Source organism: Hyla sarda, chromosome 4 (genome assembly GCF_029499605.1).
Source record: "Hyla sarda isolate aHylSar1 chromosome 4, aHylSar1.hap1, whole genome shotgun sequence".
Taxonomy (NCBI): Eukaryota; Metazoa; Chordata; class Amphibia; order Anura; family Hylidae; genus Hyla; species Hyla sarda.
The window spans coordinates 123887334-124005193 of record NC_079192.1 but is presented as its reverse complement, the minus strand read 5'-3'; the positions used below and the strand labels follow the sequence as shown (position 1 = coordinate 124005193).

General features: G+C 43.3%; 3 protein-coding genes across 8 annotated transcripts; all 3 read right to left on the bottom strand.

Moving 5' to 3' along the window:
* Positions 1-12636: 12636 nt before the first annotated feature.
* Positions 12637-30611, bottom strand: HDDC3 (HD domain containing 3). 2 transcript variants are annotated; one of them, XR_008892449.1, is made up of 5 exons: positions 30411-30611; positions 22898-22953; positions 15692-15932; positions 14016-14107; positions 13133-13266 (listed from the first exon to the last, which is right to left on the bottom strand). XR_008892449.1 is itself a non-coding variant. In XM_056572024.1 (4 exons), exons 1-4 carry the CDS (start codon positions 30517-30519, stop codon positions 13136-13138), a joined length of 537 nt encoding a protein of 178 aa, XP_056427999.1. In that variant the 5' UTR covers positions 30520-30608; the 3' UTR covers positions 12637-13135. The 2 variants fall into 2 exon arrangements, 1 of the variants encoding a protein (XP_056427999.1); XM_056572024.1 differs by lacking the exon at positions 14016-14107 and having other exon boundaries at positions 12637-13266; positions 30411-30608.
* A 12274-nt stretch (positions 30612-42885) lies between these two features.
* NGRN (neugrin, neurite outgrowth associated) lies at positions 42886-48625 on the bottom strand. 2 transcript variants are annotated; one of them, XM_056572022.1, is made up of 3 exons: positions 48331-48625; positions 47284-47394; positions 42886-45254 (listed from the first exon to the last, which is right to left on the bottom strand). In XM_056572022.1, exons 1-3 carry the CDS (start codon positions 48501-48503, stop codon positions 44636-44638), a joined length of 903 nt encoding a protein of 300 aa, XP_056427997.1. In that variant the 5' UTR covers positions 48504-48625; the 3' UTR covers positions 42886-44635. The 2 variants fall into 2 exon arrangements, with proteins under 2 accessions (XP_056427997.1, XP_056427998.1); XM_056572023.1 differs by having other exon boundaries at positions 47284-47382.
* An 8957-nt stretch (positions 48626-57582) lies between these two features.
* TTLL13 (tubulin tyrosine ligase like 13) lies at positions 57583-109837 on the bottom strand. Of its 4 annotated transcripts, none has more exons than XM_056572017.1 (16): positions 109678-109836; positions 106831-107115; positions 106302-106342; positions 102096-102214; positions 101880-102010; positions 98460-98616; positions 97833-97976; positions 97500-97585; positions 90171-90396; positions 88541-88722; positions 81824-82012; positions 77394-77577; positions 72790-72999; positions 68516-68870; positions 61553-61769; positions 57583-57929 (listed from the first exon to the last, which is right to left on the bottom strand). In XM_056572017.1, exons 1-16 carry the CDS (start codon positions 109719-109721, stop codon positions 57923-57925), a joined length of 2577 nt encoding a protein of 858 aa, XP_056427992.1. In that variant the 5' UTR covers positions 109722-109836; the 3' UTR covers positions 57583-57922. The 4 variants fall into 4 exon arrangements, with proteins under 4 accessions (XP_056427992.1, XP_056427995.1, XP_056427996.1 ...); XM_056572020.1 differs by having other exon boundaries at positions 109614-109792; XM_056572021.1 differs by lacking the exon at positions 109678-109836 and adding an exon at positions 109447-109470.
* Between the last annotated feature and the right edge of the window lie 8023 nt (positions 109838-117860).

The following is a 117860-nucleotide window of genomic DNA, read 5'->3' as shown; positions in this document are numbered from 1 at the left end:
GAGCTGGAAAATACTGAAAGTTTTAGTCATACTGTATAGTAGAAAGTGATAGTTTTCTATTTTTGAACTATTATTTACATAGACATAGAACTGCCCTTTAACCCCTTAAGGACCCAGCCCAAATATACCTTAAGGACCCGGCCATTTTTTGCACATCTGACCACTGTCACTTCAAGCATTAATAACACTGGGATGCTTTTACCTTTCATTCTGATTCCGAGATTGTTTTTTCGTGACATATTCTACTTTATGTTAGTGGTAAAATTTTGTCGATACTTGCATCATTTCTTGGTGAAAAATTCCAAAATTTGATGAAAAAATTTAAAATTTTGCATTTTTTTTAACTTTGAAGCTCTCTGCTTGTAAGGAAAATGGATATTCCAAATAAATTATATATTGATTCACATATACAATATGTCTACTTTATATTTGCATCATAAAGTTGACAAGTTTTTACTTTTGGAAGACATCAGAGGTCTTCAAAGTTCAGCAGCAATTTTCCAATTTTTCACATTTTCAAAATCGGAATTTTTCAGGGACCATTTCAGTTTTGAAGTGGATTTGAAGGGCCTTCATATTAGAAATATCCCATAAATTACCCCATTATAAAAACTGCACCCCTCAAAGTATTCAAAATGACGTTCAGTATGTGTGTTAACCCTTTAGGTGTTTCACAGGAATAGCAGCAAAGTGAAGGAGAAAATTCAAAATCTTCATTTTTTACACTCGCATGTTCTTGTAGACCCAGTTTTTGAATTTTTACAAGGGGTAATAGATGAAAAATCCCCCCAAAATTTGTAACCCAATTTCTCTCGAGTAAGGAAATACCTCATATGTGTATGTCAAGTGTTCGGCGGGCGCAGTAGAGGGGTCAGAAGGGAAGGAGCAACAATGGGATTTTGGAGAGGGAATTTTGCTGAAATGGTTTTTGGGGGGCATTGTCACATTTAGGAAGCCCCTATGGTGCCAGAAAAGCAGAAAACCCCAACATGGCATACCATTTTGGAAACTAGACCCCTCAAGGCACGTAACAAGGGGTCCAGTGAGCCTTAACACCCCACAGGTGTTTGACGACTTTTCGTTAAAGTCGGATGTGTAAATGAAAAAAAAAATTTTTCACTAAAGTGCAGTTTTTCCCCCAAATTTACCATTTTTACAAAGGGTAATGGGAGAAAATGCCCCACCAAATTTGTAACCCCATCTCTTCTGAGTATGGAAATACCCCATGTTAGGACGTAAAATGCTTTGCGGGCAAACTACAATGCTCAGAAGAGAAGGAGTCACATTTGGCTTTTTGAAAGCAACTTTTGCTGAAATGGTTTTTTGGGGGCATGTCGCATTTAGGAAGCCCCTGTGGTGCCAGAACAGCAAAAAATACCCACATGGCATACTATTTTGGAAACTACACCCCTCAAGGAACGTAGCAAGGGGTCCGCTGAGCCTTAACACCCCACAGGTGTTTGACGACTTTTCGTTAAAGTTGGATGTGTAAATGAAAAAAAAATTTTTTTTTTACTAAAATGCAGTTTTCCCCCAAAATTTTACATTTTTACAAGGGGTAATAGGAGAAAATGACCCCCAAAATGTGTAACCCCATTTCTTCTGAGTATGGAAATACCCCATGTTAGGACGTAAAATGCTCTGCTGGCGAACTACAATGCTCAGAAGAGGAGGAGCGCCATTGAGCTTTTGGAAAGAGAATTAGTTTGGAATGATAGTCAGGGGCCATGTGCGTTTACAAAGCCCCCCATGGTGCCAGAACAGTGGAACCCCCCACATGTGACCCCATTTTGGAAACTACACCCCTCACAGAATTTAATAAGGGGTGCAGTGAGTATTTACACCCCACAGATCTTTGGAACAGTGGGCTGTGCAAATGAAAAATTTTATTTTTCATTTTTACGGACCACTGTTCCAAAAATCTGTCAGACACCTGTGGAGCGTAAATTCTCAATGTACCCCTTATTACATTACGTGAGGGGTGTAGTTTCCAAAATGGGGTCACATGTGTCGGGGGTCCATTGTTCTGGCACTATGGGGGCTTTGTAAACACATGTGGCCTTCAATTCCGGACAAATTTTCTCTACAAAATCCCAATGGCGCTCCTTCTCTTCTGAGCATTGTAGTTCGCCCGCAGAGCACTTTAAATTCACATATGGGGTATGTTCTTACTCAGAAGAGATGGATTTACAAATTTGGGGGGGCTTTTTTCCTATTTCCCGATGTGAAAATGAAAAATTTAGGGTAACACCAGCATTTTAGTGAAAAAATATAATTTTTTTCATTTTCCCATCCAACTTTAATGAAAATTCGTCAAACACCTGTGGGGTGTTCAGGCTCACTATACCCCTTGTCACGTTCGGTGAGGGGTGTAGTTTCCAAAATGGGGTCACATGTGGGTATTTATTTTTGCGTTTGTCAGAACCGCTGTAAAATCAGCCACCCCTGTGCAAATCACCAATTTAGGCCTCAAATGTAGATGGTGCGCTCTCACTCCTGAGCCTTGTTGTGTGCCCGTAGAGCATTTTACGCCCACATCTGGGGTATTTCTGTACTTAGGAGAAATTGCGTTACAAATTTTGGGGGTCTTTTTTTCCTTTTACCGCTTGTGGAAATAAAAAGTATGGGGCAACACCAGCATGTTAGTGTAAAAAAATAAAAAAATTTACACTAACAGGCTGGTGTAGCCCCCAACTTTTCCTTTTCACAAGCGGTAAAAGGAAAAAAAAACCCCCCAAAATTTGTAGTGTAATTTCTCCCGAGTACGGAGATACCCCATATGTGGCCCTAAACTGTTTCCTTGAAATACGACAGGGCTCCGAAGTAAGAGAGCACCATGCGCATTTGAGGACTAAATTAGGGATTGCATAGGGGTGGACATAGGGGTATTCTACGCCAGTGATTCCCAAACAGGGTGCCTCCAGCTGTTGCTAAACTCCCAGCATGCCTGGACAGTCAGTGGCTGTCCAGAAATGCTGGGAGTTGTTGTTTTGCAACAGCTGGAGGCTCCGTTTTGGAAACCCTGCCGTACAAGACGTTTTAAATTGTTTATTGGGGGGGGGGGGGGGCAGTGTAAGGGGTGTATATGTAGGGTTTTACCCTTTATTAGGTGTTAGTGTAGTGTTTTTAGGGCACATTCGCACTGGCGGGTTACGGTGAATTTCCCGCTAGGAGTTTGCACTGCGGCAAAAAATTTGCCGCAGCCCAAACTTGAAGCAGGAAATTTACTGTAAACCCGCCTATGTGAATGTACCCTGTACGTTCACATGGGGGGGCAAACCTCCAGCTGTTTCAAAACTACAACTCCCAGCATGTACTGACAGACCGTGCATGCTGGGAGTTGTAGTTTTGCAACAGCTGGAGGCACACTGGTTGGAAAACCTTCAGTTAGGTTCTGTTACCTAACTCAATATTTTCCAACCAGTGTGCCTCCAGCTGTTGCAAAACTACAACTCCCAGCATGTACTAATCACCGAAGGGCATGCTGGGAGATGTAGTTATGCAATAGCTGGAGGTACCCAACTACAACTCCCAGCATGCCGAGACAGCTGTTTGCTTTCTGGGCATGCTGGGAATTGCAGTTTTGCAACATCTGGAGAGCTACAGTTTTTAGACCACTGCACAGTGATCTCCAAACTGTGGACCTCCAGATGTTGCAAAACTACAACTCCCAGCATGTCCAGACAACAAACAGCTATGTGGGCATGCTAGGAGTTGTAGTTTTGCAACATCTGGAGGGATATAGTTTAGAGACCACTGTATAGTGGCCTCAAACTGCAGCCCTCCAGCTGTTGCAAAACTACATATTCCAGCATGCCCAAACAGCTGTCTGGGCATGCTGGGAGTTGTAGTTTTGCAACATCTGGAGGGCTACAGTTAGAGACCACTGTCTCAGACTGTAGCCCTCCAGATCTACTTACCAGCTTCCGTAGGATCCCGGCAGCCGTCCTCTTCAGACGCAGGTCATGCCGCCCGCCGATCAACGTCGCCGCAGCCTCCGGACGGGTAAGTGGACATCGGCGCCCGGTCCCCTTCGGTTCCCCGTTCTGCCCCGCCTATTGTGGGTGGGCAGGACGGGGAAAACGAAAGTTAACCCCCCCCGCTCCCAGTCTGCTATTGGTCGTCGCCTCTGACGATCAATAGCAGACCAATAGCAGGGATAGGAGGGGTGGCAACCCTGCCACCTCACTCCTATGCCTACAGGGGGATCGTGGGTGTCTTAGACAACCGCGATCCCCCTTCTATTCCTGGTCACCGGGTCACAATAGACCCGTATGACCCGGAATCGGCGCAAATCGCAAGTGTGAATTCACTTGCGATTTGCGCCGATCGCCGACTGGGGGGGGGGGGGGGGGGTCTGATGACCCCCTTGGGCATTTGCACGGGGTGCCTGCTGATTGATATCAGCAGTCACCCCGGCCCGGTCCCCGCCCGGCGCGGACCGAAATTCCCACGGGCGTATGGATACGCCCTGGGTCCTAAAGTACCAGGACGTCAAGGCGTATCCATACGCCCTAGGTCCTTAAGTGGTTAAAGGGGTACTCCGGTGAAAACCTTTTTTCTTTTAAATCAACTGGTGCCAGAAAGTTAAACATATTTGTAAATTACTTCTATTAAAAAATCTTAATCCTTCCAGTACTTATTAGCTGCTGAATGTTACAGAGGAAATTCCTTTCTTTTTGGAACACTGATGACATCACGAGCACAGGACTCTCTGCTGAAATCTCTGTCCATTTTAACAACCGTGCATAGCAGATGTATGCTAAGGGCAGCATGGTGGCTTAGTGGTAAGCACTGCTGCCCTGCAGTGCTGGGGCCTTGGGTTCAAATCCCACCAAGGACAACAATAAATAAATAAAGACTTATTATTATTATTATTATAATAACATCAGCAGAGAGAACTGTGCTCGTGATGTCATCAGAGAGCATTCCAAAAAGAAAAGAATTTCCTCTGTAGTATTCAGTAGCTAATAAGTACAGGAAGGATTAAGATTTTTAATAGAAGTAATGTAAAAATCTGTTTAACTTTCCGGAGCCAGTTGATTGAAAAGAAAAAAGGTTTTCACCGGAGTACCCCTTTAAGCTAGACATAGAAATGTGTTGGCAGATTCCTGCAAAACTCTATACAATCTTGTCTTAGGTAGATGTGTAAAGGATCTCTCTCAAAATTGCTGGGGTTAGTGGCACATTACTTAAATGGGCACTGTCATTAAAACTTATTTTTGCTATTGCTTTGTTTAAAAAATAAATAAAAAATAAATAAGTTTTCTATGTTTTATTTGTATTTAAAAAAAAAAATCTGCCACTGGAGGTCTCCCTACTTATCCAGAGCACATTTCCCCCTATTGCAAAAACTTTGGACTCCTGCTGGCCTGGCAGAAGTCCAAAATCAGGAAATTCAGTCTGGAGTACTGAGGGGGGGGGGGGTGTGCAGCCTTAGCCAATCATAACTCATCTCACACACTGAACTGCCATGGGCTGTGTGTAGCAGAGTGAGGCTGGGTTCACATCACGTTTTGTCCCATACGGGACCGCATACGGCAGGGGCAGCTGAAAACTTGGGCTCCCGTATGCCTTCGTATGCGGTCCCGTATGTAATTAATTTCAATGAGCTGACCGGAGTGAAACGCTGACTCCGGTCGGCTCATTTTTGCCCCGTATGCGGTTTTCCCACCGCACCTAAAATCGTGGTCGACTACGATTTTAGGTCCAGTGGAAAACCACATACGGGGCGAAAATGAGCCGACCGGAGTCAGCGTTTCACTCCGGTCAGCTCATTGAAATTAATTACATACGGGACCGCATATGTGCGCGCAAGTTTTCAGCTCCCCCCGCCGTATGCGGTCCAGTATGGGACAAAACGTGATGTGAACCTAGCCTAAGGGTATGTTCACACTGAGGGTTTGGAGAGGAATTTCAGCGAGTAATTCTGCTCGCTTATTCCTCTCCAATTCATTCAGCGGTGCCATACCCCATAGTATGTAGTTAACTTTCCTCTCCTTAGTTCACACTGTCACAGAATTCCGTTCCGCATGAAGAATGAACATGTTCTTTCTTCATGCGGAATTCGGCTCGTAACTCCATAGAAGTAAATGTAAAAATTTTTGGCAGTCTGCCACGCTTCCGCACGGAATTCGCTCATTTTATTGTGTGTCCTATCCCCTTTCATTTCCGCGCGGAAAAAAACCCCGTCATTTTGAGCAGATTTAATCATCGAGAATTCCACAAACATCTTAACCAGTGTGAACATACCCTACCTGTATGGCTTCAGATGATGTCACACCTGTTGGGTAATGCCCCTTTCCAGTCTGTGAACCTGACTGAGCAGAAAATACAGAGCAAGATTAAGGTAGAAAACTAAAAAAATTATAGAAATAAAGGCAGGGGGTGGTTTATCATGATGGGGGCAGTGAACTGAGAGGATTATGACAGGTACTCTTTGTGGTTTCCTGTGTGTTTTTTTCCGGGGAGTGTTTTTTATGGAATAGGGGATAATTTTTTTTCCTTTTTCTGGTGACTTTTGTGTAATTCTGTGTGATTTTTGATTAATAAAGTAGTTTTTTTTTTTTTTTTTAAATTAGTGCATATTATCTATGGTGACATATGTATGTGTAATAGATGTGTAAAGGATTACATGTGTGGACTGATTAGACACTGGGTCTAACAAAAGCCCTCAGAGGCTACTTTTGGGTAGTGTAACTCATTGTGAGAGATTGTTTATCGGGATACATGCTTCTATGATGATTTCAATGACATCTTGTGCAGATGACAGACAGACAGACCACTGGTAGAGAGGATTGTTAGATCTGCTGACAAGCATGAGCAGCTCTCACAGTTATCTAGTCCACCATCTAGACACAGGTGGCACCTTCACTACACATACAGTCTCTGCCTGGACCATTTCTAGGTGCTTAGCAGAAGGAAATTTGGTGTCACAGAGGGAGATTTATCAAAACCCGTCCAGAGGAAAAGTTGCTGTGTTGCCCATAGCAACCAATCAGATCTCTTCTTTCATTTTTAACAAGGCCTATGAAAAATGAAAGAAACGATCTGATTGGTTGCTATGGGCAACTAGGCAACTTTTCCTCTGGACAGGTTTTGATAAATCTCCCCCACTGTGCCTATTACATGTCTTGGCATTGAGAGCCTGCCACTGTCATCTTTATTTGTAGTGGTGTTGTGAAGAAAAACCCGGACTGCTATGGACTGGAACTCTTTGCTCTTTAGCAACGAATACAGGTTATAATTGGGATCCGACAACTTGTTCGGCAGAGGTATAACTTGTAGCTTCTGGGCCCCATGTGCCAATTATAATACTGCTCTTTTATTGGGGAAGATGTGCTTTGGGGTCCCCTTAGGCAGTAGGCCCCGGTGTGACTGCTCCCTCTTCACCCCCTATAGCAGTGGTCTCCAACCTGCTGACCTCCAGATGTTGCAAAACTACAACTCCCAGCATGCCCGGACAGCCGTTGGCTGTCCGGGCATGCTGGGAGTTGTAGTTTTGCAACATCTGGAGGTCCGCAGGTTGGAGACCACTGCCCTATAGCTATGCCCCTAATGTTCGGCTATGGAGGCCTTGTGAGAGCTTCAATCCTGCCTTTTCTGTGGAGCGACACATGGCCCCAACTGATCTGGGAAGCCATTGCATATGATAGTCGGTTGCCCCCAGTAGTGATACGAGAGACATTAACAGAGATATGTACAGGACATCCTGCAGCCACGTGTTGTTTCCAATCTCTTTTAACTGGTATTTTTTCTAGCAGTGTAATGCTCACCCATACATCAAGGGTTTCCCAGGAATGTCTGTGCCAGATTGTTACACTTCCTTGGCCTGCCGGGTTGCCAAATTTATTGCTTACAGAGCATTTATGCCAAGCCAGCTTTGGCATCCTACAAGTGTGCAGAATATAAAGGCCCAGCTACAATATCAGTGTGTTGCAGGATGCCATACAGAACCTCTGTGCCTCCATGCCCAACCATATCTCATCTTGGATCATGGCTAAAGGTGGCCCATCTGCCTACTATAGCCTCCATCCAGTTGTACAGTTTTAAAGGGGTATTCCGGCTTTATATTTCTTTCACCCTATCCAAAGGATAGGGGATAAGATGTATGATCGCAGGGGTCCCACCGCTGGGGACACCCGCGATCTTGGTACAGCCCCCGGCATTCTGTGTCGGATGCTGCCTCAGAGACGGGGACATGACGGCCACGCCCCTAGTGACTTCACACCACGCCCCTCCATTCACGTCTATGCTGGGAGTATTAGTGATATGGGTGGTGATGTCATGTAGCAGGTTGGTCTTGCTAACCTGACATTCCCCTGTGAGCCCAAAAACACTTGTCAAATGTGTTGTTCCCATAGTGTGAAGTGCAGGAATAAGAAATCCAGAAACTTGTATAACATATAAACATCTTGGACCTTTACTGAACTTTCTGTGTAAATCCAAATAAAACAAAACAGTCTCTTTGATAGATACAGAGCATCTGTCACATACAATGACCACATACAATGACCCCCCATAGCCTAGCAGAGGTAAGTGTCCCCACGCCAAACATACCTTTTCCAATCTTTTGTCTCTATATTTTAAAATGTACCTGTCATTAGCAAAAACATTATATAATGTAGAACATAACATTATATGTATATTTTGTAATACACATTGGTTAAAAAATGTGTATATTTTTGACCCTGCAGCTATTGTCTGTGTGTCTCTGTAAAGAGACCAAATATAGGAAGTGTGGGTGGACAAGCAGGTCTCTGTGCAGTGAGGACAAGCAGGGCTCTGTGCAGTGAGGACAAGCAGGTCTCTGTGCAGTGAGGACAAGCAGGGCTCTGTGCACTGAGGACAAGCAGGGCTCTGTGCACTGAGGACAAGCAGGGCTCTGTACACTGAGGACAAGCAGGGCTCTGTGCACTGAGGACAAGCAGGGCTCTGTGCACTGAGGACAAGCAGGGCTCTGTGCACTGAGGACAAGCAGGGCTCTGTGCACTGAGGACAAGCAGGGCTCTGTGCACTGAGGACAAGCAGGGCTCTGTGCACTGAGGACAAGCAGGGCTCTGTGCACTGAGGACAAGCAGGGCTCTGTGCACTGAGGACAAGCAGGGCTCTGTGCACTGAGGACAAGCAGGGCTCTGTACACTGAGGACAAGCAGGGCTCTGTACACTGAGGACAAGCAGGGCTCTGTACACTGAGGACAAGCAGGGCTCTGTACACTGAGGACAAGCAGGGCTCTGTACACTGAGGACAAGCAGGGCTCTGTACACTGAGGACAAGCAGGGCTCTGTACACTGAGGACAAGCAGGGCTCTGTACACTGAGGACAAGCAGGGCTCTGTACACTGAGGACAAGCAGGGCTCTGTGCACTGAGGACATGCAGGGCTCTATGCAGTGAGGACAAGCAGGGCTCTGTATACTGAGGACAAGCAGGGATCTGTACACTGAGGACAAGCAGGGCTCTGTACAAAAATGTTTACTCTATGTCCCACTGAGTCAGAGAGGTATGGCTAGGGGTCCGCTGTGCCCCAGGGTTGCAACACTTCTCTCCACTACGTCGCGCTGCTTTGATTGACACAGGGCTCTCCTGCCAATAGCATGCAGTGTGTGTAAGTGCATGTATTTCTGCAGGTGGCAATTTACTAAATAAATTGATATATTAATATTTTGTAGCCATTTTTTCATTATTTGCATATCATTACCATGTCTAGGGATTTCCATAATTCCACAACTTCTTCTGCGTGCTGCTGCTGACGCTGAGGATGTATTATATACAAGATGCATGAGAGAGACATACATACAGGCATACTTTGTACTTTAGTGGTTTATACAATTGAGACATACGCTTGAGAAAGACCGCAGTTGGCGGTTTAAATGTTGTAATGAAACTTGGGTGAATATACTTCACAGTTTCTCCATTACCTTTGGAGTGCTGTTGGAATCCTGTTTGTGTACAATAGATATATAGATAGAATGCTATGGTGAGAACCGCACAATCAATGAAATAAAGATCACATACCAATTCAGTTTTTTATAAAAAAAACATATGCATTTACCAAATCATCTTTTAAATATTTTCTTTCCAATAAATCATCTATGAAATCCACTGGCTTATAAAAAAAAAAATTAAAAGGCATATTCCTTTTATTATAATGCAAATAAAATAATGACAGGTTATCACAAGCATTTCTCTAAGTGAAAGGTCCAAAAGGCCCTTTTTACTTCACACATAGCAGCATAAAAAAAATGTCAGTGTAATTCAGACAACATTAAAAGGGTACTCCGCTGCTCAGCATTTGGAACAAACTGTTCCAAACGCTGGAGCCGGGAGCTCTTGACGTCATAGCCCCGCCCCTCAATGCAAGTCTATGGGAGGGGGCGTGATGGCTGTGACGTCATGAGGGGCGGGGCTATGACATCACGAGCTCCCGGCTCCAGCGTTCGGAACCGTTTGTTCCAAACGCTGAGCAGCGGAGTACCCCTTTAAGGGTATGTTCACACGGTGGAATTTCACAGAAGAATTCTGCCATAATTTACTGCCTATGAATTTGAATAGGATTCCGTAGTCCCATTTAGACAGCAGAATTTTCACAACGGCATTCCGCAGCAGAAATTCTGCTTTACACAAAACTATAATACCAGTCTAATATTTTGCGGAATTCCACTGCGGAATCACATTAAACTATGGGGCTTGAATTACGGTGGAATTCTGAGAACACAGAAATTCTGCTGGAATTCCGCAATTCTGTTCAACAACCTTTGCTGAATGGAATTTCTGCAAAATTGTAAAATTTCTGCCATGTGACCATAGCCTAAGGATGCAATACATGCAGTTTAAATGCAGCTTAATCAAAACTAAATATAAAAAACTTGAAATGAATGTGTGATTTCTGCCTATTTTGTCACTAATCAGTTGCAGATTTTACCCGATTTCATTGTACTGGATGCACTTTGTAAATTTTTTGTGCAATAACATTAAATAAAACAATTAAATCAATCAAAATGATCTTTCTGCTCACAATTTTATGGTTTATTTATTATTTTATTTATTATGTATAAATGAATGTAATAAATATACTTTACTGATCAAGAGAAAGTTGTGTACTATATTCTTTGTACATTCCTGAGATATAGGGATTTGACTGTCTGCACCTTTCTATATGAATAGTCAGGTAGGTGCCAATTTTTTTTTTTTAAAAAGGCATGGGGATGCAAGGCTCATTCACACGATGGAATTCGGTGGAAATATTTGCTTGGAAATATCTGGTGCCGAAATTAAAATTCCAGACTCCGCTGAAAGTATGAACATGTCAGTTATTTCTGCGAAATCCACTCAAAAAAAAACAATTTCCATCTATGGAGATGGTGCATTTCCAAGCGCGGGCTTTTGCCATGTGAAAGGGCCCTTAGTCTACCATTTACACACCTTTTTTGAATAAAGTTCCCACCCATCTGACTATTTAGGGAAAAGTGCAGATATGGCAAAGGGCGTATCAACAAAATAAAAACAGCATTGGAATTAGAGCACATAAGGCAACATATACTGTACATAATGCTTTAAATACATAGTGGTTTATAGTTATTCAAAATCCATCCCATGTTTATGATCTTGAGCATCTTTAGGCTCATCCAGTATGGGTAAGAAAGTGTTACGGGGGAATATTTAAAAGGGATACTCCGCTGCTCAGCATTTGGAACAAACTGTTCCAAACGCTGGAGCCGGGAGCTTGTGATGCCATAGCCCACCCCCTCATGATGTCACACCCCCTCAATGCAAAACTGTGGGAGGGGGCGTGACGGCTGTCACGCCCCCCCCTCCCATAGACTTGCATTGAGGGGGCGGTGCATGACATCATGAGGGGGTGGCTCTATGACATCATGAGCTCCCGGTACCGTCTCCAGCGTTCGGAACAGTTTGTGCCAAATGCTGAGCAGCGGAGTACCCCTTTAAAGGAGTAAATGTGACTATAACCTAGTCACATAATTTATGCTAGAATGTTAACATGGTCTAACACGCAGCGGTAGTGTGCCATGTAGCATTTTACCGTAAATTGCCAGGGATTTGCAATTCAGTTATTCACCACACGGTTTTTAGAGGGGGAATATGTTAAAAAAAATAAAAAATTATTTTATCGGTAAGAGCCCAATGCCCAATAACGTCAATGTTGCAAAACACCATATAACTCAGGGTGCACTTGCATTTCACAGTTAAAGTGCTTTTTGTGCACTTTTCACAAAATGCGGATTACATATTTAAAGGGGTTATCCTGGGGGTTTAGAACAATGCACATTATACAGTATTAAAGGGGTATTCCAGACAAAAACTTTTTTTTATATATGAACTGGCTCCGGAAAGTAAAACAGATTTGTAAATTACTTCTATTAAAAAAATCTTAATCCTTCCAATAGTTATGAGCTTCTGAAGTTGAGTTGTTGTTTTCTGTCTAACTACTCTCTGATGACTCACGTCCCAGGAGCTGTGTAGCTCCTATGGGGATATTTTCCCATCATGGACAGCTCCCGGGACGTGACATCATCATTGAGCAGTTAGACAGAAAACTTCAGAAGCTAAGAACTATTGGAAGGATTAAGATTTTTTAATAGAAGTAATTTACAATTCTGTTTAACTTTTTGGAGCCAGCTGATATATAAAAAAAAGTTTTTGCCTGGAATACCCCTTTAAACAACATACTAAATAAACCTCTACTTACATCCAGAGCTCCTGCAGTGCCTCCAGTGTTTTGCTCCAGTCCCCAGCTGCAATCCACTTCCTGAGCTGCAGCATGACGTTTGGCCGGATAGATGTTAGGGCCCAGTGTATCATACTGCCTGAGGCAGGACATAGCTGCACCAGTGACTGGCTGAGCCGAAATATGATATACTGGGCCACTTCCAGCCCAAGCGCCATGCTACAGCTCAGGAAGAGGATTACATCTGGGGACAGGAGGACGACACCGAAGGCAGCGGGGAGTGCTGGATGTGAGTAGAGGGTTTTTTATATATACGGTAGAATGGCCATTGTTCTGCCCCCCCCCCCAAACACTTTAAACCGAAAGTGCTTAGAATATTTTTGCTGATGACTTTTGAAAAGTACTTTTTGCAACATCCCATGATGTACCCCTTTCTATTATGTCACATTCATGCTGAAACGCCTCTCTCTTTGAATAGCTGGTTAAGCTGTTCTTCCATCACCACATTTGTGCCTTGTAGACCATTCACAACCTTGAATGCCCAATGGAAATATTCTTGTACTCGTTCTTCTGACCAGCCTACAAAACAAAGTTTAGGTTTAAAGGTTTATACACTGAAAAAACGTAAGTGCATAATAAGAAAAAAAAAAGTTGTAAAAAAACAAACAAAAAACTTTTGCAACAGAAGTAAGGTCTAGGGTAACCAACCAAGTCGAGAAAGTAGGGTACGGAGGAAAGTTACAATATAATATAAAATCCAAGCACTGACTGGCGTCACAGCCTCTCAACTTATCCCAAACAACAAATACAGGACACTATAAATGAGGCTTGTATTGTGTTGATGGGACCTGCAGGGCAGTGAATAGGGAAACTAATTTCAAGAAACAGGTGAATTGCATTATATGTTCATTATGACATATAAAGACTGTACTTAGTAGAAAACAGGTTGGTTGGTACAAAGTGGCATGTGTTTTGTTTTTTGTATTATTGTACTATTTTCTGTTACAACCTGTCGTTAAAAGTGCCTGTTAGGGTTTTTGTTTACACGGCTGAATTTCCATGTGGAATTATATTTTCAATGGGATTGTGCTGTCCCATACAGACAGGGGAATTTCTGCATCGGGCATTCCGCCGTGGAAGTTCCACTAAACGCACAAACATAAAATCTGTTTTATAGTTTGTTACGTGTTTCTTCTTGCTCGTTCTAACGATCAGAGGGGGTCTAAAAACTATGGGAGGATTTAAATCAAGACTGGCATCTCACACACCAGTCTAAACCAATCCCCTGTCAGCGCAGGACTTTGCAGGATTTATGAAGGGGCGCTCACCTCTTAATAAATCCAGTGCATGTAAGGCTGTCCTGTGCAGCAGCCTCAGAAATCTACTCAAGCTGGGCGGAGATTTCAATTGCAATTTACACCTAGAAGAAATAAATTGTGATAAATTTGGGGTGGAGGTACAACTAAACCCCCTGTGTGGAAAGCCACAACCACTCTGAGTGCAGGGTATACTGCCCAAAAGTTGCACAACTTTTACACAAAGTGGCTGCTTGGACACAAATTATGCAACTTTTGAGCAATTTACACTAGGCGATCCAAACTGATCATAGCTTTTGAAATGTTTCTAATAACAGGGACACATTAACCCCTCAATGACACAGGACGTAAATGTACGTCCTGGTGACGTGGTACTTAACGCACCAGGACATACATTTACGTCCTGAGCATAACCGCGGCCATCGGAGCGATGCCGGTATCATGCGCGGCAGGTCCCTGCTGTGGATCGCAGCCAGGGAGCCGCCGGTAATGGCGGACTCCCGCGATCCCCCGGATGTCTGCCATTAACCCCTCAGATGCCGTGATCAATACCGATCACGGCATCTGCAGCATCGCGGTCACTTAACAGGATGATCGGAGCTGCCGAGGGCGATCAGATCATCCTGCACGGAAGACGGAGGTCCCCTCACCTGGCTCCGCTGCCTTCCGGGAGCCTTCTGCTCTGATCTGCCTTCCCGCAGACCAGAGCAGAAGATCACCGATAACCCTGATCAGTGCTGTGTCCTATACATAGTACTGAACAGGATTAGCAATCGAGTGATTGCTTTAAATAGTCCCCTATGGAGACTATTAAAGTGTAAAAATAAAAGTAAAAGTAAAAAAAAATTGAAAAACCCCCTCCCCCAATAAAAACGTAAATTGTCCCATTTTCCTTATTTTACCACCAAAAAGTGTAACAAAAATTATTTTATATACATATTTGGTATCACCGCGAGCGTAAATATCCGAACTATTAAAATAAAATGTAAATGATCCCGTACGGTGAACGGCGTGAACGTAAAAAAAATAAATTTCAAAATAGCTGCTTTTTTATAACATTTTATTCCCAAAAAAATTCATAAAAATTTTTATAAAAGTTTTGTATAAGCAAATACAGTATTAATAAAAGTACAGATCACGCCGCAAAAAATGAGCCCTCATACCACAGCTTATATGGAAAAATGAAAAAGTTATAGGTCTTCAAAATAGGGGGATTTTAAACGTACTAATTTGGTTAAAAAGTTTGCGATTTTTTTTTAAGCGCAACAGTAATAGAAAAAAGTGTATAATCATGGGTATCATTTTAATCGTATTGACCCAGAGAATAAAAAAACACATGTCATTTTTACCATAAATTGTACGGCGTGAAAACAAAACCTTCCAAAATTTGCGGTTTTCTTTTTAATTTACCCACACAAATAGTATTTTTTTGGTTGCGCCATACATTTTATGATAAAGTGAGTGATGGCATTACAACGGACAACTGGTCATCCAAAAAACAAGCCCTCATACTAGTCTGTGGATGAAAATATAAAAGAGTTATGATTTTTTGAAGGGGAGGAGGAAAAAACGAAAACGTAAAAATAAAATTGTCTGAGTCCTTAAAGTCCAAATGGGCTGAGTCCTTAAGGGGTTAAAATGCATTGTGTACTCCATGTATAGGGCAGGAAAGTGCAGTATGTTAGTACCTTGTGGAGTGCTACGGTTCAGGTCCCGCAGATTGTACAACTTGTCGGCTAACTTGACCAACTTAGCTCTGTGGCTGCAGTGCGGGGCGTGCTCTATCTGCAACTGTTTTCTTCTCATCCTTGGCAAGGACTTATCGTCAGTGACCTCTTCTACTACTTTTTTTACCTCAAGCCCAAACTTTTCCTCGATTTCCAAGAATGTTGTGTTTGTATCTTCAACAGTATCATGTAGAAGAGCTGCCTGTGAAACAAATACATGAGGTGAGTATTGTGTTAGTTTGGTAATAAAGGACATAGGGGAGAGACTTCTCAAAACCTGTGCAGACAAAAAGCTTACCAGTTGCCCTTAGCAACCAATAAGATTGCTTCTTTCATTTTTAAAAAGCCCTCTAAAAAATGTAAAAGAAAGGATTAGATTGGTTGCTATGGGCAACTGGTCAGTTTTTCATAAATTTCCCCCATGGTGCTGCAGTGCATCAAAAAAACTATACAATAATCCAAGCAAGGCAAACACCACATAGTGTCTAGATCTGTTTTTGATCATTTTACCTCAGGGAACACAATACTACCATACAAATCATAATATGGCCATACCAAGTCGTATGTGATAAAGTGATGATCACTGTACAGAGCTGAGAAATGTCAGTGCTATATAAAATAAATGATGGGAAAACCTTTTGTGGGTCCTGGCGGAATTAATTCAAACTTCCTATAAACAGTATCTGAAGGGCATCTGCTGGAGATTAAACCATTGCCTTATCCCTTTCCGGCACGGCTAATTTAGATTTTTCGCGTTTCTCCTCCACCTTTTTAGGCCCATAACGAGTTGTGAGGACTTATTTTATTGGCATCAAGTTACCATATAATGTATTTAAAAACGGCTCTGATGCTGGTTATTGACAGTGGGTGTCAGCTGCAGATGGCAGCCACCACCTGCCATGTATGGATAGGGCACGGCTCCTGTGCCCACTTAATATTTTACCACATGACCAACAAGTACCTCATTTGTAAGGAATGGGAGAATGGGGCCGCTTAAAATAGCCGAGAGCTGTGTTCATCTATCTCTAGCAATCCCAAAGACAGGGAAAAGGGCAATAAAGCGTATGTGTGACCTCCACTCCATTAAAATGGGAAAGTTAGGACCCCTATTCTTAAGATCACAATGGGATCCCAGTGGTCATGTCTCAGATATCATCTTTATTTTTTTTTTTTTAAAGAGTTATTATTATTATTATTTATTATTATCTTATTAAGTGATAGGAGCATTATCACTAAAAAAGTTTTCCCTGCACAGTGGCTCTCCCAGCAGTATACCCCTCTTTACTTCAAGAGAACTGTACCCTAGTTCCCTGCACAGCGGCTCTCCCAGCAGTATACCCCTCTTTACTTCAAGAGAACTGTACCCTAGTTCCCTGCACAGCGGCTCTCCCAGCAGTATACCCCTCTTTACTTCAAGAGAACTGTACCCTAGTTCCCTGCACAATGGCTCTCCCAGCAGTATACCCCTCTTTACTTCAAGAGAACTGTACCCTAGTTCCCTGCACAGCGGCTCTCCCAGCAGTATACCCCTCTTTACTTCAAGAGAACTGTACCCTAGTTCCCTGCACAGCGGCTCTCCCAGCAGTATACCCCTCTTTATTTCAAGAGAACTGTACCCTAGTTCCCTGCACAGCGGCTCTCCCAGCAGTATACCCCTCTTTACTTCAAGAGAACTGTACCCTAGTTCCCTGCACAGCGGCTCTCCCAGCAGTATACCCCTCTTTACTTCAAGAGAACTGTACCCTAGTTCCCTGCACAGCGGCTCTCCCAGCAGTATACCCCTCTTTACTTCAAGAGAACTGTACCCTAGTTCCGTGCACAGCGGCTCTCCCAGAAGTATACCCCTCTTTACTTCAAGAGAACTGTACCCTAGTTCCGTGCACAGCGGCTCTCCCAGCAGTATACCCCTCTTTACTTCAAGAGAACTGTACCCTAGCTCCCTGCACAGAGGCTCTCCCAGCAGTATACCCCTCTTTACTTCAAGAGAACTGTACCCTAGTTCCCTGCACAGCGGCTCTCCCAGCAGTATACCCCTCTTTACTTCAAGAGAACTGTACCCTAGCTCCCTGCACAATGGCTCTCCCAGCAGTATACCCCTCTTTACTTCAAGAGAACTGTACCCTAGTTCCGTGCACAGCGGCTCTCCCAGCAGTATACCCCTCTTTACTTCAAGAGAACTGTACCCTAGTTCCCTGCACAGCGGCTCTCCCAGCAGTATACCCCTCTTTACTTCAAGAGAACTGTACCCTAGTTCCCTGCACAGCGGCTCTCCCAGCAGTATACCCCTCTTTACTTCAAGAGAACTGTACCCTAGTTCCCTGCACAGCGGCTCTCCCAGCAGTATACCCCTCTTTACTTCAAGAGAACTGTACCCTAGTTCCCTGCACAGCGGCTCTCCCAGCAGTATACCCCTCTTTACTTCAAGAGAACTGTACCCTAGTTCCCTGCACAGCGGCTCTCCCAGCAGTATACCCCTCTTTACTTCAAGAGAACTGTACCCTAGTTCCCTGCACAGCGGCTCTCCCAGCAGTATACCCCTCTTTACTTCAAGAGAACTGTACCCTAGTTCCCTGCACAGCGGCTCTCCCAGCAGTATACCCCTCTTTACTTCAAGAGAACTGTACCCTAGTTCCCTGCACAGCGGCTCTCCCAGCAGTATACCCCTCTTTACTTCAAGAGAACTGTACCCTAGTTCCCTGCACAGCGGCTCTCCCAGCAGTATACCCCTCTTTACTTCAAGAGAACTGTACCCTAGTTCCGTGCACAGCGGCTCTCCCAGCAGTATACCCCTCTTTACTTCAAGAGAACTGTACCCTAGTTCCGTGCACAGCGGCTCTCCCAGCAGTATACCCCTCTTTACTTCAAGAGAACTGTACCCTAGCTCCCTGCACAGAGGCTCTCCCAGCAGTATACCCCTCTTTACTTCAAGAGAACTGTACCCTAGTTCCCTGCACAGCGGCTCTCCCAGCAGTATACCCCTCTTTACTTCAAGAGAACTGTACCCTAGCTCCCTGCACAATGGCTCTCCCAGCAGTATACCCCTCTTTACTTCAAGAGAACTGTACCCTAGTTCCGTGCACAGCGGCTCTCCCAGCAGTATACCCCTCTTTACTTCAAGAGAACTGTACCCTAGTTCCCTGCACAGCGGCTCTCCCAGCAGTATACCCCTCTTTACTTCAAGAGAACTGTACCCTAGTTCCCTGCACAGCGGCTCTCCCAGCAGTATACCCCTCTTTACTTCAAGAGAACTGTACCCTAGTTCCCTGCACAATGGCTCTCCCAGCAGTATACCCCTCTTTACTTCAAGAGAACTGTACCCTAGTTCCCTGCACAGCGGCTCTCCCAGCAGTATACCCCTCTTTACTTCAAGAGAACTGTACCCTAGTTCCCTGCACAGCGGCTCTCCCAGCAGTATACCCCTCTTTACTTCAAGAGAACTGTACCCTAGTTCCCTGCACAGCGGCTCTCCCAGCAGTATACCCCTCTTTATTTCAAGAGAACTGTACCCTAGTTCCCTGCACAGCGGCTCTCCCAGCAGTATACCCCTCTTTACTTCAAGAGAACTGTACCCTAGTTCCCTGCACAGCGGCTCTCCCAGCAGTATACCCCTCTTTACTTCAAGAGAACTGTACCCTAGTTCCCTGCACAGCGGCTCTCCCAGCAGTATACCCCTCTTTACTTCAAGAGAACTGTACCCTAGTTCCCTGCACAGCGGCTCTCCCAGCAGTATACCCCTCTTTACTTCAAGAGAACTGTACCCTAGTTCCCTGCACAGCGGCTCTCCCAGCAGTATACCCCTCTTTACTTCAAGAGAACTGTACCCTAGCTCCCTGCACAATGGCTCTCCCAGCAGTATACCCCTCTTTACTTCAAGAGAACTGTACCCTAGTTCCCTGCACAGCGGCTCTCCCAGCAGTATACCCCTCTTTACTTCAAGAGAACTGTACCCTAGTTCCCTGCACAGCGGCTCTCCCAGCAGTATACCCCTCTTTACTTCAAGAGAACTGTACCCTAGTTCCCTGCACAGCGGCTCTCCCAGCAGTATACCCCTCTTTACTTCAAGAGAACTGTACCCTAGTTCCCTGCACAGCGGCTCTCCCAGCAGTATACCCCTCTTTACTTCAAGAGAACTGTACCCTAGCTCCCTGCACAGCGGCTCTCCCAGCAGTATACCCCTCTTTACTTCAAGAGAACTGTACCCTAGTTCCCTGCACAGCGGCTCTCCCAGCAGTATACCCCTCTTTACTTCAAGAGAACTGTACCCTAGTTCCCTGCACAGCGGCTCTCCCAGCAGTATACCCCTCTTTACTTCAAGAGAACTGTACCCTAGCTCCCTGCACAATGGCTCTCCCAGCAGTATACCCCTCTTTACTTCAAGAGAACTGTACCCTAGTTCCCTGCACAGCGGCTCTCCCAGCAGTATACCCCTCTTTACTTCAAGAGAACTGTACCCTAGTTCCGTGCACAGCGGCTCTCCCAGCAGTATACCCCTCTTTACTTCAAGAGAACTGTACCCTAGTTCCGTGCACAGCGGCTCTCCCAGCAGTATACCCCTCTTTACTTCAAGAAAACTGTACCCTAGTTCCCTGCACAATGGCTCTCCCAGCAGTATACCCCTCTTTACTTCAAGAGAACTGTACCCTAGTTCCCTGCACAGCGGCTCTCCCAGCAGTATACCCCTCTTTACTTCAAGAGAACTGTACCCTAGCTCCCTGCACAGCGGCTCTCCCAGCAGTATACCCCTCTTTACTTCAAGAGAACTGTACCCTAGTTCCCTGCACAGCGGCTCTCCCAGCAGTATACCCCTCTTTACTTCAAGAGAACTGTACCCTAGTTCCCTGCACAGCGGCTCTCCCAGCAGTATACCCCTCTTTACTTCAAGAGAACTGTACCCTAGTTCCGTGCACAGCGGCTCTCCCAGCAGTACACCCCTCTTTAATTCAAGAGAACTGTACCCTAGTTCCCTGCACAGCGGCTCTCCCAGCAGTATACCCCTCTTTACTTCAAGAGAACTGTACCCTAGTTCCCTGCACAGCGGCTCTCCCAGCAGTATACCCCTCTTTACTTCAAGAGAACTGTACCCTAGTTCCGTGCACAGCGGCTCTCCCAGCAGTATACCCCTCTTTACTTCAAGAGAACTGTACCCTAGTTCCCTGCACAGTGGCTCTCCCAGCAGTATACCCCTCTTTACTTCAAGAGAACTGTACCCTAGCTCCCTGCACAGCGGTTGGCCATAAGTGCTGCATTAAGGGAAAAAAGCAATGAAGATGTAGTGATAAAGCAGCACTGCAGGCACTACCTTCTGTGGATAAGTGGGGGTTCCACAGGTTAACCCACCGACAATCATAAAATTATGGCATAGCCTGGTAATATGCCAACATTGTATAATATAGAAATAGCCCTTTAACCCCTTGCCGCAAACGGATGTTGATTAAAGGGTACCTCTCATCAAATAAACTTTTGATATATTTTAGATTAATGAATGTTGAATAACTTTCCAATAGCATGATAATGAAAAATATGCTTCTTTCTATTGTATTTTTCCCGATCAGTCCTGTCAGCAAGCATTTCTGACTCATGCTGGAGTCCTAAACACTCAGAGCTGCCAGCCTGCTTTGTTCACAGCCAAACAGGCTGTGAACAGAGCAGGCTGGCAGCTCTGAGTGTTCTCCTTTGTGAACAAAGCAGACTGGCAGCTCGTAGTGTTTAGGACTCCAGAATGAGTCTGATATGCTTGCTGCCAGGACTGGTAGGGAGACCCCTAGTGGTCATTTCTTCAAAGTGGAAAATTAAATAGAAAGAAGCATATATTTTTTAATAACATGCAATTGTAAAGTTATTCTGGATACATTAATCTATAATATATCAAAAGTTTTTTTGATGAGAGGTACCCTTTAACATCCATCTGCGGCTCCCGAGGTATGAGGCGCGCTCAGCAGGTGTGTGCACATCATATCGGTGGATCCCGGTTGCTAAAAGCAAACAGGACCCACGGCTAATGCCGGTCATCGCGATCGAGCTGATGTCTGGCATTAACCCTTTAGACGCAGCGATAAAACTTGATTGTCACGTCTAAAACTAAAGTAAACATTGCTGGTTAGCTCAGTGGTTCTGTTTGGGACCGCCGCAGTGAAATCACGGCGTCCCAAACAGCTTGCAGGACATCGCCGAATGACTGCTCCATGCCCGAGATCCAGACAGGAGCAGTCAAGCGGCGATAACACTGATCAATGCCTTGCTATTGCATGCCAGTGATCGGTGTAGAAAATCAGTGTGTGCAATGTTGTGATTTAACCCCTTCCCTAATAAAAGTTTGAATCACCCCCCTTTTCCCATTTAAAAAAAACTGTGTAAACAAAAATAAACATGTGGTATCGCAGCGTGCGTAAATGTCCGAATTATAAAAATATATTGTTAATTAAACTGCACAGTCAATGGTGTACACGTTATAAAAAGTGACCAAAAATACGATATTTTGGACTTTGGAATTTTTTTACCATAAAAAAAATGAATAAAAAGTGATCAAAAAGTCCAATCAAAACAGAAATGGTACAGATAAAAACTTCAGATCATGGCTCAAAAAACGAGTCATCATACCGCCCCTGATACGGAAAAATAAAAAAAAATTATAGGGGTCGGAAGAGGAAATTTTTCAACGTATTAATTTTGGTGCATGTAGTTATAATTTATTTTTTGTAGTAAAAGAAAATTAAACCTATATAAATTGGGTATCCTTGCGACTGTATGGACCTAAAGAATAAATATAAGGTGCAATTTTTACCGAAAACTGCACTGCGTAGAAACGGAAGACTCAAAAAATTACAAAATGGCTTTTTTTTTTCTATTTTGCCCCACAAATAATTTTTTTCTGGTTTGTGCCGTAGATTTTGTAGTCAAATTATTAATGGTATTACAAAGTAAAACTGTTGGCGCAAAGAACAAGCCCTCATGTGGATTTTTTGGTGGAAAACTGAAAGTGTTATGATTTTTAGAAGGGGAGGAGGAAAAAACAAAAGTGCAAAAATGAAAAATCGCCAAAAGGGAAGGGGTTAATATGCATGTTGGAGTAAAAACAAAGAAGACATGTGCAATGTTTTTAAAAAAGTAATTGTTTACAAAGACAGAATATTGAAATATGAAATGCGCAAAATTTACACAAATCTTTACCTGCAGCACCACAAGATCACTGATCCCAGCCTCGTGAGAGAGTATCCTGGCAACACCTACATGTAAATCACAAAAAGTGACAAGTTATTACTAAATAAGAATATAGGAGAAACATTACCCACTGACAACATACAGGAAGCAGGGGCACAACATAAATGTACAAGTGTACAACTGTTTAACCCTGCAAGCTCATATGCCGAATAACCTATAATATATTCACATGCAGCATAACCTATACTATACTCACATAAGGCATAACCTATACTATACTCACATACGGCATAACCTATACTATACTCACATACAGCATAACCTATACTATACTCACATAAGGCATAACCTATACTATACTCACATACGGCATAACCTATACTATACTCACATACAGCATAACCTATACTATACTCACATACGGCATAACCTATACTATACTCACATAAGGCATAACCTATACTATACTCACATAAGGCATAACCTATACTATACTCACATACGGCATAACCTATACTATACTCACATACGGCATAACCTATACTATACTCACATGCAGCATAACCTATACTATACTCACATGCGGCATAACCTATACTATACTCACATACGGCATAACCTATACTATACTCACATACGGCATAACCTATACTATACTCACATACGGCATAACCTATACTATACTCACATACGGCATAACCTATACTATACTCACATACAGCATAACCTATACTATACTCACATACGGCATAACCTATACTATACTCACATAAGGCATAACCTATACTATACTCACATAAGGCATAACCTATACTATACTCACATACGGCATAACCTATACTATACTCACATACGGCATAACCTATACTATACTCACATGCAGCATAACCTATACTATACTCACATGCGGCATAACCTATACTATACTCACATACGGCATAACCTATACTATACTCACATACGGCATAACCTATACTATACTCACATACGGCATAACCTATACTATACTCACATACGGCATAACCTATACTATACTCACATACGGCATAACCTATACTATACTCACATACGGCATAACCTATACTATACTCACATACGGCATAACCTATACTATACTCACATACGGCATAACCTATACTATACTCACATACAGCATAACCTATACTATACTCACATACAGCATAACCTATACTATACTCACATACAGCATAACCTACACTATACTCACATACGGCATAACCTACACTATACTCACATACGGCATAACCTACACTATACTCACATACGGCATAACCTATACTATACTCACATACGGCATAACCTATACTATACTCACATACAGCATAACCTATACTATACTCACATACAGCATAACCTATACTATACTCACATACGGCATAACCTATACTATACTCACATACGGCATAACCTATACTATACTCACATACGGCATAACCTATACTATACTCACATACGGCATAACCTAGACTATACTCACATACGGCATAACCTATACTATACTCACATACGGCATAACCTATACTATACTCACATGCGGCATAACCTATACTATACTCACATGCGGCATAACCTATACTATACTCACATACGGCATAACCTATACTATACTCACATACGGCATAACCTATACTATACTCACATACGGCATAACCTATACTATACTCACATACGGCATAACCTATACTATACTCACATACGGCATAACCTATACTATACTCACATACAGCATAACCTATACTATACTCACATACGGCATAACCTATACTATACTCACATACGGCATAACCTATACTATACTCACATACGGCATAACCTATACTATACTCACATACGGCATAACCTATACTATACTCACATACGGCATAACCTAGACTATACTCACATACGGCATAACCTATACTATACTCACATACGGCATAACCTATACTATACTCACATGCAGCATAACCTATACTATACTCACATGCGGCATAACCTATACTATACTCACATACGGCATAACCTATACTATACTCACATACGGCATAACCTATACTATACTCACATACGGCATAACCTATACTATACTCACATACGGCATAACCTATACTATACTCACATACGGCATAACCTATACTATACTCACATGCGGCATAACCTATACTATACTCACATGCGGCATAACCTATACTATACTCACATACGGCATAACCTATACTATACTCACATACGGCATAACCTATACTATACTCACATACGGCATAACCTATACTATACTCACATACGGCATAACCTATACTATACTCACATACGGCATAACCTATACTATACTCACATACGGCATAACCTATACTATACTCACATGCAGCATAACCTATACTATACTCACATGCAGCATAACCTATACTATACTCACATAAGGCATAACCTATACTATACTCACATGCAGCATAACCTATACTATACTCACATACGGCATAACCTATACTATACTCACATGCAGCATAACCTATACTATACTCACATACGGCATAACCTATACTATACTCACATGCGGCATAACCTATACTATACTCACATGCAGCATAACCTATACTATACTCACATACGGCATAACCTATACTATACTCACATACGGCATAACCTATACTATACTCACATACGGCACAACCTATACTATACTCACATACGGCATAACCTATACTATACTCACATACGGCATAACCTATACTATACTCACATGCAGCATAACCTATACTATACTCACATACGGCATAACCTATACTATACTCACATACAGCATAACCTATACTATACTTATAGTCCATGTGTGAATCTTCCTTTTGGGGAAGACTCTAGTATGGCTTATATAAGCATTTTTTGTTACTTTCTGTGCGAGAGCTCATTTCAATACTTTTTTTTTCCCTTGGAGCATTGTCTGAAAGTAAGAGTTAATACACCACTGGATCTCTTCAATGAGGATCTGTACTCCCTGAGCTCCAAAATACATTTGAATATAAAGCACTGTTTTAAAAAAAAAAAAACATTCTATTTATGCAGTGACTCTAGGGTACAGTCCAACATTGCAGCTATTACATGATGACAAAATCAAAACTACATATGCTGCAATTACCGGCAACGTGGGATCAGTACACTTAAAGAGGCACTGTCATTATGAAAAAAACTTTTTATATTTTTTAGTACTACTGATAAAATGACTTTAAAAAAAAAAATATATACATATAAAAAAATTTAATTTTACAAAAATAAATAATAAATCATGAATGAAAATAGCCGCCACTAGGGGTCATCGGTCTTTATGTACACAGACTACTCTGTATTTTGCAATATACTGAATACCGGCTGTAACGTGTGTTGGTATCCAGTATAGGAGATCACCATTGCACCACTACAGCCTTCAGTTGTTCCTAAACTACAACTGATTATGGGAGTTGTACTTTTGCAACAACTGGGGATACAATCTTTGTAAAACTCTGTTTTAGAGCTGTGTATCCTCCAGCTGTGTGCCTCCAGCTCTTGTAAAACTACAAAAGGATGTGTGGGCATGCTGGGAGTTGTAGTTTTGCGACAGCTAAAGGCAACACTGCTCTTACACAATGCTTTATAAACACTGCAGCTCAAGCTGTTGCAAAACTACAACTCCCAGCATGCTTGTACTGCCAAAGCTTTCTCTGACTCCTGAATGAAAATAAAGCTTATCAGGCATTCAGGAGTATATGAAAGCAGAATGAGACACATAGTGACAGCTATGTTGATTAGCATCCAGCTTTACTAGGAACAGATACAAAATGTATGCATGAAAACTACTGTGCAGTGATTTGCAGACTGCCAGGTGCTCCCAGACTCAGAGCAGATGAGTCATCACAGTGAGGGAGAGAGACGGACACGCCTCCTCCATAAGGCAAGATCACAAAGCAAGTGAGCAAGATATAAATGCTTTTTGTTAGGGATATCTAGGTCCTAGACACACAAAAATTATATGTACATGATCAGGATTAGTAACATATCACTTTTTTTTTTGCACTCTGACAGGTACACTTTAAAGTGTACCTAACATCTGACATCTCAGGCTATGTTCACACGGCTGAATATTTGCTTGCCTGGAAAACACGGCTAGATATGGTGGCGCTAGGACCTTTATAGACGGCAATGCATTTCTGAGTGGATTCTGCAAAATTATTCTTTCAAACTTAGGCATGTATGCGGTGCAGCAGAATTTTATTGAACGCAATGGGACTCTGCTGCAACTGAGCAGAATTTGTCAACCGGATTACACTTGGAAATTCTGTCATGTGACTATGGTCTCATAGAGACCAGAAGTTTGGAGGGCTGTGTGCTAAAGCGAAGGGGCAGATGCACTCAGCTGAGCGCTGTGCCCCTTCCATTCTGTCTGGCTCTCCTTAGAGTGTATGGATCCTTATAAAGTCTACAGGACTTTCCAAGCAGAAACAAATGGGCACAGCACTCTTCCCTTTAATTTAGTAATCGTGAAGGTCTCAACACCTGGATTCCTATTGGTCAAAATGTCTTACGTGTCCCTCTTGTTAGGTTCACATATGTGTTCTTCTGCTCACTCATTGAAGGAAGGAAAAAAAATAGGGTTAGCAAGTCCATTGCATGCCAGACACCAACAGTACCCAATGTGCCCCACTGACTAATTGGGTCTGTAGTTTCAGATGACAAAAAAAGCTCAGCATGCGCTGCTATTCTGTCCAGAACCCAACAGAGCCTCCAATACAACCTAGCCTTTGAGATTAAGAAGTTTTTCTAAATACTGTAGATACTCTTTAAGGGCTCGTCCTCACGGGCAGATTTGATTGAACGGGGGCAGGCTCACATGGCAGATTTTTTACAGCGGAATTTCCTCTGCAGAAAATCTGCTGCAGACCCTATTGACTTCAGATTCCGGAAATTCCGCTACCAAAAATTTGCAGTGTACAGCCCGTGCCTATTAAAACTCGCAATGGGAAATACACTGCAAGTTCACAATCAAATCCGCCCGTGTGAACGAGCCCAAAATTGTTACTCCAATTTCCAAAAGGTAGCCTCTATCCACAGGTGGGATCCCCATGGATTATGAAAATGGAGAAAAACTGTACTCCCAAATGAATAGAGTGCCCCAGGCATGCGGACAGCACTCCGTTCATTCTCTAGGGCAGTGGTCTCCAACCTGTGGACCTCCAGATGTTGCAAAACTACAACTCCCAGCATGCCCGGACAGCCAACGGCTGTCCGGGCATGCTGGGAGTTGTAGTTTTGCAACATTTGGATGTCCGCAGATTGGAGACCACTGCTCTAGGGAGTGAACACTGCTGAGGTCAGTACAGAGTGAATGAACAGAGTGCTGGCCGTGCATGCAAAGTGTGCGGCATTCATTTGAGGGTACAATTTTCCTCTGTTCTTGTGAGCAGAGGGGGTCCCATTGGTTGAACAGCTTGTTATCCTCTATCCCAGTGGTGTCAAACTGTGGTCCTCCAGATGTTGCAAAACTTCAACTCCGAGCATGCTGGGAGTTGAAGTTTAGCAACATCTGGAGGCCCACAGTTTGACACCACTACTCTATCCTGTCCATAAGGAATAACTTTTGGAGATGGGAATACACCTTTAATAATTCTAATATGACAATCCAAACCATTGCTCTAAGAACATAACAGATGTGAATAAAAGTACATGAATTTCCAATACATTATTCCAGCTGGCCACTCCAATCTCCACAACTTAGGATACTATCACACACATTGGAAATGCTGCAGATTTTAAACCACAGTATCTGCAGAAAATCTGCAGCATTTTCTCGGCATAGACCGGTTTTAGGCTTATCATGATTGGGGCATACAGCAGCCACATCTGGCGTTAGAGTTTGAAAATTGGCTGCAGTATCCCCATTGATGTCAATGAGCCGGACGAAGTTGGATAGTGACGGCAGTCGGGTCATTTTTGGACAGTATCCACTTGGGTTCCCGGACTGAAAACCGTGGTCTGCTGCTGTTTCAGTCCGGCAACTAAAATAGATATGGTATGAAAATAAACTCCGTCGGACTCATTTAAAGGATTGGTGGACGGCGCGGGTGCGGCAGAGATATGGCAGCAGCGGATTTTAAATTCTGCTCTCTGTCCCAATGTTAATGCGTTAAGTAATACGGCTACATCATTGTGTGCTATGCATTTGTATTACTGCTATGAGTCTCAGCCTGACCGCTGTCAGTTTGGGTAAGGCTGCGTTCACATCTCGTTTTTGCAATACGGTTGCCGTATCCGGTTTCAGCAAAAAAAAACAAAAAAAAAACGTATTGAACCGTATTTCAAATCCTACGCATAGACATTATGTTGACAACCGTATGACAACCGTAGCATCTGGTTGCGTACGTTTTGCTTCATTTACGGTTGAATGCGTTTTTTTTCCGCACACAAAATCATAGTCTACTACGGTTTGAAGTCCGATTGAAAAACCGTATCCAACCTGTATACCGTTATTTTAAAATACAGTTCTATGGTAACCGTATGTGCGTACGGTTACATCCGGTTTGCCCAATACTGTTTTTCTTTTTTTTTGGAAATTCAATAAAAAAAAAAACTTTATTTAAAATATTGACAAACATAAAACCGTATCTATTTCTTTTCAAGGAAAATGTATTAAAACTTATGCAAACGGACATCCGTTTTCAAACCGTATACCGTTTAAAAACGTATACGGTTGCATACGTTTTGGTCCAGTTTGGAGACATACGCTTTTTGTACAGAAACGGGATACGGGACCCGTATTGCAAAAGCGAGATGTGAATGCAGCCTAAGTTAACGTGGTTGGGCACGCACAGTAATTTGGATGCAAAAAGGTGGCCGTTTTACAGCCACATGAAACCTGCCATAATGTGACATGCTGCAAACGTAAAATCTGCACTACCGATTCTGTGCTTCAGATTTAGAGGGGTATTCTGGCCAAATACATCGTATCCCCTATCCAAACCACAGGGGATAAGAGGTCTTATCGCCGGCCGAAACGCCCCCTCCCATAGACATGAATGATGGTGGCGTGATTTCTCGAGGGGGGGTGGTGTAACATCATGACTCCAGTCCCGGAAAAACACGCATAGAATGTGGGCGCTGCACAGAGATTGCGGGGTTCCCCTAGCAGGACCCCCCTCCCACGATCAGACGTCTTATGAATAGGGGATAAGATGTATTTGGCCGGAATACCCCTTTAAACGTCCTATATGTCATTTACCTAGGCTGATGATGGAACATAGTAAGGGGGAAGATTCATCAAATCCTGTGCGATCTGATTGGTTGCTATGGGCAATTCTTCCTCTGCACAAGTTTTGAAGAACCTTCCCCTATAATTTGTGTTCAATAGACAGTGAATACAGTCACATGACCTGCATTGTTGCTATGAGGTCACATGATGTCCTACAGAAAACATGAAGAAGCCCCTCGAATAGTATGGAAGCCGCACAGGGTCACACGCGGGGTGACGTCATCCCCGGCACTGACCGCCGCTCTTTACCTATGGGGTGATTTATATAAGGCGTCTGCTCTGCGTCTTTCCTCCTTTGCGCTTTATGCTTTTCAGCAGCAAAGTTCACCGTCTCTAGAATAAGAGCAACGTCCGACATATTCCTGACTGCGAGCTCGACCGGTATCTACGTAGTTACTATCAATGCACAGTATTTCACCCCAGTGTGAACACGCCCCTATCACGTGCGATGCACAGTATGTCACCCCAGTGTGAACACGCCCCTATCACGTGCGATGCACAGTATGTCACCTCAGTGTGAACACGCCCCTATCACGTGCGACCTCTCCCCGGGCCCGGAAATGGCGCTCAGCAGTCAAACCGGTCACAACGGTGGGAGGAGCTTGTGTTCGGATGTCATAGGGGCGCGTGCACACTGCTGGGAAAATACAATGCGTTATAGACTGAGAGACGAAGGCTCAGTGTGCCTCCAGCTGTTTCAAAACTACAACTCCCAGCATGCCCGCACAGCCAAAGGCTGTGCGGGCATGCTGGGAGTTGTAGTTTTGAAACAGCTGGAGGCACACCTTGGGAAACACTGCTGGAGACAATCATAGAAAAACGTGAGGGCAAATGAATAGGAGTGCCCCCCATGTATAATGGTGCAGGGCTGAGACCCCAGTATTGGAGGAATGAGTACTCAAAGTACTCTTGTCCATGACAAAGAAAAGTTCCTTGCTGGAATTCTTTTTCTGCTCCATGCTGAAATGCAGATTTTGTTGCAGATACTGGCAGATTTGGGAAAAAAAATACAAAATCCCAATTAAGGGTGCATTCACACCACGTTTTTGAAATATAGTTCTCATATACATTTTTCAATGTGAAAACCGTACGGAACAGTATTGAAAACTGTATGCATTGACTCTCCATTGCCAAAAGATGCATCCAGTTGCATTCGTTTTGCGTCTTTTTGTACATTATTTGTACATTATTTTCCGTACCCAAAACCGTAGCCTACCACGATTTTTGGTCCAGGTGAAAAACCGTATTGAAACCGTATACGTTTTTTGTTTTTTTTTAAACATGGGAGTCAATGGGAACTGTAGAGAACCGTATGTGCGTACGGATCCTTCCAGTTTGCACTAGGGGAAAATGTGCGATTGCGATTTTGGGCCTAAATATTGCGATTTCAATATGCGATGCAGTATAATAAAAAAAAAATTGTGAAATCCCCCCATTTCATGTCCAATCGCCCCCATTTCACATCTACCCACCCATTTTATGCCCACCGCCTATTCCACATCCCCCCCTGTCACATTCTCCCCCCCTTGTCACATCCCCCCCCCTTGTCACATTCCCTCTTGTCACATTCTCCTCCCCCTTGTGACACCCCCTGTCACATTCCCCCTTGTCACATTCTCCTCCCCCTATTCACACCCCCTGTCACATTCTCCTCCCCCTTGTCACATTCCCCCCCCTTGTCACATTCTCCTCCGCTGTCACATCCCCCCTTGTCACATTCTCCTCCCCTGTCACATTCTCCCCCCCCCCCCATGTCACATTCTCCTCCCGTCACATTCTTCCCCCTTGTCACATTCTCCTCCCCTGTCACATTCTCCCCCCCCCCATGTCACATTCTCCTCCCGTCACATTCTTCCCCCTTGTCACATTCTCCTCCCCTGTCACATTCTCCCCCCCCCCCCATGTCACATTCTCCTCCCGTCACATTCTTCCCCCTTGTCACATTCTCCTCCCCTGTCACATTCCCCCCCCCATGTCACATTCTCCTCCCGTCACATTCTTCCCCCTTGTCACATTCTCCTCCCCTGTCACATTCTCCCCCCCCCATGTCACATTCTCCTCCCCTGTCACATTCTCCCCCCCCCATGTCACATTCTCCTCCCGTCATATTCTTCCCCCTTGTCACATTCTCCTCCCCTGTCACATTCTCCCCCCCCCATGTCACATTCTCCTCCCGTCATATTCTTCCCCCTTGTCACATTCTCCTCCCCTGTCACATTCTCCCCCCCCCATGTCACATTCTCCTCCTGTCACATTCTTCCCCCTTGTCACATTCTCCTCCCCTGTCACATTCTCCCCCCCCCATGTCACATTCGCCTCCCGTCACATTCTTCCCCCTTGTCACATTCTTCTCCCCCCCATGTCACATTCGCCTCCCGTCACATTCTTCCCCCTTGTCACATTCTTCTCCCCCTTGTCACATTCTTCTCCCCCTTGTCACATCCCCCCCCCTCCCACCTTGTCACATCCCCCACCACCACCACCACCTTGTCACATTAAATGGAATGATAGGTTAAAAACGTATACGGTTATTTTCTTAAAAAACGGATGCAACCGGACATCATTTTTCAAACCGTATACGGGTTAAAATTTGTACACACGTTTTGATACAGTTTAGTCCAGTTTTGAGGAATCCGTTTTTCATCAAAAACCTGATGCGGGAACTGGATTGCAAAAACGTGGTGTGAATGCAGCCTAACTTCAATGGCATGTTTCCTCATGGATTCTGCCTAAAGAATGGACATGTCAATTCTGGTGGAATTCAGATGAATTCTGGGGCGTTGCTATCACTGGGAAACTTTGGGGAGATTTATCAAAACCTGTACGGAGGAAGAGTGGTGCAGTTGCCCATAGCAACCAATCACCTCACTTCCTTCAAGGGATCTGATTGGTTGCAATGGGCAACTGCACCGCTCTTCCTCTACATGTCAGGAACTGTCCAAAGTAGGAGCAAATCCCCATAGCAAACCTCTTCTGCTCTGCACAGTTCCTGACATGGACAGAGGTGTCAGCAGAGAGCACTGTGGTCAGACAGAAAAGAAAATCTAAAAGATAAGAACTTCCTGTGGAGCATACAGCAGATGATAAGTACTGGAAGGGTTAAGATTTTTAAATAGAGGTAATTTACAAATTTGTTTAACTTTTTGGCACCAGTTGAGATAAAAAAATAAATAAATAAATAAATTAAAAAAAACAGGAATAATACAGCAATACAGAAATAGTGCTGTGTATTATACCAGCAATCTAAGGATCACATCCTAAAGTCCTTCATTAGGACAAAAAGTATAAACAGGATTACAAAATATAAAGAAATAATAAAACATCTATTTTACCCTAGCAAGTCTTTTATGATTGAAAAAAGAAAAACAAAACCTATACACAATTGGTATCAGCACTTCGGTATTGATGTAAATTCATCAGATATAAAATTATCAGATCTACTTTTACTGCATGGGGAAAAGGTGTTTTTGGTCACCTCCTAAGTGTTTATATATGTGAAAATATATATATTTGGGATTCCCACGATCACATTGACCCACAGAATAAAGTTATCATGTCACGTGAGTATAATGCACCATTTCCCCTGTGTTCTCCACTACAGCACCATTGAGAACAGACAAAATGATTTAGGAGAGGGACTAAGGCTGAGATAACTGCAGTGACTGCCAAATCCTCCCAAGATGATAAATTGAATTTATGTTTTGAAAACGTATGAAGATTCTTCCATGTAACTGCTAATTTATCGTGATATGGACATTTTGGCCCCTTTTATACCCTTGTTGGGACCTGCAAACTGAATAAATAGATTTCTATCTTTTACTCCAAGGACTACAAACATGTAAGTAATGTAGGACACTCTCGTACCATCTAGATTATGAAACCCCCCCGTTCTTAGTTATTTTTTTTTAGATCAGAGACAAAAGATAGGATAACTATTTATTGAGACCTATGAAATGATGATACCATCTGAGCAGATGTCATAGCTACTAGAAATATGGTTATTTGGGTTACACATTTTAATGAGATGTATCAATGGGTTTGAAGGTTTCAGATGATAACCCTGTAAGGCAGGGGCGTACCTAGAGCATTCGGCACCCGGGGTGGACCCTGTGTTTGCCCCCATCCCCCCCAACCCAAGAAAGTAAGAAAACACGAACAAACTTTTTGACACCTTTACAACTTAATTACATCCCCTCCATTCACATAGAATTATTTACTTACATTTTGATGATGCCTCTGTCCGACCACTGGTGCTCCTCCCCCTGCTGCTCTGACTCCACAGATGCAGGCGCCGGCAGAAAAGCGTCGCGGTGCAGCAGTGGATGGGGGGGGGGGGGTGACTCTATCATGGCCAGGGGCGGACTGACAACACTCGGGGCCCCCAGACCAAAAAAAAGCAAGGGCCCCCTGCACAGTAACGCCACGCCCCCTCCCTTTGAGAGGAATTCAGACTAGTGAGCTAAATTAAAATGTAATAAAAAAAATAAATCAAGGTGCTAGACACATACAATTAGATGTACATGGTCAGGATTAGGTACTGAGTGATATATTAAAAAATATATATTTTTATTGGCTCTGACGGGTACGCTTTATCGTAGTAAATCTATACCACCACACAATTACTGGATAATACCACCATACTGTACTGAATAACAGCAGTTAATGCCCCCCCCTTTCCTCATGGGTATAGGCAGCAGTTAACCCCCCCCCCCCTCCGCTTTCCCATAGATATAGGCAGCAGTTAACCCCCTCCGTTTTCCCATAGGTATAGGCAGCAGTTAATCTCCCCACCCTTTCCCCATAGGTATAGGCAGCAGTTAACCCCCCTTTCCCTATAAGTATAGTAGGCAGCAGTTAACCCCCCCCCCCCCTTCCCCATAGGTATGGGCAGCAGTTAATCCCCCCCCTCCCCTTTCCCCATAGGTATAGGCAGCAGTTAATCCCCCCCATAGGTATAGGCAGCAGTTAATCCCCCCCATAGGTATAGGCAGCAGTTAATCCCCCCTTTACCCATAGGTATAGTAGGCAGCAGTTAAGCCCCCAACCCTTGAATGGTTAAAAAAAAAAAAATTATGCTCACCTGACGCAGCGATCTCCTCAGCAGAAGGGGCCTGCATCTTCTCTCCTCCACAGTGCAGGCGCCGATGAGTGACGTAATCGGCGCCTGTACTGCGTGTTCACGGAGGTCACGTCTCCTCTGTGTAAAGCTGCAGATGCGGCTCAGACAGAGGAGACGCGTTCTGCTGTATGTGTTGTCTGACGGTCAAGTTCCTAGAAAAATCTAACTCATGTCTGCTAGAGAGTCTGAACTTCTATCATCTCTCAATATTTGTCATACCTTTAGGGTACGCTCACACACTCATAACTAGCAGCAGGTTTCCCACTGTGGGAAATCCAGTGCGAGTAATTACCATTCATCCGTATGGGTCCATGGATGCCGAATGGTCCACAATACTGTCAGATTTGCAGCAGACCTGCCAGCGAACCTGTTAAAATAAATGATAGCGTATCTCGTAGTACTCGTACTCTATTTCCTGCTGCTAGTTACGAGCGTGTGAACGTACCCTTAAAGAAGTTATCCAGCAGCACACCGGCCCTCAGGTTGTGTGTGGTATTACAATTTTTTTTTTAAAGGTTTTATTTTAGAACTTTTATGTTAACAACAACACAATACAGAAGTAAAATAAAATACAGCTGGAATAAGGAGTAAATGACCGGCAGCACATAACCATTACAGCAGGCAGACGGAGATCCAGCCCCAGCTGACATAAAACAAAAAACAAGACACAGACAACACACACACACTCTCACACTCACACTTCCCAGAGGATCCCCACCTTCCCTGCAAGATAGGGACAATCATCCTACCCAGGAGAACTTATACGCTCTGCAGGGACAACTGACTCCCCTATAAGGAGCCAGGGCATCCAAATTTCGTCAAACTTCTTAGGGCATTTATGGCTAATGTACAACAACCTGTACATCGGAACATACATCGGTTAACTAGGTTGGACCATCGTGTAATGGGGGGGGGGGAGTATTAGTATCCTTCCAGGCCATAATCAGAACTTTCCGAGCACAAAACAATAGAAATCTAATAAGAAGGCACCCATGAAAGCCTGAGGCAAGGTCATCAATAACCCCCAACAGACAGACAACAGGGGAAAACACATAGCGGAATTCCAAGTGATCCAATAGGAACTGTATTACCTCCCTCTAGAAGGGTTCCACACAGGGGCAGCTTCGCATAGCATGCAGCAGAGTGCCCACATCCACATGACATCGAAAACATACATCTGAAGTGGAGACACCCATACGAGATAGTCTAACCGGAGTATAATATAGCTGAAGGATAAGTCTAACCTGAATAAGTAAATCTCGAGTACTGACCACCGTAGGATAGTAGGACTTAACTAATTCTTTCCGTTGCTCCCCCCCGTTAAACCCAGTATACAGGGCCGGATCATCATTGGCGTTATGGAGCGCCTGCTCCGGGCCCCGTGGCCGCAGGGGGCCCCCCGTCACACTCGGGACATCCCTGTGTCCCAAAAAATCTTTACAGGACACAAGAATGTCCCGGCGGTTACCTCTCTGCGGTGGCCCCCGCGTCACTGACGTCCCGTGCGTGCGCCCATAGGAGAAAAGCGGAGCGGAGCATCGAGGAGGACGCGCGCGCATGGTAAGTAACCAGCAGCACATCATCTTCATCATCTTCAGTGTTCCGACCTGCGCTCCTCCGGTCCCGGGACCTACTGCTATGGCCCATAGGCCATAGCAGTAGATCGTGACCCTGGTCCCCAGGGTCTCCGAACCGGAAGGGCGGTGGTCAGAACACTGAAGTGGGGCAGTACACAGACATACAGCCTCCAGCCGTACACTGTATATGGCTGGAGGCTGTATTTCTGTGGGGGAACTGTACTGCACCTAATGTGGGGGAACTATACTGCACCTAATGTGGGGGAACTATACTGCACCTAATGTGGGGGAACTATACTGCCAACCTAATGTGGGGAACTATACTGCACCTAATGTGGGGAACTATACTGCACCTAATGTGGGGGAATTATACTGCACCTAATGCAGTATAGTTCCACCACATTAGGTTGGCACTATACTGCCACCACATTAGGTTGGCACTATACTGCACCTAATGTGGGGCAACTATACTGCACCTAATGTGGGGGAACTATACTGCATCTAATGTTGGGGAATTATACTGCACCTAATGTGGGGGAACTATACTGCACCTAATGTTGGAAACTATACTGCACCTAATGTGGGAAACTATACTGCACCTAATGTGGGGGAACTATACTGCACCTAATGTGGGGGAACTGTCGGGGGGTCCAACATAATGCAGTGCTCCATCTTCTAGGCAGCCTTAATCTGGCCCTGCCAGCAGATCCACTGCCCACTTCTCAAAGGCCAACTCAAATGGAGCAGGACCCACTGATTGCAGCAATGCATAAGCTTGGGTCAAAGGTTTAGTAAGGTCGGTGGTTCCCAGCAGCAACTCCACTTCAGAAAAAGCAGGGGTCACATCAAGCGAGCCTAATTGCGCCTCCACTGCATGTCTCAACTAAACTGGGCACTCCGAGGGAGACTGAAGCGGTCACACATTGCTTGAAATGAAGGGAAAGAGGAAAAGTCCCCAAACAAGTGCGTGGCAAACCTGACTCCATGAGCACTCCAGAACCTGGCAGTCTCCAACTCCTGCAGGTGCTCAAGATGAGGATTCCCCCACAGGGGTGCTCTGGGAGACAGTACCGGTAATGGAAAGCATCTAGAAACCACCGACCACACCTCAGCCACAGTCTTAATAGGGGGCAACAACTTAGAAGAAGGGGTATATCTATAAAGGGTATTAGTCAGTGTTTCATACAAACCCATGAGAGCTCCCGCTAGAGCAGTGGAAGCGTTTGCCAGATCCAAGTCGATCCACCAGGAAGCGTACACCAGTTGAGAAGCTAGAAAATAATTGTGCATGTTAGGAGCAGCTAAGCCACCCCTCAGTTTAGGCGCCTGGAGCAGCGCCTGACCAAGACACAGATGTTTGTTCTGCCAATAGAAGGATCTCAAAATGCCACCCAGCCTCATAAAAAATCTCTTAGGGGGAATCACAGGGGAGAGATGAAAGAGATAGAGAAACTTAGGCAGATATATCATTTTAAATATATTAATCCTGCCCACCAGAGACAAGGGTAGAGGGGACCAGGCCTGTAATTTAGTAGTAACATAACACGGGGTCCAAATTCAACCTTACATAATCCTTCACATTAGCAGAAACTTCTACTCCCAGATATTTAAAGTGGGTGACCACCTGCAAACCATGAGGAAGTGAAGGGACCTGACCGGCCGACACAGACAGCGGCATCAAGGAAGACTTAGCCCAATTGACCCTAAGACCGGAGAAAGAACCACAATCATCAAGGAGAGTAAATAAGGCCCCAAGGGAACCACGGACATCCACTAAGTAAACCCAAGTATCATCCACATACAAGGACACTTTTTCTTCTAAGGAACCTCTACTGACCCCACGAATACGGGAGGACGCCCGGATAGCCGCAGCCAGGAGCTCAACTGCCAGGGCAAACAAAAAAGGGGATAGGGGGCACCCCTGCCTCGTTCCCCGTCCTAGCTGAAAGGAGTCAGAAACCTCCAAGTTATTATGCACCCTAGCTCTAGGACAATCATAAAGTAACCGTACCCACGCGCGGAACCGAGGACCAAACCCAAGGGCCCCCCAACACCCCTCGCAAGTACAGCCATTCCACCGAATCAAAGGCTTTACAGACATCTAGGCTAACAACATAACCCCCAGAAGCAACCCCCTCTGCAGCAGCTATGTTAAGATGTAATCTCTGAACATTAATGTCCGTAGCTCTCCCTGGCATAAAACCTGTCTGGTCAGGATGGATGACAGCGGCTATAACCCTACACAGCCGATTGGCCAACACTTTAGCCAGAAGTTTGATATCTACATTAAGGAGAGAAATGGGCCTGTAAGAATCCAGCAGAGTCAGATGCTTGCCCGGTTTGGGAAGAACTACAATAAGGGCTTCTCTCATAGAGTCAGGGAGTCTCCCAGCCTCTAGGGCCACACTAAAAAGATTCTGCAGAATAGGGATCAGCCGCTCCTCATTTGCCCTGTACCAATCCCCAATCATCACATCCAGCACTGGGGTCTTTCCTGGTTGCAAGGAGGCAATAGCCCTCGAAATTTCGGCCCTACAATAACAGACAAGCATACAGTGGGGATCAAAAGTTTGGGCACCCCAGGTAAAAATTTGTATTAATGTGTATAAAGAAGCCAAGGAAAGATGGAAAAATCTCCAAAAGGCATCAAATTACAGATTAGACATTCTTATAGGTTAGATTTTCTTAGATTAGATTAGATTCTTAAAAGTTAGATTTTATTTCCATCATTTACACTTTCAAAATAACAGAAAACAAAAAAAGGCATCTGCAAAAGTTTTGGCACCCTGCAGAGTTAATATCTTGTACTGCCCCCTTTGGCAAGTATCACAGCTTGTAAACGCTTTTTGTAGCCAGCCAATAGTCTTTCAATTCTTGTTTGAGGCATCTTTGCCCATTCTTCCTTACAAAAGTCTTCCAGTTCTTTGAGATTTCTGGGCTGTCTGTCACGCACTGCTCTTTTAAGGTCTATCCATAGATTTTCAATTATGTTTAGGTCAGGAGATTGTGAAGGCCATGGGAAAACCTTCAGTTTACGCCTCTTGATGTAATCCTGCGGATTTCAAAGTGTGTTTAGGATCATTATCCATATGTAGAAGCCATCCTCTCTTTAACTTCAGCTTTTTCACAGATGGCATCAAGTTAGCATCGAAATTGATCCACCTCCATGCTTAACAGTTGGACAGAGGTTCTTTTCATTAAATTCTGTTCCCCTTCTTCTCCAAATGTACCTTTGCTCATTCCGGCCAAAAAGTTCAATTTTAACCGCATCGGTCCACAGAACTTGTTTCCAAAATGCATCAGGCTTGTCTATGTGTTCATTTGCAAAGTTCAAACGCTGATTTTTGTGGTGAGGACATAGAAGAGGTTTTCTTCTGATGACTCTTCCATGAAGACCATATTTGTACAAGTATCTCTTTATAGTGGAATAGTGTACCACAACTCCAGTGTCTGCCAGATCTTTCTGGAGGGATTGTCTTTTGAATTATTTTTCTCACAATCCTGCGAGCTGTTCTGTCTGATATTTTTCCTAGTCTTCCAGATCTTGCTTTAACTTCCACTGTTCCTGATGACTGCCATTTCTAAATTACATTCCGAACAGAGGAATGTTTTGCTATCTTCTTATAGCCTTCTCCAGCTTTGTGAGCGTCAACTATTTTCAGTTTCAGATTTGTAGACAACTGCTTAGAAGAACCCATGGTGCTGATTGTTGGGGCAAGGTCAGATGAGTCTGGGCATTTAAAGCCTTTGAGATTGACATCACCTGGTCTTCCCAGATGATGATTGAGAACAATCCATGACACTGGCAGGTCTCAGCTTTGCAAAGGGGGCAATGCATGCTATAAATTCTGCAGGGTGCCCAAACTTTTGAAGATTTTTTTGTTTTCTGTTATTTTGAAAGTGTAAACATATTATAAGAATGTCTAATCTGTAATTTGATGCCTTTTGGAGATTTTTCCATCTTTCCTTGGCTTCTTTATGCACATTAATACAATTTTTTACCTGGGGTGCCCACACTTTTGATCCCCACTGTACGTTCACACTACCTTACATACAGGGCTAGAGTCCTGCAGGAACGGCGTTCTTTGCTTTTTTCAGAGGAGGAACGCCATCCCCGTTACATTAGTCCTGCAGGACCGACCTCTGTTCTTACCCTCCCTCCGTCTTCTCCCCTGGCACAGACTGCTAGATGCTGGAGGTGTAGGACCTGTTATGATGTCCTCATCACATGTTGGGGGCAGAGCTTAGCTGTGGAGGAAAAGGAGAGATCGGGGCTGAAGGACCTGTGTGATGCTGTGGAGGAGGCGGGGCTTAGTTGGAGGAGAGGTCACGTCACTCCAGTAATGTAATAACATGTAAGCAGGTTTGTTACAGTGTGTCACCACAGTAGTAAGGAGATTACATGAGGAGGAGGTTTGTTACAGTGTGTCACTCCAGTAGTAAGGAGATTACATGAGGATGAGGTTTGTTACAGTGTGTCACTCCAGTAGTAAGGAGATTACATGAGGAGGAGGTTTGTTACAGTGTGTCACTCCAGTAGTAAGGAGATTACATGAGGATGAGGTTTGTTACAGTGTGTCACTCCAGTAGTAAGGAGATTACATGAGGAGGAGGTTTGTTACAGTGTGTCACTCCAGTAGTAAGGAGATTACATGAGGAGGAGGTTTGTTACAGTGTGTCACTCCAGTAGTAAGGAGATTACATGAGGAGGTTTGTTACAGTGTGTCACTCCAGTAGTAAGGAGATTACATGAGGTTTGTTACAGTGTGTCACCCCAGTGGTAAGAAGATTACATGAGGAGGTTTGTTACAGTGTGTCACCCCAGTAGTAAGAAGATTATATGAGGAGGGGTTTTGTTACAGTGTGTCACCCCAGTAGTAAGGAGATTACATGAGGAGGAGGTTTGTTACAGTGTGTCACCCCAGTAGTAAGAAGATTATATAAGGAGGTTTGCTACAGTGTGTTATGATGATAGGGACATAAGGAGGTTTTTGTTAGTGTATCATCATAATGATAACCCCTTAAGAACATTGGGGAATATATAAAGACCTGTGCAGAGGAAAAGTGGAGCAGTGTCCCATAGCAACCAATCAGATCACTTCTTTCATGTTTCAGAGGCCTTTTTAAAAAATAAAGAAAATCTGATTGGTTGCTATGGGCAACTGGTCCACTTATCCTCTGCACAGGTTTTAATAACTCTCCCCCATTGGAGGTAAATGTACATCTTGGTGCCCTGGTACTTAATGCACCAGGAAGTACACTTACATCCTGAGAAGCAGACCAACTATCAAGTGAGTGCAGGAGCTGTCAGCAGACGTGCACTTACAGTCAATGACAGAGAACGGTGTTCTTGCTGTTCTCCCTCATTAACCCCTTAAATGCCGCAATCACTGTCCCCCTAAACCAATTGGCTACCCCGCAACATGTATGCGGGGGTCCAACCAGTTTGCTCACCTGTCGGGGGTCCTCTCACCTGCTCCGTGTGGGTCCCGGCTCCAACCTGCTGATAGTGGCTGCTGAGCCAGGCTCTACTAGCAGATCACCAATAACACTGAGTTATTAACTATGTAACCGCAAAGCATTATTCAGTGTAAGCAATTTGAAGATTGCATGTAAAAGTTCCCTATGGGGGACCTAAAAAAGTGAAAGTAAACTAATAAATGTTTTTTTTGCAAAACACAAATAAGCCCCTCCCCTAATAAATATTTAAATCATTCCCTTTTTCCATTTTTTTAATAAAAAGAAATACAAAACCCTGCATATTTGGTATTACTGCATGTGAAAATATCCGAACTATTAAAATATAATTTTATGATCCCATATGGGAACAGCGTAAATGCAAAATAATGCCAATGTCCACATCACAACCCAGAATAAATAGAATATAAAAGTGATCAAAAAGTATTTAATGTGCAAAAGTGGTGCTGATGAATACTACAGATCATGGCGCAAAAAATGAGCCCTTATTTAGCCCCATATAGGGAAAATGTAAAATGTTGTAGTGGTCAGAATACAATTTAAAAAAAAAAAATGCTTGACTTTTTTTTTTTTTTTTTTAAAGCAGTGTACAATAATAGAAAAGCACTTTACCAATCTGAAGAAGGGGTTGCTACACCCCGAAACATGTTATTGTTTTATTTATTTAAAAAACAAGCTACTTTTATTTCACATCTCTGACTTGGTTGTGGGATTTCCTTGGACACCTGAACGCCTATTCCAAAAGTCATTTTCTGAGCTCCACTACAGGATTTCCATTGGATACTTCCTGGGACCTCTGGGCTTGCACGGGATCCAATTCCATTGTACCTCTGCATAATATGGTAATGTTTTAATATGCGTATTTTACATACGCTCAAGGTGAGCGGCCATTTTATAGCATCTCCGACTCTCCTCACTTAACAGTGAGGTCCATCTCCTTCTCCCCCTTTTTAGGGTAACACACTAGGCGCCTCTTCTGGCCTTTTTTCTACTTCTACACAGGTTAAACATAGTCAAGGGTTAGTGTCTATGTTTGAGAGGTGGTGGGTGAATATACTATGAAATGGCTATGTATTTATTTTTTTACTTTGCTACATGAGATATCTTCTTTTACCCCTTAAGGACCGGGGGTTTTGGCACTTTAGTTGTTTCCTCCTTACCTTTAAAAAATCATAATTCTATCCATTTTGCACCAATCCATATGATGGCTTTTTTTTGTGCCACCAATTCTACTTTGTAATGGCATCAGTCATTTTACCCAAAACTCTACGGCGAAACGGAAAATAAAATCATTGTGCGACAAAATTGAAGAAAAAATGCCATTTTGTAAATTTTGGGGGCTTCCGTTTCTACGCAGTACATTTTTCGGTAAAAATGACACCTTATCTTTATTCTGTAGGTCCATACGCTTAAAAGGATACCCTACTTATATAGGTTTTATATAGGGTGATTCAAACTTTTATTAGGGGAGGCATTAAATGATGTTTATTAACTTTCCCCCCCCCCTTTTTTTTTTTTGCAGTGTTATAGTCCCCATAGGGGGCTAAAACACTGCACACACTGATCTTTTACATTGATCATTGATTCTGCTGCTTGACTGCTCATGCCTGGATCTCAGGCACTGAGCTGTCATTCGGCGATCGGAAACACAGGAGGCAGATAGGGGCCCTCCTTGTGGGTTCCAGCTGTTTGGGATGCTGCGATTTCTCCACGGCGGTCCCAAACAGCCCACTGAGCTAGCCAGGGGTAGTTTACTTTCACTTTAGAAGCGGCGATTAACTATGAACGGCGCGTCTAAAGTGTTAATAGCGCTATTAGCCACCTGTCCCATCCGTTGTTAGAAGCCGGGCCTGACCTGCTATGTCACGGGGCCACGCATTATAGAAAGGGAGCGGACTGAGGGCGTACAGGTATGCCCTGGGTCCTTAAGAGGTTAAGGTCTGTGTCCTTACTTCAGGTGTCAAAATGTGTGTGCAAACAAAATGACAGTACAGATTCTGATGCTATGTTGTATAATCTGTTTCTATTTTAAGTATATAAACAAAGAAATTCACAAATGTGTTTTCTATAAATTAGCCAGTGCAGAGTCAATGTGATTGTCCAATAATAAAAGGGAACCTGTCATCACTTTCATGTAACCTTAACTGGGAGTCAATGGGGCAGTCCCTGTCGACTTCTCCCCACCCAACCAGCCTTGATCGGTAGATCTCTCACTATGCCGAAACAGGGGGAGGTCTATATCAATCCGGCATGACTCACGGTTCAGGAATCATGAAAGAGATGCCATGTTCACTTTAGAATCAAATTCTGTACAGAAAGATACCATCACTATCATAAAACTCTCTTCCTTGCTGTACAACCTTCATGTTATTCGGGACACCAATGTTTGCCAACTCTTCCAGTTCCGTGTCACTTAATACTTCTCCATCCCATTTCTCATCATGTCTCCCCTCATCCCTGTTCATGGTCTGGTCAGGTTCTTCCTGTATACTTGTCGTCAGATCCTGACTGGACACAGCAGGAGAAACACCTTGCAGTGAACCTTGAGGCACTTGTGGTCTGTCATGGGATTTAGTCAGGGATGCAGTCCTTAAAACTAACTGTGAGGAATCTGATGCTTTTGGTGGAGGAAGAAGTTGGTTTGACTGGCTGATGGCCAATTGCCTTTTGTCCCCCTGAAGTGGTAGGAACGGCTGTGCTGCAGCTTTAGGAGAAGCCCCGATCTGTAGCTGGCCATTGGTGGAACCTGGAGAACTTTGTCCAAGAACCCTGAAAGCAGCGGCATCTTGCTTCGTTCTCCTTGCATCGCTTGGTATAAATCTTGACTTTAACACTTTCTTTATGGCATCGCTGCTCACATTAAATCCTGCAGCCAGTCTGGACAGTGGCCACTCTTCAGGGAATTCCTGTCTCAAGTACCTGTGAAAAATAAAAGTGGTAAATTCCATAGTAAAATAGACAGCTTCTAAACTAGATCAAGAACATCAGTGCATCAGTGTTTTCCAACCAAAGTGCTTCTAGCTGTTGCAAAACTACAACTCCCAGCATGCCCGGACAGCCTTTGGCTGTCAGCCTATCACCAGCCGCAGAGATGTCCCGCCTTGGCCGGTGATAGGCTGAGCGCACTGTCATGTAAGAGGCGGGACATCGCTGCGGCTGGTGATAGACTGACGGCTCTGTGACGTTTCCATCCCCAGGAAGCAGCAAGAGGATTGCAGGGGAGGACCGTGAGGCCAGTGTGAGGTGGAATTTTGTAACGTGGGAATGTAGGAAGGTTGGTTAAAGTTTGTTTTCTAATATTTGCAGCCCGGGCACAGGAATACAGAGTACAGTACAGCACAGCGGCTGATAATTCATTGGGGGAGGGAGAGAAGGAGCACTTGCGGCTCACATATGATTTGGGGGGGGGGGGGGGGGGTAGAGAAGGAGCGCTCGCGGGTTACATATGATTGGGGGGGGGGGGGATACCGTTAAATACCATGGAACTGCCATAACTTACAAAAATACTGAGATACACATTTTTGGTCATACCGACCAGCACTACTCATAAGACAGTAGTAACCAAGGGCAACAGGGCACAACAAAGCAGAAACCTTGAGGATTAGTAATTACATATATGTCTCAAACAGTACATTTCCAGAAATGCTTGTACATTGGATGGATTTCTTCTACAAACAGCGCTACCCTTGTCCTCAGTTGTTGTGTAGTATTGCAGCTCAGTTTTATTGAAGTAAATGGACCAGAGCTGTAGTACCCCACACATCCAGATGTGGTGCTATTTTTGCAAGAAATTATGTTTTTCTAATGCTGGGTAAACCCTTTTAACCCTTTAAGGACCAGGCCCATTTTGGCCTTAAGGACCAGGGCAATTTTATTTTTGCATTTTTGTTTTTTTCCTCCTCGCCTCCTAAAAATCATAACTCTTTTATATTTCTATCCACAGACCCATATGAGGGCTTGTTTTTTTGCATGACCAATTGTACTTTGTAATGACATCACTTATTTTACCATAAAATGTACGGCGCAACCAAAAAAAAATATAATGTGTGGGGAAATTGAAAAGAAAACCGCAATTTAGCAAATGTTGGAAGATTTTGTTTTCACGCTGTTCACTTTACGGTAAAATTGACATGTTTTCTTTATTCTGTGGGTCAATATGATTAAAATGATATGCATGTTATATGCTTTTCTATAACTGTACTGCTTTAAAAAAAAAAAAAATCTAACTTTTTAAACAAAATTAGTATGTTTAAAATTGCCCAATTTTGACCACGTATAACGTTCTCATCTTTCCGTATAAGGGGCGGTATGAGGGCTCATTTTTTGCACCGTGATCTGTAGTTTTTATTGGTACCACGGTTGCTTATATTTAACTTTTTAATCACTGTTTATTAATTTTTTTGGAATAAAATGTGACAAAAAAGCAGCTGTTCACCTTACGGGATAATTACCTTTCACACTTTTAATGTCCTCATAGGGGACTATTTATTTATTGCAATATTAAAATTCTGCTCTGGTCACCTCAATCTCAGACCCGAGCAGAAGACTCCTGGAGCAGACCGGAGGCAGGTAAAGGGACCTCCGGCCGTGATGTTGGACGATCGGATCCCTGCGGCAGCGCCGTGGACAATCCAATCATCCATTTAAACGCCCACATTACCACTGATGCTGTGATCTGTATTGATCATGGCATCTGAGGGGTTAATGGCGGACGTCAGCACGACCGCTGATGTCTGCCATTACCGGCGGGTCCCTGGCTGCTGACAGCAGCCGGGATCTGCCGTGCATGAAGCGAGCACTGGTCCGGTGCTCGCCTCATGTACATGTCGTAAATGTACATCATGGTGCGTTAAGTCCCATCGCATCATGATGTACATTTACGTCAATTGTCATTAAGGGGTTAAAAGAGATTCATTAGCAATACAGGTATTATATCTTTATTGCCTACCTAATCTGCTGTATTGCATTCCAGGTGAGACGCCTCTCTGCGGGTTCAGGAGGCTCCATTTCCCTCTTCATTCTTTTCAGCAGAATTGCTTTCTGGCGTCTCCTCAGTGAACTAACAGAAGTAAAATCAACCAGAGAAATACAAATTTTAATAATTCCTCCACATATTAAAGACACAGACATACTATTTATCATGATACCCTGGGCAGTCATTACTAATCGGTGATAGGACCTACAGAGGGCAGGTAGGACGACCTGAGCTTCATTTCTTACACTATGCACCTATGAAGCCCATTTATTTCTTTAGCTTTTCTTATACTGTAAAGATCAATGACTGCAGGAAGATGGCTACTGATGGGCTCTGATCCCTTTGACATTATGGTTTCCTAAGATCTGCCATGATCTGATTTTTCCTTACTGACTTGGGTCTGTCATGTTTTTTTTTTTTGGAGCACTGATAGTGTCTAAGTGCTTCCCGACCAGTGTGCCTCCAGCAGTTGCCTAACTACAAATCCCAGCATGCCCAGACAACCTTTTTGCAACAGCTGGAGATACGATGGTTCAACTAATAAGTTCTCTTTTACGTCACCTACAGATATTTTGATCTAAAAAATACAAATGGACAGGAGAATATGTGGAAAAAGGGTCTGTTGCCCTTCTCCCTTATGCAACAATCCAAAGTTGTAAGGAAGACAGCTGCCCTGACAAGCTAGAACAGTGTTGAAAAACTACAGTTCCCAGCATGCCCGGACAGCTTTAGAGTTGTAGTCTTGCAACCGCTGGAAACACACTGTTTGGAGAACACTGCACTAGTCCATGTATTAAAATAGAGAAATGTAAGCTCTCGTGCACCACCTAGCGGTCAGCACATGAACTGATCTAGCATTCTGATCATGGCTCTGCTATCCCACATGTCTACACATTACGGGTCAATTCACACTAAGGATATTCCGCGCGGTATCTCTGTATTGTGATCGGACCCTGTGACAATATAGAACGATCGCTCCAAGGCCGGTAGAGATGGCTGATGGTGAGGACTGTTCTCCACCTGTTTATATCCCGCTCCACATCGTCCTCCGGCTCCCCGTCACTCTCCAGCTCCGCCTGATCTCCGGGATATACCGGCGGACGGGTCCGTATACTGCGACTGCCCAACAGGGAGCAATGAGGAGCGCACATGATGCGGAGTCTGCACATTGCGGTTAGCAAGGAAGCCGCCATTGCTGAGCATTGATTGCTTTAGTCTGAGCCTATCGTACGAGGGAAGAAGCAGACTAGTGCTGTAGAGTGCCGAGAGGAGGATCAGACTAGTGCTGTAGAGTGGTGAGAGGAGGATCAGACTAGTGGTGAGAGGAGGATCAGACTACTGCTGTAGAGTGGTGAAAGGAGGATCAGACTAATGCTGTAGAGTGCCGAGAGGAGGATCAGACTAGTGGTTTAGAGTGGTGAGAGGAGGGTCAGACTAGTGCTGTAGAGTGGTGAGAGGAGGATCAGACTAGTGCTGTAGAGTGGTGAGAGGAGGATCAGACTAGTGCTGTAGAGTGCTGAGAGGAGGATCAGACTAGTGCTGTAGAGTGGTGAGAGGAGGATCAGACTAGTGCTGTAGAGTGGTGAGAGGAGGATCAGACTAGTGCTGTAGAGTGGTGAGAGGAGGATCAGACTAGTGGTGAGAGGAGGATCAGACTAGTGCTGTAGAGTGGTGTGAGGAGGATCAGACTAGTGCTGTAGAGTGGTGAGAGGAGGATCAGACTAGTGCTGTAGAGTGGTGAGAGGAGGGTCAGACTAGTGCTGTAGAGTGGTGAGAGGAGGATCAGACTAGTGCTGTAGAGTGGTGAGAGGAGGATCAGACTAGTGCTGTAGAGTGGTGAGAGGAGGGTCAGACTAGTGCTGTAGAGTGGTGAGAGGAGGATCAGACTAGTGGTGAGAGGAGGATCAGACTAGTGCTGTAGAGTGCCGAGAGGAGGATCAGACTAGTGCTGTAGAGTGGTGAGAGGAGGATCAGACTAGTGCTGTAGAGTGGTGAGAGGAGGATCAGACTAGTGCTGTAGAGTGGTGAGAGGAGGATCAGACTAGTGGTGAGAGGAGGATCAGACTAGTGCTGTAGAGTGGTGAGAGGAGGATCAGACTAGTGCTGTAGAGTGGTGAGAGGAGGATCAGACTAGTGCTGTAGAGTGGTGAGAGGAGGATCAGACTAGTGCTGTAGAGTGGTGAGAGGAGGATCAGACTAGTGCTGTAGAGTGGTGAGAGGAGGATCAGACTAGTGCTGTAGAGTGGTGAGAGGAGGATCAGACTAGTGGTGAGAGGAGGATCAGACTAGTGCTGTAGAGTGGTGAGAGGAGGATCAGACTAGTGGTGAGAGGAGGATCAGACTAGTGCTGTAGAGTGGTGTGAGGAGGATCAGACTAGTGCTGTAGAGTGCCGAGAGGAGGATCAGACTAGTGCTGTAGAGTGGTGAGAGGAGGATCAGACGAGTGGTGAGAGGAGGATCAGACTAGTGCTGTAGAGTGGTGAGAGGAGGATCAGACTAGTGCTGTAGAGTGGTGAGAGGAGGATCAGACTAGTGCTGTAGAGTGGTGAGAGGAGGATCAGACTAATGGTGTAGGGTGGTGAGAGGAGGATCAGACTAGTGCTGTAGAGTGGTGAGAGGAGGATCAGACTAGTGCTGTAGAGTGGTGAGAGGAGGATCAGACTAGTGGTGAGAGGAGGATCAGACTAGTGGTGAGAGGAGGATCAGACTAGTGCTGTAGAGTGGTGAGAGGAGGATCAGACTAGTGCTGTAGAGTGGTGAGAGGAGGATCAGACTAGTGCTGTAGAGTGGTGAGAGGAGGGTCAGACTAGTGCTGTAGAGTGGTGAGAGGAGGATCAGACTAGTGCTGTAGAGTGGTGAGAGGAGGATCAGACTAGTGCTGTAGAGTGGTGAGAGGAGGGTCAGACTAGTGCTGTAGAGTGGTGAGAGGAGGATCAGACTAGTGGTGAGAGGAGGATCAGACTAGTGCTGTAGAGTGCCGAGAGGAGGATCAGACTAGTGCTGTAGAGTGGTGAGAGGAGGATCAGACTAGTGCTGTAGAGTGGTGAGAGGAGGATCAGACTAGTGCTGTAGAGTGGTGAGAGGAGGATCAGACTAGTGCTGTAGAGTGGTGAGAGGAGGATCAGACTAGTGCTGTAGAGTGGTGAGAGGAGGATCAGACTAGTGCTGTAGAGTGGTGAGAGGAGGATCAGACTAGTGGTGAGAGGAGGATCAGACTAGTGCTGTAGAGTGGTGAGAGGAGGATCAGACTAGTGGTGAGAGGAGGATCAGACTAGTGCTGTAGAGTGGTGTGAGGAGGATCAGACTAGTGCTGTAGAGTGCCGAGAGGAGGATCAGACTAGTGCTGTAGAGTGGTGAGAGGAGGATCAGACGAGTGGTGAGAGGAGGATCAGACTAGTGCTGTAGAGTGGTGAGAGGAGGATCAGACTAGTGCTGTAGAGTGGTGAGAGGAGGATCAGACTAGTGGTGAGAGGAGGATCAGACTAGTGCTGTAGAGTGGTGAGAGGAGGATCAGACTAGTGCTGTAGAGTGGTGAGAGGAGGATCAGACTAGTGCTGTAGAGTGGTGAGAGGAGGATCAGACTAGTGCTGTAGAGTGGTGAGAGGAGGATTAGACTAGTGGTGAGAGGAGGATCAGACTAGTGCTGTAGAGTGGTGAGAGGAGGATCAGACTAGTGCTGTAGAGTGGTGAGAGGAGAATCAGACTAGTGCTGTAGGGTGGTGAGAGGAGGATCAGACTAGTGGTGAGAGGAGGATCAGACTATTGCTGTAGGGTGCCGAGAGGAGGATCAGACGAGTGGTGAGAGGAGGATCAGACTAGTGCTGTAGAGTGCCGAGAGGAGGACCAGACTAGTGCTGTAGAGTGCCGAGAGGAGGATCAGACTAGTGCTGTAGGGTGGTGAGAGGAGGATCAGACTAGTGCTGTAGAGTGCCGAGAGGAGGATCAGACTACTGCTGTAGAGTGCCGAGAGGAGGATCAGACTAGTGCTGTAGAGTGCCGAGAGGAGGATCAGACTAGTGCTGTAGAGTGCCGAGAGGAGGATCAGACTAGTGCTGTAGAGTGGTGAGAGGAGGATCAGACTAGTGCTGTAGAGTGGTGAGAGGAGGATCAGACTAGTGCTGTAGAGTGTTGAGAGGAGGATCAGACTAGTGCTGTAGGGTGGTGAGAGGAGGGTCAGACTAGTGCTGTAGAGTGGTGAGAGGAGGATCAGACTAGTGCTGTAGGGTGGTGAGAGGAGGGTCAGACTAGTGCTGTAGAGTGGTGAGAGGAGGATCAGACTAGTGCTGTAGGGTGGTGAGAGGAGGATCAGACTAGTGCTGTAGGGTGGTGAGAGGAGGATCAGACTAGTGCTGTAGGGTGGTGAGAGGAGGGTCAGACTAGTGCTGTAGAGTGGTGAGAGGAGGATCAGACTAGTGCTGTAGAGTGGTGAGAGGAGGATCAGACTAGTGCTGTAGAGTGGTGAGAGGACGATCAGACTAGTGCTCTAGTGTGGTGAGAGGAGGGTCAGACTAGTGCTGTAGAGTGGTGAGAGGAGGATCAGACTAGTGCTGTAGGGTGGTGAGAGGAGGATCAGACTAGTGCTGTAGAGTGGTGAGAGGAGGATCAGACTAGTGCTGTAGAGTGGTGAGAGGAGGATCAGACTAGTGCTGTAGAGTGGTGAGAGGAGGATCAGACTAATGGTGTAGGGTGGTGAGAGGAGGATCAGACTAGTGCTGTAGGGTGGTGAGAGGAGGATCAGACTAGTGCTGTAGGGTGGTGAGAGGAGGATCAGACTAGTGCTGTAGGGTGGTGAGAGGAGGATCAGACTAGTGCTGTAGAGTGGTGAGAGGAGGCTCAGACTAGTGCTGTAGAGTGGTGAGAGGAGGATCAGACTAATGGTGTAGGGTGGTGAGAGGAGGATCAGACTAGTGCTGTAGGGTGGTGAGAGGAGGATCAGACTAGTGCTGTAGAGTGGTGAGAGGAGGATCAGACTAGTGCTGTAGAGTGGTGAGAGGAGGATCAGACTAGTGCTGTAGAGTGGTGAGAGGAGGATCAGACTAGTGGTGAGAGGAGGATCAGACTAGTGCTGTAGAGTGGTGAGAGGAGGATCAGACTAGTGGTGAGAGGAGGATCAGACTAGTGCTGTAGAGTGGTGAGAGGAGGATCAGACTAGTGCTGTAGAGTGGTGAGAGGAGGATCAGACTAGTGCTGTAGAGTGGTGAGAGGAGGATCAGACCAGTGGTGAGAGGAGGATCAGACTAGTGCTGTAGAGTGGTGAGAGGAGGATCAGACTAGTGCTGTAGAGTGGTGAGAGGAGGATCAGACTAGTGCTGTAGAGTGGTGAGAGGAGGATCAGACTAGTGGTGAGAGGAGGATCAGACTAGTGCTGTAGAGTGGTGAGAGGAGGATCAGACTAGTGCTGTAGGGTGGTGAGAGGAGGATCAGACTAGTGGTGAGAGGAAGATCAGACTAGTGCTGTAGGGTGCCGAGAGGAGGATCAGACGAGTGGTGAGAGGAGGATCAGACTAGTGCTGTAGAGTGCCGAGAGGAGGATCAGACTAGTGCTGTAGAGTGGTGAGAGGAGGATCAGACTAGTGCTGTAGGGTGGTGAGAGGAGGATCAGACTAGTGCTGTAGAGTGCCGAGAGGAGGATCAGACTAGTGCTGTAGAGTGCCGAGAGGAGGATCAGACTAGTGCTGTAGAGTGGTGAGAGGAGGATCAGACTAGTGCTGTAGAGTGCCGAGAGGAGGATCAGACTAGTGCTGTAGAGTGGTGAGAGGAGGATCAGACTAGTGCTGTAGGGTGGTGAGAGGAGGGTCAGACTAGTGCTGTAGGGTGGTGAGAGGAGGATCAGACTAGTGCTGTAGGGTGGTGAGAGGAGGGTCAGACTAGTGCTGTAGAGTGGTGAGAGGAGGATCAGACTAGTGCTGTAGGGTGGTGAGAGGAGGATCAGACTAGTGCTGTAGGGTGGTGAGAGGAGGATCAGACTAGTGCTGTAGGGTGGTGAGAGGAGGGTCAGACTAGTGCTGTAGAGTGGTGAGAGGAGGATCAGACTAGTGCTGTAGAGTGGTGAGAGGAGGATCAGACTAGTGCTGTAGAGTGGTGAGAGGAGGATCAGACTAGTGCTGTAGAGTGGTGAGAGGAGGGTCAGACTAGTGCTGTATAGTGGTGAGAGGAGGATCAGACTAGTGCTGTAGGGTGGTGAGAGGAGGATCAGACTAGTGCTGTAGAGTGGTGAGAGGAGGATCAGACTAGTGCTGTAGAGTGGTGAGAGGAGGATCAGACTAGTGCTGTAGAGTGGTGAGAGGAGGATCAGACTAATGGTGTAGGGTGGTGAGAGGAGGATCAGACTAGTGCTGTAGGGTGGTGAGAGGAGGATCAGACTAGTGCTGTAGGGTGCTGAGAGGAGGATCAGACTAGTGCTGTAGGGTGGTGAGAGGAGGATCAGACTAGTGCTGTAGAGTGGTGAGAGGAGGATCAGACTAGTGCTGTAGAGTGGTGACAGGAGGATCAGACTAGTGCTGTAGAGTGGTGAGAGGAGGATCAGACTAGTGCTGTAGGGTGGTGAGAGGAGGATCAGACTAGTGCTGTAGGGTGGTGAGAGGAGGATCAGACTAGTGCTGTAGAGTGGTGAGAGGAGGATCAGACTAATGCTGTAGAGTGGTGAGAGGAGGATCAAGCTAGTGCTGTAGAGTGGTGAGAGGAGGATCAGACTAGTGCTGTAGAGTGGTGAGAGGAGGATCAGACTAGTGCTGTAGGGTGGTGAGAGGAGGATCAGACTAGTGCTGTAGAGTGGTGAGAGGAGGATCAGACTAGTGCTGTAGAGTGGTGAGAGGAGGATCAGACTAGTGCTGTAGAGTGGTGAGAGGAGGATCAGACTAGTGCTGTAGAGTGGTGGGAGGAGGATCAGACTAGTGCTGTAGAGTGCCGAGAGGAGGATCAGACTAGTGCTGTAGAGTGGTGAGAGGAGGATCAGACTAGTGCTGTAGAGTGCCGAGAGGAGGATCAGACTAGTGCTGTAGAGTGGTGAGAGGAGGATCAGACTAGTGCTGTAGAGTGCCGAGAGGAGGATCAGACTAGTGCTGTAGAGTGGTGAGAGAAGGATCAGACTAGTGCTGTAGAGTGCCGAGAGGAGGATCAGACTAGTGCTGTAGAGTGGTGAGAGGAGGATCAGACTAGTGCTGTAGAGTGGTGAGAGGAGGATCACACTAGTGCTGTAGAGTGGTGAGAGGAGGATCAGACTAGTGCTGTAGAGTGGTGAGAGGAGGATCAGACTAGTGCTGTAGAGTGGTGAGAGGAGGATCAGACTAGTGCTGTAGGGTGGTGAGAGGAGGATCAGACTAGTGCTGTAGAGTGGTGAGAGGAGGATCAGACTAGTGCTGTAGAGTGGTGAGAGGAGGATCAGACTAGTGCTGTAGAGTGGTGAGAGGAGGATCAGACTAGTGCTGTAGAGTGGTGGGAGGAGGATCAGACTAGTGCTGTAGAGTGCCGAGAGGAGGATCAGACTAGTGCTGTAGAGTGGTGAGAGGAGGATCAGGCTAGTGCTGTAGAGTGCCGAGAGGAGGATCAGACTAGTGCTGTAGAGTGGTGAGAGGAGGATCAGACTAGTGCTGTAGAGTGCCGAGAGGAGGATCAGACTAGTGCTGTAGAGTGGTGAGAGAAGGATCAGACTAGTGCTGTAGAGTGCCGAGAGGAGGATCAGACTAGTGCTGTAGAGTGGTGAGAGGAGGATCAGACTAGTGCTGTAGAGTGGTGAGAGGAGGATCACACTAGTGCTGTAGAGTGGTGAGAGGAGGATCAGACTAGTGCTGTAGAGTGGTGAGAGGAGGATCAGACTAGTGCTGTAGAGTGCCGAGAGGAGGATCAGACTAGTGCTGTAGAGTGGTGAGAGGAGGATCAGACTAGTGCTGTAGAGTGGTGAGAGGAGGCTCCTCTAGATGGGAACTCTGTATGTGGTTCAGAAGAAGATGCCTGAGTCTTCCAGCTATTGCTTGCCCTCTTGTTTTATATAACATATGTTGCAGTGCAGACACTAAGGCAAACATAGGCAACCTTCGGCACTGCAGATGTTTTGGACTACATCTCCCATGGTGCTCTTACAGTCAAAATACTGCCAAAGCATCATGGGAGATGTAGTCCAAAATATCTGCAGTGCCGAAGGTTGCCTATGCCTGCCCTCACAAGGTGAAGATTTATCAAAACCTGTCTAGAGGAATGGTTGACCATAGCAACCAATCAGATTGCGTCTTTCATTTTTGAAAAGGCCTATGAAAAATGAAAGAAGTGATCTGATTGGTTGCTATGGGCAACTCAACGACTCTATAAATCTTGATATATCTCCCCCTTGCTTATATTTTAGGGGTTTTCTTTTAACTTATGAGAAAGGACATCAGGGGGATCCCAAAGGGAGCACACAGGTATCTGGGGCCTTAATAGGATCAGGGGTACGAGCCACACGGTATGCCCCCCCCCCAAAAAAAAAAAATCTTTTTTTTTTTTAAATATAATGATATACACACATTTTCACCATATAAAATTGTTTCAGATATAACAGGAGCAAATATTACTGCCATACGGGGATGAAATATTACCTCTATACTGCTACTTAACTAAATGCCCTGTGCACCCCATAATAATGTCACACACCATGACCACTATTGCTTTCAGACCATATAAGTGGTAACAGTTAGATCTAGTGACTTACAGGTTTTCTTTAAAGGAGAAATGCGGCAGAAATCTTTTAAGTTCCCCCTGTGCTCGGGCTGCATAAACAAAAAAAACAAAAAAAACTTAAACTCACCTTCCTACGTTCCCCCGTTGCTCCAGTATCGGTGTCCCATTCCTCTGGTGCTGCTCGGCTCCCTGCTTCTTAGGCTCGAAAGGTCACACTGCGATCAGCGTATCGCCGGCCGCAGCAATGTCCCGCCTCTACTGGTGATAGGATGAGCGCACGGTCATGTATGGAGCTCGGGCCCCGCCTTTTCCCTGCTGCCCGAGCACCTTACATGGCAGTGCGCTCAGCTTGTCACCGGCTGAGGTGGGACATCGCTGTGGCCACCGATACGCTGATTGCAGTGTGACCTTTCGAGCCTAAGAAGCAAGGAGCCGAGCAGCACCAGAGGAATGGGATGCCGATACTGGAGCAACGGGGGACCGTAGGAAGGTGAGTTAAAGTTAATTTTTTAAAGTTTTTGCAGCCTGGGCACAGGGGGAACTTAAAAGATTTCTGACACATTTCTCCTTTAATAGGAGTCGTTCACTTTTCCTTTTTTTTGTCTCCATCCAGCCTAGACTGTCATGATGACTTCTCCCAACCACAGCTCCTCACAGCTGAACACACATCATAGGCTCTGCACTTTTCCAGCACCCTACCTACCTTTCCCAAATAATAAAGACCACTAGTGTTACCCCACAGTGGGTTATTAGGAGGCATAGGTAAGTCTCTCCCCTATTTGGTAGGAAGGTCTCTTCAGTATGTAGTTTTCTCCAGAAGGTGGGTGTCCCCTTAATGATTAAGGCCTTTTCTCTCCCCAAAAAATAAGTAGGCAGTTTCCACAGTAAGGTGGGAGCCCTTTTTAACTTTAGGTATGTGCCCCCAGTAGGTAGTTTCCCCAATTAGGTAAGTACCCCCTGTAGGTAATGTTCCTTATAGGTAGGTAGTTTCCTCCTGTAGGCAGATGCGTCAGTTGGCAATGTTAATTAAGTAGTTTCCCCCATGTAGGCAGGTGCCCCAGTAGGTAATTTTTCTCATAGGTAAGTCAGCTTCCCCATTACATAGACGTTCTTAGTAGGGAATCTTCCTCATTAGTAGGTAGTTTCCCCCATTAGGTAGGTTTTTTATTTTCCCCCTTAAACTATGGGCTTATGTTGTGTAAATTGCCCTCAGAGGGCTGGCCTCCTGACCACTACACCTGTTGGTTCTCTGTCACATCTCCGCTTCTTTCCTGGTGAGGTGGTGCTTGCAACGTACTCTCTTTCCATGCAGGAACGCACAGAAAACTGAAGAATGTAATTTTTTCGCCCTTTCAGAACCGCGCAGATTTTTCAGCGTTGTATTCTCAGGGTGGATTTTCATGTGGAAACGCAAAGATTTGTGGCAATCAGTGCAGATTTTAGCCATGTTAACATGTCCCTAGACTTTACACTATGTTTTTGGCACATATTTCTTTAGGTTTTCATTGTCCCAAATAGAAGACAAGGATTTCCGTCTTTAGGAATCGATCTGTACACAGCACTCAGTTCACTTACAGTAATGATATAAACATGGAGCAGGCTTTTATATCACACAAATCCCACTGTTTAGCTGTAGATCAGCTTGGATTTATTTAATACTCATTTACAATGGTGGGGTTCATAAAAGATTCACAGTGTTTGAACATTGGCCATGACCTTGCAGTCCTTCCTCTAATACTAGACAAAGTGCTAATACTTGATGTTTAGTGATTGTAATAGTGACAGTGCAAATGACATTATTCCTAGACTATCTGCTGTGCAAAAACAATGTGCAGCAAACTAAATCGTTCAGCTATGTTGGATAACAGTGGAAATCTGACGTGGACTTTAAGAAAACTGTGGAAAAAAGAAGGCCGAGTTCAAATTGTAGGTGTTCTTTGTTATTTGGCACATTTTAACTCTATTTCCTAGAAAAAGAAAAAATACAACATTAGTATATGAGTAGTTCAGTTATATAGTATAACATTAGTATATGAGTAGTTCAGTCATATAGTATAACATTAGTGTATGAGTAGTTCAGTTATATAGTATAACATTAGTATATGAGTAGTTCAGTTATATAATATAACATTAGTATATGAATAGTTCAGTTATATAATATAACATTAGTATATGAGTAGTTCAGTTATATAATATAACATTAGTATATGAGTAGTTCAGTTATATAATTTAACATTAGTGTATGAGTAGTTCAGTTATATAATATAACATTAGTGTATGAGTAGTTCAGTTATATAGTATAACATTAGTATATGAGTAGTTCAGTTATATAATATAACATTAGTGTATGAGTAGTTTAGTTATATAGTATAACATTAGTATATGAGTAGTTCAGTTATATAATATAACATTAGTGTATGAGTAGTTTAGTTATATAGTATAACATTAGTATATGAGTAGTTCAGTTATATAATATAACATTAGTGTATGAGTAGTTTAGTTATATAGTATAACATTAGTATATGAGTAGTTCAGTTATATAGTCTAACATTAGTATATGAGTAGTTCAGTTATATAGTATAACATTAGTATATGAGTAGTTCAGTTATATAATATAACATTAGTATATGAATAGTTCAGTTATATAATATAACATTAGTATATGAGTAGTTCAGTTATATAATATAACATTAGTATATGAGTAGTTCAGTTATATAATTTAACATTAGTGTATGAGTAGTTCAGTTATATAATATAACATTAGTGTATGAGTAGTTCAGTTATATAGTATAACATTAGTATATGAGTAGTTCAGTTATATAATATAACATTAGTGTATGAGTAGTTTAGTTATATAGTATAACATTAGTATATGAGTAGTTCAGTTATATAATATAACATTAGTGTATGAGTAGTTTAGTTATATAGTATAACATTAGTATATGAGTAGTTCAGTTATATAATATAACATTAGTGTATGAGTAGTTTAGTTATATAGTATAACATTAGTATATGAGTAGTTCAGTTATATAGTCTAACATTAGTATATGAGTAGTTCAGTTATATAGTATAACATTAGTATATGAGTAGTTCAGTTATATAGTCTAACATTAGTATATGAGTAGTTCAGTTATATAGTATAACATTAGTATATAAGTAGTTCAGTTATATAATATAACATTAGTATAGGAGTAGTTCAGTTATATAATATAACATTAGTTTATGAATACTTCAGTTATATAATATAACATTAGTATATGAGTAGTTCATTTATATAATATAACATTAGTATATGACTAGTTCAGTTTTAGGCTAAGTTTCCACTTGGTGTTTTTTCTGGCAGTTTTTGAGCCAAAGTCAGAAGTGGATCCATAAGGGAGGAGAAGTATAAGTCCTTCCTTTATATGTCCTATTCCTTTTGAATACACTTCTGGCTTTGGCTCAAAAACTGCAGTGGCAGTATTCCAAAAACTGCCAGAAAAAAAACAGGTGGAAACTTAGCCTTATAGTGTAACATTAGTATATGACTAGTTAAGTTATACGGTATAACCTTAGTATATCATTGGTTCATTTATATAGTATACTTTAAAGGGGTACATTTTTTTTTTGGTCATTATAAGTCAACTGGTGACAGAAACTTAAACAGATTTGTAAATGATATACTTGATAGAAGAATGAAAAGTCGGCACTCACCGGTACTTCCAGTTCAGCAAGATTTATTCACATACTCACAGCCTGATACATGATACAATGCCTCTCTGTGATACTCCCCCGATTACCATCTGCCGTCCTCCCTATGATCATGTATCAGGCTGAGAGTATGTGCAATAAATCTTGTTAAACTGGAAGTACCGGTGAGTGCCGACTTTTCATTCTTCTATCAAGTATACCAAGGTTACGTCTTCTATGTGTCTGAGCACCGCCTAGTCCATTGCCGCAACAGCGACTCAGTGTCCGCCCGCCATAGGTACAGAAGTAAGCAGTGCCGAATGTCTTGACTATACTGTTATAGATTTGTAAATGACTTCTATTAAAAAATCTTTTCTGTCTAAGTGCTCTCTGATGACACCTGTAATTTACAAATCTGTTTAACTTTCTGGAGCCAGTTGATGTATAAAAAAATGCTTTTTTGTCAAGTCTAAGTTTAGACATATATTTGTTCTATTGCATTTTTGGCGCAATGTGTTGCATCTTAAAGGGAACCTGACAGCCGTTTAATGCTGCCTGAACCAGGGGTAGCATGAAACACGAGTTAGCCTTTGGTAATAAAGTAAACTATCCAGCGTTTCACAGAGATCATAGTTAAAATTCTCTGGGAACAGGTTAACTAGTTAAGGAGGGCAGACCCCGCAGCTGCTCTCCAACACCCCCACCAACCTTAAAGGGGTACTCCGCTGCTCAGTGTTTGGGACAAACTGTTCCGAATGCTGGAGCCGGTGCCAGGAGCTCGTGCCATCATAGCCCCGCCCCCTTATGACTTCATGCCCAGCCCCCTCAATGCAAGTCTATGGGAGAGGGCGTGACATCTGTCACGCCCCCTCCCATAGACTTGCATTGAGGGGGCGGGACATGATGTCATGAGGACGTGGGGCTAAGACGTCACAAGCTCCCGGCTCCAGCGTTCGGAAAAGTTTGTTCCAAACGCTGAGCAGCGGAGTACCCCTTTAAGTGACACATATCTCCCAATATACACATAGAGAGAGACATTGTCAGGCTCCCTTTAAAGGAGAACTCCAGAATATAAAAATTGTCCCCCATACTGCCGGCAGTAAAAAAATAAAGAGGTACATACCTTCCTTCGCTCCCCCGGTGCCTCCGGTAACCTGCTCCGGTCTCCGCCGCAATCCTCTTCCTGGGTGCTGGTGGTCGGTGAGTCATACTGCACTCAGCCAATCACCGGCCGCAGTGAAGTCCCAACTTGGCCGGTGATAGGCTGTTTTTTTTTTTTGGCCCCGGCAGCAGGTGCCGGTGTAGTGAAGAATTTTGTGTCTTGAAGCGTTCTCACACTGCCGCTCAGCCTATCGCCGGCCGAGCTGGGACTTCCCTGCGGCCGGTGATTGGCTGAGCGCAGTATGACTCACCGACCACCGGCAACCAGGAAGAGGATCGCGGCGGAGACCGGAGCCGGTTACCGGAGGCCCGGGGGAGCGAAGGAAGATATGTACATCTTTATTTTTTTACTGCCAGCAGTATGGGGGACAATTTTTATATTCTGGAGTTCTCCTTTAAGCCATGTTTCCTTTTACTGAAGCCATGCCCCATTTGTTGGATGCAGGGGGATAAGTGTTTAAAATACTGTCAGAAAAAGTGTCATGTAAGTCAAATAGTTTTTTTTTATTCAAACTATATATGGGACAAGATTCGGGCACTTTTGCAAAGTAGTAAATCTACTCAATATGTATTCTTATGTAAATACACTGTTGGGAAAATGGGCACTCCAAAGTCAAATGCAGTCCCTTTTGGAGGGTGTGAGTGTACTGATCCCCGCTGATGTGTTTTTTTGGCATGTACATATGATGTTCCAGAACATGATGCATGTTGGACACCCTGGCCATAGAGTGTATAGAACAAAGAAAAACGGACATATTACCAGTTTATATATTGTCTTGAATGATCTGGGCGCTGAGCAAGAGTAGCTGAGCAGGATGAGATGGTTAGTAGTCCATCAGCAGAAGAGGATCCCCCCACTGCAGGCAGAGTGCAACCTGTTAAAGCTGTCAATGAGCCTTTACCATGAGGAGGCAAGTTATTCAGGGAGCCAGCATAAACTCCATTAAAGCGATTTGGCTTTTTATTAGATGGACTTCCTGCAAAAAAATAAAAATAAAATAAAAAAAGAGAAAAGAAAAGGATCATAATTTCCTCAAAGCAAATTATTTCCTACACAATGACAGAGGACGAGGAAGCCTGTCATTTTGATAGTCTATAGTCCATGCATTTTGTGTAACTTTTTTTCAGATTTTCTATTAAAGGGGTATTCCAGGAAAAAACTTTTTTGATATATCAACTGGCTCCAGAAAGTTAAACAGATTTGTAAATTACTTCTGTTAAAAAAATCTTAATCCTTTCAGTACTTATGAGGTGCTGAAGTTGAGTTGTTCTTTTCTGTCTAAGTGCTCTCGGATGACACGTGTCTTGGGAACCGCCCAGTTTAGAAGCAAATCCCCATAGCAAACCTCTTCTTCTCTATGCAGTTCCTGAGACAAGCAGAGATGTCAGCAAAGAGCACTGTTGCCAGACAGAAAACAACAACTCAACTTCAGAAGCTGACAATTACTGAAAGGATTAAGATTTTTTAATAGAAGTAATTTACAAATCTGTTTAACTTTCTGGAGCCAGTTGACATAAAAAAAAGTTTTTTCCTCGAATACCCCTTTAATATTTTGAGTCTCCTTAAAGGGGTTGTCCTATTAGGACAGCTCCTGTCAATATGCCAGCAGGTCTTCATTTGCAAAGGTAGTGGCCTAGATGGGACAATCCCTTTATGGCAAAAGTCTTAAAGTAATTTTTAATTTGGATAATAACCTGTTCTGGAAAAAAACTATTTACACTATTTGTGAGGACGGCTTTACAGATAGGTCCTCATCTACTAAGCCAAACCCAACAGTTTTTATCGGGTTTTGTTGACAAAATTTAGGCGCACGCTGCGACGTTTGGACAAAAAATTGTCTACATTCTCACAAATCATTCAGAGAGTTTGATAAAACCATACAAAGGGGTGTGGCTTCTAAGAAAAATGGGCAGAGCCCAACATTTTGGTCTGTTTTTCCCCCAGCATAGTTCTTATAGGCAATATGCATAAACTAGGTAAACCAAAATTAAAAAGACATGTTCACTTAACTCTAACTTATATTCCTGACTTGATAGGATATATGGACAAATTACTTTACTATCAAAATAATTTTTATACCTTAAATGTGTGGAAATGTTACTGTTTACTTTGAGGTTTGCATTGTTACATTGTAGTATTTTCTAACTAGATCTGTAATTTATTCAAAATTTATTGCACAACTTTATTTGTAGGATTGCTAACATAATCCACTTTCAGCCTTTTCATCCATCTGGTCTGTAGAATATTGTCACTATGGCTCGCAGCCTCAGTGTCAAAATGCATGCTCAAATGGTATTCCCAAATTGTGAAAGAGTGTTATTTCTTAACCCATAAGGACTGAGCCCTTTTTCACCTTAAAGGGGTACTCCAGTGGAAAACTTTTTTTTTTTAATGAACTGGTGCCAGAAAGTTAAACAGATTTGTACATCATTTCTATTAAAAAATCTTAATCCTTTTAGTACTTTTTAGCAGCTGTATGCTACAGAGTAAATTCTTTACTTTTGTAATTTATTTTTTGTGTTGTCCACAGTGTTCTCTGCTGACACCTCTGTCCGTGTCAGGAACTGTCCAGAGTAGCATAGGTTTGCTATAGGGATTTTCTCCTGCTCTGGGCAGTTCCTGATACGGGCATGAGGTGTCAGCAGAGAGCACTGTGGACAAGACAAAAAAGAAATTAAAAAAATAAAGATTTCCCCTGTAGCAAACAGCAGCTAAAAAGTACTGAAAGAAATACATTTTTTTTTAATAGAAGTAATTTACAAATCTGTTCTGGCACCAGTTCATTTAAAAAAAAGTTTTCCACCGGAGTACCCCTTTAAGGACTGAGCCTTTTTTTGCAATTCTGACCACTGTCACTTTATGCATTAATAACTCTGGGATGCTTTTACAGTTTATTCTGCAAACTTAGTTTAGTTTGCATCATAAAGTTGACATGTTTTTACTTTTGGAAGACATCAGAGGGCTTCAAAGTATAGCAGCAATTTTCCAATTTTTCACAAAATTTTCAAAATCTGAATTTTTCAGGGACCAGTTCAGTTTGAAGTGGATTTGAAGGGCTTTCATGTTAGAAATACCCCATAAATTACCCCATTATAAAAATTGCACCCCTCAAAGTATTCAAAATGACATTCAGTGAGTGTGTTAACCCTTTAGGTGTTTCACAGGAATAGCAGCAAAGTGAAGGAGAAAATTCAAAATCTTCATTTTTTACACTCGCATGTTCTTGTAGAGCCATTTTTTTTTTATTTTTACAAGGGGTAAAAGGAGAGAAATCCCCACAAAATTTGTAACCCCTTTTCTCTCGAGTAAGGAAATAACTCATATGTTGATGTAAAGTGCTCCGTGGGTGCACTAGAGGGCTCAGAAGGGAAGGAGCGACAATGGTATTTTGGAGAGTGAGTTTTTCTGAAATGGTTTTTGGTGGGCATGTCGCATTTAGGAAGCCCCTATGGTGCCAGAACAGCAAAAACAACAAAAAAACAAAAACACATGGCATACTTTTTTGGAAACTACACCCCTTAATGAACGTAAAAAGGGGTACAGTGAGCATTAAACCCCACTGGTGTTTGACAACTTTTCGTTAATTCGGATGTGTAAATGAATTTTTTTTCCCACTAAGATGCTGGTTTTCCCCCCAAATTTCACATTTTTACAAGGGGTAATAGGAGAAAATGCCCCCCAAAAGTTGTATGGGGAAATACCCATGTGTGGATGTCAAGTACTCTGCTGGCGAACTACAATGCTCAGAACAGAAGGAGCCACATTTGGCTTTTGGAAAGCAAATTTTGCGGAAATTATTTTTGGGGGGCATGTCGCATTTAGGAAGCCCTTATGGTGCCAGAACTCATTATTTTGGAAATTACATCCCTCGGGGAATGTAACAAGGGGTACAGTGAGCCCTAACACCCCAAAGGTGTTTGACGACTTTTCATTATGTCGGATGCGTAAATGAAGAATTATTTTTTTTTAACTAAAATGCAGTTTTTTTCCCCAAATTGTACATTTTTACAAAGGGTAATAGGAGAAATGCCCCTCAAAATTTGTAACCCCATCTCTTCTGAGTATGGGAATACCCAATGTGTGGAAGTCAAGTGTTCTGCTGCCGCACTACAATGCTCAGAAGAGAAGGAGTGCCATTGGGCTTTTGGAGAGAGAATTTGTTTGGAATGGAAGTCGGGGGCCATGTGCATTTACAAAGCCCCCGTGGTGCCAGAACAGTGGACCCCCCCCCCCCCCCCCACTGTTCCAAAAATCTGTCAGACACCTGTGGGGCGTAAATGCTCACTGTACCCCTTATTACAATCTGTGAGGGTGTAGTTTCCAAAATGGGGTCACATGTGGGGGGTCCATTGTTCTGGCACTATGGGGGCTTTGTAAACACACATGGCCTTCAATTCTGGACAAATTTTCTCTCCAAAAGCCCAATGGCACTCCTTCTCTTCTGAGCATTGTAGTTTGCCCGCAGAGCACTTTACATCCACATATGTTCTTACTCAGAAGAAATTTTGGGGGGCTTTTTTTTTCCTATTTTACTTTGTGAAAATGAAAAATTTAGGGAAACGCCAGCATTTTAGTTAAAAAAAAATTTATTTTCCTTTTCCCATCCAACTTAAACAAAAATTTGTCAAACACCTGTGGGGTGTTATGGCTCATTATACCCCTTGTTACGTTCCGTGAGGGGTGTTGTTTCCAAAATGGGATCACATGTCGGTATTTTTTTTGCGTTTATGTCAGAACCACTGTAAAATCAGCCACCCCTGTGCAAATCACCAATTTAGGCCTCAAATGTACATGGTGCGCTCTCACTCCTGAGCCTTGTTGTGCGCCCACAGAGCATTTTTACGCCCACATATGGGGTATTTCCATACTCAGGAGAAATTGCGTTACAAATTTTGGGGGTCTTTTTTTCTTTTACCTCTTGTGAAAATAAAAAGTATGGGGCAACACCAGCATGTTAATGTAAATAATTTTACACTAACAGGCTGGTGTAGACTCCAACTTTTCCTTTTCATAAGCACATAGGCTGTGTGGGACAACCGCATATAGTCCCTTGGGGGTGCACACTTTTAATGAAACAAAGTCCAGGTAATCCAAATGGCAAAGAGAAGTGTAATAAAGCAGCACTCACCCCAGATGACTTGTGCAAACAGGAACGGTTCTTTATTCCAAATAGCGGTATAACAGGGAGCAGAAGATCATACAGCGGGGAGGACAAAGACCGTAGCCACGGTCAGACGCAGGGGCACACCTGTGAACAGCAACTAGTTTCGCGTCATACTGACGCTTCTTCCGGCTGCAGCCGTACACCTGCAGCCGGAAGAAGCGTCAGTACGACGCAAAACTTGTTGCTGTTCACAGGTGTGCCCCCGCGTCTTACCATGGCTACGGTCTTTGTCCTCCCCGCTGTATGATCTTCTGCTCCCTGTTATACCGCTATTTGGAATAAAGAACCGTTCCTGTTTGCACAAGTCATCTGGGGTGAGTGCTGCTTTATTACACTTCTCTTTGCTATTTAAAAGGAGAAAAAGCCCTCCAGAATTTGTAACGCAATTGCTCCCGAGTACATAAATACCCCATATGTGGCCCTAAACTGTTTCCTTGAAATACGACAGGGCTCCGAAGTGAGAGAGTGCCATGTGCATTTGAGGACTAAATTAGGGATTGCTTAGGGGTGGACATTGGGAATCACTGGCGTAGAATACCCCTAACAGGGTGCCTCCAGCTGTTGCTAAACTCCCAGCAAGCCTGGACAGTCAGTGGCTGTCTGGAAATGCTTGGAGTTGTTGTTTTGCAACAGCTGGAGGCTCCGTTTTGGAGACAATACGTTTTTCTTTTTTTTTTGGGGGGGGGGGGGGGGGGACAGTGCAGTGCTTTACCCTTTATTTTGTGTTAGTGTAGTGTAGTGTTTTTAGGGTACATTCACACAGGCGGGGGATTACGGTGAGTTTCCCGCTAGGAGTTTGAGCTGCGGCGGAAAATTTGCCGTTGCTCAAACTTCAGTCCTTAAGGACTCTAAATCGGGGGCATATGGGTACGCCCTCAGTCCTTAAGGGGTTAAACCATATTTTCTAAACAAACTCGGATTATATTCACTAACTACTCCTAACACCCCTCCAGCCCTAAAAAAAAATTCTGAACTTTAGAAAGCTCTGTATCATACCTCTCCCCTTGCTTATATTGTGTGAGCCCCAGGCAGGAGAAAGTGGGCGTTCCCCAGCAGGGGTGACACTACTGAAGCCTGTGAGAGCTGTGCCTTGCCATGCCCTGCACCCACTTCCTGAGTTTGGACTTCTGCAAGTCAGGGTGGAGACCAAACTAACTGTTTTGGAACAGAAGAGAGCCATCTAGTGGCCATTTTTTCAATCATATTAAAAACATATAAAAGGTTGAAAATTTTAACAGCAAGTAAATAGCAAAGTGTCTCATAATCACATAAGGAACAATAAATTAAAAGTTTAGTTTGGTGACAGGTACTCTTTAAATAAAATCGTTATGGTTCACAGAGCAGATTTTACACCCAACTCAATTTCTCAGGAATATGGCAAATGCTTTGGAAATTTCATGCTTTTGCATGGCTGGTTGTTGGGGTGGTGTCTCTTGCCTCAGATTTTCACTGACCTGAAGAGCCACAGTTGTTTATCCCAAATTTTTTTGTACCTTCCGGTGTCGACAAAAAAAACCCTTGTGCACCAAAAAAGGACATCTTAGTAAATAATGCACGAAAAAAGAATTGTACAAAAAAAAAAAAACACAGATGAAAAACCTAGTCTTACTAAATCAGCACCATAGTGTTTTATTTTCATCATGCAACCATTTTGTCATAGCGTGTAAGTGTCCCCCTGCCATCACAACTGTGGAAAATATCATAGCAGAGAATCTCTTTGAAAGAGAAGACTGCGCTTTCGTGGACCCAGCTTTTCCATGCATTTACCTGAACAGCTATTTACTTAAAGGGGTACTCCGGTGCTTACACATCTTATCCCCTATCCAAAGGATAGGGGGATAAGATGCCTGATCGCGGGAGTCCCGCAGCTGGGGACGCCCGGGATCATGCATGGGGCACCACGTTTGTAATCAGTCCCCGGAGCGTGTTAGCTCCGGGTCTGATTACGGTCGGCCGGCGGCATGTGACGTCACGCCTCCGCCCCTGTGTGACATCACGCTCCGCCCCTCAATGCAATCTTAGGGGAGGGGGCTCCGGGGACTGATTACAAACCGGGTGCCGCGTGCATGATCACGGGCGTCCCCAGCTGCGGGACCCCCGCGATCAGGCATCTTATCCCCTATCCTTTGGGTAGGGTATAAGATGTGTAAGCACCGGAGTACCCCTTTAAAGCCTTATTCATCGCAAGGTAAGGGTCTTACTGCAGGGACCCCGGAGAGCTCTAGAATGGAGCAGTGAGTATAGAGTGCCACCACTCCATTCATTGTCTATGGAGCTACTAATGAGAGCCAAGCTGCTTCATTCATAACAAAGACCCGAGACCCCATTCTGGAGATCATAGGGGTCCCAGCAGTTGGGCCTCCTGCAATCTGACACTTATCCCATATCCTGTGGATAGAGGATAAGTCATTTAACTCAGAATACTTCTTTAAAGGGCTGGCATGTAAGTATAATGAAGGTTCATCCACCTAGTAAGCAGCAATAAAAGCATGTTATAAAACTGCTAACTACCTTTTTGACATGTCATAAGTATTTTGGCAACTGTATAATGCACTTACTCAGCTCCACCTTGGCTTTGGCACTAGATAGTCTTATGTGGGTACCACTTTTCATTTGCTGGTTAAGAGAACTGTTGTCATTGTAAGTAGTTATAGCTCGTATACTTTGGGCTCCATTCCAAGTTAAGGTTTTTCGATGTGTGTATCTTCTGGCTGCATAATGGGTCGGTGGTGGTGCTCCAATAGCACCCAGGAGGCTGGAAAAACCTGCTGAATAGCCAAAGCTGAAGGGGTTGACCGCAGCACCTGTCTGTGCTATTGTATCCATGGCTGTGCTCCCTAGGTAAGGCACTGGAACATGGGTCATACTTCCATCTGTGTCCTGGCACATTACAAGTGCCTGGTTAAACCGAGGCTGGGGGGAAAAAAAAAAACATACAAAGAGAGTGAAAAATAACCAGTTACCTTTGAAACTATAAAATCATAAAAAATTATAAAAATGTTTTTATTAAATTAACATAATAATAGTTCAGAATAAATATATATGATTATATTATATAATATAATTAGGGATTTGTTTACATAACTTCAAAGTATAGAGGAATTAAAGGGGTACTCTGCCCCAAGACATCTTATCCCCTATCCAAAGGATAGGGGATAAGATGTTGATCCCCGCTGGGGACCTTCGTAATCTTGGCTGCGGCAGCCCAGACATCTGGTGTACGGAGCAAACTTCACTCCGTGCCAGATGAATGGCGATGCAGCGTGGAGGTTCGCAACATTACGACCACTCCCCACTCGTGATGTCACGGCCATGCCCCCTCAATGCAAGTCTATGGGAGGGGGCGTGATGGCCCATAGACTTGCATTGAGGGGGCGTGGCCATCACGTCAAGAGCGGGAGCGCAGTCCTGACGTCACGTGCCTCAGGTGCTGCACCCGGGATATCGCGGGGGTCCCCAGCGGTGGGACCCCCGTTATCAGACATATTATCCCCTATCCATAAGATGTCTAGGGGCAGAGTACCCCTTTAAGGATTCAGTGTGAAACATTTCCTTCATCATATGGTTCTGTTAAATAGAATTGTCTGCCCATGAGTTGTACAGATTGGGGGAGATTCTCAAAGAATTTTGCGCCCAAAAAAATTGGCGCAAAAAGTATCGACCACATTTTCAAAGAGCTTTGTGCCGCGGTTTACACTGTTCACATCAGTTTTGTACAAGTGGGCGTGTCACGTATATTGTCCGCTTTACATGATATTTTTAAAGGGGTGAGAGTCCAGTTTACATCAAAAATTTCACACCAGCTTTTTGATAGTGTAGAAATCACAGAAATGGTTGTAGTTTTATTGTTTTTGGGTTTTTTTCTTGGAGAAAAGGTGTTATTTAAATGGACACTGTCATGAAACCTGAAAATTGATATGTTGTAGTACTTAACCCCTTGATCCTGCTCCCATGATATAACGCAGGGTTACACGGTAACTCCGCATCATATCACGGCGGGCCCGGCGTCATAGTGACGCCGGGACCCGCCGCTAATAGCGCGCAACGCTGATCGCAGCGCCGCGTGCTATTAACCCTTTAGTGAAAGTAAAAGCTGCCGGTTAACTCAGTGGGCTGTTCGGGATAGCCGCGGCGAAATTGCAGCATCCCGAACAGCTTACAGGACAGCGGGAGGGCGCCTACCTGCCTCCTCGCTGTCCGATCGCCGAATGAGATCCAGGCATGAGCAGTCAAGCGGCAGAATCATCGATCACTGGTTTCCTATGAGAAACCAGTGATCAATGATAAAGATCAGTGTGTGCAGTGTTATAGGTCCCTATGGGAGTTATAACACTGCAAAAAAAAAAGTGAATGAATATCATTTAACCCCTCCCCTATTAAAAATTTGAATCACCCCCCTTTTCCCAAAAAAAACAAACACAGTGTAAATAAAAATAAACATATATGGTATCACCGCGTGCGGAAATGTCCGAATTATAAAAATATATCGTTAATTAAACCGCTCGGTCAATGGCGTGCGCGCAAAAAAATTCCAAAGTCCAAAATAGTGCATTTTTGGTCACTTTTTATATCATTTAAAAATGAATAAAAAGCGATCAATAAGTCCTATCGATGCAAAAATGGTACCGTTAAAAACTTCAGATCACGGCGCAAAAGTCAGCCCTCATGCCGCCCCATACACGGAAAAATAAAAAAGTTATAGGGGTCAGAAGATGACAATTTTAAACATATTAATTTTCCTGCATGTAGTTATGATTTTTTCCAGAAGTCCGACAAAATCAAACCTATATAAGTAGGGTATCATTTTAATCGTATGGACCTACAAAATAAAGATAAGGTGTAATTTTTACCGAAGAATGTACTACGTAGAAACGGAAGCCCCCAAAACGGCGTTTTTTTTTTTCAATTTTGTCGCACAATGATTTTTTTTTCCGTTTCACCGTAGATTTTTGGGCAAAATTACTGACGTCATTACAAAGTAGAATTGGTGGCGCAAAAAATAAGCAATCATATGGATTTTTAGGTGCAAAATTGAAAGAGTTATGATTTTCTAAAGGCAAGGTGCAAAAATGCAAAAACGGAAAAACCCCCGGTCCTTAAGGGGTTAAGTACTACAACATTTCTCTAATATACTTTAATTAAAAAAAGTGATTTTAAACCAGTTTAAAATCACTTTTAAATTCGGCCAATAGGAGTTGCCCTCCTAGTGGCAGAATGCATTCGGCAGTGACGTCACTACTGAATTTCGACTCATTTAAGCCTGGCAATGAGTCGAAATTCAGTCACTGCGGTGCTCGCTCCGGCCTATCAATCAAACAGGCGAGAGCGAGCACGCTGATAGCTGGGGCTGCGCGCATTGGCCAGCTCCACTGGCCTCGCGCACGACCCCGCCCCCGTTACCCTGTCCGGAGGCAGCGCACGCACTCATTGCTGCGCTTATCCTCCGGATGGGTAAGTCTGATCTGAGGTCTTATAATACTTTACAGATTACTTTCTTCCTGTAGTTTTGGGAGGGTGGGGGGTGGTCTGGGGGTGACGGAGTTGCGGAGTTTGGGGGAGCGGAATGTCTTTTTTGGGCGGTCGGAGGAAGGGGGGTGTTGCATGACGGGGTCTGGGGGAGCGGGATGTGTGGCAGCTGCGGCTGAGACTGTTTTCACCACAGGGTGCCTACAGTTGTTTCCCCACTACAACTCCCAGCATGCCCCGACAGCCAGTAGATGTCAGGGCAAGCTGGGAGTTGTAGTGGTGAAACAGCTGGAGGCACCCTGTATAGTTGAACTAAGGGCGGAAATCGGACCCCCCAGCAGGCATCAGTGACGTCACGCCTGCTGGGGAAGTCTGGCTGGTAGTGAGCACACTACCAGGCAGAAAAAAAAGCATTTTTAATATAGTAAAAAAAAAAATGGAAAGGCAGGGAGGTGGTTAGGAATAGATGGGCAATAGGCAGGGACAGAAAGAAAAAAAAAGGGATGGTGGGAGCTACCCTTTAAGTAATTGTTAAAAAAAGAAATAATTATTATTGAAAAGTGTTGTTTTAAAAAATATATATTTAAAAAAAAAAAAAAAAATATATATATATATATATATATATATATATATATATATATATATTCTTGGTCACTGCACCTGCACTCACATTTAAGCTCAGAAATGTTTTATTCATACAGTTATCGCTTGTCTGGGCACTAGTAACCATGGAATGTTTAGTGATTTTTCTTCCAGAATTTTCATGGATGTAAATTTGCTGCAAAAGTTGCAGATTTTGGCACCAAACTCTGCAATTTTGGCGTAAAAAAACCCCCAATATGGCTGCTAGAGATGAGCGAACTTACAGTGATTCAATTCGTCACGAACTTCTCTGCTCGGCAGTTGCTGACTTTAGCCTGCATAAATTAGTTCAGCTTTCAGGTGCTCTGGAAAAGGTGGATACAGTCCTAGGAGAGAGTCTCCAGTCCACCGGAGCACCTGAAAGCTGAACTAATTTATGCAGGCTAAAGTCAGTAACAGCCGAGCCGAGAAGTTTGTGACGAATCGAATTACTGTAAGTTCGCTCATCTCTAATGGCTGCAACAACAAAAAATTTGGGGCGTGAAAAAAAATCAAAAGTGAAGCGAAAATAATTTTTCACATATTTTCAGAGCAGCACAAGAGACCTTTGAAAATGTGATTAGAAAAGAAAAAGGTGTGAATAATATCGCTGGGACAGAAATTACAGTAATTTTGGAAAATTATCCCATTGGGTCCTACATACTGTATCTGTGATGATTTAGATACATAATGAAGTTTAGTAGGAACCCAAAGCATTCTTACATCATAGATACTTAATTCATACTTGATTTCTAGTTTGGGCATCTAGACTGTAGTCAGAGGCCTTGAGGTCAGGAGTTCTGGGATCTTGCATGCTCAGCAGTCTGTAGACATGATCCACTACGCCCATGGCTCGAATGAGCTTCTCTCTTTGCTGAAGACCTTGTAGTCGATCAATTTCCTCTTTTTCATCAATTTCTATTGGCTTCATTGAGTCAATTTTCACTTCTTCTACCTAGACAAAGAACGTAACAGTGAAAAGAACTGGCTGCTAAAAATAGCACATCACATTGCAAAGAGCTATAATAAAACCTGGACAAATGTAAATAAGTTTAAGTATAAATGAAGAAACATGTAGGTGCACTCACTGCTCGGCGGAGATAGCTGCGTGGCGGGATCCGGTTCAAGGGGAGTTGGGTCTCAGCATCGGCGCAGGAAGTTTGGCGCTCAGAGGCTACACCGGCAGTTTCGCACGTAAGTGCGTGCTTCTTCCGGCCTCGAGGCCTGAAGAAGCAGGCACTTACGTGCGAAACTGCCTGCGTAGCCTCCGAGCGCCAAACTTCCTGCGCCGATGCTGAGACCCAGCTACCCGTGAACCGGACCCCGCCACGCAGCTATCTCCGCCGAGCAGTGAGGGCACCTACGTGTTTCTTCATTTATACTTGTTGATACTTCATGCATGTGTGTGTGTGTGTGCACCCCGCAGGAGATACGCAGTTAGGGACCGTGATCAAGCTGCATTCCAGTCCAGGTGAAGTCTGCCTTTAGTGTACTCTCCCTTTTCTTGTCTCATTATTATTTGTAAATCAGTTTAAAGGGATATTCCAGGAATTTAAGTTAGTGTAGTTCATAATATAGTGTCTGTACCTGTGTGTGATGGTTTTCTCACAATTCTTCTGAGATTTTCACCCCACTATTTATTTTTACCAGCATACAAAATGACTGTTGTCTCGGATTTTTCCCAGGTTGCAATGCGGCTGACTCACTAGTCAGCTGATGACAGGGAGCCTGTCCGCTTCAATGGGTGGAGGGATCAATCTGCAACTAATGCAACAGCTGGAGGCACCCTGATTGAAAACCACAGGTCTTTTGTTTCAATGGGTGGGGTGGCTGATGGTTGAGAGGGAGGAAAATGGCATTGTGGGATTTGTAGTAAAAAAAACATAAGTCAAACAGGAAATACAAGTTCACAAAAAGCTAGCCACAGTGTTATGATATTCTCACAACATAACCATTTAGCCCCAAGACAAGCGCAGATCCTTCCTAAGCATGTCCATTACTGTCTGCCACGTATGTACTAAAATAACCTTATGGTGGATAACCCCTTTAGGTTCATTTTCATGGCATGATAGGAGTTGTAGTTTTGAAACAGCTGGAGAGCCATAGAGACGGGAACACTGCTCTAAATACTGTAAAACAGTACACCTCTTTGACACTTTTACGTCCTGTTTCCCTCAGATTTTATCATCTTGACTTTTACTGTATGGATAAGATTAACAGTTGTGATTTGTATTGACATGTATTAGCGTTGAATTCTCCCAAAACGATGACATCTTTGCATATCTTCACTCCTTCCTTTACCACATTCCCTCCAGAACCTGTTCCTTCACCTCTATATGATTTCCTTCTCATTTGTGATTCCACATTACACCAAAATCTTCACTTTTTCTCTTTCAAATGGAATTATTTCTTCCCTCTCAAGCATGCATTGTTTACCTCAACTCCTAGGATGGCCTCATTCACACTTCCACAATTTCGTATAAAAAAATAGATCAAATATAGATCTATTTTATACAATTTGTTCTGTTTTTGGTTCCATATTGTATCTGTTTTCATTCAGTTTTTTTGTTATATTGTTATAAGCTGTCCATTCTTAATCCATATTTGCAATTTTTTGTTGTTGATGAATTAGCTATTTTTGCTGGTTTTAGTGATATTGCTAAAATATGGATGTAGAAATGAAATAATGGTAGTAGAAATAAACTCAAACTCCTGTATTTTCTGGCTTATTGTAGATTTACCAACTATATCTGTGCTCAGTGGACATTTTCACACAGGCAAAAACCATAATGAAAATTGCACATCAAAATGGACAGCCTAGGACAAAAATTGTACCACAACTGAAAGGGGTTCTCTGGGCAAATATAAAAGTTTCCTTGTTGCCTGTCCCTACTTCAAAACAACAGAATAACACATACTTACTTCCTCGGCTGTGCTCCAAGCTTCCGATGACATCTTCCTCTCTACTCAGCCAAGTGGGGGAGCAGGAATACATCAGAAGCTGGCAGAATGGGAGTTTAGCTAAGACTGGGAGATGTGATGCTGAGAGCAGCAGGAGAGCGAGGGAGGTAAGTATGCACGATTTTGTTGTCTTAATGCAGGGGGAGGCAGTAAAGAAAGTTTTATATTTGTCTGGAAAAGCACTTTAACCTTGTGGATTTATATGCTGCATAAGCACAGATTTTTTCTCCAGCTTGTTCTTGTGTCATTTTGTAGATTCTACCATCTTCCCCTTTTGTGATTCCTCCAAGTTCTGTACTGGATACTGGAATATGTCCTTTATTCTCTATACCTGAAGCCTTTACTGAACTGGACTTCTGTTTATTCCATTGTATAACTAAACTAAAGCAGATGGCTAATTTCTATGTGTAAGACTACCATCACTCATTGGCCTCATGTCTTCAGGAGTTCTACTGACTTGCCCTTCACTTCCTTTTTATAGTAACCTGTCAAATAATATCTTCCCCATACATTCTTTGACGCTGTTTAAAAGGGGTACTCCGCTGCTCAGCGTCTGGAACAAACTGTTCCAAATGCTGGAGCCGGCGTAGGCAGCTTGTGACCTCATAGCCCCTCCCCCTCATGACATAATGCCCGCCCACTCAATGCAAGTCTATGGGAGGGGGCGTGATTATGACATCACGAGCTGCCAGCTCCAGTGTTCGGTACAGTTTGTATGGAGTACCCCTTTAAAGGAGAACTCCAGAATATAAAAATTGTCCTCCATACTGCCGGCAGTAAAAAAAATAAAGATGTACATACCTTCCTTCGCTCCCCCGGGGCCTCCGGTAACCATCTCCGGTCTCCGCCGCGATCCTCTTCCTGGTTGCTGGTGGTCGGCAAGTCATACTGCGCTCAGCCAATCACTGGCCGCAGTGAAGTCCCTACTCGGCCGGCGATAGGCTGAGCGGCAGTGTGAGAACGCTTCAAGACACAAAATTCTTCACTACACCGGCACCTGCTGCCGGGACCGAAAACGTCACACTGCCGCTCAGCCTATCGCCGTCCGGAAGAGGATCGCGGCGGTGACCGGAGCCGGTTACCAGAGCCCCGTGGAGTGAAGAAAGGTATGTACATCTTTATTTTTTTTTTTACTGCCGGCAGTATGGAGGACAATTTTTATATTCTGTAAAGGAGTTCTCCTTTAAGCATATGTACATACTCCATTTACTCCATTTGCTCCAATTCAATCCATACTGAATACAACAGCCTGGGAGATCTTCCTGTGTAATGGTTCTAACAATATGATATTTCCCAATATTTGAATCCCAAATTGCAGGAAATTTTAAGCCCTACATCTGCATCCGACTTCTGTTCTTTAGTGAGTCACTGACCTTTGCCAATATTCTCTTTAATCTTGACTTCTCTTGTGCGGTAAAGTTGTTCTAAAAACTTTCTCACCTTGCACCAAAATGTACTTTATATCTGTATTGACTTGCATAAAGACTTGTTGACTGGTTTCATGCGACTTTATATTTTTAGGGTGTATTCACAAGTAGAGTATCCTGCGCATATTTGATGTGCAGGATTTGGAACTGCAGATTTCAATGTAAACTAATTGACTCTACACAGCTTCAAATCTGCAGCTTCATATTCTGCACATCAAATATGTGCAGGATACTGTACATGTGAATGGATCCTAAAGCAGTGTTTCCCAACCAGCATGCCTACAGCTGTTGCAAAACTTCAATTCCCAGTATGTATGGACAGCCTTTTGCTGTCCATAAATGCTGGGAGTTGTACTTTTCCAACAAGTGGAGGCATGCTGGTTTAAAAAACACTGCTTTAAAGGAGATCTGCAGTGAAATAAACTTAACCCCTATCCACAGGCTAGGAGATAAGTGTCTGATCGTGGGGGACCCCCCAGCGATCTCCTGTATGGGGCCTTGGCATTGCCGCGCTTTGCACCAGCTAATAGGCATGTCGTTGACCTCATGAATGCTGCATATCCACCTCTTCCATAGAGATACATGGAGGGGGCGTGTCAGCCGCATCATGCTGCAGCCGGCACATTTCCTGCACAGGAGATCTGCGACAGAGCCAGGGCCCTGTGCAGGAGATCGCGGGGGGTCCGAACGCTGGGATCAGACACTTATTCCCTATACTGTGCATAGGGGATAAGTTTATTTCACTGCAGATTACCTTTAAAGTGTCAGGTGACAAAATCAGCCCTATGTATCTGTTGTTTTACCCAATTCTTCTCTGTTATATAGTAATCACTAGATGTGATAGACTTTAAATATGGCGTCTATTTAAATCTCTTTATTTAGATCTAGGGTTCCTTTAAATGAGATTTTCAGTACATTCACTTTCAAAATATTAAACCTCATGTTGGAATTTCATGCCTACCTTGTTCTCTGCAGTTCGACAGCGACTGGACACAACACGAGTAGACGGTCTTCTGGTCACTTTGTATTTGGCTGGCTTTTCACCTGCGGACTCTCCTTGTAAGGCATCTTTTTGCTCTTTCTTCTTCTTTGAAGTAGGTATCTCTTTTTGTTCTTGTTTTAACCGTAGCTCTTCCAGTTGCTGCCTGTCATAAAAATATTTTATTAGCTTATATTATATATTTCTAAGATATAGAACTTTTATTTTTTTTATGCATATTTTACTACAGATCCCACATTACTCTGCCTTAAAAAGACATAAAAGCAGTTGGATCTGATTTCCAAAGTACATGCATTATGTATGGCAGCAACACATACTGAGCAGCCATAACATTAGCATAAAATCACATTAACATAAATGAGTAACAGTGATGATCTTGTGACAAAAAGATGTTAGTACACACAGTGCATTGCAGTTGTGTATAGGGCTATGTAGCCCTGTCAATGTGTGTATTTATGAAAAAGGAGTAGTCCAGCTTAGGAACATTCATCCTTGATCCAAAGCATAGGGGATAAGTGTCTGATCGCGCGGATTTCCAGCACTACGAAAGGGTGTAGTACAACACCCAAAATGACTGAATCTGCTAGGACTTGACATTACATGGACAACATTTACTGAGGGCTGTATTGTTCACGTATGACAATGGGCTTTGTATGGTACTTCCCAGAAACAATATCTGAAAACTAATGAAATGTGAATTACAAATACTGTATTTTTTGCCGTATAAGATGCACTTTTTCTTCCACAAAACTGGGGGGAAAAAGTTGGTGCGTCTTATACGGCAAATACACCCCTATCGCGGCGGTCCCTGCGGCCACAAATGGCCGGGACCCGCGGCTAATACAGGACATCACCGATCGCGGTGATGCCCTGTATTAACCTTTCAGACGCGGCGATCAAAGCTGACCGCCGCGTCTGAAGGGAAAGTGACACTAACCCGGCTGTTCAGTCGGGCTGTTCGGGACCGCCGCGATTTCACCGCGGCGGTCCCGAACAGCCCGACTGAATAGCCAGGTTAGTGCTTACAGGACACCGGGCGGGACCTTACCTGCCTCCTCGGTGTCTTCTCCGTTCAGGGATCCCCTGTATGGCCGGCGCTCTCCTTCCTCGTCATCACGTCGTCGCATACGTGCGTCGGCGTGCGTAACGACGTGATGGCGGCGACGGAGAGCGAGGATACCCGGCCGGCAGCAGAGACGTTTCGGACCGATGGGGACACGGCGACAGCGATGGAGCGACGTCCAGGGCAGCGGTGAAGGGTCCGGAGCGGCGGGGACATGTGAGTATTACCTCCTATGCAGTGGTCTTCAATCTGCGGACCTCCAGATGTTGCAAAACTACAACTCCCAGCATGCCCGGACAGCCAACGGCTGGAGGTCCGCAGGTTGAAGACCACTATTGGGTTCAAAATGTTTATTTTTTTAGATTTTGCACCTATAAATTGGGTGTGTCTTATACGCCGGTGCGTCCTATAGGGCGAAAAATACGGTATATAGGTGATCACGGTTCATAATGTACAAGCCCATATCTCCATCATTATATCTATCAAAGCTCATCTCAACTGGAGTCCTTTGTATTTTTCTGGTAATGCTAATAGTAATGCACAACAGTCATTTATTTAAAAGGCATTAGAGGTACCATTTTACCCATCTTATTAGATATGAAAGAGGTTTTCTGGGCATTTAACATTGATGGCATGTCTGTAGGATAGACCATCAATTTCTGATTGGCAGGGTGCTGGAACTAGGCATCCCCCACCGATCAACTGTTTGGTAGAGCTGCAGCTCCGGCATATACACAATGGCCCTCATTTACTAAAGGAGAATCAACGCATCCCGCATGCGACCAAATCTGCGCCCAAAATTTAGGCCCACAACCTACAGTTTCAAACACCCGGAGAGTTTAAGTTAACCTGCAAAATGGGCGTGGTTTACTCAAAAATGGGTTAACCCGACAAAATGGAAAAATCATTGTGAAATCACTCTGAAAAAAGTGTGATTTCTCAACTCTGAAAAACCGACAGCGCAGGGGTCGAGTGAAAATGGAAAAATTGAGTGTTTTTGAGGAAGGGACAGCTGACCATTGTGGTTCATGATTAAATTACTTGTTTTATACTTTAAAAGCATTTTTAACCCCTCAACGCTTTTATGATTAAATTATGTAATAGATTTTTTTAATTTATATATATATATATATATATATAATTTTTTTTTAATATATATATTTAAAAAAAACTTTTGGGTTGTTAACCCATTAACAACCATGAATGTAAAGTTACATCCTTGTGCAGAGTAACTTTATTTATTTGGTTTCATTTTTATTTTTCCAGTGCAACACTTTTTATTCCCGTGCGACACAATTTAATATCGTGCGACACAAAAAAACCCGACACATGCGACAGATTAGTAAATCACAAGGAAAAAAAAGACGAGTACTCTGAAAAAAAAAACCTAACCGACACTCCAGTCTTTGTGAATGAGGGCCAATGTGGTTCCATTCATTGCGTAGTGGTTGCACTGTGTTATTGTAGCGCAGCTCCCTCTGAAGTGAATTGGAGCTGTGCTCTGCCAAATAGCAGATCAGCTGATCAGACATTGATCACCTATCCTGTGACTAGGCCATCAATGTTAAAGGGGTACTCTGGCGAAAAACATCTTAGATGGATAGATGGATCCAAAGTATAGGGGATAAGATGTCATCCTTGCACGGAGTGAACTCCGCTCTGTGCCGAATGACTGGTGACTACAGCTGCCACACCCCCTTCATTCATGTCTATGGGAGGAGTATATAGCCATCACGCCCCCTCCCATAGACATGAATGGAGCGGGCGTGGCGTGACGTCATGAACACAGATGCTCCAAGTTTCCATGTTTCAGACGCCACTGCTTTGGATAGAGGATAAGAATTTTTTTTTCTCCGGAATACCCCTTTATATGCCTGAAAAACCCCTTTACCTGGAGTCTTTTGTATTTTTCTGGTAATGGTAATATTCACTTTGTGACATGGAAGATTAGGATCATGATCATTTCCATAGTTATGACACTTTATTGTATCATATTTACTGAAGTTTTATCTGTATATAGTACACAGTAAAATTACTTAAATTCTGTATAGACCGGATCCAGATGATGAAAATTTCTGGATTATCAAATAGGCACAGAAATACAGAACATTTTAAATAATTTTATTGTCATGCTGGTATTATTTTCTAATTAGCCTAATTTTGTATTGTGTCATTTATGGCAGTGAGGATTCTACATTATAAATCCATTATCAAAATAGTTAGACCATAGACTGCAGGATTAATTGAATTGTATCATAGATACTACACGTATGTACCAGTGTCATAGCCTCCCACTTATTTACTTATTTATTAACTTGCACCATATTCATGACAGAACACCATATAGGCTGTTCATACAATATAATAATGTTACCTATATTGTTTGGCTATTTATTCTAGGAACCACTGTGCAGTTAACATATACAGGTCACTACTCTTCTGTCCTGCTTACTTTACATTTTTACATATGGGAGGTGGTCTATGCCACCCCAGATTGTGACTGCTACCACTTCAAGTCCTTTACCTTAGTCCTGTGTTTTCCAACGAATGTGCCTCCAGCTGTTGCAAAACTACAACTCCTAGCATGCCTGGACAGCCTTCGGCTGTCCAGGCATGCTGGGAGTTGTAGTTATGCAACAGCTGGAGACACACTGGTTAAGAAACACAGCCTTGGTATGGAAGACTTCAACATAACTGGGTAGTCCATAGTCTTATGATCCAGTTAGCTGCCAGTCCTAACATCACACACTAAAATCTCAGATAAATCAAAACATCAACTGATCCATTGTTTCTCCATTATCTTTTCTGTTGTCTTAATTTTTATAGTAAATCTGTGTTATTTGTTGTATGTGCATTAAATGTGCTACCTGCATTTGTCATGTATTCACTGATCGTCAAGACTACTGGAAACTCCTTCTAGGAACAAATGTCATCGTGATCGCCCTTCTTAATATTGCCTATGTCAGCTATGTGCCATTTATGTGCTATCTATGTGCCTTATGTGCTATTTTTTGGTATAGAGTGGAATAGTGTATACAAAATATATATTTTATTATCTCCATTATATCTCTGTTCATAACCCCTGATGAACCGTATGTTTATCTATGTACGGGGAAACGCGTCGGGAGAAACTTTGGGGATTGCCCCACTAGAGTACTTTGATATCTGAGACTCTTTAATCTGAAAGGTTTGTTGATTTTAATATTTAGGACTTTTTGTAATCATGCTATTTACTTAATAAAGATATTTTTAGCTAATTTTTGTGGATACTTTCAACTGCCTTGCTAGGATCAGGTATCATAGTCGGCACCTTTAAGTAAGTCATTACCTTGCACACTCCTCTCTGGCCTTTGAAGCAGCAGTTTCCTGGAACAAAGACCCGCTGTGTTTGAAGAACTTCTCGTATTTGTCTGTCGTGGCTTGTGGGTAAATACGTTGAAAACCTCCCAAGTGGTTGTCTTCATACTTTTCTACTTGTTCCAGCCAAGCAGCATGAGTGCTTTCCAGTTGCTCACGTCTGTGTTTACAAATGTTGAGTCAACAGTAAGGCAGACAAACATGAAGGCACACAACAATGGGGGCGAAGGGAAAGCAACTACGTGCAATGTTTTACTCTACTGCATCCATAGTCACAATAAATATTACAAACAATAAATAGCTCTTTAACCCCTTAAGGACGCAGCCCATTTTGACCTTGAAGCGGTACTCCGGCCCCAAGACATCTTATCCGCAATCCAAAGGATAGGGGATAAGATGTCTGATCGCGGGGGTCCTGCCGCTGGGGAACCCCACAATCTAGCATGCAGCACCCACCTGTAACCACTGCTGGAAGCGCTGGAGGCTCTCAGTGTTATGACTCACAACCACGGGGACAGAATATCATGATGTCACAACTCCGCCCCTTGTGACGTCACGCCCCACCCCCTCAATGCAAGTCTATGGGAGGGGGCATGATGCTTTCAAGTAAGGAAATATCTCATATGTGGATGTAAAGTGCTCTGTGGGTTCACTAGAGGGCTCAGATGGGAAGGAGTGACATTGGGCTTTTGGTGAGCGAATTTTGCTGAAATGGTTTTTGGAGGCATGTCTCATTTAGGAAGCCCCCATGGTGCATGAACAGCAAAAAAAAACAAGAAAAAAAAAACACATGGCATACTATTTGGTAAACTACACCCCTCAAGGAACGTAATAAGGGGTACAGTGAGCCTTAACACCCCACAGGTGTTTGATGAATTTTCACTAAAGTTGGACGTGAAAATGAAAAATTTTATTTTTTTCACTAAAATGCTCGTGTTACCACATATTTTTCATTTTTACAAGAGGTAATAGGAGAAAAAGCTCCCCAACATTTGTAACCCCATTTCTTCTGAGTATGGAAATACCCCATATGTGGATGTTAAGTGCTCTGTGGGCGCAATACAACGCTCAGAAGTGACGGAGCGCCATTGGGCTTTTGGTGAGAGAATTTGGTTGGAATAGAAGTTGGGGGCCATGTGCGTTTACAAAGCCCCCGTGCTGCCAGAACAGAGGACCCCTACCCTACATGTGACCCCATTTTAGAAACTACACCCCTCACGAAATGTAATAAGGGGTGCAGTGAGCATTTACATTCCATGGCGTTTGACAGATCTTTGGAACATGGTAACATAGTTCATAAGGTTGAAAAAAGACTAGAGTCCATCAAGTTCAACCTATAACCCTAATGAGACCCTACTGAGTTTATCCAGAGGAAGGCAAAAAACCCTCATACTAGAGGTAAAAATTCCCTCCCGATCAGAATAAATCCCTGGATGAATGTTCTGTCCCTATAAATCTAATATACATAACCAGCAATGTTGTTATTCTCCAAAATTGCATCCAGACCCCTTTTAAATTCTTTTATAGAGTTCACCATGACCCCCTCCTCCGGGAGAGAATTCCACAGTCTCACTGCTCTTACAGTAAAGAACCCCCGTCTGTGCTGGTGTATAAACCTTCTTTTTTCTACACGTAGGGGATGCCCCCTTGTTATAGATACAGTCCTGAGTATAAATAGATCATGGGAGAGATCTCTGTACTGCCCCCTGATATATTTATACATAGTTATAAGGTCTCCCCTAAGCCTTCTTTTTTCTAAACTAAATAACCCTAATTCTGATAATCTTTCTGGGTACTGTAGTCCTCCCATTCCCCGTATTACCCTGGTTGCCCGTCTTTGAACCCTCTCCAGCTCCACTATATCTTTCTTGTACACTGGTGCCCAGTACTGTACACAGTATTCCATGTGTGGTCTGACTAGTGATTTGTACAGCGGTAGAATTATTTCCTTGTCGTGGGCATCTATGCCCCTATTGATGCCCCATGATTTTATTTGCCTTGGCAGCAGCTGCCCGACACTGGTCACTACAGCTAAATTTACTGTTAACTAAAACTCCCAAGTCCTTTTCCACATCAGTCGTCCCAAGTGTGCTCCCATTTAATACATAATCCCAGCCCTGATTTTTCCTCCCCATGTGCATTACCTTACATTTATCAGTGTTGAACCTTATCTGCCACTTCCCAGACCAAGCCTCCAACCTATCCAGATCCATTTGTAACAATGCCCTGTCCTCTATAATGTTTACCACTTTACAGAGTTTAGTATCATCTGCAAAGATTGCTACTTTACTATTCAACCCCTCTACAAGGTCATTAATAAATATATTAAATAGAACAGGACCCAAGACTGACCCCTGTGGTACCCCACTAGTAACAGTCACCAAATCAGAATAAGTTCCATTAATAACTACCCTCTGTTTCCTATCACTGAGCCAGTTACTTACCCACTTACACACATTCTCCCCCAGCCCAATCCTTCTCATTTTATGCACCAACCGTTTATGTGGCACCGTATTAAATGCTTTGGAAAATTCCAGGTATGCGACATCCAGCGATTCCCCCTGATCCAGTCTGGAGCTCACCTCCTCATAAAAGTTGATCAGGTTACTTTGACAGGACCGATCCCTCATGAAGCCATGCTGATATGGTGTCATACATTTATTTTTATCAATATACTCTAAAATAGCATCTCGTAGAAAACCCTCAAACAATTTACATACAACAGAGGTTAAACTAACAGGCCTATAATTTCCGGGGTCACCTTTTGTCCCCTTTTTAAATATTGGCACCACATTTGCCATGCGCCAGTCCTGGGGGACAGTTCCTGTTACTATAGAGTCCATGAATATTAAAAATAGGGGTCTGTCTATTACATTACTTAATTCCTTTAGAACACGGGGGTGTATGCCATCTAGACCTGGCCATTTGTCTATTTAGATTTTTTGTAGGTGGCACTGTACTTCTTCCTGGGTTAGACAGGTGACCTGTACTGGGGAGTTTACCTTATCTCGCTGTATTTCACCTGGCATTTCATTTTCCTCGGTGAACACAGTGGAGAAGAATTTGTTTAATATATTTGCTTTTTCCTGATCCCCAGGGGTCCGGACAACTGTTCAAAAAATATGTCAGACACCTGTGGGATGTAAATGCTCACTGCACCCCTTGTTACATTACGTGAGGGGTGTAGTTTCCAAAATGGTGTCACGTGTGGGGGGTCCACTGTTCTGGCAGCTTGGGGGCTTTGTAAATGCACATGGCCTTCAATTCCAGACAATTATCTGTCAAAAAGCCCAATGGCGCTCCTTCTCTTGTGAGCCCTGTAGTGTGCCCGTAGAGCACTTTACATCCACATTTGGGATATTTCCTTACTGAGAAGAAATGGGGTTACAAATTTTGGGGGGCTTTTTTCCTATTACCCCATGTGAAAATGAAAACTTTAGGGTTTTAGTGAAAAAAAATCTAATTTTTAATTTTCACGTCCAACTTTAACAAAACATTGTCATGCACCTGTGTTAAAGGTGTTATCCAGGAAAAAAAAACCTTTTTTTTATATATCAACTGGCTCCAGAAAGTTAAACAGATTTGTAAATTACTTCTATTAAAAAATCTTAATCCTTTCAGTACTTATGAGCTTCTGAAGTTGAGTTGTTCTTTTCTGTCTAAGTGCTCTCTGATGACACGTGTCTCGGGAGCCGCCCAGTTTAGAAGCAAATCCCCATAGCAAACCTATTCTACTCTGTGCAGTTCCGGAGACAAGCAGAGATGTCAGCAGAGAGCACTGTTGCCAGACAGAAAACAACAACTCAACTTCAGTAGCTGATAATTATTGAAAGGATTAAGATTTTTTTAATATAAGTAATTTACAAATCTGTTTAACTTTCTGGAGCCAGTTGATATATATATAAAAAAAGTTTTTTTCCTGGAATACCCTTTTAAGGCTCACTGTACCCCTTGTTACGTTCAGTGAGGGGTGTAGTTTCCAAAATGGGGTCACATAGGGTGTTTTTTTTTTGCGCTGTAACTGTAATCAGCCACCCCTGTGCAAATCACCAGTTTAGACCTCAAATGTACATGGTGCGCTCTCACTCCTGAGCCCTGTTGTGCGCCCGCAGAGCATTTTACGTCCACATATGGGGTATTTCCGTACTTGCGTTACAAATTTTGGGGGTCTTTTTTTTCCTTTTACCTCTTGTGAAAATGAAAAGTATGGGGAAACACCAGCATGTTAGTGTAAAAAATTTCGAATGCATTTTCACCCGAGTACGGAAATACCTCATATGTGACCCTAAACCATTGCCTTGAAATATGACAGGGCTCTGAAGGGAGAGAGCGCAATGCGCATTTGAGGCCCTAATTGGGGATTGGCATAGGGGCGGACCTGGATGCAAGCATTACACTTTCCTCCGCCACCACAAATACCTTATGGCAGTGTTTCCCAAACAGGGAGCCTTCAGCTGTTGCAAAACTCCCAGCATCCCTGGACAGGGGGGGAGGGGGTACAGTGTAAGGGTATGTGTATATGTAGTGTTTTACTCTTTATTTTGTGTAAGTGTAGTGTAGTGTTTTTAGGGTACATTCACACAAACCCCAACCCAATGTTTCACAACCAGCGTGCCTTCAGCTGTTGCAAAACTAAAACTCTCAGCATGCACTGACAGCCAAAGGGCATTCTGGGAGTTGTAGTTATGCAACAGCTGGAGGCACAACTACAGGTCTCAGCATGACCTTTGTCTGTGTGCATGCTGGGAGTTGTAGCTATGCAACAGCTGGAGGCACACTTTTTCATAGAAAAAATGTGCCTCTAGCTGTTGCATAACTATAACTCCCAGCATGCACAGACAGCCAAAGGGCATGCTTGGAGTTGTAGTTGTGCCTCCAGCTGTTGCTAAACTATAACTCCCAGCATGCCCTTTGGCTGTGCATGCTGAGAGTTGTTGCTAAGCAACAGCAGAAGGCACACAGGCCTCACCTTCTGCTGCTCCTGGATCCTGCCACGCTCCGGACCCGCCGGTAAGGTGATCCCCGCCGGTAAGGTGATCCCCGCCACCGCCGATCACCCGCCCCGGAAGACCTGTGATTGGTCGGCCGATCAATCACGGGGATCGTGAGGTGGCACCAGTGCCACCTCACTCCTGGTGGGCAAGGGTGATTGGTGCCATCTCTGACAGCACCAATCACCGTTATTTTCTGGGTCACCAGTGACCCGATTGACCCAGAAAAGCAGACAAAGGGGGGTCTCAGGACCCCCCTGGGCGATATGCCGGGGTGGGTGATGTTGAATAACAGCAGCCATCCCGGCCCGATCACCGTGTCCAGAGATGGGGTGATTTAGGAACGCAGGGAACATTTACAGTGCTGTGCGCTAAGTATCTCTTAGCAGCACCGTACATTTACGGCGCTCGTCCTTTAGGGGTTAAAGGGGACCTGTCACTATATTGTTTCCCTACAAACTGCTATTATGACTGGACATGAAGCAACACTGATCTGAATACCTCATTTTTTATCTAGGTATGCACTAGTATTTCCTCACAGTCAGCATGCACTGACAAAGACCTGTGACTGCATCCCAGAAGCTAAGATTCTATTTCATAGACGAGCCATTTTGACTCCTGAACCCAATGAAAATTATATTGCTGATAATACTTAAAGGGGTACTCCAGTGGAAAAGCTTTTTTTATTTTTTTATCAAGTGGTGTCAGAAAGTTAAACAGATTTGTAAATTACTTCTATTTAAAAATCTTAATCCAAATCTTAATGTTCCAGTACCTATCTGCTGCTGTATGCTCCACAGGAAGTTCTTTTCTTTTTTAATATTTTTTCTTTCTGACCACAGTGCTCTCTGCTGACATCTCTGTCCATGTCAGGAACTGTGTAGGAGAAAATCCTCTAATATACCTCTCCTACTCTGGACAGTTCCTGACATGGACAGAGGTGTCAGCAGAGAGCACTGTGGTCAGACAGAAAAGAAATTCAAAAAGAAAAGAACTTCCTCTGGAGCATACAGCAGCTGATAAGTACTGGACGAATTAAGATTTTTAAATAGAAGTTATTTACAAATCTGTCTAACTTTCTGGCACCAGCTGATTAAAAAATAAATGTTTTCCAGCGGAGTACCCTTTAAAGGGGAACTCTGGTGGAAAAAAAAAATTTCAGATCAGCTGGTGCCAGAAAGTTAGACAGATTTGTAAATTACTGTTTAACAATTGTAAGCCTTCCAGTCTTATGTGCTGTTATATGCTCCAGAGGAAGTTGTGTAGTTCCTACCAGTCTGACCACAGTGCTCTCTGCTGGCACCTTTGTCTATGTCAGGAACTGTCCAGAGCAGGAGAGGTTTGCTATTTGGTTTGCTTCTACTTTGGGCAGTTCCTGAAATGAACAGAGGTGTCAAAAGAGAGCACTGTTGTTAGATTGGAAGGAACTACACAACTTCCTCTGTAGCATATAGCAGCAGATAAGTACTGAATGGATTAAGATTTTTAAATAGTAGTAATTTACAAATCTGTTTAACTTTCTGGCACCAGTTGTTTTGAAAAAAGAAAAAAGAATTCCACTGGAGTACCCCTTTAATTCATAATATAATGTAGGCTATGTGATATGATGTAAAAATGTAGATGGATGGATATTTATATTATAAAGAAATATATCCTATGTAATATATATTTTTAAAAGGGGAAAGTGTTATTGTCACCTGTTTTCCTTGGGCAGATTGCGCTGCAGTAAACGTTCCTTAACTCTGCGTTTATCTTCCTCAAGAACTTTCCTTTTGTCACAAGCCTGGAGATTGATCAGATTCAGGGTATCATAAAGCAGAGCATCCTTCACTTCCCTGTCCAAGCGGGAGTCTGTGGTAAAGCTTGGGGAATGGTTCACCTATTTATACAACAGATATATATATCATCCAAGTTATACAGGAAGCCTTAAAAAATGTACCAAATAAAAAGTTATTATTGTTTAATATAACATTCTACAGAATAAATATATTATTTAAAGGGTACCTTTCATCAAAAAACGTTTGATACATAATAGATTAATGTATGCAGAATAACTTTCCAATAGCATGTCATTAAAATATATGCTTCTTTCTATTTAATTTTCCATTTTGAAAAAAATGACCACTAGGGGTCTCTCTACTAGTCCTCTTTTTATAGATTTCAGACTCATGCTGATGTCCTAAATCTCAGACTGCAGCCGGGACACAGACAAGCTCAGCACTGCTCCCTGCCTTGTCTGTGTCCCGGCTGCAGTCTGAGATTTAGGACTCCAGCATGAGTCTGTAATCTATCAAAAAAGGCTTGTGGCCAGGACTGGTAGGGAGACTTTCTAGTGGTTATTTTTTCAAAGTGGAACATTAAATAGAAAGAAGCATATTTTTTAATAACATGCAATTGGAAAGTTATTCTGCATACATTAATCTATAATATATCAAAAGTTTTTTTGATGAAAGGTACCCGTTATCCTAAAGTGTTATTAAACGTAAACCAACTTCTGACATGTCAGAAGTTTGGGCCGGTGGGGGTTCAAATGCTGAGACCCCATGAAATGCTGGAACAGAGACACAGGGTAAGCACTGGGTCCCTTTTGTTTCTTCTTGGCTCTACTCAGAAAGTGGAGTGCACAGTGTATGTATTCAATGAGGAGGAGATCCAAGAAAAATCGAAGGGTCACTGTGCACAGCTGAGCGCTTTTTCCTATTCTTTCTAGTGTTCAGAGGAGGTCTCACCACCCAGACCACCACAGATCCAAACTTCTGACATGTCTCCTTGACAAATCAGAAGTTTGTTTAACTTTTACATTAAATTCAAAAGCGGTCACACCAACTTTTGGTGTCTGTAGCTCTAGACGTTTTGTTTTTTTTGCCCAAGGCTGCATGATGAAAATGCAGATATAAAAACCTCCCTGATGAAGGAAACCGTTTGTTTCTTAAACGCGTCTGAGTAATTTTGATCCTCTCAGGCTTCCATAGTGACATCACAACTCGGGGAGGTATTTTTTAACAGCACAGCCACCGTCCAGGGCTATCTCCCACACAAAGCGTGCGGCCCGAACAGATGACTGCTGTAACAAAGGTGGATCCGATTTCTTGATCTAATAACACATGGATATTAGGTACTTTTCCCCCATGTAGGAACACTATCCACGTTCAGGATAGCGTTTTTTTACGCATACCAGTGACTTTACATACCTGTGACTTCTAAGCTTGATTTCTTTAACCCCTCCATAAAGATTATACTCTCACTCTCTCCTACCTTGCGCTATTGGCTATATATTAAAGTTTTTGTCATCAGATATAAAAACATATTGAGGAAATAGATTTCTACCTCTAGCAGCCAAGGTTTTAATTTCTTGTCCACCAAAATGTCAAATCCAAGAATCTCAAAACATGCACTGCCTGCGATATGGTTTGGGAAGCAAGTTCTATAGTTGTGCTTGAGGATCGGGTGCGCAGATATCAGAGTCTTGATAATGACATCTTCAATATCCTCCCAGAGCTTTGCTGTGTTGTAGTGGTTGTTCTCAAGCCAGGTCCTTAGAGTGGATAGTTTTCTATTATTAGAATAAAATAAAAAAAATCACATGGGACAAAATGAGAATCTTAATGTGGCACACAAAATGTATAAAATGTACTATTGTTTTAGTGTTCTTTCAACCTCTTCCAATGCAGTGATATTTTTTAAATACACCTTTGTTTTATGGGTTGTTTTTTTTTTTTTTAATAGTAAACTTTGGCAGTTTTGGTTATGTTTTACTCCCTAAAATAAATTAAATAAAAAATTGCTATGTATCGCCATATTCTGACACATATTCTGACAATTTTTTTTTTATATTGCCGTCGATGGAAGGACTGTTTTTTTGCTGGAAAAGCAGTCATTTTTATTAGTACAGTTAAGGAGGGCATGTGGCTTTACCTAATCCCATGTAGCGACAGCCATATTCATTAATACGGTGCACATCATGTCAATCAATCTGGACTGGGCTACAAAAAATGGCAGGTCTGGCCTGTAGTTTCCCTAATAACATTATGATGTTTGGCCTGAATGCCATATTATCTTGTACCTTGTCTAAACTTAGAGTGTAGAAAAGGGCAGGTGATCTAGCATCAGGATAAAACTTCAGCCTTTATTTCCACATCTTAAAACCAGAAAATCACACCATAGTGCATACAGGTAACAAAAACTGGACGCGTTTCGAGTGGAATTCTACTCTTTATCACAGAAAATCCCACTACTGATGACACTTCCTTAAAGGGGTACTCCGCCCCTAGACATCTTATCCCCTATCCAAGGACAGGGGATAAGATGTCTATTCACGGGGGTCCCACTCTCCTGCATCCCCCCCGAGTCATCAGCTCTATGGAGCTAAGTTTGCTCCGTGGCTGATGACTTACGATACGGGGGACGGTGGTCCATGACGTCATGGCTCCGCCCCACAAGACATCACGCCCGCCCTCTAAATGCAAGTCTACACGCTCCATCTCATAGACTTGTATTAAGGGGGGCAATGTGTGTTGTCACGAGGGGCAGAGCCATGACGTCACAAAAGCTATCCCCTGTATCGTGAGTTATCAGCCACGGAGCAAACTTAGCTCCGTAGAGCTGATGACTCTGGGGCCTGCAGAAGAGATTGCGAGGGTCCCCAGCAGAGGGACCCCTGCGATCAGACATTTTATCCCTTATCCTTGGATAGGAGATAAGATGTCTAGGGGTGGAGTACCCCTTTAAGTACTTAGTAACAGTCTTGGGCAACAGTACACTGTAATAATATATTCATGCACTCACGATTAGTTTTCTGTAATTTTCAAAGCTTTAAACAATTTGTATAGTATAATCCATAAAGCAGAAGCAATCACGCTAGCAGAGATCTTAACACGCTAGTCGGGAGCCATCAGGGTCTGACGCGACGTTTCAGGGGAACGTCCCCTTACTCATGCGTACTAGAGCCTGGTCTTCCAAGGTATTAGAGGAGATAGCACACGTGTGGATAATTAACCCTTCTTTCTACTTATTTATTTTAACATTTGTACGTGGCATCTAAACTAATATCTTGGATTACAGATATACATTTACAAAATAGCTTTTAAACTACAGACTTTTAAGCCTGATGGAGCGATCGTCTCAAGGTATGTTATCCAATATGCCTCTCGATGCAAGAGACGCCTGCGATTTGCATTGTCATTAGTATCAGTCTGAACTTGTTCCAAAATCTGTCAGCGTACTTAGTTAACCCTATGTTGTCTTTCTAAGAAGGGCATTTCTAATTAAGTTCTTATGTTCTGTTAACCTCACTTTTATTTTCCTGCTTGTTAGACCGACATAACAATCTCAACAAGGACCTTTCAACATACATATGACATTTTAAAACCTTTTTTCTCGGTCGGCTCCATTGGAGGACACAGAGACTGTGGGTATATGCTGCTGCAGGATATACCCCGCCTACAGACCCTGAGCTAATCAGTTTTAGCTTAGTGTCTGTAGGAGGCAGATGCAGGTCTGGAGTTCTCCAGACCTGATCTTTTACTTTTTTATTTTTTAGTTCAGGGAAGTGTATTTAGTTTTTTTTTATTTCCTTGTTTTTAGGTGGGGGTTCAGGAGCATGGCACTCACTGTTCCCCCTATATGCGATGAAGGGGCACAGGCATAGATTATGCACTGTTAACCCCTTCTAGCCACCAGCCAGCGCCTGGGTCCAGGTCCCCCTTTCTACCTGCTCGTCTCGATCTCTCAGCCCGGCATGATGCAGGCTTCAAAGGCTGGCTGAAGACTTCACTAGGTAAGTTCATTTTCTGGGACAGGGTGAGTATTTTTGACCCATTAACGACCCCCTCCCCCCCCCCCCCCCCAGCTTGGTGCAAGCCATCAGGGACATTTTTCACCTAGAGGACCCTGGAACTTTGGACCCAGCTCCACAAGTTTCCCTCCACAGCTCCCGATGCTCTCCTAAGGTATTCAGCTCTCATGCTGAATTTGACACCTTCCAAACACTTCCAAGGAACTAAGAAGGTTCAAACGCAGTTTCCATTTTCCCAGGACTTGATTGTGAAATAGACAACACCACCTGCTGTGTATCCTCCGGTTTCCCGTCTGTCAAAATCGACTACTCTACCATTGGCGGATGCGGCCTCCTTTAAGGATCCGGCAGACAAGAGGATCGAGAATCTGGCCAAGTTCGTCTTTGAACCGGCGGGTTCTTCCTTGGTTCCCGCTTTTGCTTCTGCTTGGGTGTCCAAGGCCCTGTCTGTTTGGGCTTTCCAACTCCACCAGGGCATTTTGTCTGGGGCCACTTCGGAAGATCTGGCAGATCTTGCACTTCAACTCTACAATGCTGGACATTACTTGTGCTCTGCTTCCTTGCAGTCCACCCATTGTACGGCTTTTGCTACAGGTAACCTGGGGACGATTTATAACTCCATGTGGCTGAAGACTTGGGTAGCCGATGCCACTTCTAAGAAGTCTCTCACAAAACTTCCTTTCTCCGGGACCCGGCTCTTCAGATAACGCCTGGACGAGTATATCTTCGAGATTACTGGAGGTAAGAGCTCCTTACTACTGCAGAACAAGTCCCCCTGACCGATTCCCATTAGTCAACCTCCTTTCGGCCCTTTGGCCTGGGTCGGGCAGGCTGGCACCCTCACAGTATAGGAAGGCTCCTTCCTTCAAGGCACGTCCTTCCTGGAAGTCAGATAACCGTTCAGGCCGCTTTACAGCAAAGTCGGGCACCCGTAAGCCTCCCTCCGTCTGAAGGAACACCCCCACCCGGGAATTCTTTTCGGGTGGGAGGTCATTTGTCCCTGTTCCAGGACGTTTGGTTTGCTCAGGTAAAGGACTCTTGGGTCCGAGATGTCGGTTCCGACAGCTATCGGATCGAGTTTGCTTCCTTTCCAAGGGACCGCTTTTTTCGATCCCGACCGCCTAGTTCTCCTTCCTTGGTGGTGGCCTTTCGGGTCGCACTTCAGACCCTTCTCGCTCAGGGAGTGATCATCCCAGTTCCTCCTGAGGAGGATTTTTCAGGGTTCTACTAAAATCTTTTCATAGTCTCCAAAAAAGGGGGCTCCGTCTGCCATATCCTGGATCTGAGGCTCCTCAACCGCCACCTAGTCCTGCGTCATTTCCGTATGGAGTCTCTCCGTTCTGTGATATCAGTGGATATCCGGGACGCGTACCTTCACATCCCGATTTTTCCGCCTCATCAGCAGTATGTTCTGGCAGCGGTGATTGCCATCCTTTGAGCCCAGGGTTTGTCCGTGATCCCTTACCTGGACGACCCCCTGATCAAGGCTCCAACCAGGGACCAGAATCAGGAGAGTCTCCTTCTTACTCTACAGACCTTGTACGCCGTACAGATCCCCTACTCCTCCGTGGGATCTGAATCTGGTTCTCTATGCATTGCAAGGTACCCCCTTTAAACCTCTCTGGGACATTTATCTTTGCATCCTTTCCTGGAAGGTGGCCTTCCTCATTGCGGTCACTTCCATCCGGACAGTGTCAGAGTTGGCGGCTCTCCCCTGCCGTTCCCCCTACCTGGTCCTGCAACAGGACAAAATCGTTTTCTGACCGATCCCCACCTTTTTATCTAAGGTGGTCTCCTCTTTTTACCTGAATGAGGATATCATTCTCCCGTACTTGTGCCCAGCTCCGTCCTATCCCAGGGAACATTGCTTCATTGTTTTGACATGGTTCGGGCTGTTCGGATCTACCTTTCGGTCCCTTAATCTTTCCACCAGTGTGACTCTTTCTTTGTGCTTCCCGAGGGTCATCGTAAGGGACTTCCTGCTTCTAAGGCAACCATTTTGCGGTGGATCCTTTCCGCCATCTTGGAAGCCTACAGCTGCAAAGGGAAAACTCTGCCTTTCCGGGTCTCAGCTCATTCAACTCGATCCGTCTGGGCCTCATGGCCTCTCCAAATCTTGCAAATCTGTAAGGCAGCCATGTGGTCATCCTAGCACACTTTTACAAAATGTTACCAAGTGCACACTTTTGCGTCTGCTTACGCAGGCTTGGGTCGCAAGGTATTGCAGGCGGTTGTGGCCCAGCCTTCCACCTGAGTTGCTTGAGTTCTCTCCCACCCGGGGACGCTTTCTCAGAGGATCCATTGGGGGACACAGCACCCACCCATTTGTTCTGGTGTCTTTGGTTCAGTTGTCTGTCCGGGGGTAGGTTTGGTTATTTTTTCTCTGTGTTTCCCTTGGACAGTTGCTGTTATTTCTTTCCCTGTCGGTCCTCTCCTACTGCTTTGGGACTAAACTGATTAGCTCAGAGTCTATAGGCGGGGTATATCCTAACAGGAGGGGCCGGCTTTCTTTTTGTTGCCTAGTGTCAGCCTCCTAGTGGCAGCAGCATATACCCACGGTCTCTGTGTCCCCCAATGGATCCTCCGAGAAAGAAATTTTACAGTAAGCATAAAAAGAATCTACTTTTAGGATGGTATATGTCTTCCCCTTTAATCACATTATTGCAATGTGAACATGACAGACAAGGATATGTTCCTTTTTGTTTTGTACCCAAAAAGGTTTGGTAATCCTTTTTTCTCCCACTTATGTCACCTCATATCAGACTATTTCCAATTGTTTTTCCTTTGTTAAACACAAACATAGGTGGTTCTTTAAAATAAATTACCAAATTTGGGATCAGATTTTAGTATACCCCAATATTTGTTCACCGTTTTCTTGATTAGATTGATATGTCTATCAAAAGTACTAGCGTACATTACACAAACCATCTTTTTAGTTATTTTTTTCTCTTTTAAATAATTCTGACCTATCTACAAGGGCCACTTCACTTTTAATCCTCTCTAGATCTTTTTTTGTCATAACCCCTATTTAGGAATTTTTTTATAATGATCTCTTTACTTTTTTCATATTCTTCCTCATTATTAATGATTTTTTTTGCTCGAATAAACTGGCTTTTTGGCAGTCCACGGAAAATGCTAGGCTTATGGAAGCTTTTTTTTATGTAACAAATTGTTTTTATCTGTACTCTTCATGTACAAAGCAGTATCAAATTAATTCCCGTTTTTTTGGCACCTCTACATCTTGAAATTGTATATTTTGATGATCATAAGTAAGATTAAGATTTGATAGTAGGATGGGCTTCATTTAGAATTTGCACGAAATAAAGTAAGGAGTCCTCTGATCCCTCCCACAGCATGAACACATTATCCACGTAACGCATCCATGTTCGTGGTGTGTCCATGCTGTGGAAGGAGAAGATTACCTTATTCTCAAACATATGCATAACAAATATTTGCCAGACTTGAGGCGACGGGGGACCCCATGGAAGTCCCGCCTACTTGTAGGAAAAATTGGATGTTTACTTGGCCCATAAGAAAAGCAATCATGCGGTTACTTAATTGTTTATTTTTACATAAAGCTTCATGGATGCAATGTGCACCCTCACTCTGTGGAATGTTTGTATACAAACTTTGGATGTCTAGAGTACAGAGGAACTTAATGTTACTAGCATCGATCTTTGACAGTGATTATAAAAAGCGTGTGGTATCCTGTAGACACCTCTCCAATCTTTTAACCTCCGATTGGAGGAAGCTATCCACAATTAAATGTCCTTGTGGAGATTGTTATGTCGGTCAAACAAGCAGGAAAATAAAAGTGAGGTTAACAGAACATAAGAACTTGATTAGGAATGCCCTTAGCACTAAATCAATAGGAGAGTCTACTAAGTATAGTGAATCAACCTTGGCAAAACACTTCTTAGAAAGACAACATAGGGTTAACGAAGTGCGCTGGCAGATTTTGGGACAAGTTCAGACTGATACTAATGACAATGCAAATCGCAGGCGTCTCTTGCAACGAGAGGCATATTGGATAACATACCTTGAGACGATCGCTCCATCAGGCTTAAAAGTCTGTAGTTTAAAAGCTATTTTGTAAATGTATATCTGTAATCCAAGATATTGGTTTAGAGGCCACGTACAAATGTTAAAATAAATAAGTAGAAAGAAGGGTTAATTATCCACACGTGTCCTATCTCCTCTAATGCCTTGGAAGACCAGGCTCTAGTACGCATGAGTAAGGGGACGTTCCCCCGAAACGTCGCGTCAAACCCTGATGTCTCCCGACTAGTGTGTTAAGATCTCTGCTAGCGTGATTGCTTCTGCTTTATGGATTTTACTACACAAACTGTTTAAAGCTTTGAAAATTACAGAAAACTAAGAACAAAATGAAGAAAGAAATTCATCTAATCGTGAGTGCGTGGATATATTATTACAGTGTACTGTTGCCCAAGAGTGTTATTAAGTGATTACTAGTGGAAGCGGTGAAGTTCTACACCTGGGCAATACTTAAAGGGGTACTCCGCTGCTCAGCGTTTGGAACAAACTTCCGAACGCTGTAGCCGGTGCCAGCATTCGGAACAGTTTGTTCCAAACGCTGAGCAGCGGAGTACCCCTTTAAGTGTGCATAGAGAATATAACTACCCCTTTAAGTAGGTCAGTACAGGGGTGGAGGGTTAATATGTCATCAGAAACATGTGAATTAAAATAGCAAGAGTAAAATGTAATAAGATACATATTATAACTGCAGGGATACAGAGGAGTTGAACAAATAAATCTGATTTAGTTTGAGTTTCAGTTTAGAATATTTGCCATTAACCTAACAATATAATCTTCATTGATTCATGATGTAATATGGCACTCACCTCTTACTACCTGTCATATCATCTCTGATAAAGTTTTCACTGTGTTTGTTGATGGCATAATTGGTCAGATGCATACAGACGTCATCCTGTCAGAATGAGTTTTCCATTATTGTGTTACGTATTGATCAATCACCAAGTAAATAATTACAAAGAAATAATACAAAGAAATAATAAGGTCTCAAATATGGAAGTATAAAATACTTGTAAATAATTTTTCAGGGGTAAAGAGAGAGCATATATATATATATATATATATATATATATATATATATATGGGCCACTAAGCCCTATTAAAAGCCATAATAAAACAATCTACATCCAAAGGCCACCTACCAGATTGACGTGACTAGGTTCTGTGTAACTTGTTGTTGCAAATCGTGCAAGGCCTTCGTTGTAGATGAAAATACGCAGGGGCTCACAAGAGGTCACGAGGACGTATATACGTAGATCAAACTTATACCCATCAATCAGGAATGGCTGTGGAAATATAGTGATAACAAGCAATATGAGGATAATATTTGTATGATGACGGCTATGACAGGACACTGATGAATTTGCTTACACATTATAGGGGTACTCCACTGCTCACCGTTTAGAAAAAACAGTTTTGAACGCTGGAGCCGGTGCCGGGAGCTCGTGACGTCATAGCCGCCCCCTCATGATGTCACACCCCGCCCCCTCAATGCAAGTCTATGGGAGGGGGCGTGACGGATGTCACGCCCCCTCCCACAGACTTGCATTGAGGGGGCAGGATGTGATGTCATGAGGGGGCGGGGTTATGACGTCACGAGCTCCCGGCGCCGACTCCAGTGTTCGAAACAGTTTTTTCCAAACGTTGAGCAGCGGAGTACTCCTTTAAGAAAATGAATGCATGGATTAGTATATAGTTTATGCGGAATTCTGCCATATTTTATATGCTTGGAGATTTAACTCCAGTAAAGTATAAAAAATAAATATTACCTTAGAGACATACTGTTGGCAGATCATGTGGTCACCATGTCTGATGTCCTTCATGTTTTTGGATAAAAAAATGCCCCTACCCTGGCAGCCACTATCAGGCTTGCAGATGTAAGTCTTGTTTTTCTTGGTGCGACAGTAGGCCGTTAGGTCACCATAACTACCATAAAAGTAGAGAAAATGACAAAAGGAATATTACTAAACAATTTATAACTTTGGTGTATAAATAAACCACAATTTAGTTATAGAAATACACAGAAACTACCAGGGTGAAGCAATACTGGGGACATTCACTAAAGCTTACCTGCAGCGTTTATGCTCAAAAGTCACAGGTTATGTGCAAAAATGTGCGACTTTTGATGATATATGCTGCTTGCATCAAGGGCGAAGGAAGGAGGCATAAAGAGGGCTGAAAGGGGGCTTCTCGTATAAGAGGAGTGAAGGGGGCATACCTTCATCACATGGGACTTTAGGGGCAATCTGCAACACCATAAGTCGCAGAAATCTACCCCAGATCATAACTAGCTTATATTTCTGCGCTGGGTGCAACAGCAGCCAGTGAGCCACTGGATTTACAAATCCAGTGAACTGAAAATGAGTGCAGCATTATTTAAAGGGGTACTCCGCTGCTCAGCATTTGGAACCAGGGGGCGGGGCTATGACATCACGAGCTCCCGGCGCCGGCTTCAGCGTTCGGAACAGTTTGTTCCAAATGCTGAGCAGCGGAGTACCCCTTTAAGAGCAGCATATGAAAACATCACACATAGTATATCTCTCCCATTATCTTCAGCAGACATGATTGAGCCCATGGTTAATGAACCATTTCACAGTCTACTAATTCAGGAATATTATAATAAAGAACAAAAGGGCATTTATAGAAGACAATCCACCACCAGGAAGATTATTTAAAATACATAATATGCAAAGTCCTGATAAAACATAAGTGGCCATTATATATTTTTACATAGGACTGCAGGTAAACCGACTGCATATTTCAGAAAGAGATCACAATGCACAGGCAGTTCAACCCTAAGGGCAAATATATGTAAATGCATTGTGACACTGCATAACTTCTGAGTTGCACGAACCATAATAGTGCCTCCATAACATGTTTGACCATACGTTTGGCCTATGTGTGACTCCAATTTCATGAAAGAATACATTGTTTCCTTTTGCTGTCCTGTGTACATAGAAATAGAGCCAAAGAGTTATGCTGTGTAACACCTTTAAAGGGGTATTCCAGTAAAAAACGTTATATATATCTATAGATATCTCAAATGGCTCCAGAAAGTTAGATTTGTAAATTACTTCCATAAAAAAATCCTAACCTTTCCAGTAGTTATCAGCTGCTGAAGTTAAGTTGTTCTTTTCTGTCTGACAACAGTGCTCTCTGCTGACACCTCTGCTTGTCTCAGGTACTGTCCAGAGTAGGACCAAATCCCCATAGCAAACCTCTAATGCTTCGAACAGTTCCTGAGACAAGCAGAGGTGTCAACAGAGAGCACTGTTGTCAGACAGAAAAGAACAACTTAACTTCAGCAGCTGATAACCACTGGAAGGATTAAGATTTTTTAATAGAAGTAATTTACAAATCTGTTTAACTTTCTGGGAAGAAAAGTTTTTTCCTGGAATACACCTTTAAAGTGAACCTGTCACCAGTTTTATGCTGCCAAAACAGTGGGTGCAGGCAGCACAATCCCAACAAACTATGATTTACTCTGAAACATCCGGGTGTTTCACAGACACAATAGTTTAAAAATGCAGATGGCACCGAGGTGGTCCTGCAGAAGGTGGGCAGGGGGTTCGATTCTGGTGGCTACTCCCAACCCCACCAGCCCAGGGTGAGTTGTCTCTTATCTGTGTATAGGGAGGGACTCGTCACTCAGCACTTGCAGATTGGAGAGAAGCCATCGGGAACCACCACAATGACTAGTTACTCAGGTCCTGGCGGCATTTTTAAACTATGATTTGTCTAAAACCACCAGGCATTTCAGAGTAAATCATAGTGTGTCGGAATGGTGCTGCCTGCACTTGCTGCTTGGACAGCATAATACTGGTGACAGGTTACCTTTTAAAGGGGTTACCCAGGAAAAAATAAATAAATTTATATCAACTGGCTCCAGAAAGTGAAACAGATTTATAAATTACTTCTATTAAACAATCTTAATCCTTTCAGTACTTATGAGCTGCTGAAGTTGAGTTGTTCTTTTTTTTTGTCTAAGTGCTCTCTGATGACACCTGTCTTGGGAACTGTCCAGAGTAGAAGCAAATCCCCATAGAAAACCTCTTCTACTCTGTGCAGTTCCCGAGACAAGCAGAGATGTCAGCAGAGAGCACTGTTGCCAGACAGAAAAAAAATCAACTCAACTTCAGCAGCTGATAATTATTGGAAGGATTAAGATTTTTTTAATAGAAGTCATTTACAAATCTGTTTAACTTTCTGGAGCTAGTTAATATATATAATAAGAAAAAAAGTTTTTTCCTGGAATACCCCTTTAACACCGAACTACACATATGCATCAGTGTATGTAATAAACTGATGGCTTATGTGCTGTACAAAGACCTGGTGTATATAGCAGAACACTGGGTCTCTTATTGCATTTCTGCCACAATGTTTTTAAACAGGTTCTCTGGAACTATAAGAGAATAGGCCTTCAATGGCTGACCCAGTGGCAATCATATGAAATGGACAAGCTGCAGTATAAGGAACAGATACCTAAGTAAACAATGAAGTGGGTGAGGCACCTACAGGAGTTGTGCAGCCCCTTCATTGCGCTCTATGGCCAGCTGTCCCAGAGGTTAGACCCCCACTAATCAAACTATAATTTCCAATTTTAAAGGGATACTCCGGTGGAAAACCATTATTTATTTATTTTTTATCAACTGGTGCCAGAAAGTTAAACAGATTTGTAAATTACTTCTATTAAAAAATCTTAATCCTTCCAGTATTTATTAGCTGCTGAATATTATAGAGGACATTCTTTTCTTTTTGGAACACAGTGCTCTCTGCTGACATCATGAGCACAGTGCTCTCTGCTGACATCTCGGTCCATTTTAGGAACTGTCCAGAGCAGCATATGTTTGCTATGGGGATTTTCTCCTACGCTGGACAGTTCTTAAAATGGACAGAGATGTCAGCAGAGAGCACTGTGGTCATGATGTCAGCCCAGAGCTCTGTGTTCCAAAAAGAAAAGAATTTCCTCTATAATATTCAGCAGCTAATAAGTACTGGAAGGATTAAGATTTTTTAATAGAAGTAATTTACAGATCTGTTTAAATTTCTGGCACCAGTTGATTTAAGAAAAAAAAACTAAAAACGTTTCCACCGTTGTACCCCTTTAATGATAGACAATCACAGATATAGTTCTGAAGAAACCACAGCCTTATAATTGTGAAAGAATGCTGTATAACTCCGGCACTCACTCAGCAGGCAGGCACCAGGTTCGTGGGAAGATGTTGTAGTCTTTAGGAAAAAGTTTCAGCAAACGGTTCATATTTCTGGCCAACAAGTCCTTCCTACAGATCTCACTCATTCCTGGGAAGTGGTTGATTTTCTGTTGAGTAAATATCAATTTAAAAATAAGAAAGATAAAGCTGAATGATTCTATTTGGAAACCTATTATTCGCCTGTGAACTTGCCTGGAATCTTTTCATTTCCATTACACGCTCCAGTGAGACGGAGCAGTCTGTCCAGAAAACCGTCCACTCCTCTTCTTCTCCAACTTCCTTCAATCCGCACACCCGAGCGGCACGACGCACTGAAACACAAGCAAATCTTCATAGATTTATGGTTTTCATAGCATTCCTATTGTTTTCCTACCCCACTCACCAGTGTAGGCTAGGCTGGCTTCCATATACATGCAGATACACAATAGTCACCATTCACTTGTGAGAGGGGCAGGTGGTGGTGTCCAACTATAAGGGTCTATTCACACGGCAGAATCCCGCTGGCAGAACATGATAGCCCAATACACTTCTATGGGATTCCGCACTCCCATTGACACTTCGGGAAAATTCCAAAGTGTCAACGGGAGTGCAGAATCCCATAGAATTGTATTGGGTATGTATCCCATAGAAGTGTTTTTATCCCATAGAAGTGTATTGGGTATGTATCCCATAGAAGTGTTTTTATCCCATAGAAGTGTATTGGGTATGTATCCCATAGAAATGTATTATCCCATAGAAGTGTATTGGGTATGTATCCCATAGAAGTGTTTTTATCCCATAGAAGTGTATTGGGTATGTATCCCATAGAAATGTATTATCCCATAGAAGTGTATTGGGTATGTATCCCATAGAAATGTATTATCCCATAGAAGTGTATTGGGTATGTATCCCATAGAAGTGTATTGGGTATGTATCCCATAGAAATGTATTATCCCATAGAAGTGTATTGGGTATGTATCCCATAGAAGTGTATTATCCCATAGAAGTGTATTAGGTATGTATCCCATAGAAATGTTTTATCCCATAGAAGTGTATTAGGTATGTATCCCATAGAAGTGTATTAGGTATGTATCCCATAGAAGTGTATTAGGTATGTATCCCATAGAAGTGTATTATCCCATAGAAGTGTATTGGGTATGTATCCCATAGAAATGTATTATCCCATAGAAGTGTATTGGGTATGTATCCCATAGAAATGTATTATCCCATAGAAGTGTATTGGGTATGTATCCCATAGAAGTGTATTGGGTATGTATCCCATAGAAATGTATTATCCCATAGAAGTGTATTGGGTATGTATCCCATAGAAGTGTATTATCCCATAGAAGTGTATTAGGTATGTATCCCATAGAAATGTTTTATCCCATAGAAGTGTATTAGGTATGTATCCCATAGAAGTGTATTAGGTATGTATCCCATAGAAGTGTATTAGGTATGTATCCCATAGAAGTGTATTATCCCATAGAAGTGTATTGGGTATGTATCCCATAGAAATGTATTATCCCATAGAAGTGTATTAGGTATGTATCCCATAGAAGTGTATTATCCCATAGAAGTGTATTGGGTATGTATCCCATAGAAATGTATTATCCCATAGAAGTGTATTAGGTATGTATCCCATAGAAGTGTATTATCCCATAGAAGTGTATTGGGTATGTATCCCATAGAAATGTATTATCCCATAGAAGTGTATTAGGTATGTATCCCATAGAAGTGTATTATCCCATAGAAGTGTATTGGGTATGTATCCCATAGAAGTGTATTATCCCATAGAAGTGTATTGGGTATGTATCCCATAGAAATGTATTATCCCATAGAAGTGTATTGGGTATGTATCCCATAGAAGTGTATTATCCCATAGAAGTGTATTGGGTATGTATCCCATAGAAATGTATTATCCCATAGAAGTGTATTAGGTATGTATGCCCCTCAATGTACAACATGCACACACCCTGACTGTAAAATCTCGCCCATCACCTGACAGTCATGTCCATCTGACTGATCCTTGAGTTGTCAGACAAATTATAAACCTTCCTATCTCAGGAAAAGAAGGTCATATCAAGAAACTATACAAAGGGTATGTGATCAGGGTAGCGCAGGCTGTTTATTAACAGTAAAATCACATTTTGTTTGGGGTTGGCCGCAGGTCCTCTTAAAGGGGTACTCCGGTGGAAAACATGTTTTTATATCAACTGGTGCCAGAAAGTTAAACAGATTTGTAAATGACTTCTATTAAAAAATCCTTACCCTTCCAGTACATTTTAGCAGCTGTATGCTACAGAGAAAATTCTATACTTTTTGAATTTCTTTTTTTTCTTGTCCACAGTGTTCTTTGCTGACACCTGATGCCCATATCAGGAACTGTCCAGAGCAGGAGAAAATCCCCATTGCAAACCTATGCTGCTCTGGACAGTTCCTGACATGGACAGAGGTGTCAGCAGAGAGCACTGTGGACAAGACAAAAAAAGAAATTCAAAAAGAAAAGAATTTCCTCTGTAGCATACAGCTGCTAAAAGTACTGAAAGGGTAAAGAATTTTTAATAGAAGTCATTTACAAATCTGGTTAACTTTCTGGCACCAGTTGATAAAAAAAAAAAAAAAAAAAAAAAAAGTTTTCCACCGGAGTACCCCTTAAAGGGTGTATTTACATGGGAGCTCACCTGCAGTGTATTTGACGCTGTGAAAGCGTTGCCGGCACACACAGAGTTACGGCAGAGCGAGCTCCCTGATGCTGCTGTAGCTCTGTGTGTCCACTCATAACTGCTGGCGGGAAAATCTGAGGTAACGAGCGGACACACACACAGAGCTATGGCAGCAGCAGCAGGGAGCTCGCTCTGCTGTAACTCAACGCATCCGCAGCTTATTTGATGCTGTGTGAATACACCCTAATCAAAACAGATCCTTGTTTTCACCATAGAGCTACAGACTAATATATATATATATATATATATATATATATATATATAAATAACGTCTATGTAAATCAGCCAAATTAACATTATACAGTAATCTCTATATATAAAACTCAACGTGTGTGTATGTATGTATATGTGTGTATGTGTATGTTCCAGCATCACGTCCAAACGGCTAAAGATATTAAAGGGGTATTCCAGGCCAAAACTTTTTTTATTTATATATCAACTGGCTCAGGAAAGTTAAACAGATTTGTAAATTACTTCTATTAAAAAATCTTAATCCTTCCAATAGTTATTAGCTTCTGAAGTTGAGTTGTTTTTTTGTCTAACTGCTCTCTGATGACTTGTGTCTCGGGAGCTGTGCAGTTCCTATGGGGATATTCTCCCATCATGCACAGCTCCCGGGACGTGACATCATCATTGAGCAGTTAGACAGAAAACTTCAGAAGCTAATAACTATTGGAAGGATTAAGAGTTTTTAATAGAAGTAATTTACAAATCTGTTTAACTTTCCGGAGCCAGTTGATATATATAAAAAAAAGGTTTTGCCTGGAATATCCCTTTAACATAAAACATGGCACACATGTTACTTATATGTCTACAACAAACATAGGATAGGTAATTTAACCCTTACTCACCCCCATTTGCCAGGGGCGGGGTTTATGTTTAAAGTCCCATACAAGTCTATGGGAAATATATGTTACTGCATAACTTCCAAACGGCTGGAGATATTTCGATAATACTTGGTCACATGTTACTTATATGTCCACTTAAAATATAGGATAGTTAATTTAACCCTTAACTACCCCCATTTGTGAGGGTCGGGGTTTTTTGTTTAAAGTTCCATGCAAATCAATAGGAAATGTATGTTCCCACATAACTTCCGTACGGCTGGAGATATTTCAGTACCTGGTACACATCTAACAGTTTGGGATATGAGGTCGGGATAGGAGGACGGGATGGTTGGGATAGGAGGTCAGGATAGGAGGTTGAGTTAGGAGGTCAAGTTAGGAGGACAGGGTAGGAGGATGGGATAGGAGGATGGGATAGGAGGATGGGATAGGAGGAATGTATGTTCCCACATAACTTCCGTACAGCTGGAGATATTTCAATACCTGGTACACATCTTACAGTTTGGGATATGAGGACGGGATAGGAGGTCGAGATAGGAGGTCGAGATAGGAGGACGGGATAGGAGGACGGGATAGGACAACAATATATGGGGATGGGATATGACAACAATATATGGGGATGGGATATGACAACAATATATGGGGATGGGATATGGGGTTGGGATATGACAACAATATATGGGGATGGGATATGGGGTTGGGATATGACAACAATATATGGGGATGGGATATGCAGTCAAAATCTTCCTCCTGTTTATTTTCCTCCCCAACAAGGATTAGGAAGGAAAAACCAGGCAACGCCGGATATTCAGCTAGTATTGTATATATGCAACTGTATTTAGTTAACATACCACTCTCATACTTGCAGCTTGTTAAATTGATACCTACAGCCCTGAAATAAAAAATAAAAATATTTATCAGATCATATAATATATTGATAATAAACATACTAAAATTGTTCATTTATCTATTGATTTGAATGATTATAATGTCAATAAATGACTTTGTATAAATGACTTAGGGGTCGGCAATCATCGGAGAGCCTGCAATCCATATATCTCTAAGCAATAACTGAAAAATGTTGAAATAAAAGTGTTTTATTGTAACAGTTCTAGTCATTGGTTGGGGTGTCAGCTTTCAGACCCCCCAATAGACACCATCTTCATCAGTTTGGATTTCTTCAGCTGCTCCCAACATGCCTAGACAACCATTGGCTGTCTAGGCATGCTGGGAGTTGTAGTTTTGCAACATCTGAAGGTCCACCATTTGGAGACCACTGCTCTATTGCCAGACTTTATCCCACATAAGGGCAACTATTTTTTTCCTAGCTTAGACTATGGCACATTTCAATAGTGGTGGATCCCAACAAAGGCTAAGCACCTGCGTTTTTTCTTCTTTTTCTTTTTGGACTGGTCTGTTGTGTCCGTAGTGATGTCTATCTTTGGCGTTTCCTGTGCTTGGTGCCGTGTGTCCTGACTTTGGCTTTCCTCTAGTGCGTTAGGGTGCTTAGGGTCTGCATTTTCAATGGTGGATTCCTTGTCTGCTGGGGATGTTCTGCTTAAACTCTCCGCTTCGGACTCTTCCTCGTCTTCTTCATCGTCCCCCGAGTCTTCCTCCGATTCACTGCAAGCCTGGGTTTCAACTTTCATTATGTCAACACTTAGGCTGTAAAACAGACATATTAGAAAGAAAGCCCAAAATTATAAAAAAAAAAAAAACTAAACAAACAAAAATCCCCCAGTTCCTCATCACGGTCAGTATCGAAACTATACTTACAATCTACTTCCCAGGAGAATTCCTAGATGTGGATGATCCGATGGCATACATTAGTGGTCTCCAAACTGTAACCCTCCAGCTGTTGCAAAACTACAACTCCCAGCATGCCCGGACAGCCAACGGCTGTCCGGGCATGCTGCGAGTTGTAGTTTCGCAACAGCTGGAGGTCTGCAGTTTGGAGACCACTGGTATACATCAACAGGAGCCACCATTCTACAATTGTCTTCAATGAATCACTGTAGTTCCACTAAAGTCATAATAGATGTGAAGCTTTATGTGGCTGATAACTGGCTGAGGCTGCATTCACACCACATTTTTTCAATCCAGTTCCCGTATCAGGTTTTTTGATGAAAAACGGATTCCTCCAAACCGGACTAAACTGTATCAAAATGTGTGTACAAATTTTTACCTGTATACAGTTTGAAAAATGATGTCCGGTTGCTTCCGTTTTTAAGAAAAAAAACTATTCGATTTTAACTTTTCACTCCATTATGAATAAAGTTTAACTTGTTTGATTGAAATTCCAAGAGAAAAAACTGTGCAAAGTCAAAAAACGTATGGAACTGTACGCACATACGGTTCTCTATGGTTCCCAATGACTTTTTGTTAGAGTGCATTCACACCACGTTTTTGCAATACAGTTCCCGTATACATTTTCAATGTGAAAACCGTACGGAACCGTATTGAAAACCGTATGCATTGACTGTCCACTGAAAAATGTATGCCAAACAATGCATCCGGTTGCCATCGTTTTGCGTCTTGTACGTTTTTTACTCTTACCCATAACCGTAGCCTACCACGTTTTTTTGGACCAGGTGAAAAACCGTATTGAAACCGTATGTGTTTTTTTTTTAACATGGAAACTGTAGAGAACCATATGTGCGTACAGTTCCATCCGATTTGCACCATATGGTTTTTGAATTTGCACAATTTTTTTTCTTGGAATTTCAATCAAGCAAGTTAAACTTTATTCATAATGGAATGAAAAGTTCAAAACGTATACGGTTTTTTATTTAAAAAAACTGATGCAACCGGACATCACTTTTCAAACCGTATACGGGTTAAAATTTGTACACACATTTTGATACAGTTTAGCACGGTTTTGAGGAATCAGTTTTTCATTAAAAACCTGATACGGGAACTGTATTGCAAAAACGTGGTGTGAATGCACCCTTAAAAAAAACGTATACGGTTTCAATACGGTTTTTCATCCAGACCAAAAACCGTGGTAGGCTACGATTTTGGTATGCGAAAAAATGGACAAAAACGCACACGACACAAGACGCAAAACGGATGCAACTGGATTCATTGTTTGGCATATGGTTTTCAATGGAGAGTCAATGCATACGGTTTTCAATACGGTTCCGTACGGTTTTCAAATTGAAAACGTATACGGGAACTGTATTGCAAAAACGTGGTGTAAATGCACCCTGAGATGGGTAACTGCTGCCGCCAGGGGCACTGAATGGCAGCTGTGGGGGGATCAGGGCACCTTTGGGACTGGAATACCATTTTAGCAACATTTTATGTTAGAATACATGTAATCAAGCATGGAGCCTGTATAGCGGAGTGCAATTTTACGGTAGAATTGTTCCATACATAAAGAATACATAAAGATAATTTTAATCCCGATCAGATTGGAGGCATACATATGGCTCATACACATCTAGGGCAGTCCTACTCCAAAACAGAGCCATAATGCAGATGTGTCTGTATATCTTCAATAGCCGAATGTTTGTTTGGCTGTTTAGCTATTCCTCCTGTACACATGCATGATCGATTAGGCTGAGCGTGCATGTGTTCTTAAAAAGGCAGACATCACTGAGGTTGGGTAATCTCACATTATTTCCCTTGACATCTGATGAAGGAACACTGGCCATACAAGTTATACACATTAGATCAGTGTTTTCCCAAAACAGCGTGTCTCCAGCTGTTGCAAAACTTCAAACTCCCACCATGCCCAGACAGCCAAAGGCTCAGAAAACACTGCATTAGATGGTTACCCGGTCCTACCAAAATTGTACGGTTGTGCCAACATTAGGCGAATACATTGATTCCCCCAACCTGTGGTATTACAGCTGCTGCAACACTACAACTCCCAGCATGCCCAAGACTGTCCAGGCATGCTAGGAGATGTAGTTTTGCAACAGCTGGAGCATCACAGGTTGGGGAACACTGGTTTAATGTGTACTGTCACCTACTAGTATCACTGCCCCATACCTTCTTTATAATACACATATATACAATGTGTACAGCGCCCATAGCCGGCTGTAACCGCAGATCACTTATAAAACTTTCATCCTATACACAGGCAGGCTGCGGTAACTAGGCACCGTTGCTATGGACGCTCTCCTTCAGTTCCTCTCCCCCCTCCAGCCGGTTCCTACCGTACAAATGGCCGCACTCTCCCGGGGTGACTACAGCTTCATAATACGGCAGCCAGATCCTCACCCGATTCCCGGGCCTCCCAGGGACAACAACTTAGCGGTAACCATGGAAACCAGGCATAGCCGCCACGGCTGGGGGCGGAGTGGACCAGGCGAGGGCTGACTGACAGGACGCCGGGTGACTGCAGACTGTATGTAACCTCATATACCGTCTACGGCCCCGGTCATGTGATCACACGGTAAACATCGCCGAGCGTGCTGACTGAAGTATATGACGCTGTTCACACTTGCAGCTTTTTGTGCTTACGTTTTCTTTCCTCGGCAACTGATATATACTGATTGAAAAGTTGACTGATTTATCTGTTTCTGTAATTTTTTTTTCTACTCAATTGACTAATAATAATAAAAATAATAAAAATATATAAAAGACTATGCTATATATATATAGCTATATGTATAATATAAAAATATACATATATATCATATAAAAAATATAATATAAAAAACTATATAAAAAAGAAAATATATATATATATATAAAAATATATAAAAGACTATATAAATAAAAAAAATATATATAATATAAAAATATGCATATATATCATATAAAAAAAATATATATATATATAAAAAATATATATATATATATATATGTGTATATATAAATCAAAAAATATATATTATATATAAAATATATATAAATAAAAAAGATATATACATCCAGATGATTCTGTACTAAATGACAATGACTACCTTTAGATTTTGGGGCTTATACAGTTGCCTTGGTAACCACACCGTCCTGTTCCTTTTCCTGATAAGTTTGTTTTTTCTTTGCATCTGATCTAAGAACTAGAAGGCCGCGTTCACACACAGTTAATATTGCTGTTTTATTAGCTGTGAAACAGAGTTTATACTGTAATTTTTTTTTAATAATGTGTTTAATGGGCTTAAAATTAATCTGCATTTCCTTTATTTTTTTCTACTTTTAGGTAAAAGAACAAATAGAAAAATAATAGGCGGACTGCCGACCAAGAACTTATATGCGTTTGGGAAAAAGAAACAAAATCATCCATAAAACCACTAGACAGATTTGCTATAAAAATAGCTCTTTACGTAAATGCCTAGTTTAAAAATAATAAAAAAGTGTATGAACATAGTCTAAGGCAGTGTTTCTAAACCATGTGCACAACTACAACATGTCCCATGTTAGGAGATGTAGTTTTGCAACAGATGAAGGCACACTTGTAGCCTCTTGCTGTAAGTCTTTTTTTGTATCTGTTAATTATTTTTACTTTTTCTTCTAATACCAATATTTCTAAGTCATTAACTTGATGCCCGTTCATATAAAAAATGTTTTTTTTTAGACTTGTCTTCCCTAATTTTTCCTCTGATCCCAACCCTTCCTGATTTTTTCATGCATAATTCCTGATAGTACTTCTGTGTCGTTGAGTCTTAGGCTGCATTCACACCATGAGAGATATGGCTGACGTATCCGCCAAATCACATTCATTTAAATGCGCTGACCGGAGTCAGATAGGGACTTCAATCGGCTAATTTTTGCCCCGTATCTGATTTTGTGGCCGGACCAAAAACGGTGGTATCACTATCGGACTCCGGTCAGCGCATATAAATGAATGAGATTTGGCGCCAGTCTTGCTGGGATACAGGAGGGCCGGGTTTTGAAATTTCCTAGCTGGATCCGGCAGCCGTATCTCGCTAACGTGGTATGAATTCAGCCTTACTTTAATTGATCGTATTGTGTGCCCTATGTATGCTTTCCTACAGGGACATTTAATCAAATAAACTACAAGAATACCATCCCTTCACCGGAAAAGTAGTACCTTTCATTGGATGTACAATCCTGTCCCCTTTAATTATACCCGAGCAGTTCTGAGAACGTCTCCCATCGTCTGGCTTTTAAAAAATGACTGACTGTCTACTTTCTTTGCTCTGATGTCTACTCGAAATAAGTAAAGAACTGTGGATAAGGCTACAAGAAATAAAGGCTCCAACTGGGGTGAATCTAAAGACGAATTACAGCCTACACAGTCGGAAGACTCTTGATGTTCATTTGGGTGATTATGTTCTATTTGGTTTTGTAATTGTGAAAGTGACTTTTCTATATTAACGGAATATGAAGCTAAAGTTGGACTCTTTGATTATGACGTGTACTCTTTGATGTTTCAACTTTTCCTCAGCACAGGTCTTGATAAATCTCCCCCTAAAGGTTTTGACTCAGATCCTAAAGTGTGGTTTGCTGCATCTTAGGGTCTGAACCCAGACATGTATACAGTTGGATATTGGCCTGAATGTAGTCACTATCTGACTTTGTTGGGGGCCATCATAGTCTAAGGGGCCATGCCCGTCTGCTCATATGCTGCTACTCCATTTTGACAAGTTTTAAAAAACTGTAATGTGAACCTACCCTTAGATATCTTTCTTCTATCACCTCTTTACAAATGCCTGTACTTTGTAACCAATGCAAAGGGGCAGATTTATTATCCTCTAGCCAGTAGTTTCGTACAAGTTTGTATTCACACAAGTTTATTTCCCAACCTGTACAATGTTCTAATTTGTGATAGTGCCATCTAGTGTTTCACTGCTGCATCTCCTCTTTGGCATTGTGAGGTATCCATGCTTTGGAAAGCAAGACTGTCTCTTATTCTTCAGCATCGTCTTTATTCGTCAGAGATGATGCTCAGTAAGTATAATGGCATTCTCCTCATCAGACAAGCAGAGAAGAGATCACATAGACACAAAGTACACTGCAGGTCTCTTGTATTATGTGGAAGGATGCACTACTTGGGGTTGGAAAGGCAGTACCACACTGGCTTACTGAGCGGATCCTACAGCAGCGTTTCCCAAGAAGGGTGCTTCGAGCTGTTGCAAAACTACAAGTCCCAGCATGCCCGGACCGCCATTGGCTTCATGATGACCCAGCACAGATGGAGAAAAAAAGAGAAACATGAACGACTCTGATCAGAGCAGATGCCCTCTCTCTGAGTAACCGCATTTAACTGTAATCACATAGTCTGCAGCAGCTGCATCTACTTTATATGGTCACTGTATCTGGTCTTTGTATAGTGATTTTCATGCAATAGCAATATAGCAGTTTCAGTCAGCGGTAATGGTAGTGGTCATGTTGTGACGTAATTATTTGTCCATCTCTGCCCCAATAATGCCCCCACAGTTTGAATGGGCACATTGGCACAGATTTACTAATGCAAATTTGGCAGAATTTCAGTACTGTGGGGGAATTTTTCATCCACCGTTTTGATAGAACCCAACAAGGAGGGGGAGGAATAACTGTATAGTGTATTAGTCAAGGACTTATAGGACCCCATGAATGCCCCTCCCAGCGCCGTTGCTGCATTAGAGAGATCCAGGTCGATCCACCATGCAGCGTACACCACCTGTGAAGCGAGAAAATAACCATACATATTCGGAGCTGCAAGACCACCTCGTTGCTCTAGCGCCTGGAGAAGAGCCAGTCTCTGTAGTCTATCCTTCCAGTATAAGGATCTCAGAGTAGCATTCAGTTGTTTAACCCCTTAAGGACCAAAACCATTTTAAACTTAAGGACCCGGCCAATTTTATTTTTGCATTTTCATTTTTTTTTCCTCCTCGCCTTCTAAAATCCATAACTCTTTTATATTTCCATCTACAGAGCCATATAAGGGCTTGTTTTTTTGTGTAACCAATTGTACGGCGACCTAAAAAAAACATTTTTTTTAGGGATGAAATTTAAATGAAAACCACAATTTTGCACATTTTGGAGGGTTTCGTTTTCACACTGTACAATTTACGGTAAAAATGACATGTGTTCTTTATTCTGTAGGTAAATACAATTAAAATGATACCCATGGCTAGATACTTTTATATTTTTTGTACCGCTTAAAAAAAATCGAAAACTTTTTGTACAAAATCAGTAATCTAAAATAGCCCTATTTTGACCACCTATAACTTTTTCATTTTCCGTATATAGGGCGGTATGAGGGCTCATTTTTTTGCACCGTCATCTGTACTTTTTATTGATACCACATTTGCATATATATAACTTTTATATAATTTTTTATAAATTTTTTGGGGAATAAAATGTAACAAAAAAAGCAGCATTTTTTTTATGTTTACGCCATTCATTGTACGGGATCATTAACATTATATTTTGATAGTTTGGACATTTACGCACACGGCGATAGCAAATATGTTTCTAAAAAAAATTTTTTAGCGCTTTTTGGGGGTAAAAAGAAGCCAAAAAGGTGTCAAGAAGGTCAAACAAAGCCACCAATGAGGAAGCGAGATAAAAGAAGATCCAAGGCGTCTGACGAAAAAGCCGGAACGGCTTTGAAACGCATTGCGTGGATCCTTTGTGTGCAATAAATTTACCAATATATACTTCTTGTGGCAGCGCCATTCATCTCATCTCCTTTTATCTACATTAGCGCCAGGACGCTGGGAGCCGCAGCAGCCGCGATTACAGGATTCCTGATCAAGCGCAGTGAGTGTTGTGCCTCCAGTTCCACAACTTGCATAGGCGAGTGCATTTTGATTGGGCTCTTCACTATCTCATCCATCAGGTTCCATCCAGGGGCGCGCACCCTGTTCTCTTTTGTATTTTCTAGACTAATGAGGAAGCAGCATCCTCTGCATAGACTAAGGTATCATCTGCATACATAGAGACCTTCACCTCCAAGGACCCCCTCTGAATACCATGAATAGATCCAGAGACCCGGATAACCGCAGCTAATGGCTCCACCGCCAGGGCAAACAGGAATGGTGACAAAGGGCAGCTCTGCCTAGTACCCCTGCCTAGAGGGAAAAAGTCAGACACGGCAAGATTAGTGCGGATGCGGGCTCTAGGCTGATCATACAACAACCGAATCCAATTCCCAAAGCGAGATCCAAATTGGAGGGCACGCAGCAGGTGCCAAAGAGAGAGCCATTCAACGGAATCAAAGGCCTTATAGACATCCAAGCTGGCCACGAATCCCGCAGATGCATCACCATCCTAGGCGGATAGATTGGGTTGGAGCCTTTTAACGTTAACCTCTGTAGCCCTACCTGGCATAAATCCTGTTTGGTCAGGGTGAACAGGGGAAGTAATAACCCCCTTAAGCCTATTTGCGAGTATTTTAGCTAGAATTTTAACATTACATTTAAAAGGGAAATATGACGGTAGGAGTCTGGCAAAGTCGGATCCTTCCCGGGCTTAAGGATAACAATCAGGACATCTTTCATAGAGTCAGGGAGTCCTCATTTCATAAGCAGCATTATACAATCTGAGCAGTATAGGGATTAACTTCTCGTTCAACCCATACCAGGTCCCAACCATCCCATCCAAGCCTGGGGTCTTCCAGGAGGGGCAGCTCCTTAATGGCCTGAGACACCTCCTCAAACGTAAAAGGAACATCAAGAGCAGAGGCCTGAGAGGGAGTAAGGGAGGAAAGAGAAAGACCCGCCAAAAATGGACCCAAGCCCTACGGGACACTAGAATAACATAAATCACTATAAAAGGCTTTAAAAACCCCATTAACCACAACAGGTTCTCGGACCAAGACCACATTCACACCGCGGATACAGGGAATAGACAACACCGGTCTATTCTCATTTGCCAAACAGGCCAGGAGCCTTCCTTTCTTATCCCCAAACTCAAATAAGGCAGCCTTCCTGTCCAATAATTTCAACTGTACCCAATCCTTCTGCAAAATCAATAAAGATCTCTGGGCCTTGGCCCACGCTTGTTCAACCTGAGGAGAGGGATCCCTAACCACCGCCACCTCCAGCACCCCTATCTCAGTTCCTTAGCCGCATGAAGGGTCCTTTGGCTTGCTACCCCTGCTATAAGTGCCCCTCTCAGTCACATTTTAGGCATCCGGATGATCCCCATTGTGAGCCCAATAACTGGTATGTGCCTCCTCCTCCATAGCCCCAGAAACTGGTTCAGCACGAAGCCACCCAGGGTGTATTCGCCAGAGTTTAGAGGAAGAATTCTGGCCTAATCTTAGAGTAAGAATGAGAGCAGAATGATCTGAGATCCCTCTACTGGTGTATAGGATATCGCTTACCAGAGGCAGTAGGTCAGCTGAGGCATAGGCAAGGTCATTTCGGGGAAAAGGACTTATGCACAGCAGAATAAAAGGAAAAGCCCAAGTCAGTTGGATACTTCCATCTCCAGACCTCGGTGAGAGTCAACACCAGACACCAAGATGCAAGCTGAAGAGAGCCAGGATCCGAGACATTAGTGCGATCGAGCCATGGATCAGGCAGGCACAGCGTTAAAGTCACCTTTAAAAAGAACAGGGTCAGCAGGAAAGGTAAGCAATTTAGCAGTAATTACATCCAACAATTCCATCCTAAAAGGAAGAGGGACATACAAGGACACCAAGACAAAACTAAAAGAATACAAGGAGCAGAGGAGAATAACAAAACACCCAAAATGGTCACAGGCCACCTGGGTGATCTCTATCGGCAATGCTTTAGACACCAAAACCAACACCCCTCTAGCAGAAGTGGAATAGGAGGCATGATAGCCCTTGGCTACCCATGCCCTCTTAAGGACCAACACCTTCTGTCCCGTAAGATGAGCTTCTTGTAGGTAATTGATATGAGGGGAGTGGCGCTTAAAATCCAAACATAACGCCCGTTTAAACTTAGAATTCAGGCCTCAGACATTCCAACTAAAAACTTTATGTTTTTTCATACCACCGGAGACCGCTACTTTCCAGAGGAGACAACACCAATACACCAGATGGAGAGAGGAGCACCCCAGGGCACACAAACCAGACAAACCAACAAACTGGGCACAAAGACACACAAAAACAAGAACAGTAAAGAACATTCCCAAAACTCCCTGTCTTACACTTAGAAAACAAGTGCAAACCTATACCCTAAACAGACCTAAAATTGGGGGAAATGCTAGCTCTAGCTAAGAAAACAATCCAGCAATCCACCCCCCCCCCCCCACCTAAAGAACTGTAGGGAACAACTAACTCACCTAAGGCCAATATCCCTGTGACTGAAAGACCTAGGAAATGAGGAACCTAGGGAAGGCCCTAAACAGATAACCCCTAACTCCTGGACAATAAGGGGAGACTACAAGTCCTGTATCAGCAGAGTTCAGTCCGGAGAGTAAGCAGGCAGTGCAGCATCCACTCACTGCAGTGCATCAGAAGGAGAGGAAGAACTTCGTAGACTCGCCATCCACCACTCGCAGCTGCGCAGGGAACAGCATAGCATACTGGTATCCTTTGGACCTAAGGCGCTGGCGAACTTCGGTGAATTTCGTTCTTTGCTTGCGGAGTTGCACCAAGAAGTCGGGGTAAAAGACCACTCTGGCACCATTGAAAAGAACTTCACCCTTAATGCGTACAGCTCTCAGGATAGCGTCCCTGTCACTGTAGTGCAATAATTTTGCCAGAAAGGGTCTAGGAGGACCCCCAGGTGGGAGAGGTCTGCCCAGGACCCTATGGGCCCGCTCCACTAAGAAGTAAGGAGAAAAAGTATCGGCAGGCAGGAGCTCCTTAAGCCAGGTTTCAAGGAAGACTACAGCATCAGCACCCTCCGCCCTCTCCGGGAGGCCAACCAGTTGAATATTATTTCTGCGTAAACGGTTCTCAAAGTCATCTGACCGGTCAGCCACTCCTTTCATCTGGCACTGGAGAGTAGCTGTCTCCACTGTAGAGACCTCTGTGGTCTTCTGTGTTTCATGGCGCAGAATTACAAAGTCTTGCCTTAATTCATCAACCCTGGAAAGCATTAACGTTTGGCAGGTTGTAATAGCTGCCAGTACTTCGGCAAATTTCTGGTCAATATCAGAGGCAATATAGAAAGAATGGCCCGGAGAGCGGGGCCGTGGGGGACTTTCAGGACCCTCAAACAGAGAGAGAAGTCAGGAAAAGCACGGCCTGGGTGGTCCTGGAGTATTGACAGAGCGTCTTAGCCGCATGGGCCAACACTTTAGATGTTAGAGGAGTAGGTACACGAGAGCCTTCATCAGAGGAGTTGTCATCTTCAGAGGACTGCCGGGCCACCTCTGTAGCAACCTTTGACTTTTTAGCTTTGTTGCGGGAGCCCCCCATAGCAACACTGAAGGAAGGTAGTGATAGAGTTTAGACAAGGGGAGCAGACCAGACGGTATCCCCCAGGCAGCACTATCAATAAGGCAGCAGTCCAGCACCAAGGGGAAGAACCACAAAGTTCAGCAGATTCACAGTTCAAGGCTTCAGAGCAGGGTAGAGGCACAGCAGC

Bases quoted from the DNA above. Each gene is read 5' to 3' on its own strand.
- HDDC3 (XM_056572024.1), bottom strand. From the start codon at position 30,519: ATGTCGGACGTTGCTCTTATTCTAGAGACGGTGAACTTTGCTGCTGAA. The intron at 22,954-30,410 runs GTAAAGAGCGGC...ATTTACATGTAG, and splicing joins TTATATAAATCACCCCATAG to GTGTTGCCAGGATACTCTCT. The intron at 15,933-22,897 runs GTAAAGATTTGT...TTTGTTTCACAG, and splicing joins GTGATCTTGTGGTGCTGCAG to GCAGCTCTTCTACATGATAC.
- NGRN (XM_056572022.1), bottom strand. From the start codon at position 48,503: ATGGCGGCTTCCTTGCTAACCGCAATGTGCAGACTCCGCATCATGTGC. The intron at 47,395-48,330 runs GTGGAGAACAGT...TACTTCTGTTAG, and splicing joins GTGGAGCGGGATATAAACAG to TTCACTGAGGAGACGCCAGA. The intron at 45,255-47,283 runs GTAGGCAATAAA...TATTTTTCACAG, and splicing joins AATGCAATACAGCAGATTAG to GTACTTGAGACAGGAATTCC.
- TTLL13 (XM_056572017.1), bottom strand. From the start codon at position 109,721: ATGGTTACCGCTAAGTTGTTGTCCCTGGGAGGCCCGGGAATCGG. The intron at 107,116-109,677 runs GTGAGGATCTGG...TCTGTTTTACAG, and splicing joins CTGGGAGGCCCGGGAATCGG to CCTAAGTGTTGACATAATGA. The intron at 82,013-88,540 runs GTGACAATAACA...TTGTAAACACAG, and splicing joins AATCTGCCCAAGGAAAACAG to ACGTGAGCAACTGGAAAGCA.